The following is a 117,550-nucleotide window of genomic DNA, read 5'->3' on the forward strand; positions in this document are numbered from 1 at the left end:
TGCTATATATTACTAGATATCCTGAACTTTTTAGGTGAATTATGAATATTTCCAAATAAGGTCTAATAAATAGCTTCCTGAGTTGGTAGAAAATTGCTTTCATATATATCATTGTGTCCCACAATCCCTGAGAAGTTAAGAATTATTAGCGTACTTTCACAGTTAGAAACACAGGGTTATTAAAGGCAGAGAAACTGCTGCATGGACCCAAACCAGGGCTCTGATGTAAGTCCTGGGCTCTTTCCATGAACCACAATACACCCAGTTTGGGCCTAGTGTGTGTAGCCTTGGATAAGTTCCCTAAAATGATAGAATCTCCAAGAATCAAAAGTGATCTTGAAAGTCATGTGGTCCAACTTTCAATCAGAGAACCCACACCCAGCCGAAGGGCACAGGTTTTAGAGACAGGTCTTGCTGTGTTGCCCAGACTGGTCTGAAACTCCTGGTCTCAAGCAGTCCTCTCGCCTCAGCCTCCCAAAGCGCTTGGATTACAGTTGTGAGCCACTGTGCCCAGCCCTACATTGAATTTTTTGAGGAATTTCCATTCTATTTTCCACAGTGGCTGCAACATTTTACATTCCCACCGGCAATGCACAAGGTAATTGGGAAGAAATTCCCAGTTTCTTCACATCCTTGCCATTGTTTGTTATTCTCTTTTTAAAAAAATAATAGCCATCCTAATGTGGGTCTCATTTTGACTTTTTAATGCCCACTATTATGAGTTGAATTATGTTGCCTGCAAAAAGATAGTTGAAGATACACGGAAGTCCTAACCTGCAGTACCTTAGATTGTGGCCTGGATTGAAAATAGTGTTGCTGCAGATGTATTTAATTAAGATGAAGTCATACTCGAGTAGAGCAGGCCCCTAATCCAACATGACTACTGTCCTTACATGAAGATGGCATCTGCAGACCTCTGTCTACAGGGAGAACATCATGTTACGATAAGGGCAGAGATTGGAGTTATGCAGATGTAAGCCCACGAATGCCAAAGATTGCCGGCAAACTACCAGAAGCTAGCAAGAGGCAAGGAAGGATTCCCCTATAGGTTTCAGAAGGAGCGTAGCCCTGCTTGATTTTTTTATTTGTAGCCTCCAGAAGTATAAGGCAATATATTTCTGTTTTTTGAAGCCGTCCAATTTGTAGCAGAGTATTTTATTATGGCAGCCCTGATAAACTAATACATCCACCTTACTTCTGAAGTCCAACTCTCATATCCTCTTCAGTTCCCGAAAAGACCTTTCCTGTTGATTCTCAGAAAGTCTGGTTCTCAGACCTCTCTGTCCTTTCCCTTCCGCCTTCTTCCCCAACTTGTGCTCAACAAATTCATTCACTGAGTGTATATTGAGGTCCTACTATATGCCAGGCACTGTTCCAAGAGTTAGTGACATGGTAACATCTTTAAAGACTTTTTTTCTCTTTGTGATCATGAAAAGTTTTGGTTTCTTTTCTTACTATATCATCTAAATTTTTGATACATTTTAGAGAGTATCTCATATTTCTGCCATATTTCTACCCTCTTTTCAAAACTCTAAAAGATATCTTCCTCCGGTTTTAGCCTAGGTTTAGAACGTTCTCACATAAAATGGCACTTTTAATTTTATAGTCACATTTCATCAGATGGAAATTACAGCATGTTAGAATTATGGAAATGGGATCTATTATAACTCACATCTTTTTCTCAGACATGATGTGCTATGAATTTGTGCATGCTTTGATTAGTATTCATGTGAACTGGGGTGTGAATGTTTTATAAAATAGACATTATTTCCCTTTTCATCTCTCTTGCTAGCTGCCAACTCAGGGGCAGGTAGTCCCTTGCTTCCAGGTTAAGCCTAAAGGACTGAAAGCTCACTGGCTGATTATCTGTCTCTTGGGTGAAACACAGCGAAGAAATCAAGCTTGGGAGATAGATGGGGGGTTGGGGACAAGGTATAGTAGGAATAGCTTGAGATGAACAGATCTGGGTGATCTGTTCTTCCTGCAGTTTCTCTTGCATGGTTTGAGTTCCTTCTGAAATCACAGAGAAATATTTGAGCAGAAAGATAAGATATCCCATCTGAGAATTGAACTTTCTAAGGAAACATTGAAAAGTTAAATTATTGAGAAGAAACTCTTTGGAATGATTTTGGGACACATTAAGAACTCCACCTTAGACTGCAGGCCAAGTGGCTTTATTAAGAAATAAGTGCAGCCATGCACAGTGGCTCACGCCTGTAATCCCAGCACTTTGGGAGGCTGAGGCAGATGGATCACGAGGTCAGGAGTTCAAGACCAGCCTGGCCAAGATGGTGAAACCCCATCTCTAATAAATATACAAAAATTAGCTGGGCATGGTGGCAGGCACCTGTAATCCCAGCTACTCGGGAGGCTGAGGCAGGAGAATCGCTTGAACCTGGGAGGTGGAGTTGCAGTGAGACGAGACCTCGCCACTGCACTCCAGCCTGGGTGACAGAGCGAGACTCTGTCTAAAAAAAAAAAAAAGAAAGAAAGAAAGAAAGAAGTGCATCTAGAATTAACTTCAGCCAGAGCCCTTGTCAAAAGTTCTAACAGTACATGGTCAAATCAATAATTTAATAATAACTATTTTCAGTAGGTCAAGACAGTTCAAAGTTAAATATTCTGCAAACAATATCTAACTTTTAATAATATCTTTTTGAAAAAAGAGAGAAAGAGGAAGGATGAAAGGAAGGGAAGAAGGGAGGAAAGAATGGAGGGAGGAAGAAAAGGAGGGAGGGAGGAAAGAGAAAGAGAGGAAAGATATGATGTAAATGTAAAATGTCCACACTTCAAGGGACGTAATAGGTGCAACGCAAATAGGATTTGTTCCCTGTAACTAACAGTACTTGTCTCACCTCCATGGTTTCTGAGAAACAAAAGCATTACCAAAGTTGTATATTCTGGGACATGTTTGGATAATAGCAACTTTCCTTGAGATACAACAAAGAATTTACTCTAGAATTAAGAGATGGAGTCAGAATTGTAATATATTTTGGTCACTTTGCTAAGCAGAGTTCAATACGCAGCCACATTGCTGCAGGGTGCTCCTGTCAAAGGAAGCATGAAAGGGACTAGAAGGTTCAGGCCCAGACTGTCCCTAAAGTTCTGAGACCTGAGCTGGGCACAGGGATTCACATTAGGGTAAATCCAAATGTGAAAGAGGAATGTAGGAAGGCCTGGATCTGCTCCTTAAAAACAGTCATTCGATTCCTGTGGGGCTTTTTTTCCTCCCCTAAAAAAAAGACAGACTGTAATTCCTGACTATGAGTGTCACATGTGCCTCGTACAAAGTAGGAAATTAACCTATATTCCTTTTCTTACCTCTTCCCTCCTTCACCTTCACGAAGGGGAGAACTGCTCATCCCTCCCACCTAGGAATGAGTGTACCTCTTCCTCCTCCTCAGGGCAGATTTGAGAATGGATGGCAGGAAATGTATCAATGGGTTTTGAGAGCAGACAGAGAGCCTTGACCTTGCATGACCACTTACCATTTGTGAAACCTTGAGCAAAAGATGCAACTTATCTGAGCTCAGTTTTAGCTGCCACGTGACAATTATAGCTCTTTACATTGTTGCAAAGCTTACATGAAATAATACATGAAGTAATTTTAAATGTTGGGCACGTGGTACATGCTCCATAAGGACTGGGTACCATCACGTACTTGGCTCAAAAAATGAGGGCCATTAATATTATTAATTCATTAAAAAATGAATTATTGAGATAAAACCATCTTCATCTATATGGGGTTATGGTCTCATTTTTTAAGACCCTATGTCAACCAGTAAACATGTTATTTTTATATCAGTTGGCAGGTGTCCCCAGGAATACCAATCAGAGCTGTCACTCTGACCTGGCATAGTAGTTCCCTGACAGCTGTGGGAATACTCTGGCAGGAGACTGGGGGAAAGGGTGAGTGGCGTGAACAAAACTTCTGCTTAGAGCAGGGATCTGCAATCACAGCCCATGGAAATTACTAGGCTTAATTTAGCATTCATTCGTTTGTTTAATAAATATGTATTGAGCACCTACAAGCATTGTTTGGGATTTTGAATGGAGCACAGAACAGATTCTTGCCCCCTTGAAGTTTACAATTCAGTTGGAGAAACAGACAATAAGCAAGAAGGGAGCCCAATAAACTTGTAATTACCAATTGTTATGTGTTATGATGGAAAAAAATAGCGTTTTCTGGGAGAATAATAAAAGTGGGAAAATTTAGTTCAGGGACAAGGAAGAGCTCTCTGAGAAAGCGTTCTTTGAGTCTGAAGGAAGAGGAGGATTTAGCCAAGGGGCAAGTGTCCTCCCCATCCCCACTCTGCCTTCTCCCTGCCCTTCTGCCTCCATGTTGTTCCAATGTGGCCTTTCCTCACCCTTCACTGGGCACTGTTCTTGATGCTGGGAACACAGCTGGAGAAACTGGAATTGCTTCCCTGGGGTGGGGGAGATGGGAATGACGATGAGAAGGCAGGAAACAAGTCAGCAATGTTGACAATAGAGTGTGGTGTGTGACAGCGGAGGAGCAGCAGCGGAGGGGCTAAGTTGCAAATGGCCGATGAAGGTGGATGGAGAAAACATTCTGCCAGTAGGGGATAAGGAACAGGATACAAGAGGCGATAGGGTGAGGAGAATGGACCTACAATGATTAGCAATGCCTGTTGGCCAAAACTGAACCACGGTCGTGTCAGATTTGACGGATCTGGTATTTTAAAAATTATGAAGTTCCCATAAAAATAGTGATTTCCAATTTCTCTAGAAAAATCAGAAGACCTGGCACCTCTGAGCCGGCAATCATACATGGCAACAGTGGGCTGGAGTCAAAGAGCAAAAGTTCTCTCCCAAGCTGTCCCATGGGAGAGCCAGTAGCATAGCTGGCTCTTTAAATTAAAATTAAATTTAAAATCCAGTTCCTCCATTACAGTAGCCACACTTCAAGCATTCAGTAGTTACATGTAATTAGTGTCTACCACACTGGACGGCACAGGTCTAGACTACGCCCATCATCACAGAGAGTTCAATAGGACAGCATTGCTCTCAGACCCTGTGGCCCCACTATTCATTGCTTTCTCCTCCTGCTTTCTCTACTCCTTTTTGTGACCTGTCTCATCCTTGAGGCATTTCTTGCAACTACTATAAATACTATAATAGGTTGCCTGAAAAGCTCTATGACTAAATCTTGAGAATGAAACCTGTTTCAACCACAGACTCACTATCTTGAACTTAGTACGTGTGTGTCTGTGTGTGTGTGTTGCAAAGTAAGGAGTGACATATAAAGTTATTAGAATAGAAGAAAAGTGGATTTCAGTTAGAGTCCTTCACTACAGGGAAAAGCTATAGAAAAATAAATCTTATTATTTATAGTCTACAACTATGGGTACCCCATAGGGTGAGCAGAACAGAACCAAGTGGAGCAAATCTAAACTAAAGCAACAAATAACTTTCTAGATAATATCCTGTTAGGATATATGTGGATAGGATAACTTCTAGCTCTGCCCATATATCACATTATACAAGGGAGAACTGATAGTGATTGTGTTTATTTGACCAAAGTCAGTTGAGGCAAATCAGATCTTGGAGAATCATTTGCCATGAATTGCTGGACAATTCTAAATTAATCAGATAAGCACAAATATCTGTACCATTTGTGTAGGTACAATCATTAAATAGTCATCTCTGAGCCCAGTAAAAGATAATACACACACGCACGCGCGCGCGCGCACACACACACACACACACACACACACAAAACCTCTTTAACTTATAAGGTCATAACGTAGATTCCAGGAGACCTGAGAGGGAAGCTCAGTACTCTTAGGTATTGCATATTACCAGATTTGGGATCCACGTTGTATTTTAGCACATCTGAAGTGTTGTTTCTTCTAGCTTAGTTAACTTGCCTTGCCTTAAGTTCTTTTGCTGTGTGAATGCATGGAAAATATGAGAGAATCTTGAAAGAATTCTTTTGGCAGTGAAAAAATTTTGTTTTTTAACCTGCATTTGTTCATTGCCATCATTATCTACATTTCTCCAGGTTCACATATGAAAATAATTATTCCTCACTTCAGGAAGTCAGCGTTTAAAAAGTCAGTTTGGCTTCAAAGGATTCAGCACCCGTAATAGGGTCAGACTAGTGCGAGAGACAGCTGGCAGGAGCCCAGGCCTGGGGATAGTCAGTGCTTTCCTGGCTGGCTACCTCTTGGAACTTGTGCTAGAGTCCCCTAGAAAGTGTGGCTGTGTCCCATCTGACAAGGGAAGTAAAAATGTCCCTAAGAGCTGGGAATAGGCTCACAAACGGAGAACCAAAGTCCCTGTGTACAACTCTATCAGTCCTTCCTGCAGTCAAGACCAAACGCTCCATGCCTTGGTGTGTTATGGGAGACGATCCGTGGGAGAAAGGGCCCAGGACAGGGGTGGGGACAGCTGCCTTCTTGCCTCAGATGTGTGACCCTAGGCAACTCTTTTAGCCTCTATGAGTTTCTGTTTACTCAGGTGGATGGAGGGCTTCCACTGGATCAGCCTCCCTTCTGACAAGTATAAAAATCTTATGTCCTTTTTACTGGAGCTACATCATGATAACTGTAAAATCAATCTTTATCTTAAAGCATCAGTTATAATCAATGTGGCCAAGCACAGTGGTGCACACCTGTAATCCCAGCACTTTGGGAGGCCAAGGCAGGAGGATTGCTTGAACCTAGTAAGACTCCATTTCTTTATTTAAAAAAAGAAGAAGAAGAAGAAGAATTAGGATCAGTGTTATGTTTCAGTGAATAAAACAGAAGACATTCACATTTGCACACATGGTAGGAGTTAATCTGCTAAAAAAAAAAAAAAAAAAAAGCCCTGTATCAGTGGTTCCCAAATTGTAGTAGGCAAAAGGATACTATGGGAGGCTCATTTAAAATGCAGATTCCTGGGCTTCTCCTCCCAGCCCATGAAGTTGGAACCACCACCACTTCATATCTCCTAGACTCTGAGTTTTGCCTTCAGGATTCTTTGACTTTATCTCAAAAATTCACCTTCATTAACAAAAAGCGTAGAGTCATTTGTTCTTATTGCAATAGCCCCCCTCCTGGTACTCCCGAGACAACCTCCTCACTCCTACTCTCCAAGTCACCTGGAAAATTTTTCCCTAACATTTAAAAAACCTTAAGAATTGTCATTTTTGCCATGTAGTTTAAGTTCTCAGAAGGCAGAAAGAATGCCTAGCGTTGGTTCTATTTAGTAGTGTTTTTCAAACTGTTTTTGAACATGATACACAGTAAGAAGTACATTTTACATTGCAACTTAGTATGGACATTCTGTAAACACATATCTTTAGAAAAATCTCACAAAACACTGTCTATCCTTACACTGTGTCATACACTCTGATGTTTTTTTTTCACCTCTATTTTTTAAATTTTCCTATTTCTTTCAACAATGGTCTCAGAGTCCACTAATGAGTCCCAGTCCATAGTTTGAAAACATTGCTATAGAGAGTCCAGCCCATGTTCAACAACCAAGCAATATTGATTGACTACTCCAAATGCTTTTGGTCATTCCCTCTAATAGCCCCCAACTTCCTCCTTCCTCCCCAGTATATACACCCATTAGTAGGAGTAGATTGGACACCAACACAGTGAAATTATTCTCTAATACTCTGGTGGTCTTTGTACTCTCCACTTAAAGAACCTCATTAGACTCAGACTGTTCTTCATGGGAAATGATTTACATTAAAAAAAAAAAAAAGATCAAAAGACTATTTTCCTTGCACAGTATATTACTTCCTGCAATTCATCAAAATTCTTTTCATGGGTAAAGGTCACTTTCTATTTCTGTATGGCATCTGTGTGTGTTTTGTTGAAAAAGGTGTGGCTTTCAAAACATAAATCAGCCCTTACATGTTGATGAAAAAACTCTTGAAATGCTACCAGAGGGAGGTGATGGGAATAACTTGGTGAAAAGAGGTGCAAATGCCATCAGACTTCCCAGAACCATGAACTCAGCCCATCTGACTGCCTAAAACAGAGAAAGATCCAAATAAAATACCTGAGCAGGTTAATAGGACTCATTTCCTATGAGTTGAAGTACTGTTAATATAATACTTTTAAAAAAAAACAAAAAGCAATCTGAATCTGACATGAACAGAAACAAAATCAGTGTCGGTCCTGGGAACAAGGAACTGACCCATTAAGGAAGTCTTAAAGTGGGAAATCAGTGCCCCGTTATTTTTTCTAATGTATTCATTGGATCCTGACCCTGATTGTCTAGATTTGAATCCTTGCCCCCACCCCCCAGCCCCACCTACCAGATGTGTGGCTTTGTGCTAGTTACTTACCTCTCCATGCCACCATTTCCTCATCTACAAAATATGAAGAGTTCTAACACCATCCTCAGAAGGTTGCTCTTGTGATTGAATCAGTCAATATTTGGAAATCACTGAGCACTAGTACCTGATACATGATAAGCACAATGTAAGTACTTGTTAAATAAATTGTCTAAGTAAAGATTAAAGCATATCAACACTTCTGTCCTCCAACTTCAGGGCAGGGAAAATAGAAATTAATTTTTTAAATAAGACTGAAGAAGTCACATCACTCACCATCTTGTCTGCTCATGTATACACAGATTTGATACCCTGGGTGACAGTGTTTAAGTGCCCTCCCCCATGAAAAATAGCAAGCCACTAAAAAAGAAAGAGCAAGGGAGAATATCTCCATCCCTAAACTAAGGTGGAAAAGGGAACTGTGTGAAAAACATAAAACAGAGCTGTTGGTGATACCTAAAAACCAGACATGGCTGAGAGACCACCCACTGTCAGCCCAGGAAGAGAGAACCGTGTAAGCCAAAAACCCAACCCCCTGAGCATATCAATGTACTAAACACAATTTGGGGTTAGAACAATCAAAAGCTGCATGGGGAAAAATTGTATTGAAAAAATTCTTTGGATAAAGCCTGCAGAAACAAGTGATTATATATGTAAAAGTTAACTGAAATTAAAAACCAAGAGAAGGGTTCATCTAAGAGCAGTCCTTGTTAATCATTTAGAGAGCTCAGAAATGCATTTTTTGTGAGATGTGTTCTTTAAAAAAATAAAAATGGAAACGAAGGAGGGAATCTGGGCTTATTAAAAAGCACCCTGCAATGCTCTGTTATTATTTCCTAGAAATTTGAATACAGAAGCCTTATGTGGGTATATATGCATGCACATGTGTATGTAAGTATGCCTACATAATATCTTTATATTCAACATATTCATATTCAGTGTATACATCTATATGTTTGTGTGCATATGCATTTTTAAAAATAATTTCTCCTTTTTTTGTTTTTCAAGTGCTTGAGGATGTGATATTAAGAGGGGAAAATGTCAACTGGCACCAACTGGCTATACACATTAAACCAGAAAATAATGCACACCCTAATAAACATAGAAATTATCTATAAATTTGGGCATAAGATCTAGTCCCTAAAGATAAGTGGTTGAAACAACTGCAAAAAAGGCCTGAGACTGAGATGGGAGGGAGGGCTCTGAGTTTAGGCTGTGAGCATCATGGGTCACAGGGACCCACTTTGATGTGAGTAGCAGCTTTGTGAAAAGAAAGCAGAGAAAATGCAGCCCTTGCTGAGACAGGAACCCCTCGTTTCTCAGGCTGCATTCTGCCATTGTCCCACATGTGTCAGTCCCACTGGTCATGGCAGCAGTGCAGGGCTTGGATTGATGGCCTCAGATGGCCTCTGGACTGTAGAGTTCAGCTCTGCACCCAACGTCAGTTACGAAGAGAAAGGAAGTTTGCTTTTAGGCCCACCGTGGGTTTTGCTTTTTGTTTCTCTACTTCGCCTGCCTTTCTTGCTGGGTCGCTTCAAAATTGCAAATTGCTTACTTACTTCCAACTTCTCTTCTGTCAATGTCTCTTTTCATTTTTGTAATTTCTCTGTTTTTAAAAATTCCCCACTTTGATCTGGCACGGTGGCTCACGCCTCTAATCCCAGCACTTTGGGAGGCTGAGGCGGGTGGATCATCTGAGGTCGGGAGTTTGAGACTGCCTGACTAACATGGAGAAACCCTGTCTCTACTAAAAATACAAAATTAGCCGGGCACAGTGGCGCATGCCTGTAATCCCAGCTACTCGGAAGGATGAGGCAGGAGAAGCACTTGAACCTGGGAGGCGGAGATTGCGCCATTGCACTCCAGCCTGGGCAACAAGAGTGAAACTCTTGGTCCCAATGAAGCCCACCAGCATGCACCTGCAAATGTGGCCGAAACAGCATTAATGATAAATTTATAATAAGAGTGTGGCAGTGGGGAGTACCCACATCAGAATCACAGGACCCAGGCCCTAGTCCTAGCGCAGTCACTAGTAATTCATCTTGGACATGTTTTTATCAAGGAAACAATGGATTGATGGAAAAACTAACTGATTCACACCCTGTAGGAATGCCATAGTGGTTACCACAAGGGACTTTAAACCTGACAGAATGGGATTCACATTCTGGCTCATTCAGTCACTACCTGAGTGACCTTGTAAGTTACTTAACCTTTACAAACATCAGTTTCCTCATATAGGATAATATCTCTCTTATCTCATAGGATGATTGTGAAGAATAAGTGGAATAAGGTATACAAAGGGCTTATCACAGTGCTGGGTACATAGTAAGCACTTATTAAGTGTCTGCTATTCTTGCTGCTATTTTCATTACTTTTATTATTTCTAGTGTTAGTCTCTTCTTGCACTTCTATAAAGAAATACCTGAGACAGGGTAATTTATAAAGAAAAGAGGTGTAATTGGCTCACAGTTTTTCAGGCTGTACAGAAAGCCTGGCACCATGTCCTCTGCTTCTGGGGAGGCCTCAGGTAACAATCATGGCAGAAGGCAAAGCAGGAGCCAGCACTTCACGTGACTGGGAGCAGGAGGAAGACAGCGAGGGGGAAGGTGCTACGTACTTTCAAACAACCAGGTCTCATGAGAACTCACTCACTATACAGTACCAAGGGGGGAGGGTGCCAAACCATTCATGAGAACTCTGCCCCCATGATCCAATCACCTCCCACAGACTCCACCTCCAGCACCTGGGATTACATTTCAGCATGAGATTGGGTTAGGACATAGATCCGTATTATTGTTATTATAGTTACTATTATAATTATCAAATAATTATTATAGTTTTTAATCCATATAGTTCAAATAATTTGCATCAAGCAATTTTCAATATGAAAAACCAGAAATAAATGGGGATAAGAACTTAAAATTCTACATGTAGAAGTTGGGTCATTTGTCTCTAGTAATACTCTGGACCAAGAAAAGTAAGCCCTACCCAGCCAATGGAATGTTAGCTCTTCTCACTCTTCAGTGAGTGATGCCTGAATAAAATAATTCTATCAGACCAATTGATTGTCTAGTCCGGAAAACAAGAAATATAGCCATCTGTTTTTCAAAATACTAATTCTAGAATTTAGAGTTATGCTGTCCAACATGTTAGCCACTGCTCACGTACAGCTACTTAAAGTTTGACTAATTAAAATTTAAATTTACAATACAGGTCCTCAGTCACACTAGGTACATTTCAAGTACTAAAGAGCTACATGTGGCTTGAGGCTACCATATTGAATGTGCAGATATAGAATGTTTCCATCATCACAGAAAGTTCTGTGAGACAGTGCTGGTCTATTTTAGACTATTAGTTGCCCTAAATAACCTATGTAAATACATCTGATTATTATTTAGTATGATCTAACTTGCTAATGGATAACTATACAACTTGGTAATTGGATGAATCATAGGTCTGAGAAACACCAAAAAGTTTCTACGGGCATTCATGGAGATCCACATCACGCATGTGTGAATTCCATGGATATGCATATACAACAAATACCTACCCTCTCAGGTAATTTAAAGAAAAACAAAACAAAAACAGTAAGCAAAGATGCCAAACTAAATGATTAACAAGAGGTTGGATTATTTAAATTTTTATTAGTCTTGGCTTTCAAAAGTATTTTATTGCAACTCATAGAAAGAAACTTAGTTTATATGGTAACCCAGTACAAGCACACATAAACACAATTGAAACAAAGGTTTCACAAAATAACACTAGTCCTTACTACATGTAAATATTCTGATATTTTCTATTTCCTCCTCTTCCTCATCTTTCTTCACTTCTTCTTTCTCCTTCTTTTTCTCTTTGTAGTATTGTGTATTAGTCTGTTTTCATGCTGCTGATAAAGACATATCCGAGACTGGGCAATTTTCAAAGGATAGAAGTTTAATGGAGAACTCACAGTTCCACAAGGCTGAGGAAGCCTCACAATCATGGTGGAAGGCCAGGAGGAGCAAGTCACATCTTATGTGGATGGCAGCAGGCAAAAAGAGTGTTTATGCAGAGACACTCCTGTTTTTTAAACCATTATATCTCGTGAGACCCATTCACTGTCACTAGAATAGCACAAGAAAGACCTGCCCCCATGATTCAACCATCTCCCACCAGGTCTCTCCCACAATATTTGGGAATTATGGGAGCTACAAGATGAGATCTGGGTGAGGACACAGAGCCAAACCATATCATTCTGCCCCGGCCCCTCCCAAATCTCAACTCTTCACATTTTAAAACCAATCATGCCTTCCCAACAGTCCCCCAAAGTCTCAGCTCATTTCATCATTAACTCAAAAGTCCACAGTCCAAAGTCTCATCCAAGACAAGGCAAGTCCCTTCCATCTATGAGCCTGTAAAATCGAAAGCAAGTTAGTCACTTCCTAGATATAATGGGGGTATAGGCATTGGGTAAATACAGCCATTCCAAACGGGAGAAATTGGCCAAAACAAAGGGGCTACAGGCCCCATGCAAGTCTGAAATCCAGTGGAGCAGTCAAATCTTAAAGCTCCAAAATGATCTCCTTTGACTCCATGTCTCACATCCAGGTCATGATGATTCAAGAGGTGGGTTCTCATGGTCTTGGGCAGCTCCACCCCTGTGGCTTTGCAGGGTACAGCCTCCCTCCTAGCTGCCTTCACAGGCTGGCGTTGAGTGTCTGTGGCTTTTCCAGGTGCAGAGTACAACCTGTCAGCGGATCTACCATTCTGGGATCTGGAGGATGGTGGCCCTCTTTTCACAGCCCCACTAGGTGGTGCCCCAGTAGGGACTCTGTGTGGGGGCTGTGACCCCACATTTCCCTTCTGCACTGCCCTAGCAGAGGTTCTCCATGAGAGACCCGCCCTGTGGCAAACTTCTGGACATTTCCATACATCCTCTGAAATCTAGGTGGAGGTTCCCAAACCCCAATTCTTGACTTTTGTGCACTCCCAGGCTCAACACTACATGGAAGCTGCCAAGGCTTGGGACTTGCACCTTCTGAAGCCATGGCTGGAGCTCTACATTGGCCCCTTTCAGCCATGGCTGGAGAGGCTGGGATGCAGGGAACTAAGTCCCTAGACCACACACAGCACAAGGACCCTGGGCCCAGCCCAGGAAACCACTTTTTTCTCCTAGACCTCCAGGCCTGTGATGGGAGAGGCTGCTGTGAAGATCTCTGACATGCCCTGGAGACATTTTCCCCATTGTCTTATGGATTAACATTTGGCTCCTCATTACTTATGCAAATTTCTGCAGCCAGCTTGAATTTCTCCTCAGAAAATGGGATTTTCTTTTCTATCGCATTGTCAGGCTGCAAATTTTTTAGACTTTTAGACTCTGCTTCCCTTATAAAACTGAATGCCTTTAATGGCACCCAAGTCACCTCTTGAATGATTTGCTGCTTAGAAATTTCTTCTGCCATGTACCCTAAATCATCTCTCTCAAGTTCAAAGTTCCACAAATCTCTTGGGCAGGGACAAAATGCTGCCAGTCTCTTTGCTAAAACATAACAAGAGTCACCTTTGCTCCAGTTCCCAACACGTTTTCATCTCCACCTGAGACCACCTCAGCCTGGATTTCATTGTCTATATTATTATCAGCATTTTGGTCAAAGTCATTCAACAAGTGTCTAGGGAGTTCCAAACTTTCCTGTGTTTTCCCATCTTCTTACGCGCCCTCCAAACTGTTCCAACCTCTTCCTGTTACCTTTCAAAGTTGCTTCCACATTTTTGGGTATCTTTTCAGTAGTGCCTGACTCTAGTGGTACCAATTTACTGTACTAGTTTGTTTTCATGCTGCCGATAAAGACATACCCAAGACTGGGCAATTTACAAAGGATAGACGTTTAATGGAGAGCTCACAGTTCCATGTGGCTGGGGAGGCCTCACAATCATGGCAGATGGCAAGGAGGAGCAAGTCACATCTTACATGGATGGCAGCGGGCAAAAAGAGGGCTTGTGCAGAGAAACTCCCACTTTTAAAATCATCAGATCTCATGAGACCCATTCACTATCACTAGAACAGCATGGGAAAGACCCACCCCCATGATTCAGCCATTTCCCACTGGGTCCCTCTCACAACACGTGGGAATTATGGGAACTATAAGATGAGATTTGGGTGGGGACAGAGAGCCAAACCATATCATACTGGTTATCCAAGACACTGATTTAATGACTCCCACAATGGGATGACCTATAGTTTGAAAAACACTGATCTAGACTGGGGGTTGTAAACTCAAATGCTGAAAGTGGCTGGATGAGTGAGCAGAGAGGGCTGTGTGGAGACTATGAGTAAACACAGAGCATATGACCCTTTGAAAGGGCACAACAACTGTTCAGCTCCAATCAGTCTTTTCTATGTTGGAATATACTTAGAACTGTTGCTGGAACTTCTCATTGTTTAAGAGAAGTCATATATCCAGATATTTTTGTAAAACTTCCCAATTTAGAAGTGTGGCAAATAATTATTTAAAATTTCAAATACTTGCCAGCCAAACAAAACAAGTTTCTTAAATGGGATTGGTCTGATCAAAGATTAATTTTCTAGTTCCAGGGGTAAAACTGGAAGCAGGTTCTTTTTCCTCTAAATGAGAATGTGGAATCCCCTGAAATTGATATAGCACAATCCTTCTGTCCTCACATGACCCAGTGGGGAAGGAAGGAAGGATCCCCTGCTGAAGAAAGGAATTGAAAGTGACCAGTTCTCCTTGAATGAGGCTGTGTTGGGTGTCCACTGATGCCCAAGAACAGAAGGAATCAGTCATTCCATCAGCACAGAGTCCCCAGCTTATCCTTGCCTAGTCAAAGAAGAGAAAGAAGCTCCATTGCTGGTCTCAGCCCAAGCTGTCCCTCAGTAATGGCTATAGGGTCCTTTATCTTTGAAAGCTCAGTTAGTTCTTACTTGTATATATACTGGCTAGGCATCCAGGAGCTGGGCTGCCAATGTACAAAAGCCTATCAATTATCTAAAAACATCTATAAGGAAAACATACTTAAATTTCAAACATAAATCCTACTACTGTATCATTAAAAGGTTGTATCAGACAGCTTTATATTTAAATATCTGGATTTTACCTATTAGTTTAAGCCATGTAAAATCGCCAATATTCCAACATTTTTAAAATAAGTTTTTAATTTGGAATAATTTTAGATTTTTGGAATTCATAGAAAAGTTGCTAAGATTATAGAGAGAATTCCTATACATCTTTTACCTCATTTCCCCTAATGTTAGCATGTTACACAATGGTCTTAGTTCATTTCATATTGCTATAGAAGAACACATGAAGCTGGGTAATTTATAAACAACAGAAGTCTATTTTGTTCAGGGTTGTGAAGGCTGGGAAGTCTAAGAGCATGGGGCCAGCATCTGGTGAGGGCTTTCATGCAGTGTCATCACATGGCTGAAGGTAGAAGGGCAAGACAGCATGAGAGTGAAAGTGCAAGAGCAGGAGGGGGCTGAACTCACTTTTGTTGTTGTTGTTGTTTGTTTGTTTTGAGGCAGGGTTTTTCTGTATCACCCAGGCTAGAGTGCAGTGACATGATCTCGGCTCACTGCAAGCTCTGCCTCCCGGGTTCACGCCATCCTCCTGCCTCAGCCTCCCGAGTAGCTGGGACTACAGGCGCCCACCACCACACCCAGCTAATTTTTTGTGTTTTTAGTAGAGACCGGGTTTCACCCTGTTAGCCAGGATGGTCTCAATCTCCTGACCTCGTGATCCACCCACCTTGGCCTCCCAACGTGCTGGGATTACAGGCATGAGCCACTGTGCCAGGCCATACCTGGCTAATTTTTTTTTGTTCTTTGTAGAGACAGGGTCTCACTATGTTATCCAGGCTGATCTGGAACTCCTGGCCTCAAGCAATCCTCCTGCCTCAGACTCCCAAAATGCTGGGATTATAGGTGTGAAACACCATGCCTGGCCTGAACTCACTTTTCTAACAAACCTACTGTCACCAAACAAACCCACTTCCATGTAATGAAATTAATCTATTCATGATGTCAGAGCTGTCATGACCTAATCACCTATTAGGTCTCATCTCCTAACTTTGTTGCATTGGGGATTATGTTTCCAACACATGAACTTTAGAGGACACACTCAAACCATAGAAATAACCAAGATACATGTAGAAAAACTAAGAAATTCACATTGGCACATTATTATTAGCTGAACTACTTCATTTAGATTTCATCGGTTTTTTCATTAATATCTTTTTTCTGTTCCAGAATGCATTCTTATCATTTTCTGTTCCATATTGCATTTAATTCAACGTTTTGATCTACACAAAAAGGCTATTTTACATGTACCTAATGCTTTAGGAATCAAATTAGCAACTAAAGAAGAAAAGTCTTATTACAACATGGCCATTAGGTCCTAGGAAGAAGATTACCTTGGGGAACCATCATCAACATGCATCCACTGCCAGTTTGAGAAGCTCATCTCATCTGGACTCTAGATACAGCCATAGGCTTCTGAATCTCTGTTGCTTGGCCTAGCGCAGCGTGTGGCATGAAGGAAGTGCCCAATAAACACATGCTGAATATCTACTGCTTGTCCGCAAATAAGAATTAAGTGCCTGGAAACCCAAACAGGGGCAGAAAAGCCACTTCCTGCCCGGAAATTGCTCTGTGATTAATTTCATTGTTCATCTAGAACTAACACCATCTTGAAATACCGATGTTTGCATTAGTTTGCCAGGGCTTCCATAACAAGGTACCACACAGTGGGTGCTTAAACGACAGGAGTTTCTTCTCTCATAGTTCCAGAGGCTGCAAGTCCCAACTCAAAGTGCTGCCAGGGCTGGCTTCTTCTAAGACCACTCTTTTTAGCTTGAGGATGGCCTTCTGCTCCCTGTGCCCCACATACATTTCCCTCCTTACAGGTCTGTCCAAATCTCTTCTTACAAGGACACCAGATATCAGATTAGGGCTTACCCCAGTGAACTCATTTTAACTTAATTACCTCTTTAAAGACCCTGTCTCAAAAAACAGTCACATTCTGAGACACTGGGGGTTAGGGATTCAACATACACATTTTGGGGGAATAGAACTCAGTCCGTAATAATGTTGAACACATCTGACGTTTAGGGGTCAAAAAGAAAAATCAGAAGAACTTTCCTGAATCCAGATATCATTCATCCCCAAAGGCTCGATTTGTTATCTTTTCTCCGGATTATTTTGAATGCTTTACTGCATGACTAGACCTATGTCAGTTGCTATCAGAGAGTGTTGCTTCCTTCCATGTTAATGCAAGCCCCTCAACAAGATTGGATCTCTAAAATGCCTTCAGCCAGCTTAGTACAATGCCGAAAAGCTCTAGAAGTTACTTTATGTATTTGTTTGACTGACTAGAGAAAAACACCCATCTCAGCAACTTATAAAGCAGAAGGAGAGGCATTAGGGGTAGTGTTGTCAGCAGGGCCAGGGGGCAGTGCATAAAGCCCTTTTATCAGTCAAATTCTGTGCTTCAGAGAACCTAGGTTGGTCCAAAGCACATTTTTCTAATTCATTCATGTCTGTGTGCATGTACACGCGTGCGCACACCAGAAATCATTATAATATTTTTAAAGTGTGTCTACAAGGCTGTGATCTTTGGAGACTTTCAAAAATGAAAACAATCACAGGGTGCAGACATTGCCTGACAGGCAGGGGACTGAAAGCAAAATTAAATAATGAACAGGCCAAGGGCACTGGGGGCAGGAATCTGAAGTAGAAGCCTTCAGAGCAAGCACTTTGATAAAGAAAAGAAAGGCTACCGAGGGAAAAGCAATTAATGGGGAAGGGGCTGGTACTAAAATGGGCTCAGGGAAAGCTGCTGGGGACAGGAGGGAGGGCAGGGCGCACTGGAGAGTGGTGGGGTGGTGGTGGGGGAACCAACGTGCTCGCCAGGCCGTCATTAGTCCAGAATTATCAGGCACCTGAAACAACAAGGTCAAGAATGTGACCTGAACGATAGATGAAATATTTGTTTAGGAAGCCACATGCTGGGAGAAAGACTCAAAGAGTTAAACTGGGGTGCTTACCTTTTCTGATTGTAGAATTAAACAACAACAAAAATACAAGCAAAGCCTATAGATTCATTTTATTAATGTCCTGAAGAAAACTGATCAGATACTGAGTGTGGGGAGACAGCAGGCTCTGTCTGATCTGTCAGTGTAGGGACCAGAAGGGCAGGGGGAGGAACTCGGGCATAGCCTGGGCCTCAGCCCCTCCCCAGCAGGGCCAGCAGCCTCGCCAGCCGGGGCATCCGGATTCCAGGCCTCCTGGACAAAGGGCCCTTCCCCCCTTGTCAGCCTTCCTGTTCCCTGGGATTGTGTGGCCCAACCCTTTGATCAAACTAGGGTATTATGTCTACAGACAACTGCTTTAAATATCAAGGTTTCAGGGCTGGCTCTTGGGTCCCTCAGCTTCTCCATTAAAAAAAAAAAAAAAAAAAAAAAAAAAAAGCATATGCCTGGGCTTTTTAGGATTTCTGTTTTCCACCTTAAAATAACCTGGTCTCTAACAGGGCTTTCCAAAGCTGTCCCAGCCCTTGGAAAATGTCAGAAGATGACCAGCTGGACGGGTCATGAACAGAAATCGGCAGCTTACTGTTTCTGCTGGTTGTGGCCTAAATGCTCTTTTACAATGGAAGGAGAATCTACTTGTGGCCAATGTGAATTTCGAAAAAGTTGTACTTGAAGTAACGGACTGGGAACCAGGATTCTAGGGTTCCAGACCTGGTTCTGCAGCACTCTCTGAGTCTTTTAGTCATTTAGTCTCTCTGGATTAGAGTTTTCCCTTTTTACACAAAAAGGGATGTTTTTGGATGTTTAAACTTGCCAAGCTCTGATGCCAGATTTAAAAATCCTACAATTCTTTCACTGCTATGTATTCCCTAAAAAGAATGTTCTGCCTGACCCTGCAATAACCTAAGTACTATGTATTTCATCAGCTTCAAGAAATAGTTAAATGGAAAGAGGAAAATGAAAAGCCCCTTCAAAAACTGTCTCGGATGGTAACACCTTCTCCATAACTCACCAATTTAATAAGGAGCTGGAGTCTAACATGGCCAGATCATAATGCCTCTGGGTAACAGTTTTCTGATTTTACTTAGAGAAAATATAATAAAAATGCTATTCTAGATGGATCCATTTCTTTTGCCTCTTGCCCCATAAATCACTTCCCTTTCTAGTCAACAGAAAACCCCTCCCTCACAGTAGTAGCAAGAAAATTGAGGCAGGTGCAAGACAAGAGAAGTAGATCAAGTTGAGATCTATTGAAAATTGCAAAAGATTTGCCATAAAATTGTATTTAAAAGAGCAAGAAATTCTGATGTATATCTGAAAGTAGCTTTGCTAAGTTATGATTGCGTTAGCCACATGTGGAAAAGTGCTGAGAATGTCTTATGATTATTATTGGTGACACATTTCCACGTCTTCTATTAACTGAACTCAATGGGATTACTCTGTACTAGGTGTACTTATTGAATTTACACAGTGTAGGAGTTCACATTCTGAGGCTTTTCTTGTGGATTGTATGGAAGACGGTTCTGGACATCAGAATCCCAAGGTTTATTTAATTCTTTTTCTGATCTTTGTTTTTACATTTTAAAACATGTTATGAGACCTTATCAATCTCTCAGCACTTCTATTGCCATAATACTTAGGATGAACTAGAGAGAGTTGCTTTGAGGTTTCTAAGGAGAGCCCTGTCTCTAAGTCAGTCTCGACACAAGATCCTCATTTTGGTCCGCAAATCTCAGCCAGAATCAAGACTTCAGTCATTCTCCTGAGACATCCATTTATGAGGCTGAGGTCTAATCTCTGTCTGCTTCCATGCTCAATCTCTTTCTTGAGCCTACCTTATCATACCAAATTTGTTCACCTGGATGTTCTCAGGTATGCTAAATTCAAGTGCTTAAGACTAAATTTGTAATGTTTCCTCCAGAAAGCAACTTCTGTGACACCCTTCATTATATCACTGCTATGGTTTGAATGTCTGTGACCCTCCAAAATTCGAGACCCAATGCAACAGTATCAGGAAATGGGGCCTTTAGGAGGCAGGTTATAGGGGCTCTACCCTCAAGGATGGAATAAGTACCTCATATACCTTCTGCTATATGAGGACACAGCATTTGTCTCCTCCAGAGGACACAGCATTTGAGGTGTCATCTTGGAAGCAAAGACCAGGCTCTCACCAGACGCCAAACATGCCAGCACCTTGATATTGGACTTTCCAGCCTCTAGAACTCTGAGAAATACATCTCCATTGTTTATACATTACTCAATCTAAAGCATTTTGTTACAGCAGCACAAACAGACTAAGATAATCAACAACAATAGTATTTTTCTGGTCACCAGACTTAAACCTCAGCATCATCTCTATATAGTACCTCCCTCTTGCCTGCAGTTTGGTTACTGGGTCATGTCCGTTCTTCCTGTGCAGTGTCTTTTTGATCTGTCCTTTCTGGCTGATGCTAGTTGCCATCAATCCCTGATCTTTCAGCTGCCATTTTCTGCCCAATCATCCCACAAATCACTTCCAGACAACTTTATTCACCCAACAATTATCTGTTGAGTGCCTACTATGTTATTAAAAAAAAAAACCCAGTAGCACATTGAATGATATCTACAGATCAAGATGTAAACTCCTGACCCCATCACTCAGCCCTACACTGCTGTGGCTAAGCTTGATTGCCATTCACTCTTCTTATATACACCCTCTCTTCTCCAGACAAATAGTTTCACTGAGCTTCCTCTAACTACTTATAGCATTCCTCCTTCTTTAGATTTCCTGCCTGGAAATCCTTTCTTCTTCCTTCATTTGACATTAACCATTTTTCTTATGGTCGTTATTCCATTCACTCAATTCCTATGACTCTGCCGTTCACTCTGTTTCCTTCACATTTGGCACTTGCAAAAGTGTATTACTCTCTATATTTTCTATGTCTTGTCACCTCAAGTGGACCATGAGCACTTCAAGAGAGAGGCAGAGTGTCCACCTTTGTGTCCTATCAGTCTAATTAAATAAATTGCAGGAAGGAAGGAAAATGAACAATCATTGTCTACAGTAGATCAGAGACCTTTATACACTTTTTCCTTTCAATATCTCATTTAATGCTCTAAACCAAAAGGTAGCAAGCTATATCCCATAGGTCAGATCCAGCCTGTCTGGTTTTGTAAATAAAATGTATTGTAATAGTGCCACACCTACTCATTTGCATGTTGTCCATGGCTGCTTTTGTGCTACAATGGCAGAGCTGAGTAGCTGTGACAGAGCCTATATAGCCAGCAAAAACCAAAATATTTACTATCTCTTCCTTTAAGAAAAAGTTGGCGAATCCCTGGTCTAAGCAACTGGAAGAGGTGAGATCTTTTTCTTCTGCTTGTATAGGTGAACAAACAGAAGTTCAGAGAGTTTGGGTAAATTGCTCCAAGTCACACAGCTAATAAGGGACCCAGCAGAAATTTGAAGCTGGGTCTATGTGATTCCAAAATCTGTAGCCTTTTCATGTGACCAAGGGATATAGTTGGCTATTGCTAATATTTGATGATAGCGAGGTTGTCATCTTCACCCTATCCCTTGTATTTTTTTTTTTTTTTTACATTTTTGCAGGAAGTAATCCAGTGGCTAGGATTAACTGAGATTTTCCCAGCACATGTCAAATCCCTCTGAATGACCATGCTGCTACAATTTTAGAAGACATTCTGTGTGACGTCACTCCACAGCAGTTATGACATGCTACACTAATGACCTCCAGAAGGGCATGGCTACCTTGAGAGCAAGTGCTCTGTCTAGTATTCTCTTATACCCCTGAGCCTCCAGCATGGTCCTGGCATATAATAAACCTCCAACATATATATGTGCAGAATACTAGTTGTGGGAATGACTGTTATTTTGAGATGGAGAAATTATTTTCACGACTACCAGATTTCAGTAGGAATTAAATGGGAAAGTTCCCACTATGGAGTCACAGACCACCTGGATTAAAATGCTGGTGCCATCACTTACCAGGGATGTTATCTCAGTCAAGTTGCCTAATTTGTACACATTTTGCTGTTTTTTCCATAAAACAGGAATAATGTTGTTATTTTGATATAATGAAATAAGACAAGTAAAGCACTTACAGCAATTCCTGGTACACAGTAAACAATCAACAAACGTAAGTTATCATTGGCTTAAGTAATTGCATCAAAGCTTAGAAAGGTGAGTTCATTTTCAAGAGCCATAAAATCACATAAAGTGGGAAAGGCAGAAAAGCAATCAATAAGCAAGCAGAGGAAGAAGGAGGCAAGAGAAAGAGGATGAAGAAGGCAAGAAAGTCCCTCCTTTGCTTCATCTCTGCAAAAGATTTCCAGAAAACATTCTTTATCAATAAATAAATGCACTCATGTTCTCAGGAATACATCCTGCTCTACCAGTGAAAATGAGAGGAAGGAAACTTCGACCAACAACAGTTTCAGAAGACAAGCCTCAAATATTAGTAGAGAGGGGAATAAAAGAGCATGGAAAGTAGCACACTTAATCATATTAATTAATGCACATAATAGTCAGCAAAGCCAAAATTGGCCCCTCACCGAGATTCGCATCATTACCCTAAAGTAATTAAACTGCTGCCAAGATCCCACATCACGCGAATCTATTCTACCTGAAATAGCTATTAAAGTTGTAATCATGCCCCATTTGAAGTCTTGACTTCATGAATATGATTGAGAGCTTGTTGAATGAGGTAAAATTTGTCTAAGGCTTTGAGGGAGGAAAGAGAGAGACGTGCTGCTGATGGCAGGCATCAATCACTGGGTTACAAGCTCCAGTCCTTTCAGAAATCCAATACAGAATGAGTCCCTTATGGATTCCTGGACTATTTTAGAAAAGCTTGCATTAAGATGTGATTCCCATTGATTTCCTGTTCTCTTTCTGCTTTGTTTAGGTTCAACTGTAGAAGTTCATACTCTATCTAAAGTGTTGTTTAAAAGATGAAAATAAAGGATTGTGGGGACAACTTCTCTGACTCTGGATTTCTTTTTCCTATAGGTTTTCTTTTTCCCCTGGAATATCAAATTATCCTTTCTGCTCATGTTTTACCCATTAGTAACTTGGTTTTATATATATTTGAAATGATTTCCAATGACTTAAAAACAGAAGTTCATGTTTTATCCAGTTTTATAAAATTCAACTCTTAGAGTTGGGAAGCTCATTTATTCTCTAAAATGGATCAGGAATATTTTGGAGAAGGCTACCAGCAAAAGGAAATGAGATTTGCCAATATGGCCACTACTCTGCTGGTATGATATGAGTCTGCACAACAGATCTCGGGGAGCCCCAGAGGGAGGGCAGAGGTGTGGTGCCTGGCTGCCCACATGCTCTTCCTCGGAAATTGCTCTCACGGGTTTCTTCTAGATAAGTCACTGTCTTTGTATAGTGAGACCCTACTTCTCTAAGCACCCCAGATTGGACCTAGTATGGGTGCTTCAGTCAAAGACAGACAGAAGCAGGTTAGACCTAAGGAAGGCTTGTGGCCCATGAGGTATCCGGCCTTAGAACTCTTATCAGTAAGGGTGTTCCATGTTGGATGTTAGATGTCGACCAATAGATGTTAGGAAGAACAAAAGCAAAAACACTAGGGCTCAGAAACATAGATTCAGAATTAACAGGCACCTTGGCATGAGCAGGGATAGCTCCCTCAGAGACAGATAGGAGTCAATGTAAAGAATGCAAGAGTCCCTGGAGTCAACAGCAATGGTTCTCATGAGATCATGTTCTTTACTATAACTATTGTTTGAAATATACTTCACAATGCCTCCTTGCTCCCTGGAGCAGTTTTCTTAGCAGTCTGTGGGGGTGTTTGATGGTAGTGGTGACAGGCTGTGCACTTTACTAAGAATTAAAGCAATTTCTATGAAAGTGCCTGGTACTTGTTCTGGTCAACTGTCCATAACCAATGGACAAAGACAAGTTCATAGAATTTGAAGGAACCACAGCACTTCCCTTTCATTTCTGATCAGCTTGGGTAGTCTCTTAGCATAATCCTGAAGAAATGGTGCCAAATTGGTGGACACTTTGAAGGGACAACCATGTTGAAAAGTCCTGTGCATCAATTTCAGTAAGGAAAAGCAGGAAACGTGGGACACAGCGGGTTTCCCGGGCAGCATGTCCTTGGAACCTGGGGGGTAAGATGATGTTATAGACTGAATGTGCTCTAACCTCATGCAGTTTAGAATGTGACTGTATTTAAAGGCAGGGCCTTTAAAGTGGTGATTAAGTTAAAATGAAGCCATTAAAGAGGGTCCTAATCCAATATGTGTCCTTATAAGGAGAGGAAATTTGGACACACAAAGAGAAACAAGGAATGCACACACACAGAGGGTATGGCAGCCACTTGCAAGCCGAGGAGAGAGGTCTCGGAAGAAACCAAACCTTGCACTTCCAACCTCCAGAATTATAAGAAATAAACTTCTGTTGTTTAAGCCACCCAGTGTGTGGTATTTTGTTACAGCAGCCCTGGCTGACTGATACAGATGGCATACAGAAAGACTCACTCTCTAAGGAGTTTGGTGTGTATAAGATCCAACTGCAGTGAACTTGTGTCATTTAGATACATGTTAGGGCATGGTGGGAGGGGAGGGTGTTTGCATTTGAGTACCTAGTGCCTGCAGGCGGTGAGGTGGACACTATATACACTCACATTCAACCCTCACAACAGGCTGGTGAAGTGACTTACCCTCCCTTTGTAGATGAAGAAACTGAGGCTTAGCAAGGAAAGAATCACGCCTGAGTTTGCCAGAGAGTGGTCAGGAGTTTCTGGCTCCAAGGCAGACACCAAGTAGTCTCTCAGGAGTCCCCTGACAGGAAGGAAGAGTCTGGTCAAAGTCAGATTCCAGATGGCTGGTGCAGAGGCCTATGCAGAATTACCAAGGCCAAGAAATATCAAAGGCTGGTTAGTGCAACAAAGCAAAATGGTTTGGTCCCTGAACTTTGGAATATAATCATGGCTCTGCCACCTGCCAGCTGGAAGACCTTGGGTGCCATATCTTATTAAGCCTCCATTCCTTTACCTGTGAAATCGTAACACCTCTTAAAGTACCATGTTCGGACTTCATAGGATTGTTGAGAAAATTAGATGCATCAATACATTTAAAATACTCTTTGCACTGTGTATTTAGTCAGTGTTCTTCACAGATACAGAACCAATAGGCTGCATATCTGTATAGAAAGAGATTTATTTTAAGGAATTGGCTCATGTGCTTGTGGATGCCTGGTGAGTACAAAATCTCATAGACGAAGCCAGCAGGCTGGAGACTCGAGAAAGAGCTGTAGTCAAGTCCAGGAACAGTTTACTGCAGAACCAGGAAGAGCCGATGCTGCGGATGAAGTCTGAAGGCAGTCTGTTGGAGAATCCTTCTTGCTCAAGAAAGATCTGCTTTTTGTTCTTTTCAGGCTTTCAACTGATTGGATGAGGACACCCACATTATGGAGAATGATCTGCTTTATTCAAAATCGAAAGATTTAAGTGTAAATTTCATCCAAGAGCCCCCTCAAAAAAACATCCAGAATAATGTTTGACCATATATTTGTGGACAGTGGCCCAGCCAAAGTAACACATAAAATTAACCATCACACAATGTGTGGCACTTAGTAAGATCTCAGTAAATGCTCACTTCATCATTTCTATCAAAGTATCAAATGATTACATTATCATTCTTTTTTTTTTTTTTTTTTTTTTACTTTAAGTTCTGGGATACATGTGCAGAACGTGTAGGTTTGTTACATAGGTATACGTGTGCCATGGTTTGCTGCACCGATCAACCCATCATTTAGGTTTTAAGCCCTGCATGCATTAGGTGTTTGTCCTAATACTCTCCCTCCCCTTACCCGTCAACCCCTGATAGGCTCCAGTGTATGATGTTGCCCTCTCCGTGCCCATGTGTTCTCATTGTTCAGCTCCTACTTATGAGTGAGAAACGTGTGGTGTTTGGTTTTCAGCTCCCGTGTTAGTTTGCTGAGAACGATGGCATCCTGCTTCATCCATGTCCCTCCAGAGGACATGAACTCATTCTTTTTTATGGCTGCATAGTATTCCATGGTGTATAGTTACCACATTGTCTTTATCCAGTCTATCATTGATGGGCATTTGAGTTGGTTCCAAGTCTTTCCTATTGTAAATAGTGCTGCAATAAATATATGTGTGCATGTGTCTTTATAGTGGAATGATTTATAATCCTTTCGGTATATACCCAGTAATAGGATTACTGGGTCAAATGGTATTTCTGGTTCTAGATCCTGGAGGAATCACCACACTGTCTTCCACAATGGTTGAACTAATTTATACTCCCACCAACAATGTAAAAGAGTTCCTATTTCTCCACATCCTTGCCAGCATCTGCTGTTTCCTGACTTTTTAATGATTACCATTCTAACTGTTGTGAGATGGTATCTCATTGTGGTTTTGATTTGCATTTCTCTAATGACCAGTGATGATGAGCTTTTTTCATGTGTTTGTTGTCCTCATGAATGTCTTCTTTAGAGAAGTGTCTGTTCATATCCTTTGCCCACTTTTTGATGGGGTTGTTTTTTTCTTGTAAATTTGTTTAAGTTCCTTGTAGATGCTGGATATTAGATCTTTGTCGGATAGGTAGATTGCAAAAATTTTCTCCCATTCTGTAGGTTGCCTGTTCACTCTGACAGTTTCTTTTGCTGTGCAGAAGCTATTTAGCTTGATTAGATCCCATTTGTCAATTTTGGCCTTTGTTGCAATTGCTTTTTGTGTTTTAGTCATGAAGTCTTTGCCCATGCCTATGTCCTGAGAGGTATTGCCTAGGTTTTCTTCTAGGGTTTTTATGGTTTTGGGTTTTACATGTAAGTCTTTAATCCATCTTGAGTTAATTTTTGTATAAGGTGTAAGGAAGGGGTCAAGTTTCTGTTTTCTGCATATGGCTAGCCAGTTTTCCCAGCACCATTTATTAAATAGGGAATCCTTTCCTTATTGCTTGTTTTTGTCAGTTTTGTCGAAGATTAGATGGTTGTAGATGTGTGGTGTTATTTCTGAGGCCTTTATTCTGTTCCATTGGTCTATATATCTGTTTTGGTACCAGTACCATGCTGTTTTGGTTACTATAGCCTTGTAGTATAGTTTGAAGTCAGGTAGCATGATGCCTCCAGCTTTGTTCTGTTTGCTTAGTATTGTCTTGGATATTTGGGCTCATTTTTGGTTCCAAATGAAATTTAAAGTAGTTTTTTTTTCTAATTCTGCAAAGAAAGTCAATGGTAGCTTGATGGGGATAGCCTTGAATCTATAAATTACTTTGGGCAGTATGGCCATTTTCACGATATTGATTCTTCCTATCCATGAGCATGGAATTTTTTTCCATTTGTTTGTGTCCTCTCTTATTTCCTTGAGCAGTGGTTTGTAGTTATCCTTGAAGGGGTCCTTCACGTTCCTTGCAAGTTGTATTTCTAGGTATTTTATTCTCTTTGTAGCAAGTGTGAATGGGAGCTCACTCATGATTTGGCTCTATGCTTGTCTATTGTTGGTGTATAGGAACGTTTGTGATTTTTGCACATTGATTTTGTATCCCGAGGTTTTGCTGAAGTTGATTATCAGCTTAAGGAATTTTTGGGCTGAGATGATGGGGTTTTCTAAATATACAATCATGTCATCTGCAAACAGAGACAATTTGACTTCTTCTCTTCCTATTTGAATATACTTTATTTTTTCCTCTTGCCTGATTGCCCTGGCCAGAACTTCCAATCCAATGTTGAACAGGAGTGGTGAGAAAGGCATCCTTGTCATATGCCGGTTTTCAAAGGGAATGCTTCCAGTTTTTGCCCATTCAGTATGATATTGGCTATGGGTTTGTCATAAATAGCTCTTATTATTCTGAGATATGTTCCATCAATACCTAGTTTATTGAGAGTTTTTAGCATGAAGGGATGTTGAATTTTATTGAAGGCCTTTTCTGCATCTATTGAGATAATCAGGTGGTTTTTGTCATTGGTTCTGTTTATGTGATGGATTATGTTTATTGATTTGTGTATGTTGAACCAGCCTTGCATCCCAGGGATGAAACCAACTGGATCATGGTGGATAAGCTTTTTGATGTGCTACTGGATTCAGTTTGCCAGTATTTTATTGAGGATTTTTGCATTGATGTTCATGAAGGATATTGGCCTGAAATTTTCTTTCTTTGTTGTGCCTCTGCCAGGCTTTGGTATCAGGAGGAAGCTGGCCTCATAAAATGAGTTAGGGAGGATTCCTTCTTTTTCTATTGTTTGGAATAGTTTCAGAAGGAATGGTACCAGCTCCAGTTTGTACCTCTGGTAGAATTCGGCTGTGAATCCATCTGGTCCTGGGCTTTTTTTGGTTGGTAGGCTATTAATTACTGCCTCAATGTCAGAACTTGTTACTGGTCTATTTGGGTATTCAACTTCTTCCTGGTTTAGTCTTGGAAGGGTGTATGTGTCCAGGAATTTATCCATTTCTTCTAGATTTTCTAGTTTATTTGTGTAGAGGTGTTTATAGTATTATCTGGTGGTAGTTTGTATTTCTGTGGCATCAGTGGTGATATCCCCTTTATCATTTTTTACTGTGTCTATTTGATTCTTCTCTCTTTTCTTCTTTATTAGTCTAGCTAGCGGTCTACCTATTTTGTTGATCTTTTCAAAAAACCAGCTCCTGGATACATTGAGTTTTTGAAGGTTTTTCATGCCTCTGTCTCCTTCAGTTCTGCTCTGATCTTAGTTATTTCTTGTCTTCTGCTAGCTTTTGATTGAATTTGTTTGCTCTTGCTTCTCTAGTTATTTTAATTGTGATGTTAGGGTGTTGATTTTAGATCTTTCCAGCTTTCTGATGTGGGCATTTAGTGCTATAAATTTCCCTCTGCACACTGATTTAGCTGTGTCCCAGAGATTCTGGTACATCATCTCTTTGTTCTCATTGGTTTCAAAGAACTTCTTTATTTCTGCCTTAATTTCATTATTTACCCAGTAGTCACTCAGGAGCAGGTTGTTCAATTTCCATGTAGTTGTGCAGTTTTGAGTAAGTTTCTTAATCCTGAGCTCTAATTTGATTGCACTGTGGTCTGAGAGACTGTTTGTTATGATTTCTGTTCTTTTGCATTTGCTGAGGAGTGTTTTACTTCCAATTATGTGGTTGATTTTAGAATGATTGCTATGTGGCACTGAGAAGAATGTACATTCTCTTGATTTGGGATGGAGAGTTCTGTAGATGTCTATTAGGTCCACTTGGTCCAGAGCTGAGTTCAAGTCCTGAATACCCTTGTTAATATTCTGTCTCATTAATCTGTCTAACATTGACAGTGAGGTGTTAAAGTCTCCCACTATTATTGAGTGGGAGTCTAAGTGTCTTTGTAGGTCTATAATAACTTGTTTTATGAATCTGGGTGCTCTGTATTGGGCGCATATATATTTAGGAGAGTTAGCTCTTCTTGTTGCGTGGATCCCTTTACCATTATGTAATGCCCTTCTTTTGTTTTTGATCTTTGTTGGTTTAAAGTCTGTCTTATCAGAGACTAGGATTGCAATCCCTGATTATTTTTCTTTCCATTTGCTTGATAAATATTCCTCCATCCCTTTATTTTGAGGCTATGTGTGTCTTTGCACGTGAGATGGGTCTCCTGAAAACAGCACACGAATGGGTCTTGACTCTTTATCCAATTTGCGAGTCTGTGTTCTTTAATTGGGGCATTTAACCCATTTACATTTAAGGTTAATATTATTATGTGTGAATTTGATCCTGTCATCATGATGCTAGCTGATTATTTTGCACATTAGTTGATGCAGTTTCTTCACAGTGTCATTGGTCTTTATATTTTGGTGTGTTTTTGCAGTGGCTGGTACCAGTTGTTCCTTTCCATATTTAGTATTTCCTTCAGGAGCTCTTGTAAGGCAGATCTGGTGGTGACAAAATCCCTCAATATTTGCTTGTCTGTAAAGAATTTTATTTCTTCTTCACTTATGAAGCTTAGTTTGGCTGGATATGAAATTCTGGGTTGAAAATTCTTTTCTTTAAGAATGTTGAATATTGGCACCTCACTCTCTTTTGGCTTGTAGTGTTTCTGCAGAGAGATCCACTGTTAGTCTGATGGGTTTCCCTTTGTAGGTAACCTGACCTTTCTCTCTGGCTGCCCTTAACATTTTTTCCTTCATTTCAACCTTGGAGAATCTGATGATTATGTGTCTTGGGGTTGCTTTTCTCGAGGAGTATCTTAGTGGTGTTCTCTGTATTTCCTGAATTTGAATATTGGCCTGTCTTGCTAGGTTGAAGAAGTTCTCCTGGATAATATCCTGAAGCGTGTTTTCCAACTTGGTTTCATTCTCCCTGTCACTTTCAGGCACACCAATCAATCATAGGTTTGGTCTTTTTACATAGTCCCATATTTCTTGAAGGCTTTGTTCATTCCTTTTCATTCTTTTTTCTCTAATCTTGTCTTCATGGCTTATTTCAGTAAGTTGATCTTCAATCTCTGATAACCTTTCTTCCACTTGATCAATTCAGCTATTGATACTTGTATATGCTTCATGAAGTTCTCATGCTGTGTTTTTCAGCTCTATCAGGTCATTGATGTTCTTCTCTAAACTGGTTATTCTAGTTAGCAGTTCCTGTAACCTTTTATCAGGGTTCTTAGCTTCCTTGCTTTAGGTTAGAACATGCTCCTTTAGTTCAGAGGAGTTTATTATTACCCACCTTCTGAAGTCTACTTCTGTCAATTAATCAATCTCATTCTCTGTCCAGTTTTGTGTCCTTGCTGGAGAGGAGTGGCGATCATTTGGAGGAGAAGAGGCATTCCAGGTTTTGAAATTTTCAGCATTTTTGCACTGGTTTTTCCTCATCTTCGTGGATTTATCTATCTTTGACATTTGAGGCTGATGACTTTTGGATGGGGTTTTTGTAGGGGGGTCCTTTATGTTGATGTTGATGTTGTTGCTTTCTGTTTGTTAGTTTTTCTTCTAATGGTGAGACCCCTCTTCTGCATGTCTGCTGCAATTTTCTGGAGGTCCACTCCAGATACTGTTCACTTGGTTATCACTGTGGAGGCAGTAGAAGAGCAAAAATTGCACCTTCTTCTTCCTCTGGAAGCTTCATCCCAGAGGGCCACTGGCCTGATGTCAGCCAGAGCTCTCCTACATGAGGTGTCTGTCAACCCCTGTTGGGAGGTTTCCCCCAGTCAAGAGGCACAGGGGTCAGGGACCCACTTGAGGAGGCAGTCTGTCCATTAGCAGAGCTGCTGTGCTGTGCTGGGAGAATCCCTCTTGTCAGGATCAGCTGCTCCCTTCAGAGCCAGCAGGCAGGAAGGATGAAATCCTCTGAAGCTACACCCACAGCCACCCTTTCCCCCAGGTGCTCTGTCCCAGGGAGATGGGAGTTTTGTCTGTAAGCCCCTGACAGGAGCTGTTACCTTTCCTTCAGAGATGCCCTGCCCAGTGAGGAGGAATCTAGAGAAGCAGTCTGGCCACAGCGGCTTTGCTACGCTGTGGTGGGTTCTACCCAGTCCAGACCTTCTGGCCTCCTTAGCACTGTCAGGAGAAAACCACCTACTAAAGCCTCAGTAATGGTGGACACCCCTCCCCCCACCAAGCTTGATCATCCCAGGTTGACTTCAGACTGTTGTGCTAGTAGCAGGAATTTCAAGCCAGTGGTTCTTAGCTTGCTGGGCTCCATGGGAGTGGGATGCGCTGGGCGAGACAACTTGGCTCCCTGGCTTCAGCCCCCTTTCCAGGGGAGTGAATGGTTCTGTCTTGCTGGAGTTCCAGGCGCCACTGTGGTATGAAAAAAAACTCCTGCAGCTAGCTCAATGACTGCCCAAACAGCTGCCTAGTTTTATGCTTGAAACCCAGGTCCCTGGTGGTGTAGGCACATGAGGGAATCTCCCGATCTGCAGATTGCAAACACCGTGGAAAAAGTGTAGTAACCTGCTGAGTAGCACAGTCCCTCATGGCTTCCCTTGGCTGAGGGAGGGAGGTCCTTGGGCTCCTTGCACTTTCTGAGTGAAGTGATGCCCCACCCTGCTTCTGCTTGCCCTCCATTGGTCAGACTCACTTCCTAACCAGTCTTAATGAGATGAACTGGGTATCTCAGTTGGAAATGCAGAAATCACCTGCCTTCTGCATTGGTCTCACTGGGAGCTGCAGACTGGAGCTGTTCCTATTCAGCCATCTTGGCCCCTCCTCTGATTGAAATGTTTCTATCATTCTTATGTATATGAAAAAAACCTAGGCATTACCATTCAGGACATAGGCATGGGCAAAGACTTCATGTCTAAAACACCAAAAGCAATGGCAACAAAAGACAAAATTGACAAATGGGATCTAATTAAACTAAAGAGCTTCTGCACAACAAAAGAAACTACCATCAGAGTGAACAGGCAACCTACAAAATGGGAGAAAATTTTCGCAACCTACTCATCTGACAAAGGGCTAATATCCAGAATCAACAATGAACTCAAACAAATTTACAAGAAAAAAACCAAAAACCCCATAAAAAAGTGGGCGAAGGACATGAACAGACACTTCTCAAAAGACGACATTTATGCAGCCAAAAAACACATGAAAAAATGCTCATCATCACTGGCCATCAGAGAAATGCAAATCAAAACCACAATGAGATACCATCTCACACCAGTTAGAATGGCAATCATTAAAAAGTCAGGAAACAACAGGTGCTGGAGAGGATGTGGAGAAATAGGAACACTTTTACACTGTTGGTAGGACTGTAAACTAGTTCAACCATTGTGGAAGTCAGTGTGGTGATTCCTCAGGGATCTAGAACTGGAAATACCATTTGACCCAGCCATCCCATTACTGGGTATATACCCAAAGGACTATAAATCATGCTGCTATAAAGACACATGCACGCATATGTTTATTGCGGCATTATTCACGATAGCAAAGACTTGGAACCAAGCCAAATGTCCAACAATGATAGACTGGATTAAGAAAATGTGGCACATATACACCATGGAATACTATGCAGCCATAAAAAATGATGAGTTCATGTCCTTTGTAGGGACATGGAAGAAATTGGAAATCATCATTCTCAGTAAACTATCGCAAGAACAAAAAACCAAACACCGCATATTCTTACTCATAGGTGGGAATTGAACAATGAGATCACATGGACACAGGAAGGGGAATATCACACTCTGGGGACTGTTGTGGGGTGGGGGGAGGGGGGAGGGATAGCATTGGGAGATATACCTAACGCTAGATGACGAGTTAGTGGGTGCGGCATACCAGTATGGCACATGTATACATATGTAACTAACCTGCACAATGTGCACATGTACCCTAAAACTTAAAGTATAATAATAATTAAAAAAAAAAAGAAAAAGAAAAAAACAGCATGGCTTCTCCTGTTGTCTCAAGTGTGGTCAAACACAGTTGGGATGCTAAGGGTTAAAGGGAGGGAAAAAAATACTTGGAGACAGAAAGACCAAATTGTTATTAAACCAACCCATTATTTAAAACCCTTTCTTTCTCAGAAAGTGAAAAGGAAAATGGGCTGGTATGTTTGTATAAATAGTAGCTGTGTTATACTCCATCTGGGAAAAAGATTATCAATGCTATAATTACATATTTCAGTTGAAAAGAACCTAACTGCCCTTTTTATTGCAAATGCGTCCACTTTTTCTCAGATGACTAAGATGTGGTCAAGCCTTCACCTCAACTGCTGGCTCTAATGGGATCATTTGGGCAAAAACTTCCTATTCATAGCCCTCAATTACTCCCACTGCAACTAAAAGTTTATAGAATTTCAGAGTTGGAACAAGTAAGAGTCATCTACCCAAGAAAATGTGGGTGGGAACACGACAGTAGGTCTAAGATGGGGCCAAGTACTTAGGATCTGAGCCCCAACTTTTTTCAAACAAGGAACTGCCTCATTTTTTCTTCTCTATGTATTTGTCTTCCACCTAAGATTTCATTCATTTGTAGAAAGAGTTTTATGGGTTAAAAAAGACAAAAGCAAATAAACAAGTTTGAAAGCCACTGATTTGGCCCAACATCTCATCCAATGCTACTGTATCCCTGCCAAGCATTCATTTAGTCTATGCTGCAGGATCCCTGGGAAGGAGACCTCCCTATCTTATGAAACAGATTATTCTATTGAATCTTTAGAGAACAGAAACTGTCAGAAAGCCCTTTCTTCTATTGAGGCCAGGGGCATCTTATACACTCTCATACCGGGTGGTACCAAACTATTATCACCTATTCTTAGAGAAAATAGAGGAGGATAAAAAAGAAGGAGGTGCAAGAAAAAGAGAATAAGAAAGAAGGATAGGAAAATTATAAGAAATAGAACAATTTCATGATGTGTTTGCAAAATTTAGTCATTCCACCCTCATACTTTTTGCCATATTAAGCTATATTCATATTTTCTTAACAGCTTCATTGAGGTATAATTGATATTCAGTAAGCTGAACATGTTTAAAGTATACAGGTTGATGAGTTTTGACATGCATATACACTCATTACCACAATCAAAATGCTGAACATATTAACCAATCCAAAAAATTTCTTTGTACCACTCTGTAGTCTCTCCCACACACTTCTCTCTGACTTTCATCTACAGGCAATAATGGATCTTCTTTCTATCATTACAGATTAGTTTGCATTTTCCAGATTTTTATATTAATGGACACGTTCAATATACACTCCATTTTCATCTTTTTTTATTCTTCTGGTTTCATTCACTCAGTATGATTATTTTGAAATCCATCCATGTTGTTGTGTGTATCAGTAATGTATTTCCTTTTGTGACTGAGAAGTTTGCCATTGTATGGGTGTATCACATTTTGTTTATCCATTTGCCTTGATGGACATTTGAGTTGTTTTCAATATTTGGCTATTATACATAAAGCTTATATGAATATCTGTACCAGTCTTTATATGAACGCATGCTTTCATTTCTCCTGTATATCTAACAGTGAAAGGGCTGAATCATTGCATAGTTGTATATTTAACTTTTTAGGAAACTGGAAAACTGTTTTCAAATGGACTTACCATAGTTTGTTCCTACACACAATGTATGAGAGTTCCAGTTGCTCCATACACTTGTCAACACTTGCTATGGTCAGTCTTTTTAATTTTAGTCATTCTAATAGGTGTTTAGTGGTATCTCATTAGGGTTTCAATATCATTTCTCTAATAACTAATGGTGTTGAGCATATTTTCATAAGTTTATTTACTAACCACAAATATTTTTTGCTAAAATGTCTCCTCAAATCTTTTGTCCAGTATTGAGTTGTTGGTTTTCTTAGTGCTGAGTTTTTTATTTATTGTGAAGACAAGTCATTTAGCAGATAAGAGATTTTCAAGTATTTTACCCAGTTTGTGACTTAAAAAAAATTCTTCTAAGAGCATCTAAGAGCAAAAGTTCTTTTGATAAAGCTCAATTTATTTTTTATCTTTTATGAGTTGTGCATTTTGTGTTGTGTCTAAAAAGTCTTTGTCTAACCCAGAGCTACAAAGGAGAATCACTTGAATGTAGGTTTTCTTCTAGAAATTTTACAGTTTTATGTTTTACATTTAGGTCTTTGATCCATTTTGGATGAACTTTTGTATCTAGGATGAGATCCAGATCAAAGATTTTGTATGTTTGTGCTCACAGATAGTAGAGTTTCCAGCACCATTTGTTGAAAAAAAAAAAAAAAAACTACAGTTTCTAGGGCGTTTTCCTTCTAATCTTTTCAGCTGCTCCTTTCTCAGCCTGTGATCATTTCCTCCCATGCATCACTGGTCAGGCTCCTCTATACACAGTCAGTTATCTGGAACGTTGTCTGTGCGGGTCTTTTCTCTCTTAGTCTGCCCTGTGAACTCCAGCTATCTTGGCTTCCCTGGGCTCCCAAATGTGGATCTGGAATCAGGAAAACCACTACTCAGCTCTGCCTGCATTCCCCAACACTGCATGATGATCTAGAAATGTTCTCCAGGTAATAAGAGCTCAGGGGGTTACAGGGTTCACATCATTTGCTTCTCATCAATTAGGGTTCCTTATTCTTCATTGCCTGGTACCCATAATCTTGAGTACTGTTGCTTCATATGTATATTCACATTTTTGACTCTTTCAGGTAGGAGGCTAAATTTGGACCTGGTTACTCCAAAGGGGACTGGAAGTGGAAATCCCCTATAGTCATTTAACCTAACATATCCGTTTTTAAAAGACTAACGTTTCCTTTACTCACCCTAAGCATTTATAATAATGTTACAATAATAATCACAGATTTGAGACATTGGTATTAAATTTTTATTCTTTTTTTCTCTTACAATTACATATTTATTCACACATTCATTATTTATTTATTTTTCTTTTATTATACTTTAAGTTTTAGGGTACATGTGCACAACATGCAGGTTTGATACATATGTATACATGTGCCATGTTGGTGTGCTGCATCCATTAACTTTTCGTTTAACATTAGGTATATCTCCTAATGCTATCCCTTCCCCCTCCCCCCACCCCACAACAGGCCCCGGTGTGTGATGTTCCCCTTCCTGTGTCCATGTGTTCTCATTGTTCAATTCTCACCTATGAGTGAGAAGATGCGGTGTTTGGTTTTTTGTCCTTGCGATAGTTTACTGAGAATGTTGGTTTCCAGCTTCATCCATGTCCCTACAAAGGACATGAACTCATCATTTTTTATGGCTGCATAGTATTCCATGGTGTATATGTGCCACATTTTCTTAATCCAGTCTATCTTTGTTGGACATTTGGGTTGGTTCCAAGTCTTTGCTATTGTGAATAGTGCCACAATAAACATACATGTGCATGTGTCTTTATAGCAGCATGTTTTATAATCCTTTGGGTATATACCCAATAATGGGATGGCTGGGTCAAATGGTGTTTCTAGTTCTAGATCCCTGAGGAATCGCCACACTGACTTCCACAATGCTTGAACTAGTTTACAGTCCCACCAACACTGTAAAAGTGTTCCTATTTCTCCACATCCTCTCCAGCACCTGTTGTTTCCTGACATTTTAATGATCGCCATTCTAACTGGTGTGAGATGGTATCTCATTGTGGTTTTGATTTGCATTTCTCTGATGGCCAGTGATGATGAGCATTTTTTCATGTGTCTTTTGGCTACATAAATGTCTTCTTTTGAGAAGTGTCTGTTCATATGCTTCACCCACTTTTTGATGGGGTTGTTTGTTTTTTTCTTGTAAATTTGTTTGAGTTCATTGTAGATTCTGGATATTAGCCCTTTGTCAGATGAGTAGATTGCAAACAGTTTCTCCCATTCTGTAGGTTGCCTGTTCACTCTGATGGTAGTTTCTTTGCTGTGCAGAAGCTCTTTAGTTTAATGAGATCCCATTTGTCAATTTTGTCTTTTGTTGCCATTGCTTTTGGTGTTTTAGACATGGAGTCCTTGCCCATGCCTATGTCCTGAATGGTATTGCCTAGGTTTTCTTCTAGGGTTTTTATGGTTTTAGGTCTAACATTTAAGTCTTTAAGTCTTTAATCCATCTTGAATTAATTTTTGTATAAGGTGTAAGGAAGGGATCCAGTTTCAGCTTTCTACATATGGCTAGCCAGTTTTCCCAGCACCATTTATTAAATAAGGAGTCCTTTCCACATTTCTTGTTTTTGTCAGGTTTGTCAAAGATCAGATAGTTGTAGACATGCAGCATTATTTCTGAGGGTTCTGCTCTGTTCCATTGGTCTATATCTCTGTTTGCTACCAGTACCATGCTGTTTTGGTTACTGTAGACTTGTAGTATAGTTTGAAGTCAGGTAGCGTGATGCTTCCAGCTTTGTTCTTTTGGCTTAGGACTGACTTGGCAATGCAGGCTCTTTTTTGGTTCCATATGAACTTTAAAGTAGTTTTTTCCAATCCCGTGAAGAAAGTCATTGGTAGCTTGATGGGGATGGCATTGAATCTATAAATTACCTTGGGCAGTATGGCCATTTTCATGATATTGATTCTTCCTACCCATGAGCATGGAATGTTCTTTCATTTGTTTGTATCCTCTTTTATTTCATTGAGCAGTGGTTTGTAGTTCTCCTTGAAGAGGTCCTTCACATCCCTTGTAAGTTGGATTCCTAGGTATTTTATTCTCTTTGAAGCAATTGTGAATGGGAGTACGCTCATGATTTGGCTCTCTGTTTGTCTGTTATTGGTGTATAAGAATGCTTGTGATTTTTGTACATTGATTTTGTATCCTGAGACTTTGCTGAAGTTGCTTATCAGCTTAAGGAGATTTTGGGCTGAGACGATGGGGTTTTCTAGATATACAATCATGTCATCTGCAAACAGGGACAATTTGACTTCCTCTTTTCCTAATTGAATACCCTTTATTTCCATCTCCTGCCTGATTGCCCTGGCCAGAACTTCCAACACTATGTTGAATAGGAGTGGTGAGAGAGGGCATCCCTGTCTTGTGCCAGTTTTCAAAGGGAATGCTTCCAGTTTTTGTCCATTCAGTATGATATTGGCTGTGGATTTGTCATAGATAGCTCTTATTATTTTGAGATACGTCCCATCAATACCTAGTTTATTGAGAGTCTTTAGCATGAAGGGCTGCTGAATTTTGTCAAAGGCCTCTTCTGCATCTATTGATATAATCATGTGGTTTTTGTCATTGGTTCTGTTTATATGCTGGATTACATTTATTGATTTGCGTATGTTGAACCAGCCTTGCATCCCAGGGATGAAGCCCACTTGATCATGGTGGAGAAGCTTTTTGATGTGCTGCTGGATTCAGTTTGCTAGTATTTTATTGAGGATTTTTGCATTGATGTTCATCAGGGATACTGGTCTAAAATTCTCTTTTGTTATTGTGTCTCTGCCAGGCTTTGATATCAGGATGATGTTGGCCTCATAAAATGAGTTAGGGAGGATTCCCTCTTTCTCCTGTGATTGGAATAGTTTCAGAAGGAATGGTACCAGCTCCTCCTTGTACCTCTGGTAGAATTCAGCTGTGAATCCGTCTGGTCCTGGATTTTTTTTGGTTGGTAAGCTATTAATTATTGCCTCAATTTCAGAGCCTATTATTGGTCTATTCAGAGATTCAACTTCTTCCTGGTTTAGTCCTGGGAGGGTGTATGTGTCCAGGAATTTATCCATTTCTTCTAGATTTTCTAGTTTATTTGCATAGAGGTGTTTATAGTATTCTCTGATGGTAGTTTGTATTTCTGTGGGATTGGTGGTGATATCCCCTTTATCGTTTTTTATTGCTTCTATTTGGTTCTTCTCTCTTTTCTTCTTTATTAGTCTTGCTAGTGGTCTATCAATTTTGTTGATCTTTTCAAAAAAACCAGCTCCTGGACTCATTGATTTTTTGAAGGGTTTTTTGTGGCTCTATCTCCTTCAGTTCTGCTCTGATCTTAGTTATTTCTTGCCTTCTGCTAGCTTTTGAATGTGTTTGCTCTTACTTCTCTAGTTCTTTTAATTGTGATGTTAGAGTGTCAATTTTAGATCTTTCCTGCTTTCTCTTGTGGGCATTTAGTGCTATAAATTTCCCTCTACACACTGCTTTGAATGTGTCCCAGAGATTCTGGTATGTTGTGTCTTTGTTCCCGTTGGTTTCAAAGAAGATCTTTATTTCTGCCTTCATTTCGTTATGTACCCAGTAGTCATTCAGGAGCAGGTTGTTCAGTTTCCATGTAGTTGAGCGGTTTTGAGTGAGTTTCTTAATCCTGAGTTCTAATTTGATTGCACTGTGGTCTGAGAGACAGTTTGTTATAATTTCTGTTCTTTTGTATTTGCTGAGGAGTGCTTTACTTCCAACTATGTGGTCAATTTTGGAATAGGTGTGGTGCTGAGAAGAATGTATATTCTGTTGATTTGAGGTGGAGAGTTCTGTAGATGCCTATTAGGTCTGCTTGGTGCAGAGCTGAGTTCAATTCCTGGATATCCTTGTTAACTTTCTGTCTCATTGATCTGTCTAATGTTGACAGTGGGGTTTTAAAGTCTCCCATTATTATTGTGTGGGAGTCTAAGTCTCTTTGTAGGTCTCTAAGGACTTGCTTTATGAATCTGGGTGCTCCTGTATTGGGTGCATATATATTTAGGACAGTTAGCTCTTCTTGTTGAATTAATCCCTTTACCATTATGCAATGGCCTTCTTTGTCTCTTTTGATCTTTGTTGGTTTAAAGTCAGTTTTATCAGAGACTAGGATTGCAACCCCTGCCTTTTTTTGTTTTCCATTTGCTTGGTAGATCTTCCTCCATCCCTTTATTTTGAGCCTATGTGTGTCTCTGCACGTGAGATGGGTTTCCTGAATACAGCACACTGATGGCTCTTGACTCTTTATCCAATTTTCCAGTCTGTGTCTTTTAATTGGAGCATTTAGCCCATTTACATTTAAGGTTAATATTGTCATGTGTGAATTTGATCCTATCATTATGATGTTAGCTGGTTATTTTGCTCATTAGTTGATGCAGTTTCTTCCTAGCCTCGATGGTCTTTACAATTTGGCACGTTTTTGCAGTGGCTGGTACCAGTTATTCCTTCCCATGTTTAGTGCTTCCTTCAGGAGCTCTTTTAGGGCAGGCCTGGTGGTGGCAAAATCTCTCAGCATTTGCTTGTCTGTAAAGCATTTTATTTCTCCTTCACTTATGAAGCTTGGTTTGGCTGGATATGAAATTCTGGGTAGAAAATTCTTTTCTTTAAGAATGTTGAATATTGGCCCCCACTCTCTTCTGGCTTGTAGAGTTTCTGCCAAGAGATCAGCTGTTAGTCTAATGGGCTTCCTTTTGTGGGTATCCCGACCTTTCTCTTTGGCTGCCCTTAACATTTTTCCCTTCATTTCAACTTTGGTGAATCTGACTGTTACGTGTCTTGGAGGTGCTCTTCTCAAGGAGTATCTTTGTGGCATTCTCCGTATTTCCTGAATTTGAATATTGGCCTGCCTTGCTAGATTGTGGAAGTTCTCCTGGATAATATCCTGCAGAGCGTTTTCCAACTTGGTTCCATTCTCCCCATCACTTTCAGGTACACCAATCAGACGTAGATTTGGTCTTTTCACATAGTCCCATATTTCCTGGAGGCTTTGTTCATTTCTTTTTATTCTTTTTTCTCTAAACTTCTCTTCTTGCTTCATTTCAATCATTTGATCTTCCATCACTGATACCCTTTCTTCCAGTTGATCAAATCAGCTACTGAGGCTTGTGCATTCATCACGTAGTTCTTGTGTGGTGGTTTTCAGCTCCATCAGGTTCTTTAAGGACTTCTCTGCATTGGTCATTCTAGTTAGCCATTCTTCTAATCTTTTTTCAAGGTTTTTAACTTCTTTGCCATGGGTTCGAACTTCCTCCTTTAGCTCAGGGTAGTTTGATCGTCTGAAGCCTTCTTCTCTCAACTCGTCAAAGTCATTCTCCATCCACCTTTGTTCCATTGCTGGTGAGGAGCTGCTTTCCTTTGGAGGAGGAGAGGCACTCTGATTTTTAGAGTTTCCAGTTTTTCTGCTCTGTTTTTTCCCCATCTTTGTGGTTTTATCTACCTTTGGTCTTTGATGATGGTGACGTACAGATGGGGTTTTGGTGTGGATGTCCTTTCTGTTTGTTAGTTTTCCTTCTAACAGTCAGGACCCTCAGCTGCAGGTCTGTTGGAGTTTGCTGGAGGTCCACTCCAGACCCTGTTTGCCTGGGTATCAGCAGCAGAGGCTGCAGAACAGCGGATATTGGTGAATAGCAAATGTTGCTGTCTGATCGTTCCTCTGGAAGTTTTGTCTCAGAGGAGTACCTGGCCATGTGAGGTGTCAGTCTGCCCCTACTGGGGGGTGCCTCCCAGTTAGGCTACTCGGGGGTCAGGAACCCACTTGAGGAGGCAGTCTTTCCGTTCTCAGGTCTCCAGCTGCGTGCTGGGAGAAACACTACTCTCTTCAAAGCTGTCAGACAGGGATATTTAAGTCTGCAGAGTTTTCTGCTGCCTTTTGTTTGGCTATGCCCTGCTCCCAGAGGTGGAGTCTACAGAGGCAGGCAGGCGTCTTTGAGCTGCGGTGGGCTCCACCCAGTTTGAGCTTCCTGGCTGCTTTGTTTACCTACTCAAGCCTCAGCAATGGCAGGCACCCCTCCCCCAGCCTTGCTGCCACCTTGCAGTTTGATCTCAGACTGCTGTGCTAGCAATGAGCGAGGCTCCATGGGCGTAGGACCCTCCGAGCCATGCACGGGATGTAATCTCCTGGTGTGCCATTTGCTAAGACCATTGGAAAAGCGCAGTATTAGGGTGGGAGTGACCCGATTTTCCAGGTGCCGTCTGTCACCCCTTTCTTTGACTAAGAAAGGGAATTCCCTGACCCCTTGCACTTCCTGAATGAGGCAATGCCTCGCCCTGCTTCAGCTCATGCTTGGTGCACTGCACCCACTGTCTGACACTCCCCAGTGAGATGAACCTGGTACCTCAGTTGGAAATGCAGAAATCACCCATCTTCTGCATCACTCACGCTGGAAGCTGTAGACTGGAGCTGTTCCTATTTGACCATCTTGGCTCTACCCCCCCTTAAATTTTTATTCTAATGCACATTAATGTAAATATCACACTTTTTTTATGTCTATTTATATTCACCTATTTTGGCATGAAAGGTAAAATTACATTGAAAAATATCTTTTTTTTCTCTTTTAGTATTAAACTTTTATTTTAAGTTCAGGGGTACATGTGCAGGTTTGTTTACATAAACTTGTGTCATGAGGGTTTGTTGTACAGATTTTTTTTTTTTTTTTTTTTTTTGGAGATGGAGTCTCACTCTGTCACCCAGGCTGGAGTGCAGTGGTGTGACCTCGGCTCACTGCAACCTCCACCTCCCAGGTTCATGCAATTCTCTCCTGCCTCAGCCTCCTGAGTAGCTGGGATTACAGGCACATGCCACCACACCTGGCTAATTTTTGTATTTTTACTAGAGACGGGGTTTTGCCATGTTGGCCAGGCTGGTCTCAAACTCCTGACTTCAAGTGATCTGCCTGCCTCAGTCTCCCAAAGTGCTAGGATTCCAGGCATGAGCCACCATGCCTGGCCTGTTATACAGATTATTTTGTTGCCCAGATGTTAAGCCTAGTGTACATTAATTATGTTTCCCAATCCTCTCCCTCCTCGACCCTCCACCCTCTGCTGGGCCCCAGTGTCTGTTGTTCCCCTCTATGTTTCCATGTGTAAACATCACACTATTAACATTTGTAAATGTGTATTTGTGTATCACCCCCAAATTATCAGGCTTACCCTATGAGTACCTGTACCACAGATTGGGCAAAACCAGCTTTAAGTACTCAGCTCGGCTGCCCTGCCTCAGTCACCTCCCTCCACCAGTGCATACCATGAGCATAAAAAAGTTTCTGGGAGGTCAGTGATTCACTTGGTATTTACTTGTTTTCCAGACTTTAGGAAAAAGGAAATCTTTCTATATGAAAATCATGCACACATCTACAGAAAACCTCATCTTTGTTGTGTTCCAGAGCTTTAAAAGCAAGCAGCACATCTGCTGCAACATCCTCTCATGCCTGCGTCAGAGCCTGGAGCCCACCTTGACTGGCGCCCACACTTGGCGGGAAAGGTGAAGGTCCTGTGCTTGCTCCTCCTCTGCTCTGCTGGTCACCAGCTGGTGGGTGAGTCAGCTGGACCTGCACAACATTGAGGAGGCTGGTGGTGACCACTGCAGCTCTGCATAGTTGAGGATTTGGGGATGTGGAAGGAAATTGTTTAACTCTCTGGTGGAATCAAACCAATCAATATCGCTATTTGGGCTTTCAATTAAAAACAGAACAATAAATCCTATCCTCCTTTTTCGCAAAGCTTCACTTATGTCCTACATTTGTGTTACTGACAGGAAGTTGGGGGCTGCAGAGAGTAAATTTTGGTATGCTAGGTATATGCCCCTACAAGGAAGATCAGTGCTCAATAATAATGGGAAGACTTCCTGGCTTTTCCTGCCAACTCCCAGGAAGGGTTTACTGCCTTGCAAAGAGTTCTAACTTCTTCAAAACAAGCTCTCAGGAAAGGGCCGGAGAGTAGCTCTTTGTTAATCATTGATTTTACTGCAGTGATTCCAGGGATCGCAGGTGCAAACAGCCTGTAGGACCAGCTTTAGAAAAAGCCATGTCACAAAGACACGTGGCATTTGACGTGCACATCAGCATTAGAGATCAAAAGGGACTCTGTGTCTGTAGGACTGGAGAAGGTATGACCTGTCTAAGGAAGACCCCCTAGTGCCAGTTGTTGGTTTGTTTGTTTGTGTGTGTGTGTGTGTGTGTGTGTGTGTGTTTGTTTGTTTTGAGATGGAGTCTGGCTCTGTTACCCAGGCTGGAGTGCAGTGGCACGATTGCAGCTCACTGAAACCTTGGCCTCCAGGGTTCAAGTGATTCTCCTGCCTCAGCCTCCTGCGTAGCTGGGACTACAGGCATGCGCCACCAAGCCCAGCTAATTTTTGTATTTTTAGCAACAGGGTTTCGCCATGTTGACCAGGCTGGTCTCGAATTCCTGACCTCAGGTGATCCACCCACCTTGGCCTCCCAAAGTGCTGGTATTACAGGCATGAGCCACTGTGCTGGCCCGCCAGCTGGTTTTGATATACATGTTCTAGTCTTCCGATTTGTAAAATAATCCGAAGATACAGATTTTTTTTTTCCCATGAGAAATTTCCTGGTAGTTTGTAACTTTAGAAACAGATAAAAGAAGGACACTGAAGAATCTAAAAACCAAAAATGAGTGGACTGAACCATAAGTCACCATTGGACAAACTTTTGGCATTACCTTTTATCACAGGACTCCATATTGTAGAACTTCTCTGCCATTGTTGTATAAAGAAGTTGATTCCTCTTTATCAGTTGGATAGGGTTATGGAGAAGTCAAGAGAGTGAGAGATGGAATAAACAGATTAGATTGTGTTAAAGTTCTGCTTTTTTAGTAAACATAAAACTGGTTCAATATCTGCAGTTTCAAAAAGTTTAACCTAGGTTCCTCAAAAAATTAAAAATAGAATTGCCATATGATCCAGCAATTCTACTTCTGAGTATACAACAAAAAGAATGGAAAACAGGATCTCAAATAAATATTTGTACATCCATGTTTATGGCAGCATAGTTCATTGTATTAGGCTGTTGTTACATTGTTACAAAGAAATACCTAAGACTCAGTAATTTGTAAGAAAAGAGGTTTAATCGGCCCATGGTTCTGTAGGCTGTGCAGGAAGCATAGCAGCATCTGCTTCCAGGGAGGTCTCAAGAAGCTTCCAGTCGTGGTGGAAGGCAAACAGGAAGCAGCCACATTTCATGGCAAAAAAAATAGGAGCAATGAGCGGGGGAGGTGCCAAACACTTTTAAATGATCAGATCTCACAAAAACGTACTATCACTAGGACAGTACAAAGGGGGATGGTGATAAATCATCCATGAAAAATCCACCCCCATGATCCAATCACCTCCCTCCAAGCCCCACTTCCAATATTGAGGATTACATTTCCATATGAGATTTGGGTGGGGACACACACCCAAACTCTATCATTCATAATAGCTAACATGTAGGAGCAACCCAAGTGTCCACTGATGAATGAATGGATAAACAAAATGTGGTACACACATATAATAGAATATTATTCAGCTGCAAAAAGGAAGGAAATTCTGACACATGGATGAAACTTGAGGACAGTATGCTAAGTGAAATAAGCCAACAACAAAAAAAGACAAATAGTGCATGATTCCACTTATATGAGGTACTTAGAATAATCAAAACCATAGAAACAGAAAGTACAGCGGTGGTTGCCAGAGGCTTGTGTGGAGGAGGGAATGGAGTTACTGTTTAATGGGCACAGAGTTTCAGTTTTACAAGATGAAAAGAGTTCTGGAGGTAGATGGTGGTGATGAACATACAGCACTACAAATGTACTTAATACCACTGAACTGTATACTTAACATGGGTAAGATGGTAAATTTTATGTTATGTGTATTTTACCACAATTTTAAATAACTGAGGAATAAAAAGTTTAGCCTGTTAGAGTTGTTGACAAATATAATGACTATTCACATAGTCCTGTGATCTAAAGTTACAATTCTTGCTATTTAGTAGCAGGGGATAAAGAGCATTAAGTAAGGAAAGCTAACTGCTGTTACATGTAAAATGGCTCAAGCATAGTAAGAGTTTATGTCTCACTCACTTACACAGTCCAGGGCAGTTCCAGATTACCACGGGATCTGCTCAACATGTTGTTCAGGGACCAAGGCTGAAAGACAGCTTCTGCCATCTTCAATACTCAGCTTTCAAAGTCATCCCCTGTGTCAATATCCAGCAGCAGAAGAAGAAAGAATATGGGAGGTTTCTATGGGCCGGTCTGGGAGTGGCTGGCATCATTTTTGCTCACATTTCACTTCAAGGGAAGCTAGAAAATGCATTTTCATGCTGTGCCAAGAAGGAAAGAAAATGGTTCGGTGACCAGCTGGCAATCTCTGACACATAAAGGAGGGCCCAAAGTAAACTGGCTATGAGGTTAAAATTTGGGAGAGTATGCACACCAATTTCAGGAAATGTTGCTGGCTCAGATACTTCAGAATTCAAGGAAAGATTTAGGAAACACAATTTTCTAGGGGACTCATCAAATTCAGATTTGGGAGAAATGTTCAGGCCATTTTGTAAATTAGCTTTACCAGTGGTCAGTAGAAAGAACCTGGACCCTGCTACTAACTGGGTCTGTGATCCTGGAGAAGTTTTAACTGGTCTAAGATTAATATTTCCTTTCTATCAAATGGAAATTAAAATATATAATTATCAGCATTGTTCTAAGAATTTGAGGCAATTTATGTAACATACCTGTATGATACACAGTTGTTACAAATCCAGCCAAATGATTATCCAGGCTCTGTGAAAAATATCTCCATGAGCAGAGAACTCAGTGCCTCCAATGTCTATGCAGACCTGACAGCCAGAAATCTTTCTCTTCAGCAAAATCAGTTTTCCCGTTGAACCATACTTCTATCTACTGAAACTACACAGAACAAAGTGAATCATTCTTTCACAGGCCAGTTCCTCAGACATTTGAAAGTGGCACTCCTACTTACTCTAAATCTGCTCTTCCAGTTTCTTCAACTTTGAATTTCTCACCAATCATGTTGCTGTTATCTGAACACTTCTACTTTGTCTTTAGGCCCCTTGAAATGTGATTCACAGATGAGAATACTGCACCCCAAGTAAGACTGGACCAGCACAGAGTACGATAGTAGCATTCCTCCTTTTGTTTAAAAATGTATTTGTCAGGGTTAGGGTATCAGTTATGCTGCTGTAACAAAAAGACTTGAAAATGCAATTGTTCAAATAAGAGAGAAATCTCTTTTTCTCTCATGTAACAGTTCAACGATAGGCAGGTGGTCCAGGACAAATGTGTGGTTTATTCAAACACCAAAGTTTCTTTTACTTTCAAGCTTTTCTGTCCTGTAGGATATTGTTGTCTGTATGGTGACATCTGGTCTGCCAATGCAGACCTGCCAATGCACATCCAAGTTCCAGCCTACCCTACAGGGAGGAAGAAGGAGATGAAGTGGAATGACATTCTTTTATGGCAGTGAACACAAGCTATGCCCATCACTCCTCAATTCTGCTCACCTTCCATTAGTGAGAGCTTAGTCACACGGTCATAGCCAGCTGCAAGGGAGACAAGGGGGTGTCAATTCTATTTCGGAGGCTAGGAGGACAGTGGAACAATGTATTTTGCTAAAACTGGCAGTGGGTTCCGTTACTAGGGACAAGTGGAAAATGGACACAGGACAATTGATTAAGCATCTCTGCCATGAGAAACTATGCAAAACAAAGGAGAGAAGTCCCCCCAATTAAAAGGCATTAGGAATAACTAGCAAGAATAGGAAAAACTGCTAAGATGAAATGAGGGAAAAGAATAAGTAGGATATCTATAGCTCGGCTACATAGCAAGCTAGAAGGTAACATGACACATGATTAAACCAATTCAATTGCTACAGTTATTGCCCAGAAAATAAATGACTAAACTTGGTGGATGCTTTAACAAGAAATTGGAGTTACAAGTTGTAATTGTTTAAAGTACTACGTATTACAATGATGAACATTGGTTCATCATCATAGTGGAAATAGCCTTTCCTAGAAAAAAAAAAAAGTGAGAAACCTCTGTGAAATGAGAAGTATTACTCTCTTTCCTGTTCTGTGAGGAACAGTGGGGTTGACTGAACTAACCAGGACTTTCCAAGCTCTAGGTTCAGTTATCCTATCCTCAGAGGAACAGGCAATTTAATCTGGAAGTTCTCAAAGTGCCAATAAATGAAAAAGCAAATAAATCGGGGAAAACAAACATTTTCAACATGGAGTGGGGTAGAAATAATTACCGTGAAATACGCTAAATGCCTAGCTTGGTTTCTGATGGTTTCTTGGGGTTTTAAGATTTCATTTTCATGATTCATTGGCCACAAATCATTGAAAATACCAAGAAGTAAAATATGCCTTTGACTAAATGCATACATGCCCCTCAGCTTTTAGTAGGACTCAAATATTGACATTTGGAAGGAGGAATTTTTTTTCCCACATGCTAACAACAATCATCCCCAACATCACTGCTGAAAAACACAACTGTACGCCCTGCAGAATATTAGTCAATTAGGCAGCACTGTCATTTCATTAAAAAGAATACTATGCTCACTTATTTCATTGCTATTATAGAAGAGAAATCAATGCTAAAGTGACCGCATTTTACCTTCTCCATTGTGAAATGATAGTTGATGGTTAGTACACTCTCAAGAAGCGATGTCTGAGAATGTGGAGTGTGCTAGGCTGAAAGACAGAACTAAAATGGGTTCTACCCAGCAGCCTAACAGGCCGCTAAAATTTCCCTGGGTCAACTTTCTGTTAGAATCACTTTCAGAAAAGAATAGAGGTTTTTCGAATGTGAAATCATACTGTGGAATGGGAAAGTCCCCATTCTTGAGCAAGAAGATCTCAAGAAAAAGATTTTGAAATTTTAAAATGAATGCAAAGGCAACCGCTCAAGGAGAGTTTAGTTTGCTTCTCTCGGCATCTGTTCTGTGGGATTCCTTTCTGTCTTCCCCAGAGGTAATTCTCAGTAACCTCCTTCTAGAACGAGGCTTTGAAGTCCTCTGCACACCTGTGTAGATTATAAAGCAGAGAGGCTGGTCTTCCACACCCAAACTCTAAATTCACAATGCAACATGACAGTTAAAACATGCCCTGTAGCATCTTGTTTAAAAGTTAAACCCAAGCTTGATATAATCTCCTGAAGTGGTTAACCCTTGCCCAGATTGAGCACATACTTCCCGTGCTGAAGAAAGAGAATAGACTCTCTTTATGTATAACTCTTTCTTCAGAAGTGTACACATGATCTGGGTAAATAGGCTGATGTCTCAGAACACTAGAGGGATTTTTTTGGCTGTCCCTAGCTCAGGGGCTAAGAGTGACAAAATCTGTACCTCTGATAGCCTCCTCCACCTCTTTGGCTTCTTAGGTTTTGAATTAACATGTTATTGACACTACTAGGGAATGAATGAAGGGGTGACTTCTTTTTCTAACATTGCCTGAGTCATGGCCTTAATGCCATTCTCTTCCTTCAGCACTGGAGTCTGGCCATGTTTCCTGACATGGGGATGGGACTGCAGGGTTACAGGGAGAGTGCAAGAGGCTGGCACTGGAGAAGTCAAGACAAAATGTGAGGGCCTGGACTGGGTTGGGGTCAGGAGTATGAGAAGCAGGTGGTCCAAGAGATGGCCATACTGGCCAGGCACAGACATGAGAAGAATAGCAAAGAGAACTTGATTCTGAGCCACATGTTTGCCCATGGGCAGGAAGCTCCTGCTTGCTTCCAAGTGGGGTGGGACCAAACTCTGAGCCCCGCCAGCCCAGGCTGTGCAGGTGCAGGCAGGGAAGTGGCTGCACCTGGCTCAGGTGGGTGTGTAGGTGGAAACTACAGGCAGGCACCTGGTTTCTGGCTACAGATTTGGGTTCTGATCCAATGCCACTCCCTGACCTCATGAATGATGAACTCCCTGGCTCCCTCCTTGGAGTCCAAGGATCCTTCTTCCCAGCCCACTTTTCAGTCTGACCTTGACCTTGTGGCTTCAGCTTGGCTATGGTTCCTAGACTGGTTCTAACTTCACCCTATGTCTAAGATCAATCCTCCTGGTCCTGATAGGGCTGGTAAGGACCCTATCCCCTTCTTGGCTACAGAAGAAGTAGAGTTCTTTCCTCTTTGGGACCCAGTCCTGCTATTTTCAACCTCTAGTTAAAATGAATCTCTAGGCAACCAATATTAAGTTGTTACTAAGAATTTTATTTTATTTTTAAAAAATCTTTCTTACAGTCCATTTTTTCAATCTCTGGTTCTGGCCTTGACGCATAGGAAGAAATCATGATATGCAGGAGATTTGGCCAGGATCCTCAATCTTGGAATCTCCAATTAACTCAGACCACAAAAGATCCCCAGGGGACGCCTTTCTCTTTGTCCCTTGTACTTCTCTGGCCTCCTCCCTGTGAGTTGGATTGGACACAGATGAGCCTGCTGACCCTCACATGGAGGCAGCCTAAGAGGCTTCTCAAAGTTTCCTTCTTCCTGATCCACAGGTTGAAGGAGCAAATCCCCTCCCCTACACTAGGCTGCCCACCAAGTGGGAGGTTGCTGCCAGCCTGTCTCACTGCATCTGCCCCAAGACATGGACTCAAACAAGAACTAGTGAAGAGACAACCAAATTATGTCACATACTATTTTTGCTTATAAATTCTATTCCCTCTTACCATTATATGTTTTTTCCCTAAATACTAAAATCTTAGAGAATCCATTCTTTCTCATGCTCATTTCAGAGCTTCCCAACTTTGTGAGCACAATTTCTCTTCCCAGAAAAAAAAGTGCATATACACAAACAACTTGCAAACAGTTTCAGGATGCTCATGGAGCTCTGAAGCCCCTCCATGAACTCCACCCTGCCCCTGAGGTTAGTATGTGCCTTCTGACTTTGAGGAATTGACTTTCAGACACTTTCACCAGGCCTTTTTGGATCATCTATTTTGATTCAAAACAATTTTCCAACACGTTCTCTTGGCTGTGTGCAGCTCCTCTTTCCGTTCTCTCTCCATCCAGTCACACCTACGTTATCATCATCGAGATTATCCTCATTATTAACATCACCCCTCCTCAGCTCCATCTTCTACTCTAGACTTTTCCTAGAAGACACATTAGTAAGGGAAATCCCAGTTTTATTGTGTGAAAATATCTTACAAGTACTAATACTATATATATAGTATTAGTTCATTCTCAAACTGCTGTCAAGATACTGCCCAAGACTGGGTAATTTATAAAGGAAAGAGTTTTAATTGACTCACAGTTCCACATGGCTGGGGAGGCCTCAGGAAACTTAAATCACGGCAGAAGGCAAAGGGGAAACAAGGACCTTCTTCACTTGGTGGCAAGAGAGAAAAGTGCAAGCAGAGGATATGCCAGATGCTTATAAAACCATCAGATCTTGTGAGAACTCACTCACTATCACGAGAACAGCATGGGGGAACCACCCCCATGATCTAATCACCTCCCTCCCTCAACATGTGGAGATTACTGGTCCCTCCTTCAACATGTGGGGATTACAATTCAAGATGAAATTTGGGTGGGGACACAGAACCAAACCATATCATACATATATGATCAAATATCCCTGGAGGACCCCTACCACAGCCTTGGAAAGACCTACATAAGTGAGGGGCCCAAAGCTCCGGCTTCATTCACTCCACGACAAGCCCATCTCTGTATGTGAGCCTGGAAGAGGTAATCCCAACTGGCCCACCAGAAGGATTTCCTGCTCAGAGATTCACCATCTATTTAGATATATTTTTGCACACAGCTCAGAGCTCCTGTAGCTTCTTTATCTCAGAAAACCTGCACCTTACTGGTGAGTACAACAGCAAAAGCTTATTATGATTAATTAGATTTTTAATTAATGCCTCACCACATAATTAAGAAGAAGCCCTTGGAGTAAAACCCTAACTAAATATTCTTCCTTTCATTAATTCTCTCTGCCTAATAGCAGAGGAAAAGATGAAACAAGGAGTGTGGTATGTGTTAGTTTTTATTCTCCCAAGAGGTTATAAAGTAAATGTCAGAATGGCAGAATTGGTTAAAGTGTCTCCCTATAAAAAGTTCTCTTTTTGGTTCCCTTTCTCTGGGATTCTTTCTCATTTTTATTATTCAATTCATTTTAATCCAGCAACATTTACTGAGCAGCTACTATATGCTGGGCACCGTTATAGGCACTCTGGAGACTCAAAGAGGGTAACTACCTGTTTCTGCCCTCCAGGGAATCCAAATCTTAGAGGGGCAGCAAGGTGCAAAGATAATTGGTACAAAAAGAGATAATGGAGGATAATAAAGAAATGACCATCAGTGCAGCTTGAAATGGACTCTGGTGACAGTTCCCCAGTAAGGATCCCAAAGCTGATTTGAATACTCACATGTCATCAGGGACCAGGCATGGTGGTAGAGATGTTACATTATCTTTAATTCTCACAATTTAGGGTAGAGGTCAATGAAGAGATGAGGACCTTGTCCATGATGCCTCCATCTAGCTAAATCCCCTCACAACATCCTTTTATAGCACCCATTATTTGCCTGTCATTATATGCATCCTCTGCATAATAATTGTCCAATGCCTTCCCCAGGGTAGGCTTCATCAGAAAAGGGATTGTGTGTCTGCCTTGTTCACCACTGTATCACAGCACTTAGCACAGACTAGTATGAAGTAGAAATTCACTATTTGGTGAATGAATGGAGGGAGGAGAGAGGGAGAAAGGGAGGGAGCAAAAAGGAGAAGGAAGGAAGCAAGGGAAGGAGGGAAGGATTATAAACACATCAAAGCCACGATTCTACCCTAGGTCTGACTCCCTTAAAAGTCCATAAGCTTTCTCCTCTACCACACTAACCTTCAGGATATTAGAGTGTGTGCACAAGCCTCAAGATGACTTCTGGGAAGGAAAATGCTCACCCATGTGTGATCTGTTTGGGAATGTTGAAAACCATTCTTCTTCCATGATTGTTACCCCTTGTATATGCCAGTGGGAGCAAGCTGTCCAGGCCAGACAGAGCAGCACTCATAGCCTCTAGGGTTCCCACACTATCCATCCAGCCACTCCGATCTCCCAGTGCTAGGGATGATTCAGTGCCCGTCTTCCCTTGCACGTGGCCTCCAGAGAGACACTGAGGCCCTGTATACCCAGCTGAATGTGGAAAAAATCCTTGTCCTTTTTGTCTGGCCAAATCAAGATTGGCAATCCTCTGAAAAAACTTTTACTAATCAAACTAAGAAACAAAAAAACAGTTTCCCAGGAGACTAAATGTTGATGAGCTCACTGAGAATATATGTTGCTAAGCCATACTTACCTGAACTGAGATTAATAGCACAGCTTACAAGGTAAACTCCCAAATTTTCTCCCTTTACCCTGCCTATCTGGGATGGATGCTAAGGTAAAATATTCAGTTTTTTTTCCTCCAAAGTAGATGTGGCTTGATACATCTTTCCTATCCGGTGAGAGACCAAGTCTCTCTCAGAACCACTCCCTGGTCCCCCTGCTTACCCTAAACTCTCTTCTCTGGCCCTGAGCTAAGTCCCCCCATTTGCAACCAGGGCCAGCTTCATGGGCATTTGACCAGTGCAGTTGCAGAGAGCCCCATGCTCAGAAGGGCCTGGAGCTTGGGGTTTAATGCTCTACAGTCACTATATTAAAATTCTTAAAAATGTTATCTTTGAATTTGTATTATGAAACTTAAGTTTAATGGGACAATGAAGAATACAAGAAAGAGGGTGGCTCAGAGGATTTGTTCACAAACCATCCAGCTTCCCAATGCCCCACCGCCTCCCAGAGATGGGTGCCCAGCCACCTACTTCTTCCTCTGGTACCCTGGGTCCCACCTAGACCAGAAGAGCAACAGCTGAATCTGGCCTCCCTGTGGCTGCACCCACTCAGCGACCACTGTTGTCTTCTGGCCCAGCAGGAGTCTGGCCATTGATGTGGGAATGGTTGGGGGTCTGCATATGTGCCCTGCGAAGTCTTGGGGCTGAGCATTGCAGCAGCCATCCCTGCCCCAGGTTGGCAGCATTACAATACATGCACTGGGCAGGTGATTCTGCAGGATGAGCCTCTCACCTAGCCCTGATCCACATTCCTACCATACATCTCATGTGGAGGTTGCAATACCCTTGGGGATCAGCCTATCCACCATGGGTGGAGGTGGCAGATCTGTGGGAAGGGGAGATGTCTGCCTCGACCTGCCTGTTCCTGGCCAGGGATGATGTATTAGTCTGGTGGTGGCTGGGAGGGAGAACCTGGGAACAGGTGGGCCAAGTGTTGCGAGTCAGGGGACAGGTAACTGACAGTCAGTAACTGCCCTAATAAAAGTGTCCTTGTGCACAACACAATATTAAATGACAAAAAACAGAAACAAAAATATTATGACAGGTTGACAGAGCGACCTTGAAAGAAAAATGTCTTGTATTTTAATACCTTTAATACATCTTTCATCCTGCTCTTTGAACAAGGGCATTTTTAGTTTACACTGGATCCTACAAATTATGTAGCCGGTCCTGCCTGTAACACCCTTCCTGTCATGATACTTGATCCTTGGGATGAAAAAACACTGCCCTATCTTGTCCCCAAGAAGTCTTCCCTACTGAGCTCCAGGCCAGTGTTTAGTGACCACGTGGCAGCCTCCGTGACCCATCACACCTTGTGGGCTCTATGATGCTAAATTAACTCTAGGCATTGACCTTGTCCATGACAAGTCCCCGGCTTGTTTTTCTCTTGTCTGTTGGATTTGCCAGAACAAATGTCCTGGCCTGAAATGGTTATTAATCTAATTTCTACTCTTCAGAGGGAGGTAGCTTTTTCCCATATTCTTCTAAGCTGGAATCTTGGTTTGGTCATTCACGTGGCAGCACAGGCTTGTTTTGACTGACATCTATGTTCCAGAACCTGATTGCAATACATCGTCCCCTCTGTCTGCCAGAGGACTTTCCACCTCTTCATTTTTAAAGTCTCCTCTCCAGGATCTGCTCCCTGTCTTTTCTGAAAGAAGCCTCTAATGAGCTGCTCATTGGCAGAGCAGACATGATTGGCATTCCTTCAACCAATGAATGGCCAAGGCCTTCCTGTCTGGGTTAGCAGCTCCACCCCCTTCTCCAGCATCCTTTCCATCACTTCTTATCCTGGATTACCTTCTCAGATCCCATCACCATAGGATTTAATAGTAAAGACACGGCTGGGCACGGTGGCTCACGCCTGTAACCCCAGCACTTTGGGAGGCCAAGGCAAGTGGATCACCTGAGGTCAGGAGTTCGAGACCAGCCTGGTCAACATGGGGAAACCCTGTCTCTACTAAAAATACAAAAATTAGCTGAGTGTGGTGGAGGGTGCCTGTAATCCCAGCTACTCGGGAGGCTGAGGCAGGAGAATAGCTTGAACCTGGGAAGCGAGGTTGCAGTGAGCCGAGATCGCGCCACTGCACCAGCCTGGGCCACAGAGCAAGACTCCGTCTCAAAAAAAAAACAAAAAACCAATAGTAAAGACACTTCAATATGTGTTAACTATTATAGTTCTAATTTTCACGAAGAATAAGGAAATAACATCACAACTAAATTAGAAGTAAAATTTAACTTCTTATACTGTTCTACAAATTATATGCATGTATATATTATACATATATAAATGTTATATACACATACATAAAAAACATTTCTTATGCTATTATTATACCATGTATATACTGATTTAATCATTATAACAATTCTATGAAGTAGGTAGTATAATTCCGATTTTTCATATGAGAAAAGTGGAGGCACAGAGCAATAAAATCACTTGTTCGAGGTCATAGAACTGGTAAATGGTAGAGCTAGGATTCAAACCCAGATCTAGTCATGCCCTTAATCGATACACTTTGAGGTAGAAGAGTTCAGAGGAGAAACAACAGACCTAGCACAGGCAGGGAAGATGTACTGGAAGGGGAGTGACCCAAACAAGACATGGTAATAGATAGGCTTTAGAAAGAAGAGAGGGAGAATGCACGAGCTGCTGAATCAAAAACTCTGGAGGTGGCCCAGCCATCTGTGTTTTAACAAGCCTCGATTCTGATGCATACTCAAGTTTGAGAGCCACTGAATTATTTGATGCACATCAAATGCTTAGAGAACTGTGCCTGGCACATACTAACTGCTCTATCAGTGTTAAATATTATTATTAGCTGTAGGGGCTACAGATCTGCATCTGTGATCTGACCCCACCCAGGTCCTGCCCTGCTCTCCTGAGACCCTTAGGGGTCTCCACCCTGACAATGTGGACTGTCTGCTCTGAAGCACGTCTCTGCAGGCCTTCTGCAATCTCCCCTGACCAGTTTGCCCTGCACAGGGAGATTCTGACCCAGCTGCCTGCTAGGCCCAAAGTCTGCCCTGAAGCATCGCCTACTGGGTGGGGCCCACACCCTTCCCGGGTCTTGTCTTGGCAGAAGACGCCCTTCCTTGGAAGGAAGCTGGTGCTTGCCTAACTCTTTGCATGTGAAAATGCCTCTGTGTGCCTTAAACCATCCTCCCAGCCCTACAGAAGAATTCAGAGCCAGGACCACTGCCCCCAAAACTGTTCCTTCTTTATGCACCCAAAGAGGTTTTGCATAAACTAAATATAATAAGTGGATGTGTATTTTATTCTTTTAGCTATAGTAATCTCTCCTTATCTTCGGGGGATATGTTCCAAGATTTCCAGTGGTTGCCTGAAACCACAGATAATACTGAACTCTATATATATATATACTGTTTTTTTCCTATACATACATACATATAATAAAGTTTAATTTATAAATTAGGCACAGAAAGAGATTAACAACAATAGCTGATAATAAAATAGAACAATTACAACATGTCAGCATCACTACTCTTGTGCTTTGGGGCCATTGTTAAGTTAAACAAGGGTTACTTGAACACAGGCCCTCTGACACCAGGGTAGTTGATCTGATAACTGAGATGGCTGCTAATTGACTAACAGGTGGGTAGCATAGACAGCATGGATACGCTGGACAAAGCAATGACTCATTTCCCAGGCAGGAGGGATAAGGATGGAGAGATATTTCAACGTGCTACTCAGAGCAGTGTGCAATTTAAAACTGAAGATCTGTTTATTTCCGGAATTTTCTATTTAATATTTTTGGACTGTGGTTGGTTGCAGGTAAATGGCCAACTTAATGTCTCCCCAAATACAGTAGCCACCCCCCACATCTTTGGAAAACGAAACCGCAAATAAAGGAGGACTACTGTATTGGGGAAGAGATTAAGTTGGGCCATTTTATCTACAGAGTCCATTGAATTAGATATTGCTGACTACTTGAAACGAAAACTTTATTAACTGTTTCCGTTTAAAATGTGTGCAGCATCACTTTTCTGCAGGCGTGATTATGGCAACATTTTCTGGGCCTCATTTTTTGGGCCACAGGCAACTAGGACCAATAGGAACTTGGCAATATCTATAGACCCACTTCCTGGACCCTCCTGCTTGAGGGCGGGGGGGCATCCCAAATGGAGTTTATTTAGAGTGTTCCAGAGACAAAATGCTGGAAGAACATACTAACCAACTTCAATCAGGGCTAGATGCAAGACCACCTTCACAGTCACCATTTTGAAATGTTTAATCATTTTTGAACAAGGAGTGCTGCATTGTTAGCTCACATGGCTCCACGAATTACTTTGCTAAGATGGTCCTGCTAAAATGTCTGAGTTGGAGGTGGGGGAACAAAAGAATAAAGAAGCGGAAATCAGAGTTGCTAGTCAAGATCTCCATCAGTTTCTTCTAGGTCCTGAATTCTCAACTTTAACCTCAATGACCTTCCCTGGAGAGCACAGCCTTAATAGACCATGCTGCCATCTTGTAGTAGTTAAGAGTGCAAACTCAGGCTGGTTCGGTTCAAAAAGACTGACTGATCTGGTTCAAAACCTAAGTCTACAATGGATCAGCCCTGGCGACTCTGTCTAAGTTCCCCAATTGCTTTATGCCTCTATTTGCTCATCTATAAAGTGGCAAAACCAATCAAGGGCACCTCTTCCCAAGCCCCAGAGGGATACTGTGAAACTTAATGAGGAAATGAGAACGGAGTGCACAGCAGAGTGCACTCATGTACTGAGTGCTTGTGAATGTCAGCTTTAAACGTAAGGTTACATGTTTTGCCATAAGGCATTTGAATAGAGAGACTATGACAAGAGCAGAAAACTTGGGTCACATTGTGAAAAAAGGCAGATGCTGATGACTTTCACTTTTTCAACCCAGAGAAGGACCTTTGAGGAGTGACCTACTTCTTCTGACCTCCTATTGTTGCTGCTGATTTAAATGTTTTGTTGTTGTTGCTGTTTTTTATTATAAATCTGTAGTAATAGGTGCCTGAGTTTTTTTTATCTTACATTCAAAGGAAGCAGAATTTATACAAAAGAGGATGAGGATGGGTGGGGCTGTGGGGACAAGCTTTATAAAGGGAGCCAGAGGAGCCAGGCCCTGTCCAGACTTAGCCGTGCTTGTAAACAGGATCCGGTTCTTGCAAATGTGTGAATCTTGATAGTTTACTTTTTTTTTTTTTTTTTTTTTTTTCTGTTCTAGAGAGTTGGAGAGAGGTTGGAGTGTTTATCTTTGTTTGCATCTCACATTTTCCAGGGGATAAGGATTTGCCTTCCCTGGACCAAGATGGCTGAGAGATCAGAGGGAGCAGAGCAGTTAGGGAAAATGGTGGGAGATTCTCATCTTCTCTCTCTACCACCACCAACCACCACCACCTCCTCCTCTGCGGCTGAAAGGAGAGGGAGATAGGCAGCCAGAAACACACCTGAGGTCTTCTCTCTAGGGAGAAATTTCCTTAGCCCATTAAAGAAATATATATATTCACGGCCAGGCACGGTGGCTCATGCCTATAATCCCAGCACTTTGGGAGGCCAAGGCAGGCAGATCACCTGAGGTCAGGAGTTCAAGACCAGTCTGGCCAACATGGTGAAACCCCACCTTTACTAAAAATACAAAATTAGCCAGGTGTGGTGCCACATGCTTGTAATCCCAGCTACCCAGGAGGCTTAGGCAGGAGAATTGCTGGGCCCAGGAGGTGGAGGCTGCAGTGAGCCAAGATCATGCCACTGCACTACAGCATGGGCTACAGAGGGAGACTCTGTCTCAAAAAAAAAAAAAAAAGAAAGAAAGAAAGAGAGAGAGAGAGAGAAAGAAAGAAAGAAAGAAGGCAAGAAAGAAAGAAAGAAAGAGAAAGAAAGAAAAAGAAAGAAATAAAGAAATTCTAAATAAAATTTTAAAATCCTTTAACTATAGGTGGGAGGGAGGGATGAATTAGCAGATCACAGAGGACATTTAGGGCAGTGGAACTTTCTGTATGATACTATAATCGTGGGTACATGCTATTACACATTAATCAAAACCCATAGAAGGTACTCCACCAAGAGCGGACCCCTGAAGAAAACTATGAACTTTGGGTGATGATGTGCCAATCTGGACTGATCAAGTGTAACAAATGTACCACTGTGATATGAGATGTCTGTATTTGGGGAGGTGGTTTACATGTGGGAACAATGGTCTCTGAGAAATCTCTGTAGTTTTTGCTCTATTTTACTGTGAATCTAAAATTGCTCTAAAAAAAGAAATTTTATTAATTAAAAAAATAATAATCTTTCCCCTTTCCCCCATAGTAGGTCCTACTATTGGCAGAAAAAATACTTGGACCAAGACAGAGGCCATCTGGAAGGGTGTTGATGCTGCTCCCTCCCAGGAAGTCACCTAAAGAGTCAGGCTGATGAAGCTCCCAATGCGCTGGGCGGCCACACATTATGCTCCTTAATCACGTTATTCACGGTGAGACTCCAAGGATATTCATGTGGATGACATACTTAGTGCTGATACAATCTTGAGTGTTTTGGTGAGAACATTTTAAAAGGCACTGTAAAACTTTTTAGACATAAATATAGCCAGTTTCTTACAGCACCTAAACTGCTAAGTAGTACCTTGATAGTAGAGATTTCAAAAGTATTCACATTAAAACATCCAGGTGAACATTAATTGGTGCTAAAGGGAAAACAACCAGCTAACACCCTGATGCTGACAGCTAGAAATGTTGGTGATGTAGCTTCCTAGTCCCCAGGCATGCTGGGTGCTATCTATAGAAGATAAGTGACTCAGCACCTGCCCGGCCAAATCCTGATTCATGACCCTCCTTCTCCAACTCCACCCTGTGGCCCCTAAAAGAAAAAAACTCAGAATTTCCCTGAGCAGTCCAACCAAGTAGGCCAACCCTTGGGGAAAAAAACATATCAATACTGTCTCTAGCTGCCATAGCTGAACTTCCACTTCCTGAGGCAACCGGCCCCACTGGAGCTAATGGGTCTCCCCCATGAACCTAGACAGTTCCCTGAGACTGTGTGAAAGAAGGACCCAGTGAACACAAAGTCAGTTGAAGACATCTGAGCCAAGTAGGAGAAAAAAATGCATACAGGACCACACACGCTCAGTTCCATGTTGAGAGTTGCATCTCTCATCAGCTTCCTTGATCCTCAATCCAAATCAGTGAACCTTACCAGGTTCATATTTTTTTCCTTATTTCATATTTTAATAACCACCATTGTATGAATACAGCACATACTTTATATATATGTCACAAACTTTATTTTCCATTTCTCAGCAATTAAAATCTCTGGCCTATGGCATTATATTGAGTGATGGACTTGGTAGCTTAAATGGCCATGGTCTATGACAGACCTGAGTTCAAAACGTGGCTCTGCCATTTACCACCTATAATGACATTGGACAAACTCTTTATTTCTCTAACCTAAATTTGTACATCTTCCACTAACCAATGCCTCATATTGATTTTGTGGAAATTACATGAGGAAATGAATAAAAAGTGATGAACACACTTAATATAGAGCATCAAAATACACAAAGCAAGAACTGATAGAACTGAAAGATAAAATAGACAAACCTGCTATTAGAGTTGGAGACTTCAACACTCCTCTGTCAGTAATTGACGATCCAGCCAGCAGAAAATCAGTAAGGACAGAGTTGACCTGAACAGTACTATCAATCAACTTGATCTAATTAACATTTACAGAATATTCTGTCCAACAGCAGCAGGATACATATTCTTCTCAAGCTTACATGGAGCATGCAGTAAGATAGACCACATTCTAGGCCATAAAGAGATGAACATGATGCCCATCACATAGTAAGTGCTTGAAAACTTTTGGCTGAAAACATACTCACTCAAATTAGAAATGATACTAACCATTTCTCAAAATCCATTGAGACTGTTCTTGGCACTTGACTTGCATTAGCTCTGATCAATGCTTACAAGGTAAATATTATTGTACCCATTTTCCCAAATTCAATGTTAATAAGTTAGCAATATCTGTAAAGTAGTAGACTGTGGCACTGTTTCAATAAGCTCTATTTGGTAATGATAATATTAATAAGATTATTATTAAAATAAATACCGAAGACTTATTTACCATTTATCATGTGCCAGCCACTATTTTAAAGATACACAAATTTGTCATTTAATCTTCACAATAACTTTATAAATTTGGTGCTATTTTTATCCCTGATCTTACCAATGAGGAAACTGAGGCTCAGAGGGATTAATTAGCTAGTAATTGGTAGTGCTGGATTCCATTCCAGGCAATCTGGCTCCGGAGTCTGTGCACTTAATCTGACTAGAGGAAAACCAGAAGCATTATTTTGTTTCCTTTCATCACAGTACTGCTTTACTGGATGAAGATTTTATTCACAGGTTGGGGAAGAACAGATCTTTCCCTGACCTTTTTGCTTCTGAAAGCCAAGATTCCTCAAGGACAGTTTCTCTTTATTTATTCTCAGATAGCTTTCTAACGTTTTCATTATTGCTTTTGAGCCAGTCTGTGTGTGTGTGTGTGTGTGTGTGTGTACTGCTATAGTGTGTGTGTGTGTGTGTGTGTACTGCTATAGTGTGTGTGTGTGTACTCCTATAGAAAAAGTGGAAACTTAGAAAAATATAAAGAATAAACCTATTACTTTATATCCCACTCATAATCACCTAATACTTTGGTGTGTCTCCTCCTTCTATGCATGTTTTTTTTTTTCCAAAAGCTGGGGTCACGTACAGTATCACGTACTTTTAAAGCCAGACCTGCAATCCTGTGCCCATTCCTGATGTATGTCCGTATTCACAGCGTTTTGCTTACAGACACTTGCTCAGTTGGCATGGAGAACATTAGGAGTGGGTGAGGTTCCATTAGACCAACCCAAATTTTCCTACTCATCTCCCTCCCTTTTCAACTGAGAGTGATTTCTATTTTTGCTCACTGTTAGCAGTGACATGTCTAATGGGAGGTGAATGACTGCGTCGTACAATCCAGAGGCAGAGCAAGCAGAATCCATCTAGAAAGAAACAGCAAAAAGGAAATCTGTTTAAGTCCAACCTCCCAACACTCATGGTAGCCTCCTCCCCACCGCCTCTCCTTCAGAGCTTGGCACACATTGTGAACCTGTTTGCTAAAATCTCACACTCCATTTCCCCTGATTTCCTACTTTGCCCCAGGTCCTTGGCTACATTAGAGCAAAGTTTACATTTACCAAGAGACAGGTTATAAAATGAAGAGCTCTTATATTTCATTTTGGGCATTTGTTTGGCATGGGATTACCTCCAAACCTTGTTTTTCCACAAACACCTAATGGAGTCACTAATTAATTACCCCACTGGAGCAAGAACAGTGTAAGAAAGATGTATTTAGATTCAGCAGATAATCAAATCAGATCAGATTAATTTTGCTTAGATTTCTTTTCATATAGCACTTAAGAGTCTAATTCTGGCCTCAAAGCAAGCCATAAAATAGGTCACTTCAACAAAGCTGAAAAAAACAACTAGGCTGTTACACACTACTTGTGTGACATGATGTGAGTAGTAAAACACTGATCCAATTTCAAGCAGATTAGGGTCACGATTTTCAGCAAAATCAAACATTTCAGCACTTGGTCTACCATGGAAGGGCTTTGGCCACCATTCACTGCTGGCGGTGATGGTGGGCAGGTAGTCGCCTTCGTAGAAAATGCTAACTGATGGCCCTAAGACCCAGTCTTGTAAAATGGCAGCTAATTGCCAGGCATCCTGTTTGTGGTTCCCAGACTGTTTCACTTTGCTTAAAGTCGAGTCACCTAGCCAGAGTAATTGCATGGGGTACAGCCTAGCCAATGGAAAGGCTTGCATTTAAGAGACTGCCACCACTCAGGCCAGCCCCAGCCCAGCCCCAGCCCTAGGACAGGGTTGGCCCCAGCCCCACCTGATGAAGCTACCGATTGTCTTCAGGGAGGGATCCACAGAATGCTATGCTAAAGTGTCCTGTTAGGGCTTGTCACACCTGGGACTAAGCTGGCCACTGCTGGGGCTTGTCTCTTGAGGCTATAAGGGTGAAATTAATTGCAACAGCTGTGGCCTAATGTGTCCCTAAGCACCTTTTTGATCTGATGGTAAAGACAACAACGGAGAAAATAATATTAATATATCTAAAATGCTCAAGGATGTTTCCCCAAGGTTCAGCTGGGTGTGGTTTTGACCTAAACATGCCAGGATCACATGAAAACCATGCTGGTTAACTTTTAAACATTAACAATGACAGTTGATGGGCACATAATGACTGTCAAGAATTATATGTGTTTCTGAGCATTTATTTACTTAATCTTGTAAAAATTAAGCTATGACTTCTGCAACTCCTGGTCAAAGCAGGTAACTCCTTAAACAAAAGTTACCTGCTTTGACCTTAACGTAGTACATTGAAGTGTTTCTATGAGTTGTATGTGTTTCTGGGGTTTTATTTAATGAATCCAATAATTTCATTTTTTTAAATGTTTGGTCACTTATTGCAAAGTTTAAGAGTTTTACGTTACATAAAAATAGCTGTAAGAACTCTATGAAACACAGAAAAAAAAAATCCACTGAGGCATTGGAGGAGAGATTGAATGCATTCTGACTGAAATGCAAGTCTGCAAAATAGAAGGCAGAGAATTTTGAAAAAGGAATGGAATAACCAGAAATAATAAGAGCAAAAATGAGAGGATTCTGAATAAACAGAAATATGAAATATTAATAATTTCCAAGATGTAATCAGTGAGAAAGAATATAGCATAAGCAAAGTCTTTTATAAACAGGAACCAGCTATCACATAGGTGCCAAACAAAAACATTAAAATTTGACATAATGAAAATGTTTCACTTGTTAAGTTTAACCTAAAGTGGCCTCTTTGTAAATTTGGCCTAAAGATGTCTCTGTACATAGTGAACTATAACCTAACTGGATGTGTAGACAGATTGTAACCTACTCTTATGCCAAACACTGAATTTCAGCCAATCAAATGTGGCCAACTGTTCAAATTGTGTTCAAATAAGGCAAATGCCGACCTGTAACCAATCTGGCTGTTTCTGTACCTCACCTCCATTTTCTGTACATCACTGTCCTTTTTCTGCTGATAAATCTTCAACCACAAGGTAGCACTGGAATCTCTATGAACCTATTCTGGTTTGGGGGCTGCCCAATTCATGAATCATTTTTTGCTTAATTAAATTCTTTAAATTTGATTTGTCTGAGGTTTTTCTTTTAACACACTCAATCCATTGTGTGTAAGAGACAAGCCAGGCACCCACCAATCCATTTTCCTCTTCCTCCTGGACACACAACTAGACTACATTTCCCAGACTTCCCTGCAGTTAGCTTTAGCCCTGTGCCTAAGTTCTGGTAATGGGATGTGAGTCAGAAGCCATGTTCAAACTCCACACTTGGCCAGGTGCCTCTCATGCAATCCACCATGTCTTTTCTCTCTTTTCTCATCTACTAGCTAAATGCTGAGAATCCAGCAGAGGACTTCGAGGCTTAAGAGTATAGTGGAGGCCAGGTGCGGTGGCTCACACCTGTTCATCCCAGCACTTAGGGAGGCTGAGGCGGGCTGATCACCTGAGAGGTCAGGAGTTTAAAACCAGCCTGGCCAACATGGTGAAAACCTGTCTCTACTAAAAATACAAAAATTTAGCCGACCATGTTGGTGGGTCCCTGTAATCCCAGCTACTCAGGAGGCTGAGGTGGGAGAATTGCCTGAACCCGGGAGGCAGAGGTTGCAGTGAGCTGAGATTGCTCCCAATCCGGCCTGGGCAACAAGAGCAAAACTCTGTCTCAAAAAAGTGGAGCTGCTAGGTAAAGGAGAAGACCCTCTGCCATGTTGGGCTGCAAGGTGAACAAGAGATAACTACTGGGCCAAGCCACTGAGATATGGGGCTAACACACACTGAGGCATGATCTCTTAGATTGCAAGTACAAGACACATCCAAAGCAAATTGATAGGCTATGTACACCAGGGCAGAACTCTGTTACCATTGATGGTACAAGATTGCTTCACCTCTTATATTTATTCAGGGACAAATTTAAGTTGTTCTTTCAAAGATTTCATTATTAGACCCTTTAACATGTTGGACTTGAAAAGTAAAAGAGTCTTTATGATGTTTAGAATAAACTATTATAATCAAACATGTCATCATATTATGAATAACAGTTACGTATAGTAAACACAGTTATAGTGCTGTTAAAGTCCAAAGAAAACATTTTATCTAACATCATGTAAGACAAAAGCACTAAATTTTATTTTACATCATCTTCTCTCAAACCTCTACACTTTCTCCTATGGGAATTTTCTGACTATCCATGACTTCAGTTACAATCTATGTGTTGGTGACACTCAGATCTACATCTGCAGTCCAGATATGTATCTCTAACCCAGATTTTTCTCAAGATTTGAACCATGTATCCAGTTGCTTCCTGGGAATTTTCACTTGGGTGCCCAACATAACAGGAATCCAAATGCATAAGTCATTGAGCTACAAAGGACTAGTAGAAATTACCTTTATTGGATACTGTAGGTTATCTCCTTAGTATTAATTTCCCTTCACTTTTCCATTTTCTTCCTTCCAAAGAGAACACAGATTTGGTTCATGTATGTGTGCCTCTCCACCCAACAATGTCCCTAGGGGAAGCTGACGCCACTCTCAACTCCAGGGGTGATCTGTTTAGGCTAACGATAGTCTATTTGGTTCAGGACTGAACCAAATGTGCCAATGACAGTTGTAGAGGTGTCTGCTGGAAGGGCTCTGGGAAAACTTTCCTTACTCCTTAGAAAGAACTACAAGAAAAGACAGGAAAGTGGGGCAGGTGAAAGTGGGGAGGGGAAGCAACAAGGAAAAGCAGGCATAGAGTAGAGCCTAGAGATTCAGTGCACGTGTTCTTATGCTAGATTGCCTGGGTTTGAATCTACCACTTACAAATTATGTACCTTCAGTAAATTACTTAGTCTTTCAATGCCTCAGCTTTTTTCATTTGTAAAATGAGTTTTGAGGGAGAAAACAAATGAGTTAATGTATGCAATGTATATAAACTCGCATAGTAAGCACCATATGACTCTTGCTAATTATTATGTTGCTCTGAATGTTGTTTGCTTACAACTGCTAGCATCATCTTGCTATAAGCCTGAGGATTACATAAACTCCAAGGATGCAAGGAAATTTGAAGCAACGTTCTTAAAAAATCCACTGAAGCAAAAAAAAAAGACAAAAAGAAAAGAAAGAACCTAAGTCTTCAGTGATGTGGCTGTCGGGATCATTCAACCCTCTACCCTGCTATGCAGCCTGTCGTATAGGATTAGAAACTCCATTACTGTTCAAGTCTTATTGTTTGGATTAAGTTTTCTGTTACTTGCAGCCAAATGCATCAACTTGACACATTAAAACTAGTATAGGGCTGTCAAAACTTTCTGAAACCATGGAATCTTTTTTTAAAAATTATTAATAACATGAGTAAAAAACTGAATTTTTCCTATTAAAGAATGAAAACATTTTAGATAAGGTTAAAATCCTTTCTGATTAACCATCTCCAATTCTCATCCACTTCTTTCCCCATCCCCAGAGGTAACCACAGTGTACATCTTTTGTATGTGTTCTTTTATCATTTTTAATTTACTTATATAGATATCTGTATCCAAGGAAAATATATAGCATTGTTTGTATGTGTGTTAATGTAAGTGGTTTTATATTGTTGTCAAGTTGCTTCTTCAGTCAACAATGCATTTTAGAGAGGTAGTTATATTAGTATATAGATCAACTTTGTTTTTTGTAAGTGTTACAAAGTATTTCGAAATGTTAATATTCAACAGCTTATTTAGCCAACCACCAACTGATGGGCTATTATGTTTTTTTCAGTTTTATCTTACCTTTTTCGTTTGTTTGTTTTTGTTTTGTTTTGTTTTTTTGAGATGGAGTCTCACTCTGCTGCCCAGGCTGGAGTGCAATAGCACAATCTCAGCTCACTGCAACCACTGCCTCCCAGATTCAAGCAATTTTCCTGTCTCAGCCTCCTGAGTAGCTGGGACTACAGGTGTGCACCACCATGCCTGGCCAATTTTTTGTATTTTTGGTAGGGACAAAGTTTCACCATATTGGCCAGACTCATCTTGAACTTCTGACCTCAAGTGATCCTCCCCACTTGGCCTCCCAAAGTGCTGGGATTATAGGTATGAGCCACCATGCTCAGCCATATCTTTATGTTTTTTAATCTAATCTGACTGTATCTGATTTTCAATGCAGTTGTGTATCTTTTTAAAATATATTTTCTCCCAATTATATGGCCTTGGTATGAAAAGAGGAGAGATACAGCAGGCACTCAATTCAACATCTTGAAACCAGAAGTTGTGTCAACCATGAAATCTTTGTATATTTACATGTTTTAAGTTGTAATAATATGTGTGCGTATTAAAGTGGTGCTAGAATACTCCAAAGTAAATGAATTATTCATGAAGCTATCCAGATAAGAACATCGGGGTGATAGCCTTGGAGGTTATAATAAGCTTTTCTCTTTTTTACAAAGATTTAATTTAAGGGTTAATAAAGCAAACTGCTAATTTCATTGACCATTAATGAAATTAAACCACTAATGAAGTAAAACTATTCATCTAATTTACTAAACTTCATTCAAGTAAACTTACTAAAGTTGAAAAAAGTTTATTAAATTCAAACTGATGAGATTAGGTTATTTCTGAACTCAGGTTCTATTTTCTTGTGTACTGTCAAATAGCATTCTTATATTCATTTGTTACTAAGTATACCCAAGTATAAGAAAAGCAATGATTAACATTTGTTTATCTTTTGGTAAATTCATTTATCTAATTTACTATTTATTAGTAAATGATGAATAGTAAATTATTCATCTAATTTACTAAACTTCATTCAAGTTTAGTAAATTACTTCAATTTAGTAAATTCAGTAAATTCATCTAATTTACTAAACTTTATTCAAGTTTAGTAAATTTACTTGAATGAAATTTAGTAAATTAGATGAATAGTTTACTATTCATCATTTACTATTGAATAGTAAATTAGATAAATGAATCTACCAAAAGATAAATAAATGTTAATCATTGCTTTTCCTATACTTGGATAGAATTAGTAACAAATGTACTACTAACGAATATAAGACTGCTATTTGACAATTCACAAGAAAATAGAACCTAAGTTCAGAAATAACCTAATCTCATCAATTTGATCCATGAAAAGAATTCAGCAATTTTACAAAATTTTCAAGGCCTAGACGTAATTTGGTAAAAACCTCCAAGCACCCACAGCTGTTGTACAAAACAGTTAGGAAACTCACTCTCGGTTTTAATGATTTTCAAACTATTTTTAGCAGGGTCTCTGTGGCTCCTACAGTGACTTTGGAGCCACTTGTCAAGATAAGGAATGGAAAAGAGAAGAAATGTGGCTTCAGCCGTGCCCTCACCTCAACAAAACAACATCACTTTTCATGAGTTCTATATAAGGTTTCACTTGAAAAACTAATTCAGCTACCAAAAAAAAAAAAGAGATGATCTGTTCCACCATTTCTATCTCCAGCAAAGCTAATCTTAAATCCTTCACAGGCACATAACATGTATCCTCTTTGAAATGGCTTCAGAAAAGGGAATTTCTTTCACATCTCAGAGATGCCCATATCTTGATTAGGAAATTCTTCAGTGTTTCCAGCCCAGTTCCTTTAAGCTCAGCTTTCTCCGGTCATGCATCAATTTCATAGCAACCCTCATGTATTCGAAGATGATTATTTGGCTGCCCCTCAGCCTTCCCTGCTTCAGGCCAAATCGATCCTACTTCTTTTAATCCCTCTGTACAGATCCTACTTCCCAACATTTTTTGATCATCTCTGTGGGGTCCTTTTCTCTCTGAAACTTCTCCAAATTTCTTATATCTCTCTCCAATTACTGAAGCAAAAACCACATACCATAAAGTTGAGCACAATGGAAAAGAAAAGCCATCCTTCCACATAGCTCCTTTGGGCTTTAATTTGGTTCTTCTCCTGCCCTTCAAGATCTCTTTGATGACAGTGGTGAATTCAAGATGGCAACAAACTCTTTGACACTTCTCATCAAGAGGTATGGTTAATTTCATCTGCTCTTGAATCATGGCTGGCCTGTGACCAACACAGAATGGCAGAAGTAATACTATGCAAGGTTTGGCCTTCACCTTTAACAGGACCGGCAACTTCCACCTTGGCTTCTTAGAACACTTGCTCTGGCAGAGGCCAGCCAGCATGTAAAAAATCAGACCACCCTGAGATCTCCCTGCTGTAAGAAAGCCCTAGCTAGCCATGTGGAGAGGCCACTATGAAGAGTGATGATCCACCAGCCCTCAGGTCTTCCAGCCATGTCAATCTTCAGAATCATGGGAGAATACTGAATGCTGTGTTATACCACTATGTTTTCAGGTGCTTTATTATACAAAATAACCAGAATGATGGGCCTTTTTGTTTTTCAGCTTTATGATTTGTTTCCTTTCCCCCTTCCAGAGATCTTCCTGGACATTGGCCTTAAGGGCCCTAAAACTAAATGGGCGCAGCCTAAGGGTTCTACCATGAATTAACCCTATCTTATCTACCAACAAAAGTGATGATTTCCCCTGCTTCCTCTCTAGTTTTTTTGCTTTGTGTCTTTTAAAAAATCATTTTACAAGAATATCTCAACAAATAGTTCCCATCAATGAGAATTTCTCTTGTATATATATTCTGCTTTCCTTAAAACAGTGTTTCTAAGATGGCCAAATAGGAACAGCTCCAGTCTACAGCTCCCAGCGTGAGTGACGCAGAAGATGGGTGATTTCTGCATTTCCAACTGAGGTACCGGGTTCATCTCATTGGAGCTTGTCAGACAGTGGGTGCAGGACAGTGGGTGCAGCACACCAAGCATGAGCCAAAGCAGGGCAAGGCATCGCCTCACCCAGGAAGCACAAGGGGTCAGGGAAATCCCTTTCATAGCCAAGCAAAGCTGTGACACATGGCAGCTGGAAAATCGGGTCTCTCCCACCCTAATACTGTGCTTCTCCAATGGTCTTAGCAAACAGCACACCAGGAGATTATGTCCCGTGCCTGGCTCAGAGGGTCCCACGCCCACAGAGCCTCGCTCATTGCTAGCACAGCAGTCTGAGATAGAACTGCAAGGCAGCAGCCAGGCTGGGGGAGGGGCGCCCACAATTGCTGAGGCTTGAGTAGGTAAACAAAGCAGCCAGGAAGCTCGAACTGGGTGGAGCCCACCACAGCTCAAGGAGGCCTGCCTGCCTCTGTAGACTCCACCTCTGGGGGCAGGGCATAGCCCAACAAAAGGCAGCAGAAACCTCTGCAGACTTAAATGTCCCTGTCTGACAGCTTTGAAGAGAGTAATGGTTCTCCCAGCACAGAGTTTGAGATCTGAGAATGGACAGACTGCCCCCTCAAGTCTGTCCCTGACCCCTGAGTAGCCTATCTGGGAGGCACCCCCCACTAGGGGCAGACTGACATCTCACACGGCCAGGTACCCCTCTGAGACGAAACCTCCAGAGGAACAATCAGACAGCAACATTTGCTGTTCAGCAATATTTGCTGTTCTGCAGCCTCCGCTGCTGATACCCAGGCAAACAGGGTCTGGAGTGGACCTCCAGCAAACTCCAACAGACCTGCTGCTGAGGGTCCTGACTGTTAGAAGGAACTAACAAACAGAAAGGACATCCACACCAAAACCCCATCTGTACGTCACCATCATCAAAGACCAAAGGTAGGTAAAACCACAAAGATGGGGAAAAAACAGAACAGAAAAACTGAAAATTCTAGAAATCAGCACCTCTCTTCCTCCAAAGGAACACAGCTCCTCACCAGCAACGGAACAAAGCTGGACAGAGAATGACTTTGATGAATTGAGAGAAGAAGGCTTCAGATAATCAGACTACTCTGAGCTACAGGAGAAAATTCAAACCAAAGGCAAAGAAGTTGAAAACTTTGAAAAAAATTTAGACGAATGTATAACTAGAATAACCAATACAGAGAAGTGCTTAAAGGAGCCGATGGAGCTGAAAGCCAAGGCTCAAGAACTACGTGAAGAATGCAGAAGCCTCAGGAGCCAATGCAATCAACTGGAAGAAAGGGTATCAGTGAAGGAAGATGAAATGAATGAAATGAAGCGAGAAGGGAAGTTTACAGAAAAAAGAATAAAAAGAAACGAACAAAGCCTCCAAGAAATATGGGACTATGTGAAAAGACCAAATCTGCATCTGATTGGTGTACCTAAAAGTGACGGGGAGAATGGAACCAAGTTGGAAAACACTCTGCAGGATATTATCCAGGAGAACTTCCCCAATCTAGCAAGGCAGGCCAACATTCAGATTCAGGAAACACAGAGAACACCACAAAGATACTCCTCGAGAAGAGCAACTCCAAGACACATAATTGTCAGATTCACCAAAGTTGAAATGAAGGAAAAAGTGTTAAGGGCAGCCAAAGAGAAAGGTCGGGTTACCCACAAAGGGAAGCCCATCAGACTAACAGCTGATCTCTCGGCAGAAAATCTACAAGCCAGAAGAGAGTGGGGGCCAATATTCAACATTCTGAAAGAACAGAATTTTCAACCCAGAATTTCATATCCAGCCAAACTAAGCTTCACAAGTGAAGGAGAAATAAAATCCTTTACAGACAAGCAAATGCTGAGAGATTTTGCCACCACCAGGCCTGCCCTAAAAGAGCTCCTGAAGGAAGCACTAAACATGGGAGGGAACACCAGTACCAGCCACTGCAAAAACATGCCAAATTGTAAAGACCATCGAGGCTAGGAAGAAACTGCATCAACTAACGAGCAAAATAACCAGCTAGCATCATAATGCCAGGATCACATTCACACATGACAATATTAACCTTAAATGTAAATGGGCTAAATGCTCCAATTAAAAGACACAGACTGGCAAATTGGATAAAGAGTCAAGAGCCATCAGTGTGCTGTATTCAGGAAACCCATCTCACGTGCAGAGACACACATAGGCTCAAAATAAAGGGATGGAGGAAGATCTACCAAGCAAATGGAAAACAAAAAAAGGCAGGGGTTGCAATCCTAGTCTCTGATAAAACTGACTTTAAACCAACAAAGATCAAAAGAGACAAAGAAGGCCATTGCATAATGGTAAAGGGATTAATTCAACAAGAAGGGCTAACTGTCCTAAATATATATGCACCCAATACAGGAGCACCCAGATTCATAAAGCAAGTCCTTAGAGACCCACAAAGAGACTTAGACTCCCACACAATAATAATGGGAGACTTTAAAACCCCACTGTCAACATTAGACAGATCAATGAGACAGAAAGTTAACAAGGATATCCAGGAATTGAACTCAGCTCTGCACCAAGCAGACCTAATAGGCATCTACAGAACTCTCCACCTCAAATCAACAGAATATACATTCTTCTCAGCACCACACCTATTCCAAAATTGACCACATAGTTGGAAGTAAAGCACTCCTCAGCAAATATAAAAGAACAGAAATTATAACAAACTGTCTCTCAGACCACAGTGCAATCAAATTAGAACTCAGGATTAAGAAACTCACTCAAAACCGCTCAACTACATGGAAACTGAACAACCTGCTCCTGAATGACTACTGGGTACATAACGAAATGAAGGCAGAAATAAAGATCTTCTTTGAAACCAACGGGAACAAAGACACAACATACCAGAATCTCTGGGACACATTCAAAGCAGTGTGTAGAGGGAAATTTATAGCACTAAATGCCCACAAGAGAAAGCAGGAAAGATCTAAAACTGACACTCTAACATCACAATTAAAAGAACTACAGAAGTAAGAGCAAACACATTCAAAAGCTAGCAGAAGGCAAGAAATAACTAAGATCAGAGCAGAACTGAAGGAAATAGAGGCACAAAAAACCCTTCAAAAAATCAATGAGTCCAGGAGCTGGTTTTTTGAAAAGATCAACAAAATTGATAGACCACTAGCAAGACTAATAAAGAAGAAAAGAGAGAAGAATCAAATAGAAGCAATAAAAAACGTTAAAGGGGATATCACCACCAATCCCACAGAAATACAAACTACCATCAGAGAATACTATAAACACCTCTACGCAAATAAACTAGAAAATCTAGAAGAAATGGATAAATTCCTCGACACATACACCCTCCCAAGACTAAACCAGGAAGAAGTTGAATCTCTGAATAGACCAATAACAGGCTCTGAAATTGAGGCAATAATTAATAACTTACCAACCAAAAAAAAATCCAGGACCAGATGGATTCACAGCTGAATTCTACCAGAGGTACAAGGAGGAGCTGGTACCATTCCTTCTGAAACTATTCCAAACAATAGAAACAGAAGGAATCCTCCCTAACTTATTTTATGAAGTCAGCATCATCCTGACACCAAAGCCTGTCAGAGACACAACAAAAAAAGACAATTTTAGACCAATATCCCTGATGAACGTCAATGCAAAAATCCTTAATAAAATACCGGCAAACCGAATCCAGCAGCACATCAAAAAGCTTATCCACTATGATCAAGTGGGCTTCATCCCTGGGATGCAAGGCTGGTTCAACATATGCAAATCAATAAACGTAATCCAGCATATAAACCACATGATTATCTCAATAGATGCAGAAAAGGCCTTCAACAAAATTCAACAGCCCTTCATGCTAAAAACTCTCAATAAATTAGGCACTGATGGGATGTATCTCAAAATAATAAGAGCTATTTATGACAAACCCACAGCCAATATCATACTGAATGGGCAAAAACTGGAAGCATTCCCTTTGAAAACTGGCACAAGACAGGGATGCCCTCTCTCACCACTCCTATTCAACATAGTGTTAGAAGTTCTGGCCAGGGCAATCAGGCAAGAGAAAGAAATAAAGGATATTCGATTAGGAAAAGAGGAAGTCAAATTGTCCCTGTTTGCAGATGACATGATTGTATATCTAGAAAACCCCATCATCTCAGCCCAAAATCTCCTTAAGCTGTTAAGCAACTTCAGCAAAGTCTCAGGATACAAAATCAATGTGCAAAAACCACAAGCATTCTTATACACCAGTAATAGACAAACAGCCAAATCATGAATGAACTCCCATTCACAATTGCTTCAAAGAGAATAAAATACCTAGGAATCCAACTTACAAGGGATGTGAAGGACCTCTTCAAGGAGAACTACAAACCACTGCTCAATGAAATAAAAGAGGACACAAACAAATGGAAGAACATTCCATGCTCATGGATAGGAAGAATCAATATCATGAAAATGGCCATACTGCCCAAGGTAATTTATAGATTCAATGCCATCCCCATCAAGCTACCAATGACTTTCTTCATGGGATTGGATAAAACTACTTTAAAGTTCATATGGAACCAAAAAAGAGCCCACATTGCCAAGTCAGTCCTAAGCCAAAAGAACAAAGCTGGAGGCATCACACTACCTGACTTCAAACTATACTACAAGTCTACAGTAACCAAAACAGCATGGTACTGGTACCAAAACAGAGATATAGACCAATGGAACAGAGCAGAGCCCTCAGAAATAATGTCACATATCTACAACTATCTGATCTTTGACAAACCTGACAAAAACAAGAAATGCAGAAAGGATTCCCTATTTAATAAATGGTGCTGGGAAAACTGGCTAGCCATATGTAGAAAGCTGAAACTGGTTCCCTTCCTTACACCTTATACAAACGTTAATTCAAGATGGATTAAAGACTTAAAGACTTAAATGTTAGACCGAAAACCATAAAAACCCTAGAAGAAAACCTAGGCAATACCATTCAGGACATAGGCATGGGCAAGGACTTCATGTCTAAAACACCAAAAGCAATGGCAACACAAGACAAAATTGACAAATGGGATCTAATTAAACTAAAGAGCTTCTGCACAGCAAAGAAACTACCATCAGAGTGAACAGGCAACCTACAGAATGGGAAAAAATTTTTGCAATCTACTCATCTGACAAAGGGCTAATATCCAGAATCTACAATGAACTCAAACAAATTTACAAGAAAAAAACAAACAACCCCATCAAAAAGTGGGTGAAGGATATGAACAGACACTTCTCAAAAGAAGACATTTATGCAGCCAACAGACACATGAAAAAATGCTCATCATCTCTGGCCATCAGAGAAATGCAAATCAAAACCACAATGAGATACCATCTCACACCAGTTAGAATGGCGATCATTAAAAAGTCAGGAAACAACAGGTGCTGGAGAGGATGTGGAGAAATAGGAACACTTTTACAGTGTTGGTGGGACTGTAAACTAGTTCAAGCATTGTGGAAGTCAGTGTGGCGATTCCTCAGGGATCTAGAACTAGAAATACCATTTGAGCCAGCCATCCCATTACTGGGTATATACCCAAAGGAATATAAATCATGCTGCTATAAAAACACATGCACACGTATGTTTACTGCGGCACTACTCACAATAGCAAAGACTTGGAACCAATCCAAATATTCAACAACGATAGACTGGATTAAGAAAATGTGGCACATATACACCATGGAATACCATGCAGCCATAAGAAAGGATGAGTTCATGTCCTTTGTACGGACATGGATGAAGCTGGAAAGCATCATTCTCAGCAAACTATTGCAAGGACAAAAAACCAAACACCGGGGAACATCACACACCGGGGCCTGTTGTCGGGTTGGGGGAGGGGGAAGGGATAGCATTAGGAGATATACCTAATGTAAATGACGAGTTAATGGGTACAGCACAACAACATGGCACATGTATACATATGTAACAATGTGTATACAATGTAATAATGTGCACGCTGTGCACATGCACCCTAGAACTTAAAGTATAATACAAAATATACATATATATATATACAATAAAAAAAAAAACAGTGGGAGAAAGGGTAAATAAACATGATACATCCACAAGATAACATATTTTTAAAAAAACCAGAAAAACAGTGTTTCTGTCTTCCAATTATAGCTTATTTCCCAAAGCTGACCAAGTTCTGTGATGTAGATGAAGTTACAAAGTCTAGCACATTTTTTAAGTAGCGCAACATGCTTGTACTATTCAATATTCACAAGGATTTTTAATTCTATGAAGTAGATCTATACCTTAGGGACTTTCCTGGGTCATAAAGGAAATTATAGCTGGGGCATGATGTCGCCAGTTTAAAACCCAGGTGTTTTAATTAATTCGCAGGTTAGAAGATAGTATCAACAACAGGAAATGTGGGCAGTTTCTTTGAACTGAGTTCATTTAAACTACATATTTGTAGAGAATCATTCATTTGTGCAAGGAGGTATAATCATCCTTCCAATGGTGTGACTGGGAGCCGGGACACACAGGAGATGAGGTCATCCTTCCCCACCAGGCAGTGGAGTTTTGTTGTTGTGCCCCAAGAATCACAAACAATAGAAAACAAATTTATGTTTCAAAGTTCCCCTCACTATACATTACCTGAGAGTCCGGTTTGACAATAACATATCATAGAAATAAGAAAAAGTTCAAAAACCAAGCACTTAACCTCCCCCAGCAATCTTAAATCAGTCTAAATCAGCAGTCTAAAACAGACTGATTTAGGGGGTTGGTTGCTCAGATGGAGTAGGACATAAGACCTATGGGTTAATTGGTACCCTGTCGCCTCATGGAAAAGGTTGTTTGGATCTGTCTACCTGAATAAAGTAACCGCAGAAAGAAAATAAATAAATGAGACATAGTGTTAGTATCAGCTATAGTGAGCAGCATCAAAAATATCTATTGTAAGTAATTGTTAAAAAAATTGTAACTTTTATTTTAGGTTCAGGGGTACATACGTAGGTTCGTTATATAGGTAAACTCATGACTCAGGGGTTTGCTGTATAAACTAATTTATCATCTGGTTACTAAGCATAGTACCCAGCAGGGTTTTTTTTGTTTTGTTGTTTGTTTTATCTAAACCTCTCCCTCCTCCCACCTCCCACCCTCCAGGAGGACCCAGTGTCTGTTATTCCCCTCTTTCTGTTCATGTGTTCTCATCATTTAGCTTCCACTTATAAGTGAGAACATGTGGTATTTGGTTTTCTGTTCCTGCGTTAGTTTACTATTCTTATTCTTTTTTATGGCTGCATAGTATTCCATGGTATATATGCACCACATTTTCTTTATTCAGTCTACTGTTGTAGGGCATTTAGGTTAATTCCATGTTTATGCTACTGTAAATAGTGCTGCAGTGAATATAGGCATGCATGTGTCTTTATGGTAGAATCATTTCTATTGTTTTGGATATATATGCAGTAGTGGGATTGCTGGGTCAAATGGTAGTTCTGGTTTTAGTTCTTTGAGGAATCACCACACTGCTTTCCACAATGGTTGAACTAATTTACACTCCCATTAGCAGTGAATAAGCATTCCCTTTTCTCTGCAACCTCACCAGCATCTGTTATTTTTTGACTTTTTTAACAATAGCCATTCTGACTGCTGTGAGATGGTATCTCACTGCGGTTTTTATTTGCATTTCTGTAATGATTAGTGATATTGAGCATTTTTCATATGTTTGTTGGCCACATGTATGTCTTCTTTTGAAGAGTGTCTGTTTGTGTCCTTTGCCCATTTTTTAATGGGGTTGTTTGGTTTTTGCTTCTACGTTTAAGTTCCTTGTAGATTCTGGATATTAGACCTTCATCAGATGTATATTTTACAAATATCTTCTCCCATTCTGTAGGTTGCCTTTTTTACTCTGTTGAAAGTTACTCTTGCTGTGCAGAAGCACTTTAGTTTAATTTGTCAATTTTTTCTTCTGTTGCAATTGCTTTTGGCATTTTCATCATGAAATCTTTGCCAATTTCTGTGTCCAAAATTGTATTTCCTAGGTTATCTTCCAGGTTTTTATAGTCTTAGGTTTTACATTTAGGTCTTTAATCCATCTTGAGTTGATTTTTGTACACTGTGAAAGGATGAGGTCCAGCTTCAATCTTCTGCATATGGCCAGCCAGTTATCCCAGCACCATTTACTGAATAGAGAGTCCTTTCCCCATGCTTGTTTTTGTCAGTTTTGTCAAAGATCAGATTGTTGTAGGTGTGTGGCTTTATTTCTGGGCTCTCACAGAATGAGAAAAAACTATTTAAAAATTCATATGGAACCAAAAAAGTGCCCTAACAGCCAAGGCAATCCTAAGCAAAAAGAACCAAGCTGGGGGAATCACACTGCCCAACTTCAAACTGTACTGCAAGGCTACTGTAACTAAAACAGCATGGTCTTGAAACAAAAACAGACATGTAGACCAATGTAAGTACTTTTTAAAGCTTATCATTTGCCTTATAATTTAGTTATTATACTTATATTTATATATTGTATATTATTTATTATATGGTATATTAATATGTACATATATTTATATTTACAATTATTTTTTAACTTACGGAAGTTTTATTTATTCAGACACATAGACCCATCTTCTTTAGGGTTTCCATCTTCGATATTGTTTAGACAGACAGTCACCAAATAAAAAGCCACCTTCCATAAAGTGCTTGTAGCCATGGTCTCTCTTCCTGGAGAAAGTCCATCTTTAAGGTGAGTAGATCTCACCCTAGGCTTCTGGGTTGACATTATCTGGGGCAGTGGGGACTACATTAAAACCTCACTTATTTTATTGGCCAAGATAGGTATACATTCTCCTTTAATTTGGTTGCCTTTGGCAGACATGTCTTGTGCTTGGCCCTGGGCCCTCCCAGCCCCATTATTATTGTTATTATTATTATTTCACTTATTTATTTTTTTGAGACGGAGTCTTGCTCTGTCGCCCAGGCTGGAGCGCAGTGGCGCGATCTCGGCTCACTGCAAGCTCCGCCTTCCGGGTTCACGCCATTCTCCTGCCTCAGCCTCCCGAGTAGCTGGGACTACAGGCGCCCGCCACCATGCCTGGCTAATTTTTTTTGCATTTTTAGTAGAGACGGGGTTTCACCGTGTTAGCCAGGATGGTCTCGATCTCCTGACCTCGTGATCCACCTGCCTCGGCCTCCCAAAGTGCTGGGATTACAGGCGTGAGCCACCGCGCCTGGCCCCCAGCCCCATTATATTTGCACCTGGTCACTTCCCACCGAAGTTACCCACCTGGCCCTTGCAGGCATGTGCATAGGAAGCCTGGCTGCACAGGACCTCCTGACCAGAGAAGAAACAGAACTCAATCAGAAAAATCCGAGGGAAGTACTCTGACCCAGCTTACGTAGCTATGGCTAGAAGGTTGGGGTCTGTTTCCAGAAGAAAGGGGAGAGAGAGAGGAAAAGGAGTGAGGCAAAGGAGAGCTATCGTATTGCTCCTGTAATACGATAGGATCAGTATTGCTCCTGCTGCTGGACTCTTCAAGTATGTCATGAGTTCAGCTCTGTAAGAGAGGACCTAATTGAGTGGGCTAGCCACTATTATTCCAGAGAGGCAGAGACAGGTATAACTACATAAGCTATTGACCAGCTAAAGAATGAATATTCTTAGGTCCAATGCCCTCCCTCAGTCTAATCCTCAGAAGTCAACAGGGCCAGGGCCTTGGAATACAGGCATGATGGCCTACACATGAGGAAGTGCTCAGAAGGGGCTGTGGGTATGGTAAGCATCCTTTGGCTTTGTCTGAGTGAGCATTATAACTGGCATGCACCTGCTTAACAGGTCCAATATGTCACTTACAAACTGCCAAGAACTATACTAATCATACTGTTTTACTTAATTGTCTTAATAGCTTTTGAGGTGAGGCTCGTTGTTCTCATTTTCTAAGACACATGAGAGCAAATATATATATTAAACTATTAGGACAAGACTTTAGAATCTGGCTGGTATTGTAAGATCACAATAAGTATTGTTATCAACTCAATTCAGTGAGACAGAGTCATCTTAACTTTCCAGCAATGCACAATATTTTAACACTCAACCAACCCTAAACAAGGTCATGGCTAATAGCAGCACAAACACCCAGCAGATTCAGTACCAAAAGCAACATTGTGAGATTAAGTATCAAAGAGTTCCTAAGGGTGTCCTCTTAGTCCGTTCAGGCTGCTATAACAAAATGCCATAAACTAGGTGGCTTACAAAGAACAGGAATTCATTTCTCACAGTTCTGGAAGCTGAGAAGTCCAAGATCGAGGTGCTACCAGATTCAGTGAAGGTCAATTTGTCACTGTGTCCTCAAATGATGGAAAGGAAGAACTCTGGTCTCTTCAGCCCCTTATAATATAAAGGTCCATCCTCATGACCTAATCATGTTCAAAAGGCCCCACCTCCTAATACCATCACCTGGGGGGTTAGGATTTCAACATGTGAATTTTTGTGAGGGAGACACAAACATTTAGACCATAACAGATTTTATGTTTAAAATTTCAAAAATTTGCAGAAGGAAGTATGGATTTTATTTTGAGGTAGTAGATCACCTTCATTAAGTAAAAATCTTTGTAAAATAAGTAATTCACTACCAAGTCCCCTACGTTTGTCTCATCAGTAAGAATGAGAATAATCAGTTATCACCTCCCATAAACCCATTGTCTCATAAACCCTACAGCTTGGCCAGCCCCATAATTTAGCAAACTAAGGAGTCCATTTAATTTTGATAGTGTTATGGTTCATAACTGGTTCTAAAACTAGAAGACTGGAGAAAGACACATGACTAGAAGGAGGTTCCATGAAGCTACTAAATATAGTAGAAATTGGTTATACCCTAAGGAGAACACAGAAACGCAGTAGCCAAAAAGCTCCTGTCTCTGAAAACATCTCATAAGCTTTTAGAAAAGCGGAGCCAGGAAGATTCATAGACAGTCTGAATTTCTTTTCTTTTTTTAAGAGACAGGGTCTCACTCTGTCACCGAGACTGGAGTGCAGTGGTGTGATCATGGCTCACTGCAGCCTCAAACTCCTAGGCTCAAATGACTTTCCCACTTCAGCCTCTGGAGTAGCTGGGGCTATACGAGTGTACCACCATGGCTGGCTATTTTTAATTTTTTTTTTTTTTTTTTTTTGTAGAGATGTGTGTCTCACTGTGTTACCCAGGCTAGTCTCGAACTCTTGGGCTCAAGTGATTCTCCTGCCTCAGCCTCCCAAATCCCTGGGATTACAGGCATGAGCCACCATGCCTGACCACAGTCTGAATCTCATAGAGGAAATATTTCTATCCAGAATAGGGCTTCTGGGACCTCTAACAACTTATGCAGCAAAATGAAGCCTCTCTAGACTGCAAGCCCACCCACACTAGTCAAAAAGTTAGCATCTGTCAGTTCTCTGCTGTCCATTCTGGGGAAGAATTATGCCACAGCAAATTCTTTTTTTAACGTGTTCACCTTTTACATTATGAAAATGGTTCAAGTTAATGTAAGAAAATTTAGAAAATAATAGTAGAGAGCAGAATAAAAGAAATCACCTATAGTCCCACTATCCAGATAACCACTTTTTTTTTTTTTTTTTTTTTTTTTTTTTTTAAAAGAAGGAATTTCACCATGTTGCTGAGGCTGGTCTTGAACTCCTGAGCTCAGGCAATGTGCCTGCCTCAGCCTCTCAAAGTTCTAGGATTACAGGTGTGAGCCACTGCGCCTGGCCTCCACTACCCAGATAACTACTATTAAACTTTTTAATACAGGTTAAACATCCAAAATTCAAAAACCCAAAATGCAAATGCTCCAAAATCTGAAACTTTTGAAGCACTGATGTGACACTCAAAGGAAATTCTCATTCTGAGTTTTTTGGATTTTGGATTTTTCAGTGATGCTCAGCGGGTAAGTATAATGCAAATATTCCAAAATTTAAAAAAGAAAAAATCCAAACTCCAAAACAGTTCTGATCCAAGCATTTGGATAAGGATATTGAGTCTGTAATAGGGTCCTTTCTGATCTTTCTTCCACGTATATAAAGTTTTGGTTTATTGGTTTTGTTTGTTTTATACATTGCAGTAGCTAGCCAAAATATTCACTTAGCATGCTTCTTTATTTTTTCACTTAAAATCATAATACACGTGTCCCCCTGTGTGGTTATGTAAGCTTCCTAAACATTGTCTTGAATGGCTGCATAAATTCCTAATCCTGCATCAGCTCCTCCCTGCAACCCCAGCCTTCCCAGTCCAGCTCCACCCAGAGTCAGCTGGTATGTGCTTAGAAAAGGCAAGCTCATTTTATCATAAAACAGCCCTGTCTGGTAAGGAAAATCTGCTGCCCCCAAACTCCTAATGCATTTCATTACCTTTGAATTATCAGTTTGGAATTATTCACATCACTGCCCTTAATTATCCACCTCACTGCCTTCCTCATTAGCATGGAGGGTGGATCCCTGGCTGGGCTGTATTCTCTTCAGAGCTTCAGTCACTTCTGATTAGTGAGTTGCTTAGAAAATGGCCTTAGCTCCAGCAGGCCACTGCCAGTTAGTGTCCTGCACCGGCAAAGTGTTTCATTTATATTCTGTCTCTGGGTCAGCGAGGATGCGATGGGTTAGTGGGGTGGGGGATGGGGGCAGTAAGGGACGGCCAGGCCTAGGGCTGCTCCCGCCCTTACCTTCCACCTCTCCTCCTTCTACTCTGTTCTCCTTCCCTCTCCTCCCTGCCCCCAGAGCTAGTTCCTGCTTATGCGTTCTCTCTCTCTCTCTCTCTCTCTCTCTCTCTCTCTCTCTCTCTCCCAATCTCTGTCCTCTCTCTCTCTCCAGCTTTCCCCTCAGCAGAAGAAAATAGTTGGGCTCTGGAAGCTTAGAGTGTGAGACAAAAGCAACCTACAATCCTATAATACTTGTCATTCCTCCACCTCCCTGGCCCTCCTGCCACTCAAGATGGCCCTGAACAAAAGGCCCCAATCTGACCCCCAAGACAGGCCAAAGCGGATTCAAAGCAGGGATTTGAATCCATTTAAGCTAAGCAAACCCAATGACCACAAACTGGCCACACTCAATTTACTAACCTCTAAGTCAAGCAGAAACCTGAGTTTTCCTTCTTTTTTTTAATAGGAGTCAAGTAAACTGGTTTCTCAGATGTATAGACAGTATTTCTAAAGGCTTGAAGCAGGACATAAACACAGCCTCCAAAGTAAAACACAACCATAACAACACTCTGCTATCATTCAGCATGAGTTCCTGTCAAAAGCACTTCATTTAGAAATGATACACCTTTGCAAACTCTCTACCACTTAAAAGGAATCCCTGGTAGATAGACATGTTTTATTTTCTTAAACATTAGCCTGTAAATGCTATTGCTGAGTGTTGCTTTCTAAAAGGCTGGCAATCTCATAACCGATTGGTTTGGTTCCCATCTATTGCTCAAAAATATGTACGTGAAATATCCTGTCCCAGGACCAGGGCTTGTTGCTCACCAGCTGGGACAGTCAGAGGCTGTTTGCTCCCCAGTCCCAAGGCGAACAGAGGCTCCTTGTCTGGAAGGAGCCAGCAGGAAGTGCCTGCTGCTCTAGTGTAAACGTGGACGTTCACTTAAGAAGTCAGGCTGTCTAGAGGATGAACGCTGATGAGACAGGATGGAATAATTAGGACAGAGAGCTGTGACAGTGACAAATAGGAAAGTTTGGGTCATATCTGAGCTGTAGGCTGCTTCTGGGGCCACATTTGTCTAAAACTTCAGCAGGATTGTTTTGGGGGAATTTAAAGAAGTGACTGATTTGTACAATAGCATATTTGATCTTCAGGAAAAATGTCCTCAACTTTTCTGAGTCACCCCCTACTAATAGTAACTACTGAAAAACTGCTCCGTGGTCATTTCATAGACTAGCTTCCATTGATCCCACCAGCCAATGCACTTTTCCAATTGTCTCATTTATATATTTACATACTTGCTTATTCATTTTTGTAATGAGATATTAAGTATGAACTACATGCTAGGCATCTTAAGTGGGAAATAACTTGGGAAGATGCCCACTGGTCCTGGCAGAGCCTTGGCATTCTCTTATCCTCTCTCTCTCTCTGCCTTTGTCTCTCTCACACATGCACACACACACACACACACACACTATATGTTCTATCACTTTATCAAGCACTTACTAGGTAGCATGCATGCTGCCAAGTACTTTATATACATTATCCTTTTATATACATTATCTTTTTTAATCCTCATGGCAACAATATGCAGTAGAAATTGTTTTCCTAATTTTCCCGTTGAGAAAATTCAAGTTCCGAGAGGTTACATAGTTTACCCAAGATTACACAACTCACAGGTGGCAAAGTTAGGATGCAAAACAAAGTCTGACTGATTCCAAAGTCTGTGCTTTTTGATCCACTGCATGATAATGGCCTCTCTGTGCTCAGCAAACACAGGGTTGACCCCAGCAGCCAAAGATCTGGCTTCCAGTAATCTCCCACATGCTCACAAGGTGCGCCTTGAAAAAGTGGACACCGGAGACAGTGGGAAAGGCCAAAGGTGTTGATACAAAACTTCTTCAGAAAAATCATATTTTCATGCCAGATCCTAGGAAGTTCAAACTGGAGGGGACCTTGAAATTTCTCTATCCTGAACAACCTCAGATTCACCAACAGAAGAATGGGCTACATCAAATGGTGTATTCATTTAATGGAACATTATGCAGAACAAACCAGAGCCACATGCATCAACATGAATTAACCTCAAAAACATGATAGGAAATTTTTAAAAGGTAAATTGAAGAACAATGTGAATAGTCATAACACTCATTTCAAGTGTAAAAACCAGTAAAATGATGCTATACATTGTTTGTAAACAGGTATAGATATAACATAAAATATACATGGGAATGATAAACTCCAGAAATGATTAACAGATAATGATTATTTCCAGGGGTGAAGGAAAGAGAATAAAGTTAGGGAGGGGGTTCAGAAGAGGCTTCAAAATTATCTTCAAACATATAAAGAAGCAGTCATGGAAAAGTAATAGGATATATTAGAGTGAGTGGTAGATACAAATAGAATTGTTATATTATTCACTATGATTTTTTCAGCTGGAAATATTTCATAATTTTTAAACTAGTTTTACAAGAAAAGAAACAGAGGTCCAGAGAGGTAAACTACTGGTCCAAGGTCACACAGCTAATGTTGGAGGTAGCATTAAAACACAGGCCTCCCATGTTCTCTGTGGCTTCTGCTCTGCTTTTCAGTACTTAGTGCACTCCCTGGGGTTCCTGATCAAGCTCCACAATTTAAGAATTGTGAAGCCACTGCGTGTCAAATGGACTGGCCTGCTCTCTTCTCCATGATTCATGTTTCTGGGCTCCCAGTTCTCAGTCCCCATGACCTAAGAACTACAGACATTTTAATACCTGGCGACCTTGAAACAGGAAGTTCAGAGAACCAAAAAGCCACTAGCCAAATGGGTAGAAGGATCATGAACCACAATTCTAACAGTTTGGTTAGCTGCTTCCCTAGATATTATAAACATCATTAGACATTTCCAACTGGAATACAGGAGAGGAGGAGAGAGGACAAACAGTTCCCAGAGACAGGACAGCTGATAGGGACAAAGAGAAAGAAAAAATTCAAATAACAAATAAAAGCCTTATAGTCCTGGCTGTTCAGAAGTGGCAATCAATTCATTAAAAATAACTTAAATTTAAAATGTTTGGGGGCTGTGGATCTCAAACCTGGGTGTGCAGGAGAATCACCTGAGATGCTTTTTCCAAAAGCATTCCTGTCTGAGTCCCATTCTACCAAATTTCACTCAATTGTGGTGAGACTGAGCTGAAGGAAAGTTCCAGCAATGTATACTCTTTTTTATTCATTTATTTGACAAATAAGTTAACTGTAATGACTCCAAGTTATCTTGATCAACAGCATTATTAGACATTAAGAATGACCAATTTAAGATTTGCAAATGATACGCAAAATGGATTGGCCAGCCCTCTTATGCACAACCCATGAGTCTCAGCTTCTGGTTTTCAATCCTCTTGGCATAAAATCTACATACATTTCAAAGTCTGAAGTCCTGAAATGGAAGTTAACAGGCATGAAGTTTCACTAGCCAAATAGCAAAAATCAAAAGCTATAGAACTTCTAAAACTATGAATGTGGACTATGAATTTCATAAACTTTTTCCTGAGCCTATTAAGTTAAAAAGCATAATAATAATAATAATTGTTATTATAATCAAAGTTGCCATTTGTTGAGCACCTCCTCTGTGTGCTAGTACCAAATACTGTGCTAAACAGATAAGATTACACCCATGTTACAGGAGAGAAAGCTGAGGTCATCTAACTTGCACCAAAACACTTACTTAATAATGCTGGAGTTAGAATTTTAGCTGTGCCTATCTGATACACAAATCTATATTTTGCCTGTTACATAGCAGCAATGCTCATTCACCACACCTAAACAATTACACACACACACACACACACACAGAGAGAGAGAGAGAGACAGAGACAGAGACAGAGACTGCTATCTTTCTTCTTGATCATCTTTTCCAGGTCAATTTCACTGAATTTTTAAAATCCCAGAAAACAAGAGGTTCATTAAAGCTAGAAGAATAATACAAGGACACTTATCTTACTTTAAAAGGAAAAAAAAGTTCCTGAAAAAACTGTAAAATCAATTTCTGCAAAACAAGTTAAATTTTTCCATTTGTGATTCCAGAGATGTATGCTTACGAAATGTTTTGACCTCAAGAAAAACTATGTAGTTTAAAACTGAAACATCCTTCGTCTCTGATAGGGAGTGAGAAGCTTGCCCCCTGTCATCGAGAGACCATGCTCAGCCTGCCAAAATCTGAAGCATTCTTAACATCCTATGTCCCACCCAACCCACCCCAACTCCGCCCAGATCTGAAGGAGTCCTGGCACCTAAATCCATTTCTTCAACCAAGGTGATTACCTGTAGCCCTTGCTGGTTTACTCTAAGGAATAAAACAGCAGATCTGTCAAAGATGGAGGATATTTATGATGTTTCCAGTCCTTCAGGGTGTTGGAGTCACACTCTAGCCCAGACCCCTTTCTTGCTGGAGTGGTATCTTTGTGCAGTTCTAGCACTCACAGATCAATCCAGCATCCGGTTGACTGACAGAAAGTCAACTGCAAGGATGTTCTAATACAAATCACTTTCAGGACCTCAGGGGTTCTGAAGTCAGGGACTCTTCTCCCTGAGAAGAAAAGCAAATGAATCAGACTTTTCTCCTTATGTTCAAATCCTTTAAAGTCAGCCTTGTACAGTGGGACTTTCTCTACCAAATAAAATATGAAATCTATAGACATGCTTTTGGGTTTTTAACATAAACTATTAAGAAACAATTCCAAGGCTGGGCGCAGTGGCTCATGCCTGTAATCCCAACACTTTGGGAGGCCGAGGCGGGCAGATCACGAGGTCAGGAGTTCGAGACCAGCCTGGCCAACGTGGTGAAACCCCATCTCTACTAAAAAATACAAAAATTAGCCGGGCGTGTTGGCGCATGCCTGTAGTCCCAAGCTGGGCAACAGAGCAAGACTCCATCTCAAAAAAAAAAAAAAAAAAAAAAAAAAAAAAAAACGAAGAAAAAGAAACACATCCTTACACAAATAAAGGACACTTGCTTACACAAATAAAGGATCCTAATTAGGTACTCTTATGTCATCTGAATAAAGTCGTCCTCTGATAAACAAAATTTTGAGTCTTCATTAAGTTGTAAAGTTGTATTAAAAGAAAATGTTCCCTGTACTCCTCCATTGACCTTCCCTCAGCCCTGGAAGCACGCTGTGTCTGTCCAATCATAAGTATAGATGATAAATAAAATGCGACAGGGACCATAGAGATCTAGAAAATGATAGGTATTTAATAAGTGCTTTGTGTGTGATTGATTGATTATTTGAATTCCACATTCTGCCTTCTTTGATTCCGCCTCTATGTTGGGTTTTTATGGCATTTACATCTCCCACGACTGTGCACATCCCCAAGACACCCACTGTCCCTATCTCCTCGGTTATTGTGACTTGTCTAGATGCGATTTGGAGGGTTTTTTGTTTTTGTTTTTGAGACGGAGTCTCAGTCTGTCGCCCAGGCTGGAGTGCAGTGGCACAATCTCAGCTCACTGCAGCCTCTGCCTCCCAGGTTCAAGCAATTCTTCTGCCTCAGCCTCCTAAGTAGCTGGGACCACAGGCGCATGCCACCATGCCCAGCTAATTTTTGTATTTTTAGTAGAGACAGGGTTTCACCATGTTGGCCAGGCTGGTCTCGAACTCCTGACCTCAAGTGATTTGCCCACCTCGGCCTCCCACTAAATGCAGTTTGGTGAACCTGTTCATTTCTGAACCAGATAATGAAGGAGTTAAAGACCAAAAAAAGCATTAAAAAAAAAAAAAATAACAAAAGCAACAATAACAAAAGTCTCCAGGAATAAGCAAGACTTCAACAAAACAGTCCACTAACACTTGAAAGAGACAAGCAGGGTCTAACTCCACTCCCTCCCACCCCAGAATCACTGCAGCTTACAGTAGTCATTCAAAAGGACCACATGATCACTAACATTGAACTGCAATGGTCTCTGGCTTTGTATACCCACCTCCTGTGGATATAACAGCATCCTCTTTGAACCAGCAAGGTACCAGTGTGGGTTTACTTCTGAGGCATACCCCTGGAAAAGTGCCTCCAGTTCAGCCCTTGTGGTGGCCAGAGGGGAGAATCATTGCCTCCTCCACACTAAAGCCTGGTGAAGCCTCAGAAAAATGTGGAAACAGTTGCCAGATACCTGGAGCCACGTGGTGACTGACAGCTAGGGAATTGCCAGGCTTTCATGGAAAGAGCCCCTTTGTTTTCATCAGCACGATTGGAATTCTAACCTAGTGCAGACCTAGCCCCACAGACTCAGGATTTTAGTTAGAGGAGTAGAACCCAACCTGGTTCCTCCCCACTGGAATGTGTTTTGTAATCCGAGTGATTTGAGCACATGCACCCATTTTAAATTTTTCTGATGTTATTAAACAGAAAACTGAAAGATAATGTATATTTTTTAATTTTCGGGAAAATGTGGAATAATAGAATAGAGCAGGGGTTGGCAAACTGTGGCCTGAGGTCAAAATCTGGCCTATGATGTGTTTTTATATGACCCATAAGCTATAAATGGTTTTCACATTTTTAAATAGTGGGGAAAAAAGTCAAAAAAAGAATAATATTTCACAATATGTGAAATTATATAATATTCAAATTTGTATTAATAAATAAAATTGTATTGGAACACAATGCCCACTCACTATGTGTGATCTAACTACTTTTGCATTGCAATGGCAGAGCGGAATTGTTGCAACAGTCATCGTGTGAACCACAAAGCACAAAATACTTGGCCATTTACAGAAAAAGTTTGCTGACCTCTGGAATAAAGAAAGGAAAAAAAATAATAAAACCCAAAGTTTGACTTTCCCAAAGCAACATTATTTTCTACCTTTTTCCAGTTTGATTTCTACTGACAGAGAAGGCCTTGCATTATTTTAATTTGTGTTTTTTAAAAATAATATATTTCTCTTAAAAAGAATATAACCTAATCACTGTAGAAATGGAAAGTAGCATAAAATAAAGAATGTAAGCATTGCCAATAATTAATCTCAACATGCAGATAAACAAATGCTCACATTCTAGTATGTATCCTTTTAATCTTTTTATATGTATTTTTCCCAGCTTTTATAACATTTGGCTCATAATATTTTGTATTCTGCTTTTACTTAAATTTAAATTATGAGCATTTCTTGCAAACTTTTTGATATTAAAATCAATTAAAGTAAAATGTTTCTCCCCATTCCTTGAATGATGCTGCTTTACTATTATTATTATTTTACCACATCATATGGTCTTCTTTTTTTCAGAATTACCAGGAAAATAGTTAAAGCTAATTTCTGTGAGCTTAGAAATTTTTCAAGTTACCAGAACCTTTATGTTCTGCTCTGTACTTCTTTAAAGAATTATGACATTTTTTTTAAATAAGCAAACCATTAAAAATACCTAGTGCCATAGTTCTCTAGGCTTTTGTTTTTTTCAATCTAACAGGAGAATGAGAAGCTTTCCAATTGGAGCTTTATTGGTTTCTATGTTATTAAGTATAATATTTCTTCATGTCTTGTTATTAAGTATATTTCTGCATGTCTATAATATCTTCCCTGTATCTATGAAGAAATACTAATATGAAACATAATCACACTTGCAAAAATAGGCCAATTTCTTCTGCGAGATCAATTGTTGAAAAGCATTACTAATTACTAGAGGGGTCATTTTATTCTATTATCAAAGGGCATATATTGGAAATAAAAACTGTTTTGAAACCCCACCTAGCAACAGGCTATGGTAACCCATAACTATTATATTTAACCCAATTTATTTCCTTAGGTTTCAGTGGCAAAGATTCAACATAAAAAGATTAAAGGATTTGAGTGGTTGGCAGGGGAACCTATGCTTCCTTGTGCTAACTTTTCTTGCTATCACAAAAGGAGACTCCCAAAGCTGTTGTTGGAAACAAGCTACATTGAAAACTAATGCCTTCAGTTCCACACATGGCTTTTGTTCTATGCAGAAACTGGAGTTGTCTTTGTTTTACATTACAACTTCTACTCTCCAGATGGAATTGAGGGACATTGAATCAATTTGAAAAACCAAAGTTTTTACTGTAAGTGATGCATGTCAAGGCACAGGACCTCACTGTGGATAACCAGAGTGTGGAGTTGAATTCATTTTGGTTCCCTTAACTGCGCAGAGGGCAACAATTAAGTTTATTGTAGTAAGGACAAACTAGTGATTAGCTGTGATCTGTAAATCTTAGTTCACTGAAACCCTAAAACCTTTAGGCTGTTTATTGCAATCACAGTGGTTTCCATCATCCAAAGAAAGAAGGGAAGCAAAGAAAAATGGGGAGAAGGAAGGAAGGGAGGGAGGGAAGGAGGGAGGGAAGAAGGGAGGGAGGAAGGGAGGAAGGGAGAGAGGTATATATGTTGGTATATAAGAGCTTTTATTAGCATCTTTCTGTGTTAATAATGGAACCCTTGCAGCTGAGGAATTCTTTGATGATTTACAGCCAAGAAGAACAGTATCAAACTCCTGTTGATTTAAAATATATGCCTGTTTTCAACTACCATGGGCTCTCTCTTTTTGCTGCCAGATATAGTGATGAAGTTACAGAGATAATTCTTTCCATGAGGAGGAATCAGGGCAAGAAAACACATCTTGAAATGCAGTAAGAATCACCCCAGAACTCTGAGGTTGAACTGTGCTACATGTCAGTTTGCTCATCCACAAAGCAGGCAGATAATGCCACTCTGAGAAGGTGGGAGAGCTAAGGTGTTTGGCACACAGTAGGCCTTCAACAAACGATTTCTGACTTTGAGTAGATGGTATTCAGCAAATCTGTGGCTCCCTGAAACAAAAGAATGTCTTTCAGGCCACACATAAGGAAAGAGCTGGTATTTTATAAGCCACAGCATGAATTACCTCTCAGAGAGGTTAAGGTAACTTCTGTTAATGGCAGATATTTTACAGGGTCTTTTTAAATGGATTGGCCACTTCATGGTGCAAATACATTCTTAACAAGTTTCTGAGACCTATGTACTTCTGGAAGGAAGAAGTATCTTCTCATCTGACTTAGCACCTGCATTATTACCCAGCATCTGAAAGCAAATCCAGCAAAAAGAAAACAGGGCAATTGTAAAAATTGTTTTCTAATAATCATTCATTGCTAACTTCCATCTAAATGTGACTGGCTCCCGGGGTGGACTGGACAGGGGCCAGGCTGTGGAGAATGGAAACAAAGGCTGGCATACTTCAGCCTGAAACTGGAGCGCTGGGTTTTGGAGATGAAAGGTAAGCCTTGGGCATACCTGGGCAGCAAGAGATAAAGGCAAACTCTGCTCCTCATCTTCATCAGCCACCTCTATCCTTCATGAGCTGGTGGCTGGGGAAAGGAGTCATAGCCACTGCCAACTCTTTTTCTCTTGGGGACTATGTGGAATGGACCTCTTGCTTTCCGTTATTGGTAGGTAATTTTTTGGTCGCTAAATCCTAACCACAAAGGCCTTTAGAGCAAGCTTGTCCAACCCGCAGCCTGTGGGCCACATGCGACAGAGGACGGCTTTGAATGCAGCCCAACACAAATTTGTAAACTTTCTTAAAACATTATAAGATATTTTTGCAACTTGGTTTTTAGCTCATCAGCTATCATTAGTGTATTTTATGTGTGGCCCAAGACAATTTTTCTTCTTCCAATGTGCCCCAAGGAACCCAAAATATTGGACACCTCTGCTTGAGAAGTTTCAAACATGAGCCTACATAGAAAAGGAGTGACAAGCTTAGGGTCCTGGAATGCTGGGTAGATGGTTCTGGAAATGCTCCCAACCTCAGTAAACCAATAATGATCACAGCTATCTCTGCTGAGTGTTTAGTAAGTACTTTGAATATTTTCCTCTTTAATCATCACACCAACTCTATGAGGTAGACTTTTATTATCCCATGTTACAGGGGCAGAAACTGAGACACAGAAGTTAATCAACTAACCCAAAGTCACTCATCAGATCCCACAGTGACAGAACGTCTGATTTTGGATTAGACACATGGCCCCTTGGAATAAAGACTACATTTTCCAGCTTCCCTTGCAGCCAGGTACAGACATGAGACTAAGATCTGGCCAATGGGATATGAAGTGAAATGGCATGGTATGGGTAACTTCCTGGACTTACCTTTAAGTAGAAAGTGCTCCCCCACCACCACTTTCCCCTCTTCCATACCACCACTTGGAATGTTGATGAAGAAATGAGGCATCTTGAACCCTTACATTTGAAAACCTCGTCCTATGGACAGTGCAACAAGATTAAGTTCCTGGACAGCCATGCAGTGTGGAGCAGCTCTCTCAGTCCTAGGCCACCTATCTCAGACTGTTAAGTAAAAAAAAAAAATAGTTTTCTATCTTGTTCAAACCTCCATTATTTCAGGTTTCTTTTATGTAGCAACCTATATCCTAACCTGCTTCATAGCCAAGCTGGAGTTTAACCAAGTTTTGTCTAATTGCAAAGCCATGCTCTTATCTACCACATGGTTATAGTTCTAGGTGCTATCATCAGAAGAAGAGTATACATTCACAATGGAAGAAGTATTCGTAATTCCTTCTTCCAAACATAAGACCACTCTTGACCACTTTATTCTAAAGGATAATGGTGTCCCAATTAAAGGACCCTCTCAGTATGAAGCTCCTATAAAATAAAGTTTGCATGGCATTCACAGGTATCAATAGGGCTGGCTGATGGTCTTCTTGAACTATTCATATTCATGGCTTCCATTAAACAAAAGGATCTGAAGACCTTGCTTTTTTTTTTTCTTTTTTGATACAGTTGAAAGTAAGTAGAGTGAGACACAGAAGTTAATTAACCAACTCAAAGTCACTCATCAGATCCCATAGTGATAGAACCTCTGATTTTGGATTAGGCACATGGCCCCTCGGAATGAAGACTACATTTCCCGGCTTCCTTTGCAGCCAGGTACAGACATGCGGCTAAGATCTGGCCAATGGGATATTAGTGAAATGGTAGAAAACTTTACATAGATTATTTGCAGTTAGCATTAGGTGGCTTGCCAACTGCTACACCCTCCTATCTCTCCAAGAGGTAATCTTTCCCCTTGTCCTGGCACCCTGGCCCTTTCCTACTGACTCATCCTCTGCCAAAATAGAAAAGAATCTGACATCTGGAAACCATCATTATCTATGACATCCCAGCTTCCTTTTTCCTATACCCTTTTTGCCTAGTCTGACTGTACCAAGGAAGGTCCTTCTATTCCTAGGAGGTGCCTCAGGCGGAAGTACCAATTTTCATTCCCTCCTGAGGTATGCAGTAAAATCCAGGCTCTGCCACTTAATTAGCAGTGCTTACCAGCTGTGTAACCACAGTCGAGTCTGTAAAAAACTAAAATACAAATAATAACAGATATCACAGAACTGTTGGTTGAATAACACAAGACGACACCTGCAAATTGATCTGGCTTATAATAGACATTCAATAAATGGTCCTTCTCTGCATTTAATTGACTCTCCCCTTCCTTTTTTGCCCTTTTTCTTCTGAGCACATAAAGCACCATCTCCACATTCTAAGTCATAATTCCTCTTATTTCCCTACCCTCAACAACCTAGATAGGTTTTAGACAATACCTTATGTCCCATAATTGTATCTTACATTTTAAACATCTTAGCACATTAGTAATTCATTGGCCTGAAAGGATGAGGGGAATAGTGGTTATAGGCACCCAGAAAGTACTGTAACTATTGTAGGAGAGACTGCCTCCAGAATTATAGGTCAGGGATGCTTGGCCTGTCAATGGAATACTACAGCATCCTCAGCTTTTTGTAGCTGTCTGGTGCAGATGGAACAGTAAACACTCCATAAATATGTATTGAATAAGTAAATAAACTAAATAATAAATTGTACCCTTTTCCTACATTGATCACCATCACCCCCTGTAATTGCATCCAAAAATAAGTAGCCTAGTTCAGATTGTAGACTACAAAAACATACACAGTTCAGATACCCTTAACCTCCCCATTCTTTAACGATTCCCAAATAGTCTGAATCATCACGTTGCTTAAACATTGGAGGTGCCAGATTCTCTTCCCTGTGTCTTACCCTTGACCACTTCTTTCTGTGAGTCCCTGGAATTCCATATTCCACAGGCCTGTCCTGGTTGATGTTTGTCCCTTTGAGTGGCACATCCCTGTCTACCCTGGTATAAATCATTTAAAAGGAATCACAATGTTGGGAACATGGACTTTGGCATCAGACAACTTAGGTTTGAAAGTGTATTTCATATTCCTGTGTCTCAGTCTTCTCATCAACAAGATAGGAATACCGCATCATAGGGCCATTTGAGGAATCTATGAATGCACATTGGTAAGGCACTTAGAAGGGTGCCTGGCACATGGTGAGCACCACCTAAACGCTAGTCATTCATTATTGTTGGTATCTGGGCCTGCCAGATACCAAGTAGTCCCACAAAGTAGCCCCTCCCCAACCAGTCTGTACCAAAAATAGATCACAGGCTCATCGGAAAGGCAGAAAGTACTTCTCAATCCTCCACAGGGCAGCTTTTCAGGTTGCAAAAAGTTAAGATCTTCTCCCCATCAGGCACCCTACTCTATCACAAAAACAAGAACACAGTTCAAGAGGCTTACTGATTTTAGTGAATGATTAACATTTAGAGAATTTTAAAGAAAAAAAAATTAGAGAATTTTAAAGAATAAAGGAAGACATTGGCCATCTGGCAACACTACTTCCCTTGAGGTATCTATCAAAACCACTGTCCTTGACTCAGCTAAAGTGTAGCAATGATTAGCAAATCATAGATTGAGTCCATGTAGATATTAGGGTTTTCATCCTTTAGCTTATTTATTTAACTAATGACTCTCCTTCAGAGCAACTGAGAGAACATTAAAAGAGCAATTGTTGATCATGATAAAGTTTGCCAACATTTGTTCTATTCTTCCTGAGTCGAATTCATATAAGGTTTACTTTTTTCTTAGTGGCTTTTAGAAAACAGCACCCTTTTCAATAGGCAAACTATGATTGCAAACAGACATATCAATGGGCATAATCCCTTATAATACCAAAAACCAACTCACATTGGGCAGTTTACGGATGTACACTATCATACCTCCACCCAACTGCAACGAGCAGAGCATTGTACCATTAACATGGCATAGTGCACTAAAATAAAAGCTTTCGCTGAGTTGAAAGCGAAGATGAACTTTGAAACTAGGACAGAAAACTAGTAGAAAACTACCTCTTTCATTAGAATTTTGTTGGGTATTTTGTATGGAAAGAGAACAAGCTTGGAGTGAGAATCATTTGTTAAAATGTGTCCGGTCTGGGCAATATAGTAAGACTTCATCTCTAAAAAAAAAAAAAAAAAAAAATTAGCCAGGCACAGTGGCATGTGCCTGTGGTCCCAGCTACTCTGGAGGCTGAGGTAGGAGAACTGCTTGAGCCCAGGAGTTCCAGGCTGCAGTGAGCCATGATCACACCACTGCACTCCAGCCTGGGCAACAGACTGAGCCCTCATCTTAATAAAAAGAAAATGTATATGGTCACATCCTGTTTAAGTCAGAGAAAATAATATGAAATTAACACGTATATTCCAATAGCTAATAAAATTTTATCCTTTCAAGCAGCAAGTCACTGTTAGCATTATTTTTTGTACCTCCAGAATCTTCAAACATGATATCACTGTTTGATATTGACAGAAAAACTTTTTTTTTTTTTTTGAGATGGAGTTCCACTCTTGTTACCCAGGCTGGAGTGCAATGGCACGATCTCGGCTTACCGCAACCTCTGCCTCCTGGGTTCAAGAGATTCTCCTGCCTCAGCTTCCCTAGTAGCTGGGATTACAGACATGTGCCACTATGCCCAGCTAATTTATTTTTATCTTTATTTTTAGTAGAGACGGGGTTTCTCCATGTTGGTCAGGCTGGTCTCAAACTCCCGACCTCAGGTCATCCGCCCGTCTTGGCCTCCCAAAGTGCCGGGATTACAGGCGAGAACCACCATGCACAGCCGACAGAAAAACTTTCTATCCCTGCAGTTGTCAATTATGTGACACATCTTCCAGGGGGAAGCCAGCCAAATAAAACCCAAGCTGAAGATATCACATGGAGACACACAAATCATGCCTGATTCACTCCATTGCTAGATGTGAGGATCTCGATGCCTGGGTCTTCAAGAACTTTTAGCACAATGAATTTCAAAACGGACACTCCCAAGTTAATATAGTCACTAAAGATTTCACATTTAGTCAGTTTCCCTTTGCTCTTAAAACCATATTTCCTTTCTGTACTTTTTTCTTATGTTACTCAAATTAGGAAGTATTCAGGTCACACCAAAACTTCCCCATCATTTCACTAAGAGGATAGGGTAGTAAGGAGAAATTGAAAGTAGGGAGGGGGAAATTGCCCCCGTTATGGTGGGGGCACCTCACCTATCCCCTGGGGGGACAACCACAGTTTCAGTTTTTTATTTGCTATTTTACTTCTAGGAAGTCTCCATCTATAAATACCTCCTCTTTAATCCCCCAAATTCCAATATCTCTGAACAGTTTCTTTCTTTCTTTCTCTCTCTCATCTTCTTTGCTTTCAATGAATTTTTTACTTGTAAAACAAAATTATTCAAAGACAGTTTCTACAATTACTTTTTTTTTTCCTTAAGAAACAGCAGTAGCTGTCAGCAGACCAAATTGGCTTGATCTTCCAAGCAGACCTGAGACGAAAGGGTAGTTCCGTTTCTCTTACTAAGATTAGGAACCGAGGTGTTAAGGGTAGCAAGCAGAGATGTTCCCTCTGAAAGCATTTCAGCTCTTCTTAGACCACCTCACCATCTAATGCAAATTTAAACGGTCTTCATTAGGAAGTATTAGTTCCCTTTTTAACCTCAAGCATCAATGCCATTTTTCATAGGCAATTGCTATAACTGGATCCTAGGCTGACAATACACCAATAAAGTAGGCGGTTGTTTCATGGGTGTAGTTATAAGGGTATCCACCTCCTGAAAATCCCACCGATGAGGTACTTTCCTTGAATTAAGGCACAGTTTTTCTTTAAATGTGCAAATATGTATGTCAGAAAGCTTTATTAACCCATTATTTATCTACTGGATCTTCTTCAGTTCCTTTAACTAATTATGACAGAAATGAAGACACTTGAAGCTTCTATCTCCAACTCCCATTGCCCCAGTGAGGCCTCATCATCCCTCACCACCACAATGGATACCTCAACGATCTGCCAGCACTCAGGTCCTCAGGTCCTACTTGTTTTTGTTTTTTTTTTTTTCAACAGAGTCTCACTCTGCCACCTGTCACCCAGGCTAAAGGGCAGTGGCACAACCTCTGCTCACTGCAACCTCCAGCTCCAGGTTCAAGCAATTCTCCTGCCTCAGCCTCCTGAGTAGCTGGGACTACAAGTGTGCATCACCACGCCCAGCTAATTTTTTGTATTTTTAGTAGAGATGGCATTTCACCATGTTGGCCAGGCTGGTCTCGAACTCCTGGCCTCAAGTTATCTGCCTACCTCAGCCTCCCAAAGTGCTTGGATTACAGGCCTGAGCCACCACACCTGGCCTATGTTCTACTTCCTAAAGTTAGAGTTATTGCTCAAAGTAAAAAATGTGATCGTATCACTGCAGTATAATACCCAGGTTCCATATGTTTCCATTCAAGGCCTTCGTAACCCACCTTTTACCTTTGTAGCCTTTACCCCCATCACACGTACCTACACTGGGATTACAGAAAACCATTTAACCCAAATCCCTTTGCTTTCATTTGCTTATGTGATTTCTTTCAGCAAGAATTTCCTTCAAACACTACAGCCAATCTTCCACTAGTCAAAATCCAACTGATTCTTCAGGACCAAGTCAAAATGTCATTTCCTTAATAAATCTGTCAGAGCCCCTTTTTTCCCCTCTCTCCCCATCATTTACTGATGAATCTGTTTTTAATCCAATAATACTGGATGATGTTCCCCTCCAAAGGACATTCAGCAATGTCTAGAGACCTGTCTGGCTATTACAACTGGGGGTGGCAGCTACTGGCAGCTAGTGAGTAAAGTTCCAGATGCTGCTAAACATCCTACAATGCACAGAACAGCACCCCTTGACCCCCCCAACAAAGAACCATCATCCCAAAATGTCAACAGTACCACAGTTGAGAAACTCTGGGTTAAACAAATGCATTTACTACTGCTCCACCTCCAAGGCCCACTAAACTGAAAGGTATTAAAAAGGATCAAAATTTGAAAAAGACCAAAGTATAGGAGAAGAGACACCAGTGAGCCAGAGATGCACAAATTTTTGCATATGGAAAGTGATGGTGAAATTGATAACTGACTTAGAGTGAAGAAACCATTTAACCTAAATCACTTTGATTCCTATCTGCTCATGCTGTTTCTTTGACCTAGAATTTCCCTCTACATTCTAATATTCCAGCCAATCTTTCAATAATCAAAATCCAAGGGGTTCTTCAAGACCAGTCAAAATGTCAATTCCCTTGTAAATCTTTCAAAGCCCCCTTTTCTCCCTTCTTTCTATCATCCACTGATAAATTTATTTTTCTAGACATCCAATAAAAAATGATGAAGAAAATGAAAGTGAAAAGTTAAAGAAAGTGGGATCTTAGGGCAAGGAGAAGGTGTCAAAAAAGCAAGCCAACTCAGATGGCAGCACCCTGGAAAGGCTCCAAAACTGGAAGCCCCCTTGGCAATTATGTAGTGAGGGTAGGACTGAATATTAGGATTGGTTCAAATTGTAATGAACAGTAGTCAGATCCTCAGATGCCTACTTTCACCCTAAAGAGTCAGGAAGCTCCCCCACTGGGCTTATTCTCCAGAGTAGCCAAACCAGAGGGTTCTGTGGAGGACAGAAGAAGGGAAGCAGGAGCATCTTGTTGAAGTCAAAAGGGTACCAAGTGCATTCTGAACAATGAGACCCACAACTGCCTTCCCCCACTTTATAGAACTTACCATTTAAAAAAATAAATGTAGAAATACTGGCACTCAGGGTCCCATCTAGCCACCTTTTGGTCCATCCCACAAATCAATAAATCCTGTGCAGATAGATACACAGAGCTTGTTTAGCTTTTTAGTGCCTCACTTTTAACTCTAAAAGGACAACCAAGGATCATCAGACATTTGAGAAGCAAACATGAAAGATAGAGCCCAAAAACCAAGGAAACAAAGAAATGGAAAAGGAACTCAGAAGAAATAGACAATGTAGGCAGAAGGGACAAAAAAAAACTTGAGAATGACTCCAAGTTATATTCTCGAAGAGAATTTGTTTCCATTAAGCAAAAAAAGGTTTATGTTTTTAAAGGAAGGAAGAAAAATGGAGAACAGCCAAAAAGAACTCTTAGAAATTATATACATATATATGAACATTTAAAATGTAAGTGATTGGAAAATAACGTTGAAAAAATCTTCCAAGAAAGTAGAATAAAAAGATATAGGCGGAAGAGAGAAAAGCTAAGAGACCCAGAGGATCAAGAAAGGAGGTTCAACACCCAAGTAATATGAGTTCTAGCAAAAAAAGAACAGCAAAAAGGGAGGGAAGAAAATTATTAAGGCAATACTACAAGAATATTTTGCAGAACTGATATATTTAAAGAGGCTACTCAGTGCCTAACATAATAAATAACAACAACAACAAAAAACCCTACCAACATACATACCATTGTGAAATTTCAGAGTTCTGTGGGTAGAAAAATAGATGTTAGAAATTATCAGAAAGGAAAACTTGGTCACATATAAAAGATAAAAAATTACTTTAGGGAGTTTCACTTCCTGTTAGAATGTAGTAAGTGGCAAGACATGGTTATTCTTATACTAACAATGAGTAAAAGCCAGGAAAACTACAAGACGATCATTTACTAGACCCACCCTAGAGCTGAGAATGCAAAGAAACCTAACTGAACTAAATTCCAGAAAGCACTAAGTTTTTCATAATTTGCTTACATCCCAGGAGATCTGTCTTAGTCTGTTTGGGCTGCCGTGACAAAATATCTTAGACTGGGTGATTTGTGAACAACAGAATTTTTTTGTTTACAGTTCTGAAGGCTGGAAAGTCCAAGATCAAGACACCAGCAGATATGGTGTCTGGTGAGGGCACCATCTGTTCCTTACATGATGGAAAGGCAAGAAGAGGCTAACATGCTCCTTCCAGTCTCTTTTATAAGGGTGCTAATGCCATTAGTAGAGCTCTGCATTCATTACTTAATCACCTCCCAAAAACCTACCTCTTAATACATTGCCTTGGGAGTTAGGATTCAATATATGAATTCTGAGGGGTTATGGGCATTCAGACCATCGTGGGATTGGTGGGAGGCGGAAGAATGTGCCATAGGCAGGAATGAGAAGAAGTTAGCTGAATTGTCAACAAACCTTGAACAGCTGCATATGGACTATCAAGACAGCAGCATCCCCAGGATCTCAGCCTTACGGCAGAGCTGCACCTACCTGCCAGCTCCTTCCACATCAAGTGCATGGGGTTAGCACATCGACATCTGGGGACAGGGCAGGAGAGCTGACAGAGATTGTTCCTGTGGAGAAGCAGGGCAGGTGAACTGAGATAGACCTCTCCAAAGCCCTCTGAGCCTTCACCAGTCTCTAAGCCTTCACCATCCTGTCTGCAGCAGGCTGAGACAGGACCAAAGAAATCTTTTCGGGGCACTGCTATACTCTCCCAAGTGCACCACAGCAACCCTCAGGGGCTGGGACAAGACGAAAGGTCTGAGAGAGAGAGGTGTTTGAAGGCATGAACATCCAGGGGTAAGACTGACCAGCAAAGAGAATTCCCCAGCAGCCCCAAAAGCTGGCAGTCAGGTTATAAAGCAGAAAGAGGTCACTTGCAGTTTAGAAAGCTGACCAGTTAACTACAGAGCATAAAGGGATCCCTGGAGTCTCATTGGCACTTAGAGATCTGCTGAAGGGGAAGTCCTCGTATTGTCTTAATGATATCGGAGGCCAGTGGTGACTTATATCTAACTGAAGTTACAAACGAGCCCAGACCCAGAACAACTACACATGAGATTGACCTCACCCCAAAACACACATACAAACACACACACACACGATCAGCATGACAGAAGGTGGTGCCCCTCATAGGAGAGGTGCTAAATGGAAGTACATGATTGTAAAATCCGTGCATTGTTTGAGAAGTAACAGAATATTTGAATGTAGACCATAACAACTTAAAGATGGATGTCTAAATCCTAGAGCAACCACCAAAAAATAGCACAAAGATATGACTAAAACAAAAATATAGGCCGGGCGCGGTGGCTCACGCCTGTAATCCCAGCACTTTGGGAGGCCGAGGCGGGCGGATCACGAGGTCAGGAGATCGAGACCATCCTGGCTAACACGGTGAAACCCCGTCTCTACTAAAAATACAAAAAATTAGCCGGGCGTGGTAGCGGGCGCCTGTAGTCCCAGCTACTCGGGAGGCTGAGGCAGGAGAATGGCGTGAACCCGGGAGGCGGAGCTTGCAGTGAGCAGAGATCGCGCCACTGCACTCCAGCCTGGGCGACAGAGCGAGACTCCGTCTCAAAAAAAAAAAAAAAAAAAAAAAAAAAAAAAAAAAAAAAATATATATATATATATATATATATATATATATATAATAAAGGAAAGGAAATGACCAGTTAAAAAATAGTTGGTTCACTCAAAAGAAGGCAGGAAATAAAGAAAACAAAGAACAAAGGAGACAAATATTAGGATGACAGACTGAAACGCAAACTATCAATAATTAGGTTAAATGTAAATAGATTAAACAATTCAAGTAAAAGGCAGAAATAGTCAATCTAGATAACACAGCAGAGCCCACCTGTATACTGTTTACAAGATAAATATTTTAAGTATAAAGACTCAGACTTGTCACATATAAAGTAAAAGAGCACATGCAAATGATAGTTATAAGAAACCTGGCTTGCTATATTCATATTAAGGTAGACTCCAAGGCAAAGAGTAATACCAGAGATGAAGGGAGACATTTCATAATAATCAAATAATTCATTCACCAAGAAGGTCTAACATCTTAAACATGTATGCAACCTAATCACAAAGCATCAAAATACGTGGAGAAATCATTGATGAGTCCCATTTATCCGTAAATGCAGAAATTGATTAATCACAGTCATAGTTGGAGATTTAACACTTCTAGATAAAACTGGTAGACAATGAAAAATCAGAAAGGCTATAGAAGATTTGAACAGCACTACCAACCAATTTGACCTTACTAACATGCGTGAAATACTAACTACATTAAACATCTGCAGACCACACACGTTCTGAGAAAGGGTTCGGAGAGGAGAAGGAACGCTGGAGGAAGGAAGACCAAGCAGGTGATGGCTGAAGAAGAAATTTAATTGGTAGGAGGTGTGGAAAACCAAAGTGTTGAATAGAGAGTGCGATGTAAGACCTTTTCTCCTTCTCCTCATTAAATGTCTACATTACTCGATGCACTTTACGAGGTGGATTTTGTTTTGGAGATATGAAAAGGTATTGACTCCTATTTTGTGGTTGTTGTAGGGTGAAACTAGAGGCTTCCTGTGAGAAGTCAACCATATTGGGCTATGGTTCTGAGTCCCACCCAGGATGTTTAAGGCAGAGGAGCCACTTTCAGCTCAGACACAAGACAGGTGAATGCCTTCATCATGACTGCCAGAGAGGGAGGAGGCCAACCTGGCACCACCATGGAGGTCCTCAAATCTACCAACCTGGCAGAGGCGAGCTGTGAGATGGCCCTGGCTTTTGTGGGACCACCTTCTGAAGGTCATCTGGAACTGGATGAGAAGTGCTCATGGATATAAGGTTAGGAGCAGTTTCTCCAAGAAACTCCCTCATAAAACCACAGGAAGATGGTGTTTGAGCTAGTTTTGATGGAGACACTTAAGCTCTTGAGAAACTGGATTATTTCCTGGAAGGGGAAACAGGACCACTGCAGAGATGCCTGAGTGAATTTCACTCCCTGGCTCCAGCCTCATCTGCTGCTGCAGGTTGACCTGGAGCCTGGAGTCCTTCTGTGGGGCTTACAGTGCAGCCAGCACTGCCCGAAGCTGTAGACACTTAGGGAAGGGGTGAGTACTACCAAAGTGAGGACTACTTAGGCAGCCTTGTGTTGTGAGTAGACTAAGCAGCAGAAATGCTACAGAGTGGGCCAGGCCCAGGGGTGAAGAAGCAACAAATCAGTGGAATGTTTGCAATGTTTTGGTCTTAGGAATTATACCAGGCCTCAAAGTCACAAAGCCTCTCTGTGGTCGAATGCCAGCCAGCCCTCACACAGGCATATGGCGGTGTGGGGAGATGCTGGGATCCATGTGGCAAGCTCCTGACCACACATCAACAGAGGGGTCAAAGACCCTCTGTGTCAGACTTGAGGAACTTGTAGAGAGTCATAAGCTGGGTAAATACAATTTTGAAAATCAGGCCTAGGGGAGTGTTTATAGCAAAATAGCAAGAAGAAAAATTTAGGCTTCACCAGCAACTGGGAAGGCTCCCAGATTCTCCTTGACTGTGGAGGAAAAGGTTGAAAGGAAGACCAAGGTAAGGAGACTCAAAGGGAACAGAAATCTTAAAGGGTTATTGGTTAAGTTGCTCACTGTCTGGTACATGATGGAGCCACCCTGTGCCATCTCCCTCTTACAAGCCTCAGGAAAGTCTAGAAGGTTCCTTTGGCTGGAGGAGAAAATGGGAGGCTGAGCCCTGTGGGCTTCAAGGCTGCCACAGTGGAGCTACACATGGATTACACAAATCACAGGGATCCACTTTGTGGAAGGAAATCCACTTTCTCCATTTTTTAACATTGACAGAATCCTAAAAATTAAATAGATCAATCTATGAAGTATGCAGCTCATTTGGAGCTCATGACAGACAAATGAAAATGCAAGGGCAAAGAAAATACACCAAATGCTGTCAGAAGCTGAGCCAACCATATTCTCTTGTCCTGTGTGCTCGTTTGCTAAGGTTGCCTCGTAACTAAGTACCACAGACTGGGTGGCTCAAACCATAGAAATTTATTCTTCTCACAATTCTGGAGGCTGGAAGTCCAAGATTAAGATGTCAAGAGGGCTGATCTCTTCTGACACCCCTCTCTTTGGCTTGCAGATAGCTGTCTTCTCCCTGTGTCCTCACATGGTCTTCCTTCTGTGTGGAAGGAAGACATGTCTGTGTCCGTGCCCAAATTTCCTCTTCTTATAAGGACACTACCCTAATGATCTCATTTTCACTTAATTACTTCTTTTCTTTTCTTTTAGATGGAGTCTAGTTCTGTCGCCAGGCTGGAGTGCAGTAGCACGATCTCAGCTCACTGCAACCTCCACCTCCTGGGTTCAAGTGATTCTCCTGCCTCAGCCTCCCAAATATCTGGGATTACAGGCACATGCCACCACACCCAGCTAATTTTTGTATTTTTAGTAGAGATGAGATTTCACCATGTTGGCCAGGATGGTCTCGATCTCCTGATCTTGTGATCTGCTCACCTCAGCCTCCCAAAGTGCTGGGATTACAGGCGTGAACCACCGCGCCCGGCTACTCAATTACTTCTTTAAAGGTTCCATCTCCAAATTCCAAGGTACTGGGAGCTAGGGCTTCAGCATTTGAATTTTGGGGAGACACAGTTCAACCCATAACATCCTCCATGCACAGCATCTTCTTTCTGCTAAGTTCCTGGAAAACACCGTTGTTGTTCTCTAGATCATAAACACTGCATCTATTTATGCAGATATCTGATATTTTTCCAGATATTTTCTCCCTTGTATCCTCTGTTTCTATGAATGTAAAAAACATGTTCTTCTAAATTTTATCTGACCTCTCCAGACTGTCTTTTCAGAGACAGACTTCCTGAGAAATGCATGGCTCCCCTACATGCTACAGGTTGTTTTATTGTGATTTCATTTAGTCCTCTAGAAAAAGCCAAGAAACCTGAAACCTATATCGGCAAAAAAAAAAAAGGACTGTCTTTCACATCTTTCAGACATTCTAACCTGTCATGACCCTCTTTCAGCCCCCGCCCCACCTCCAATCCAGCCCATCCAGTAAGACTTTGGGAACTTATCTGAGAACACCCTGGAAGGGTTAGAACACACAACTGTGTAGCACCATGTACAGCACATGGCATAAAGAAGGATGAAGATGGCAAGGCTTGGTGGCTCATGCCTGTAATCCCAGCACTTTGGGAGGCAGAGGTGGGTGGATCACCTGAGGTCGGGAGTTCGAGACCAGCCTGACCAACATGGAGAAACCCCGTCTCTACTAAAAATACAAAATTAGCCGGGCATGGTGGCCTATGCCTGTAATCCCAGCTACTTGGGAGGCTGAGGCAGGGGAATCACTTGAACCTGGGAGGCGGAGGTCACAGTGAGCTGAGATTGCGCCATTGCACTCCAGCCTGGGTAACAAGAGTGAAACTCTGTCTCAAAAAAAAAAAAAAAAAAAAAAAAAAGAAAGATGAAGATGACAGAGCAATTCACAGGGCTGAGAAGAAGAGTAGCCCCAGGAAATAGTAAGTTGATGTGAGAGCCCAGAATAGAGAAGACAGCCAGAGCAGCCCCTATGGAGCAAAGGTTGTAGGAAAGCCTTCTAGAAACATCACCTGAGTTGTGAGGATCTTGCTTCTTTTCAGCCATATCTCCACCAACCTCCTTACAAAAAAAACCTACACTCTAACCAATAGTAGTTATCATTCCCCAAACTCACTGTGCTTTCCTCTTTGCCTCAGCTGAAATCCTCACCTCTGTGTGGAATATTTTTTCTGCCCCAACCTCAACCTATTGAAATTCTATCCTTTCATGAAGATCAAGTTCTATTGTTGCACGAAGCCTTTAGTCATCCTCACAGTTGGGAAGTCTTCCCCCAGTCAGAGCTCTCAATGTATTTCACTGATGCCTCTTTCCCTGAAAGATTTGCATAGAAATGGAAGAGGCCACCTGCTAAAGGGGAACTACAATGCGTTTTGGTGTGATGACAATGATGAGGAGTATTTGCTGAGCATTTACTACACATCAAGCTCTTACTCAATGCATTTCTCATTTATCCTTCATAACCCTCAAAAGTGGCTATTATTATTTGTCCCATTTTACAGAGGAGGAAATAGCAGCTCATGGACACTTGTCACATAACAAGACAGTGGAAGAGTCAGGATTCAAACACAGATTTGCATGACTCCAGAGCCCATGTTCTCAGCCACTACAGACTTGGGTCCTAAGATCAATTATAGCAGTTACTTGCTTTGCAACTTTATATAACTCCATCTCTCTGAATCTCACTTTCATCATCTGTAACATGGAATGATAGTACCTTGTTGGGGTTAGCATGAGGATTAAATGAGATTACTTGTCTAAAATACCTTGCAGAGTGTGAGCTGTCTTGATAATTTATGGTGCATATAACTGGTGGTCTCCCTTTCTAGAATGTAAGCTTCTACAGAACAGAAAATGAGTCTTATTCATCTGGTATTTCCCTCAGCCCATAGCAGTGATTGGTGCACAATACTTACCAATGGAACACATTATTTATTTTCTTCCCTAATAGGCTTTAAAAACAGAGTATTTCTGAAATGGATTTCAGGCCATCCTGGGCTAGGTTGAAGCATGGGACACAAAATCTCTTCTAACCTAAGATTCTTTTTTTTTTTTTTTTTTTCTTGAGATGGAGTGTCTCTCTGTCACCCAGGCTGGAGTGCAGTGGCATGATCTCGGCTCACTACACCCTTTGCCTCCCAGGTTCAAGCAATTCTCTACCTCAGCCTCCCGAGTAGCTGGGATTACAGGCACCTGCCACCATGCCTGGCTAATTTTTGTATTTTTTGTAGAGACCGGATTTCACCATCTTGGCCAGGCTGGTCTTGAACTCCCGACCACTCACCTCAGCCTCCCAAAGTGGCCTTTGACATTCTAATCCAGAAACTATTCATGGAGAATTTTCTCTCTTCCAATTACTTCCTAAATCCCAAGAGAATTTCATGCAATACTGTTAATATTTTGTCTTGCTCAGAGCTAGAGTCAAATAGGGTAACCAACCACCTTGGTTGGCCTGGGTCTGTCTCAGTTTTAGAACTGAAAATCGTCAGCTGGGCTGGTTGCTCACGCCTGTAATCCCAGCACTTTGGGAGGCTGAGGCAGGCAGATCACCTGAGGTCAGCAATTCGAGACCAGCCTGGCCAACATGGTGAAACCCTGTCTCTACTAAAAATAGAAAAAAAAAAAAAATTAGCTGGGTGTGGTGGCACATGCCTTTAATACCAGCTAGTTGGGAGGCTCAGGCAGGAGAATCACTTGAACCCAGGAAGTGGAGGTTGCAGTGAGCCAAGATCTCACCTCTGCACTCCAGCTTGGGCTCTGCCTCAAAAAAAAAAAAAAAAAAAAAATTCAGCCCAGGAAACCCCTGAGATGGATTTCAGGCTCTGGCAAACTGGGAGACAGTTGGTCACCCTACAGTTGAACAAAAAGATTCATGATCATATAACAATAATTGATTGAATACTTACTGCATATCAAGTATGATGCATATACTTTATAGGTGGACTTTCAACCCAATTCTGCCTGCAACTCTAGAAGCTGATGATTCTGTGGAAGCAGATGTAACAATTCACAGCACAGACCTTAAGGAAATTCTTAGGAGAGGATTAACCTTCAGAAAGAATTGAAATAGTTTTCCATAGATTCCTCTCACATGTGGCTTTGGAGGGGCACAGGTGTTCATATTTGCTTTCCCCAGAAGTGGCAGAGGGAGGAGCCAAGCTTCCTGTTGTCTGTTTTTAATCTCACTTACTCAACTACAGGTTCTCCTTTATCCATCTTCATAAATCCTACATCACCCTTCATATAGGCAGTCCTTGATTTGCACAGCAGCACAGGACCATCAAAATGACTGTGCAAGCTGAAACCATGCTAAGCAGTCTTACTCATCAATGAGAAAAGTTACATTTCTTTTATGATATTTAAACTTTTTTTTTCAGACTGGACATGGTAGCTTATGCCTTTCCTTTGGGAGGCCAAGACAGGAAGATCATTCGAGCCAGGAGTTTGAGGCCAGCCTAGGCAATATAGCGAGACCCTGTCTTTACAAAATAATTTAAAAATTAGCTGGATGTGGTGGCACGCGCCTGTCATCCACTGCTTGGGAGGCTGAGGCAGGAGAATCACTTGAGCCCAGGAGTCTGAGGCTGCAGTGAGCCATGATCATGCCACTGCTCTCTAACCTGGGTGACAAAGCAAAACCCAGTCTCTAAAATAATGAAAATTAAGAGTTTTTATTCAAAATGTTAAAAACTCTTACTGTCAATTATAAATATATAGGGAAATGAAAAAAAGAGTAAAACTAATATTTATATAGTAGATGGTAATTTAAAACATTAGAAACATTGAGAATTGAAGTATTTTATTTCCTTGTAAAAAATGCATCATGAGTGGTGTGAATAATGCTTGCTTCTCATCATACAACTTATGATATAGAGCAAGCATTTTTTCTACATCTTGGCAAATTGTCATGCTCCTTTCTAAGTTTGGATCAGCTTCCAACATTTTCTCCTTTGCATTTTCAATGTTGTAAAATATATCCAAGAATATCTTTGATGTGAAGTTTTTGCCACTATTATTTTCTCTAGGGCATCTTCATTCATCTTTTTAATCACAACCACTTTCCTCATTTTTGTCAATAATTTTACCTTCATTAAGTTTCTCTGGCTTCATGGCTGGAAACTCTCACACTTGGGTGTTTCTTCTATTGACATTCAATTAGAAATCACTTCTAGAGCTGGGTACAGTGGCCCATGCCTGTAATCCCAGCACTTTTGGGAAGCTGAGGCTGGAGGATCAATTGAGGCCAGGAGTTCAAGGCCAGCCTTGGCAACATAGTTAGACACCCCTCCCCAACACCCCCCCCCCCACACACACACATAAAGTGAAAGCCTATAGTCCTAGCTACTCAAGAGACTGAGGTGGAAGAATTGGTAGTTTGAGGCCACAGTGAGGTATGATTGCACCACTGTACTCCAGCCTTGGTTATGGAATGAGACCCTGTCTCTAAAAAACTAAAAATTTTTTTACAGAAAAAAATCACTTTTAACATTCTCCCTTTTTGTTTTCTTGCTTCACTTTTATTTTTATTGGCCAATTCCTTCTTTTGATTTTCTATTTATGTAAAATGTCACATGGATTTATCACCAGGAGACAAGGAAGCAACACAACTACAGGCTTTGCAGTCTGCATATGAACTTAACAACAGATGCACAGGACAGACATTGAAAGAAGTGACGTGATTAGTCATGGTTATGTTGCACATCTATTATTTGTGTAGGGATTTGTGGACTGAAGAGCTAGCAGCAATGTCTGTGATTGGTTGTATTTATCCAATTGCTCACAATTAATATGTCATGATAACTGGAATATAAACTGTGATCCCAATTGTTCCTTAAGGTTTTATCAACATCTCAGAAGGAACCTGTTAAATATTTCCAAAATATCAGAGAAGAGATTACAATTAAAATCTACTGTAGTATTTCCCAGCGTTTCTTTAGATTTGCCTTTAGATTTGAGGTCAAGTGCAATAGAAGTCTAGTGCTAATTAACTAAATTGTGCCAAATAAAAATTTGTACATATCAGAACCAGACAAAAGGAGGACTGATGGTAGTATAACTGTTTCACCTCTACCTGGTCTCCTCTGCTAAGTTCCTCCTTAAAAAGTATCCATTTCCTGTCCCATGGATATTTTACCTCTCTTAAAGTTGTGGAATGCAAATAAGGGGAAATCAATATTTAAATTCTGTGTATACAACCAACAGCTGGGTAATGGATTATTTTCCATCTTTGATATGGAAAGATCAGATAGCATTTGCTGAATGCCTACTAGGTGCCAACAACTGTTAGGTGCTTTAAATAAAAATGTCAACAATCAACAGAACATACATATGAGATGGGCAATATTGTGCTCATTTCATACTACAGATGAGAAACAGCCTTAAAAAGGTGAAGTAATTTGACCAAGGTATAGGCAAAACAGTGGAGCCAATATTTGAACACGAGTCTGTCTAAAGGTAAGCCCCTGGCTTTCACCCTTCACTCTTTTACCTCCCGTATGTCCTAAAGCATTGCCCCTTCATTTCCTACATGAGCTGAGCACCTGGAATTTCATACCTCAGTGCTACTTTAGCCCCTGGTATTGTCACCAACACAGCATCTACAAGATAGTTCTATGGAACTTGTCACAGAGTTCTGCAAAACAAATCTCTTTTGGTAAATAAGTTTTAAACATAAAGTTTTAAATTAGAAAAATAAATGTTTTGAGCCTCCACAGGGATTCCAATTGTTCCCTAAGGTTGTATTGACTGCTCGAAGGAAACTGTTACAATATTTCCAAAATATCACAGAAGAGATTACAATAAAAAGCTACAGTAGTACTTACCAGCTTTTCTTGTTGACAGTGGCCATATATGAAAAGCAGTTCCCCTGATCTGCCTGGGCAGTTTCATCCCTGCAGAGCTGGGATGAATGACAAATTCAAAACCTCTCTTTACACGTGGATTTGAACAAGAAATCTCCAGGAAGCAGGTTTGAAGAGATGGGATCCAGACACCTCCTAAGCCTCTTGTTTTCAAATTTGTGTGCATGTTGGAATCACCTGGCCATCTTTTTAAAACTGCTGATGCCTGTATGTGCCCCCTCCTCCCAAGATTCTGATTTCATTGGCTCAGGGTGAAGCCTCAGCATCATAAATTTTTTTTTAATAGAGTCTTGCCCTGTTGCCCAGGCTGGAGTGCAGTGGTGCAATCTCGGCTCACTGCAACCTCCGCCTCCCAGGTTCAGGCAATTCTCATGCCCCAGCCTCCTGAGTAGCTGGAAATGCAGGTGCACACCACCACACCCACCTAATTTTTTGTATTTTTAGTGGAGATGGGGTTTCACCATGTTGACCAGGCTGATCTCGAACTCCTGAGCTCAGGCAATCCACCTGCCTCAGACTCCCAAAGTGCTGAGATTACAGGCGTAGCCACCACACCTGGCCAGCATCACGAGTTTTAAAGGCTTCCCAGGTGAGTCTGATATGTGGCAAAGTCTGAGAGCCACCGACCTAGGCAATCTAATCAGAAAAGATTTCCACAGATGTACTAATGATATTAACTATTAGTACTTGGGGTACGTTTTAATTAAGTTATAGCTAGGAATGATAATGGCTAACATGTGAATCACTATGAAAGATATTTTTTAAACAAAGACTATAGACTGAAAAATAAAAAGGTATGCAAATTATGCAAAAGCAAACACAAAACAATGTTATGGCGTGTGTGTGTGTGTGTGTGTGTGTGTGTGTGTGTGTGTGCACATGTGCACGTGACTGTAATTGCACACTATAAGCACTCTGAGATTGGGCTGGTTGTCAATGAAGACTTCAGCATTACATGTAAGAGAATATACTGATGTGTTACTTTGTATAAATAAAGTAGACTTTATAATTCATTGTTTTGGGTTTGTTTCTAAAAGAGATTATTCCTTTTGGGCCATAGCCTCCAGGTGGAGAAAGGAGACTGCACTAAGAATGGGCCGAGTCATCAGACAGCTGAAGATAATATAGGAAAATGGAAATAAACAAGGAGTAACTTAATTTTATCCCAGACTTTGGCATACGCCCAAAACAAGAAGTCATTCTCTCTCCTAAAAGAAGGGGCACTATTTGTACCTTTAGAGACTGTCTTGTTCTGAATCATTTTTCCCATCTGTTTTGTGGGAGAGATACAAGCCGATTTTTCCCCCAACCATCATGGAGATTTTATTTTAATTCGGGCACAATTGAAGTGACTAAACAAAGTGCAGGAAAACTTCTTGAGGTTGCAAGAGTGAGCAAAAATATGGCAAAGGGACCTTAATATATATACACGTAAGATCATAAATTATAAGGAAGTTTTCTAAAATGATTACACAGAATGATGGGTTCTGGGATATTCGTTATTGCCAAGAAAGAGTACCTTGAAGACATTGTAGACTACAGAACTGGAAGTGGCCCAAAGATGCATAAGAAAAATAATAACAATAACAAAAGTCACTTATTGAGTGGTTATAATATACCAGCTTACCATTTTAAGCACCTTGCTTTAATTATTTTATTTTATCCTTATAAGGCAATATACTATGATCAGCCTGATTTTACAAATGTATATGAGATTAAGTAATTTATCCAAGGTCACATGTCTCATAAGAGACAGTGCGGTGCCCTATCAAGGCACTTAACCTCTGGGCTAACCACTGCTCTTAGCAGTAAGGGTGATGTTTCCCCAAGTAGGCACTAGAAACAACAGGCATGATACCAGCAACAATGGCAAAAAGATTCCATGGTCAGATTTACAGGGTAAAACTCTTACTAAGGACATGTCCATAATATGCTAATGTAAATTAAGAAAATAAAAGAGACGGCGATCACATGATTTGACTTTAGAGTTTTATTTTTACAGATGAAAGTGTGAAGTATGCTGTGGAAAATGCTGTTTCAGGTTGGTTTCCTTATGGAGATGATAAAATGAACTTTCTGGGAGGGGTAATGATTGAGAGGATCTGGTGGTGATGGACCTGCATGACCCTAAAGAGACTCAGCTGGAGGGAGGTCTGAGGCTGAATTTGGGGAGCATGAGTGGCTGACAAAGAAAGACAGCACAGAAATGGGGAACAGAGAGGAGGTCAAACTGGAAAAATCAAAGCAGAACTGTGACCAACACAAGGAAGTGGCTCAGCAGTCAGCAGATGGGATGTAAGTAGATACAAGGAGGGAATTAAGCACTAAGGCAGAACTGAGTTTCTTGAACAATGACAAAAGGTGGGGCAGGGGCATCAGGAACAGGTTCAAAGTTTACACATAAAAATTGGGCTCAGAGTCAGGACTAATAAGAGGCAAGCTTGGCATCTCAGAGTTCCAGAAAGAAAGGAAGTACTAAAAGCAAAAAACAAAAAACCCTACATTGACAGTGATATGTCAAAAGGCCACAGGAACCAACTGAAAGAGCTCCCAATGGCCAAAGCTGGAACAATTTGAGCAACAAAACAAAGTAGTACTGAATTATAACCCAAAGTATAAAATAAATATCCATATATCCACGCTGATATTAATAAGTGATTAGATAAATTAATAAATGGGGAGGAGAGACAAATCTCCCATGCAGAAGAATTCTGAAGAATTTATGTAGATACTCCACACTCAAGGTAGGAGAACATAAATCCTCACTCCTTTAGTGTAAGTTGCACATAGTAAATTCCTTGCAAAGAGTACAGCAGGGAAAGGGTCAGGGGAGAGTCAATTTACAATCAAGAAACCTGACAAACATTACTTTAGCAGGGTGATTGATATGGTTTTGCTGTTTCCTTACCCAAATGTCATCTTGAATTCCTATGTGTTGTGGGAGGGACCTACCTGGTGGGAAGTAATTGAATCATGGGAGCAGGTCTTTCCCATGCCATCCTTGTGATAGTGAATAAGTTTCATGAGATCTGATGGTTTTAAAAAGGAGAGTTTCCCTGCACACACTCTCTTCTCTTGTCTGCCAACCTGTGAGACGTGCCTTTCACCTACCGCCATGATTGTGAGGCCTCCCCAGCCACATGGAACTGTGAGTTCATTAAAGCTCTTTCTTTTGTAAATTGCCCAGTCTCGGGTATGTCTTTATTAGCAGCATGAAAACGGACTAATACGGTGATCAAAGCCATATCAACAGTGATGAATTATGTTGAGAACACAGACCCTCAATACACAGTAACAGGAATGGTACTTTATCACTGTGATCTTCCTTCCAAAAACCCATAACCCCAGTCTAATCACGAGAAAACCATCAGATAAATTCCAGTAGGGGGGTATCCTACAAAATGCTTGATCAGTACTCCTCAAAACTGTCAAAGTCACCAAAAAGTCTGAGAAACAGTCACAGCCAACCAGGAGCCTAAGGAGACATGACAAATAAGTGCCACATGGAACCCTGGATGAGATCCAGAGGGAGAAAAAGGACATTAAGTAGAAACTAAGGAAATGTGAGCAAACTATGGACTTTGGTTCGCAATAATGTATCAATACTGGTTCATTTGTCATAACAAACCCACCATAAGGAAGGTGATATTAGCAATGGGGTAAACTGGGTGACAGAGTGTACTGTACAGGGGAACTCTATACTATCTTCTCAATTTTCCTGTGAATCTATCACTGTTCTAAAAAGTAAAGTTTATTAAAAAAAAAAAAAAAAAGTTTGAGCTCTCACTTTCCCCTCCCCACATCTTATGTTTAGGGCCTGTTATGGGTTGAATTATTTACCCCCAAAATGCATATGTCCAAGTCCTAACACCTAGGACCTCAGTATGACTTTATTTGGAGGTGAGGTCTTTACAGAGGTAATCAAGTGAAAGTGGGGTCATTAGAGTGAGCCCTAATCCATTATGACTAGTGTCCTTATAAAGAAGAGCTATGCACAGACGGAAGACACAGAGAGAAGATGGGCATCTACAAGGCCAAAGAGAGAGGCCTAGAACAAATCTTTCCTTCACAACCTGCAGAAGGACTCTGACAACATTTTGATCTGGTCTTCCAGACACCAGAACTGGGAGATGATAAATTTCTGTTGTTTAAGCCACCTGGTTCGTGGCATTTTGTTACGGCAGTCTTTGCACACTAATAAAGGGGCCAAAGAGGAGGGGTTCAACTCGATTGCCCCAGAGCAGAAGGATATAGGAGCTGGTGCTTTGAGCTGGAAGGGGGATAGACCTAAACCCTGTAAGTTGATTTCTCAGTGTTATGAAGCGGGGTGGAGGCTTGGAGTTTCTTTGAAATCCTTGCCCCGCTTACACAGGGCTTCCCAGACATTGGGGTGTTATCATGGTTAGATTCTGCAAGCCACAGCCTCAAACCCTGGAAGAATGTCTGTGACAAAGCTTGCAGATAGTAAATCAGGCCACCAGGAAAGGAGATCCCCTGGATTTCGGTGTCCCAAAGGCACCAAGAAGGATAATGACCACAAGTGATGGAGAAGGGGCCAGCCGGACATGGTGGCTCACGCCTGTAATCCCAGCACTTTGGGAGGCTGAGGTGGGCAGATCACGAGGTCAAGAGATTGAGACCATCCTGGCTAACACGGTGAAACCCCATCTCTACTGAAAATACAAAAAATTAGCCGGGTGCAGTGGCAGGCGCCTGTAGTCCCAGCCACTCGGGAGGCTGAGGCAGGAGAATGGCGTGAACCCAGGAGGCGGAGCTTGCAGTGAGCGGAGATCCGGCCACTGCACTCCAGCCTGGGCAACAGAGCGAGACTCCGTCTCAAAAAAAAAAAAAAAAAAAAAAAAAGGGCCTCCTCTCTCATTTTTTAAGCACCACATAAGCCCCAAGGATCGTGTTATTATAACCTTATGAAAGAGAATGGTTTCCCTAAAATTTAATTTTGATAAGATTTTTCAACCCTTAAAAGCAAAGGCTCAGACCCACAGTTAATTGAGAAATGTAACTTTTTTTTTTTTCTTTTTATAGAGACGGGGACTTGTTATGTTGCCCAAGCTGGTCTTGAACTCCTGGCCTCTAGCAATCTTCCCACCTTGGCCTTTCAAAATGTTGGGATTATAGGAGTGAGCCAACACATCTGGCCAGAAATGTGACATTTTTGATCCAATGGTTGGGGTTCAAATTCAAGCTTGTTAAACAAATTAAGAAAATCAAAATCACCTATAACCCATCGTCTTATACCCATAACTTTCCAGAACACAGGTTGGCTCCTACAGATAATTTTACAATAGGCAGAATGCTAGCAACATTTTATGAGCTGTGGTATGCTTTCTCTAGGCTGTCTGTGATAGGTTGCCTTCATGGAGAGTCCAGAATCAAGACTGGGACGAGGGGGCTGTTGCTTAAGGCTTGAGCCAGATGTTGGATCTCCCCAGCAAGAGCATAGGTCATTTCTGGGACCTTCCCTTTCATCCTCACCAGAGTTCAACACCCACTCTGACAGGGAAAATGCAGAGGACCTACCATGAGCACATGAAATTCTGAAGCGTAACCCATCAGACTTCTCCTCAGCCTGGCCCTCAAGACAACTAGGTCATCACTGATTCCAGATTCTCCTTATTCCAGACTCCACCCCCTGCAGTGTTCTACGTCTTCTGAAAGGGCCGGTGCAGGGCGCCCATGACTTGTCATTTTTCCTAGGTCAGCACATCCTTGTTCTCACCACTGGAAGTCAAGGCTGAAAAATCTGATTTGGTTACACCTGGCTTACTGGCACTATTTACTGGTGTGCACAGCAGATTTCATTTATGATAAGTCTGTTGAAAATGTCACTTTGGGGCTTTGAGGGGTGGTGGGGGTCAGGGGGTGGATGCTGCATTTTGTTTTGGAAAAGAGGGCAGGACTTTTGCCTATGCTTTTCCAATAGGAGGAAAAATTAAGTTCACGGTTTGATTCCTAAAGAATCAAAAAGTGGAGCTAGATAAAAATCATACCAATAGGCATTTGGGAGATCCCAAGCCTTTTTCTTTTCCAGGAGAAACTTGAGTTTGAGTTTTCAAAATGAACAAAATATTTCCA

At 41.0% G+C, this 117,550-nt stretch overlaps 2 long non-coding RNA genes across 2 annotated transcripts; one reads left to right on the forward strand and one right to left on the reverse strand.

Moving 5' to 3' along the window:
- Nucleotides 1-14,463: 14,463 nt before the first annotated feature.
- Nucleotides 14,464-117,073, reverse strand: LOC130541428 (uncharacterized). Its single transcript, XR_008955484.1, has 8 exons — nt 116,996-117,073; nt 87,540-87,645; nt 47,039-47,737; nt 46,389-46,630; nt 44,991-45,055; nt 43,765-43,861; nt 25,015-25,135; nt 14,464-15,111 (listed from the first exon to the last, which is right to left on the reverse strand). It is a non-coding gene; the product is annotated as an uncharacterized LOC130541428 (long non-coding RNA).
- Nucleotides 103,650-111,921, forward strand: LOC130541427 (uncharacterized). Its single transcript, XR_008955483.1, has 3 exons — nt 103,650-103,830; nt 110,962-111,050; nt 111,438-111,921. It is a non-coding gene; the product is annotated as an uncharacterized LOC130541427 (long non-coding RNA).
- Nucleotides 117,074-117,550: the final 477 nt, after the last annotated feature.

The sequence above is a fragment of the Pan paniscus genome, chromosome 3 (genome assembly GCF_029289425.2).
Source record: "Pan paniscus chromosome 3, NHGRI_mPanPan1-v2.0_pri, whole genome shotgun sequence".
In the NCBI taxonomy this organism is placed as follows: domain Eukaryota; kingdom Metazoa; phylum Chordata; class Mammalia; order Primates; family Hominidae; genus Pan; species Pan paniscus.